Here is a 117791-nt window from a genome sequence, read left to right as displayed (position 1 = left end):
CTGGGACAGTTTACCCTCCTGTATTTGTAAGGGGTGGGACAATAGATCCTCTAAGGTTTCTTCTATGCAGAATTGAGATGGGGAATAATTAATTTAGGTTAAGGTAGGAGATTTGAGATATTAAGGGGTGTGCAGATTGAAAAGTGAGTGAGGCATCTTCTACTCGTGCCATCTGGAGGGAAAGAACTCAGGGAGGAGATAAGGTCCGTAAGCCTTTGTAAGTTAAGAGATGGAACAGACTGTGGTGGGAGAAGACAGTTGTGGGTGACCCAAAGGTTTTTTGACTCATGAATAAGAAGCTTGGTGGAAGTTAAAGCGCGTATGCAGGGTGCCCGGCCCTGAGTGGTGAGGTCCAACTTCTTTGGCAGGTATGCTACAGGTGCAAAAAAAGGTCCCCACTTGTCTTAGGAACCCAAGGGCATAAACTTTCTTCTCTGTTACATAGAGGGAAAAGGGACAAGTTAATCTGACAATGAAGAGCTTGAACCTGGATAGGGGCTTTCTGGAGTCTCTGGAAGGTTTAGTAATGGAATGGAGAAGGGGCTCTTGTAGAGAGCTGAAAGCTGCCTCGTATAAGGGGTGGGCAAGGAGAGAAAAAGAGGGGATTCAGGAACACAGGAAGCCAGCTATTCCTAAGAATGATAAAACTTCTTCTTTTGGAGAAAGAACTGCAAGGGACTGAATTAGCTTTTTTTCTGTCTAGGGTAATAGCTTTTTGGGTTGGGGTAATAGTTAATCCCAAGTAAATGACCTGAGAGATAGACAGTTGGACCTTAGAAGGTAAGACTCTATAGCCCTTTCTGGACAGGAAATTTAGAAGAGCAGAAGTATCGGTTTTGCTGATATCCAGGGATGGACTGTAAAGTAAAATATCATCAACATACTGTACTAGTTTAGAACATCAGGGAGAGATGGCTGCTTCTCTTGTAAATATGTCCCAGGTCAGTGTCATGTCTACCTACGTTCAAGAATTATTGTGTGTTGGAACCCTGAAAGCATTTGATTCTCTGCTTCTGATAATGTCACCTAAAGTTTTAGTTCCCAATAACTTCTTTTTCTTCTTCTGACAGTTAAGATTAACTCTACATGGATGGAGAGATGGCTCAGTGGTTAAAATCACTGACTGCTCTTACAGAAGTCCTGAGTTCAATTCCCAGCAACCACATGGTGGCTCACAACCATCTGTAATAAGACCTGGAGCCCTCCTCTGGTGTGCTGGCATACATGGAGGCAGAATGTTGTATACATAATAAATAAATAAGTCCTAAAAAAAATGGGAGGGGGGAAGTAGGAGGGAAGTGGGAGGAGGTGGAAATTTTTAATAAATAACTAAAAATAAAAAATTAACTCTATATCCATTTTTCCTATGTAGTTTTCCTTCTGACATTCTTAGATTATTTCTGTGAAGGCAAATATTCACCATGAGTTAAAATCTATTTTTGAGAAAACGTTTCCATTGTGAGTAACAATACAGAAAATGTATTGATGTCAATTACTACAGTAGATTGTCTTGTGTCCTTATACCTTAATAAGTGAGGCCTCACAGGATAAGTAGGTTCCATTTGAAGGACATATCAGGCGCCCTTGAACTAGGACTATGAAAGTCTCACTCAAACACCTTAAATTCCTTGCTGGAATCTCTGAGAAATTATGCAAAAGTATAATTCAAAGAGATGTACTATTTTTTATCCTAATGGTTGATATTGAAGCACTGTAAGGAGCACAGGAGATGGCAGGCATGTGTGACTTGATCATGCTATAAAACTGTTATGACTAGATTCAAACTGCAGCTTCTTTGTTTCTCTGACCTCTAGTATCACACAGCGATGATGTGACATTGTGTCTGTTAACTTCTCATGTCTATTTGTCTCAGAAGAGTTGCTGTTCATATTGTTCACTTAGAATGCTCAAGGGTAGTAACTCATACTTGAGTGGTCAGATTTTTTTTTTGTTATATCTTTTATTTCTCACACATCATTCCATTGTGTGAGCCCTGCTGTTTAGGACTTTATGTTGCATCATGTGGATATATCATAAAAATTATCTTGAGAGTGTTGAGTGGGTGATATGCATAAGCCTCCATATTACATTCAGAAATGAGGGGTCCTCTTAATTACTTTGCTCTGGTCTCTTCCTTTTGAAAGAAGAATCCCCCCTTTTATTTCTGAAACTACTGTAATTCATAGGAAAAGATTCTGAAAATGGGCTCCGATGGATAAGTTCATGTTTTTTTCTTTTAAAAATGTTTCTTTATTTTTATACAGTGTATGCAAATGTTTGCCTAGTGTATGGGATGAGTGTGGATGTGTACTGTGTGCATATACCTGATATAGCTGAAATCCAGAAGAGGGCTCTAAATCCCTTGGAAATGGAGTTATACAGTGTAGTGAGCTGGAATGTTGGTGCTAGGAGATGAGCCTGTTCTTCTGCAATATCAGTAAGATATCACTGAGCCATATCTCAGTCTCCAATCTGACACTTCTTTCGCACATTTATGACAGAGCCAGTACATAACATTTCATCTTGTGTTTTTTGAAAAATAAAGGTAAAGGCTGAAATGTGTTGGCACATTCCTTTAATCTTATTCCACAGGAGGCCCAGGCTGGTGTGTCTCTCTGAGTTCAAGGCCAACCCTGACCTACATAGCAAGTGAGACCCAGTCTCAAAAAAGAAAAATATGAAAGAAAGAAAATTATAAATGGTATGTGTCTTCATAACAAATTCTGTTGGACAATATAGCTCAAATATTAAGTAAAACAAAAAAAATTTAAATTCTTAAGGTTTAGATTTTCTTTTTTCTTTTCTTTTTTTGTTTTTTTTTTCCAAGACAGGGTTTCTCTGTGGCTTTGGAGCCTGTCCTGGAACTAGCTCTTGTAGACCAGGTTGGCCTCAAACTCACAGAGATCTGCCTTCCTCTGCCTCCCAAGTGCTAGGATTAAAGGCGTGCGCCACCACCACCCAGTGGTTTAGATTTTCTTTTGAGCTACTCTTATGAGCAAGAATATATTTGAAAACTGATAAAGAATTACTACAATTCTCATACAATTTAATATTTATTTCATTCATAAAACAGCTTTCTACTTCATCTGAAAGTATCATCTCTTGTGACATGTATTCATACATATTTAAAGGCAATTTAAGCATTACTGAACTTGTTCTGAACCACCCTCAATTTGTAATAACTATGGAACCTCTTTGAGCTTTTTAGGCAGTAACCTTTTTTGTGTTGGTTTGTGGAGCTTCAGAGACAATATGGACAATATCGACTGTGGCACTAAAGGTGATTTTTCTATGTCCTTCCTAGGTGAAAAGATATTCTTATAAAGTAATCCCACATACTCTTTGATTTTGTATGTTAGTATTCGGAACAACTGCAGTGTTGCCTGTTGTTACTGTCCTTACTGTGATAAAACCAAATCCCTTTGTCTCCAACTTTATCCAAGGATTCTGCCTTCTACTTTCTACCTCTGTTCTAGAGAATGCAACACTGAGCCTGGGCCTTAACATCCTGCCTGGGAACATTAGTCTACAGGCAGCTGAGGCCCTGTTGCAGACAAGATTGACACAGTACTAATACATGAGCAATAGCTAAAGTTATAGCATTTAAAGCATAATTTCATTCTTCACAAGTTTTCCATTTGAGATATGTACTCTATGGTCTTTTATGACATTAAAAATGCCCTTCAGATTGGGTGGTGATGGCACATGTCTTTAATCCCAGCACTCAGGAGGCAGAGGCAGGTGGATCTCTGTGAGTACAAGGCCAACCTGGTCTACAGATAAAGTTCCAGGACAGGCTCTTCAAACAAACACAGAGAAACCTTGTCTTGAAAAAAAATGACCTTCAGAACAGGTACATCCTTTTTTCCAAACTTGAATTTATATCTTATATTCCTTAAAATCTATTTTGTAAGACCATTATGTCATTAGGTCATTTTATTCTCATGGTATTAGAAAGCACATTGTATGGATTGAATTATTCTAGCATTTTTAATTAAATTTTATTTATATGTGTGTGGGTGTGTAGGTAAAGTTTTCCTGTCCTGGGAGCTGCTTCCAAATTACCACACAGAGGCTTATATTAATTTTAAATGCTCAGGCTTGTTTTTAGCTAGCTCTGATTATTGTAATTATAATTCCAGTGGCCTGCCCTGTCACCTGGGTACCCTGTCCCTTTAAGAGACAAGTCCCACCCACTCCCAATCTGTCCCTTCTCACAGAGGCAAGTTGATCTCATGCCTCCTCTTTCTTTCTCTTCTTCTATCCTTCTTCTGAAGAAGAAGCCTTTGTCTCTCCCTTCCCCTCTTCTTCTTTCCTCTTTTCTTTCTTTCTCCTTCCCTCTATTTCTCTCTCTCTCCCCTCCATAACCACCTTACCCTTCACAATACCACTAAACAAACTTTATACCCTAGCTTTCTCTGCATGGTGTATCTGTCTGTCTCCCACACACCGCAGTTCCCCACACCAGGAGGGGAACCTGCCAGCATCTTCCCACCATAAATCATATTACTTATAACTTAAATTAACCGATTTCTATCAATTTATGTACTGTCATGTAGTTCATGACTTGTTACTTCATTTTGTACACATCCTCCTTCCTCAGCCATGCTGGTTTCTCCTCTGACTCTGCCCTTCCTCATCTCATCATTCTCAGTTTGGCTTTCCCACCTAACTTAATCCTGTTCAGCTACTGGCCAGTCAGCTTGTTTGTTGAACCAATCATAGTGACATATCCATATCCACAGTGTACAGAAGGATTACTCCACAGCATGCAGTTTTTTTGACTGGAAGTATGTGTACCAGAGGCATGGCTGTTGTCTGGTACGATCAGATTCTTAATTATAAAGCCATTGCTGTAGCCCCTCTAGACTGCATCTTACTTAGCAATTGTCACGCTTCATCTACATCACATATCTATACTTAATTCCCTTATGTTTTCCCTTCCTTCCTTCCTTCCTTCCTTCCTTCCTTCCTTTTTTATTTTTTTTTTTAATTTTTGGAGACAGGGTTTCCCTGTAGCTTTGGAGCCTATCCTGGAATTAACTCTTGTAGGCCAAGCTGGCCTCGAACTCAGAGAGATCCACCTGCCTCTGCCTCCTAAGTGCTGGGATTAAAGGCATGAGTCACCACTACCCGGTTTTCTTTATGTTCTCTTTATCCAGAAAAGTTCTCTGCCCCACAGAGCACTTTCCTGGGAAAAACTATAGTTTTTGGTTTTTTTTTTTTTTTTTCAGGATCTGTTTGACGTGGAGTTGTTGAAGGGTGGGAATGCCTGCACTCTGCTCAGAGGCCTTTGTACACTGATGTGATGTTGGAGAACTACAGTAACCTGATCTCTGTGGGTGAGAATACTTTGCTTGTAGGATCCCTGATTCATTCTTTATAATTACCTGCTTTGTAGGTCGTAAACTCTGTGAAACTGTCTTAGAGACTATAGGAGATTAGGGAAATTCTGGTAGTAGAAAATAACTTCTCATGGTATTTGCGTTTTCCTTATCTTTTTCCACTTTGAGATATCATGAATCTTTCATTTTGGTTCCATGATACATTCAGAAACTCAGTGGCATATATTCCCACTTGTATCTTAACGTTCCATTTCCATTGTTGCAGTTGATATGGTTTTAATTGGAAGTAGACGTACAAATTAAAAATGAACTCCAAATATTTTTCTAATTTAGTTACTTTTATTTTATATGTGCTAGCAAACTTGTATGTATTTTATACTTCATGCATGTGAGATGCTTGTGCACAGCCAGAAGATATTTAATCCTATAAAACTGTAGCTACAGGTGGTTGTGAGCGATCATGGGTTCTGGGAACCAAGGCAACCTACGGGTGTTGGCACTGCCAGGCATGGCTCCGGATGACTGCAAAGTCAACAGCACCTGGCTATCTTGCGATTTCGTGCCCCATGTTGAGCACTGGTTGAAGCATTTATCTATTTATTCTTTGTCAATAAAAAAAATTGCGAGTCAGGTATTAGGGTAAGAACATGAAAGAGTAGGACAGCAGCTACCTCTTTCATTTCTTCTTTCCTCTTTCATTTCTTCCTCCAAAAAGGGATGATATTCCCCCCTGCCCTATGTTACTACTTCATTTTTCATATCTGGCCACAGCCCTGCATACCTCTAAACTTAACTGTGGTCAGCTAGTGGTTAGCTCCGCCCTCTCACTCAAAACAAGCTTTATTTTCAGAATGAAATCAAAATATCATACAACAAAAAGGCAGAAAGAAAATATTCAAGTTAATAAAACCAGAAAAGAAAAGGGGGACATGACACCAGACACCAAGGGAATCTAGAGATAAATTAGATCATACTTCAAAATCTGTACTCAAGAAAATTTGAAAAACTAAAGGTAATGGACAATTTGCTTTATCGAAGCCGCTTACCAAAGTTAAAACAATAAGTTAAACATTATTATTATTATTATTATTATTTGATTTTTGAGACAGAGTTTCTCTGTAGTTTGGATCCTATCCTGGAACTACCTCTTGTAGATCAAGCTGGCCTCGAACTTACAGAGATCCACCTGCTTCTGACTCCTGAGTGGTGGGATTAAAGGTGTGCAGAAACACTACCCAGTCAGCTATACAATTTAAGTAGGCCTAGAACCCCTAAGGAAACAGAAGCAGCCATTATAAGTCTCCCAATTTAAAAAAAAAATCCCAGAATCATATGGTTTTAGCACAGGATTCTACTATACTTTTAAAGACAACTTAATACCAATATTCCTCAAATTATTCCACAAAATTGAAATAGCAAAAAGCATTATCCAAATTCTTTCTATGAGGCCACAGTAATCCTTATACCTAAAGCACTCAAAGGCTCAATGATGAAAGAGAATTATCATACCAATCTCAGTCATGAACATTGATGCAAAAATACCCAATAAAATACAAATTGAATTCAAGAACACATAAAAAATGTCATCCAGCACAATCAAAAGAGCTTTAACCCAGAGATGCTGGGAAGGTTCAACATATAAAAATCAGTCAATGTAATACACCATATAAACAAACTGAAAGAAAAAAATAAATGATCATATTATTAGATGCTGAAAAAATCTTTGACCAAATTCAACACTCCTTCATGATAAAGGTCTTGGAGAGATTAGAGATACCAAGGAAATACCTACACAATAAAAGCAAATTCAGCAAGCTAACAGCCAAAATCAAATTAAATGGAGGGAAACTCAAAGCAATTCCACTAAAATCAGGCAGTGTTTAGCCCAGCAACTTACAGAGACACCTACTTCTTTTCGAAATCCAGTGTTTCTGAAAAGTCTTCCCCACCTAAAGTTGATATGGCTAACCATGGAATTCCAGGCATCTGGCTGTTAATAGTGGGGAACTATGAGGGTGGGATAAAGGTGGTTCTTAGTGACACTTCATTTGTAGCGTGAATGAAATGATTATCCAGCTTCCCAGGAATGCTCTCTGTGATGACAGTTCTGCAACACAATGCAGAAGTTGCAGCTGGAATTTCACTTTCACATTTTACTAGTGCTACTTGCATGGAGCACCTATTTTTTAAATTTATCATTTCATTTGACAGAGTGATGCAGAGTCTCTTACCTTGTCTACAAGCCCTGATTTTCTGTCTCCTAGTTGATCTATTCCCGTGGCGAGGTTTTTTGTTGATTTACTGTTATGATTATTATGTATTGTTCAGTTCTTTTTTCATTTTCATTTGAATTTTCTTTGGTGTTTCTAACTCCTTGAGTTGAGTTTTCATAGCCTGAAGTGTCTTCGCTATTCCAGGACAAGCCATTTGCTTGTTCTTAATCACTTTCTTTGTTCCTGTCCCCTTTGACATCAGAGGCTTTCTTCGTCTATGTACTTTGACCTCATTGAATATACTTCTGGTGTGTGTGTTCTGTTTCTCATATTTCATCTACTTTGGTCTCCTTAGGGGACACAGCTATGGAAATGGTGCTTTTGGGCAGCAATATTTCATCTTTGTTTGTGTTTGGACTATGGAAGCTGAGCATAAGGATTTGGGGTGATTGTTCTCTTTTTCTATGAGTTTATAGGCCAGGAACTAAACTCCCAAAATGAGGTATTAGACGGAACAATTTTAATCCGGAATGGTCAAACTCAGGATAAAATGGTGAGGAAGGGGGGTGTAGCGTCCTCCTGGACACAGTTCTGGTCTAGGCTAGCAGCAAACATGTACGGAGGCTGCTGCAGAATGAGACCAGGGCATCCAGAGGGCTGGAGCTGTGTGAAAGGCAGCCTGAGGTGCAGGAAGAGAGACCAGTCACAGTGGGGCTGAGACGCTCAATCGGAAAGAGCGCTAGGAGGAAATCATTTGCCATTGGTCAGGTGTAGAAGAAGTGCACGCTGGGCGGGGTTAGAGGAGATACCTGATTGAAGATGGGAAGGAGGATAGCTGAGGTCGGGTAAGTTATACGGAGGAGCAAAAGACAAAAGTGACGAGTACGCATTCCCTGTTGTTGCTCGGGGACCTGCACAATGGGGAACCGCGTGGTGCAGACCTGGGTGCGGAGGGGTGCCGCGGGGACGCGAAAACTCCCCGGAGCAGCAGTCGCCGCAGGGCAGCCTGGGAAAAGTCAGTAGTCAGCTGTGGGGGAAACCGCAGCCCGGCGGCCCTGGAACCTCCCAGGTCAGAGGAGCCGCTGGTCTGCGACCCAGGAGGGAAGGACCAGAGCTGCGAGCTGTTTCTCTGACGCTCATATGGAAGCCGGCTCTGAAATTCTGCTGTGGATGTCTTACCCCTGGTGTATTTTAGATCATGTCAAATAAGCCTGTTTTTTAAAATTATCTTCTGATTGCCAAAATATTCTTATAAAAATAATATAGTAGAATATTTGAATTTATCTGTTGATTGTTGAAAATGCGGGGTTGTGTGTGTGTGTGTGTGTGTGTGTGTGTGTGTTTGCTATTGTGGATAAGACAAAGCTCTTGAAATGCACATTCATCATGCAAACTTCCGTGTTAAACCGCTTACCTAGTCAAGAGAGTGGTACATGTACGTGGGGAATTGACATCCCCGGAGAGGTTTTAGATATTATTCATGAAAGGGATAGTTGTCGATTTGGCTGGTTTCAAGATATATATAGTATCTATATCTATCTGTTTATAGATAATTGCGAGGCCCGCAGTTATGATTGTGAACATTAATATTTAAAAGTAAAAGTAAAATGTTTTACCTATTATTAATTTTTCATCAGAGACCTCTGCACTATGTGATGCAAATAGAACATTCTGAAAAGTGTCTTTGCCAGACCTTTTGGCACGGGCCTTGAATACCAGAGCTCTAGAGGACAGGCAGGTGGATCTCAGTAAGATTGAGGCCAGCCTTGTGTATATAGTTAGCTCCAGGACTTCCATAGCTATATGGTGACAACCTGTCTCAAAAAAGAAAACAACAAAAATGGAATGTGTCTTCTTGTCCTGAGTTCTGAATGTTGCTAGTAGAGTCCAGAAAGCAAAGTATGCTGTTTGAGGGTATCAGCTCACACTGTTTCCACAGTTAGAAAAGCCGTTGTAAGGCAGATGCTGGTGGCACATGCCTTTAATCCCAGCACTAGGGAGGGAGAGGCAGGTGGAGCTCTTGATTGCATTGCCAGCCTGGTATGCAGAGCAAGTTTAAGGACAGTAATAGCTATAAAAGAAACCCTGTCTTAACCCCCCCCCCCCAAAAAAAAAGGAAAGGAAGGAACAAGCATTATAGGACAATATGTTAAAAAATCATTTTGAATAATTAATATAGTCTTGGATCAAGAAAAGTACTTTTTCCATGGACACATGACTAAGTTTTTTGTTGTTGTTCTTATATTGCTCTGTCTGGCCAAGAACTCACCTTATAGACCAGGCTGAACTAGAAGTAACAGATTCAGAATTCCACCCACCTCTTTCTCCCACTAACAGGATAGCTCAAACTGTTGTTTTGTTTTTGTTTTCTTTTGTGGTCTGTTGACAGCCGGTGATGTGACTGTGGACTTCTCCCAGGAGGAGGGTCAATGCCTGGAGCCTGCTCAGAGGGCTTTGTACTGGGATTGGATGTTGCAGAACTGCAGCAGTATGGTTTCTGAGGGTGAGGATTATCTGCTTGCATCTCCCTTGCTCCTCCTCAGGTGTCTTGACAAACCAGTCCGCAAGTGTGTAAGCTGTGTGTGAATGAGTCTCACAGAGTAAAGTGAAATCCTCAGAGGAACAGAGACAAATTTGATGAAGTGTTCTCTCATCTTGTGAGTCCCTTTGGGAGGTATGAGGCTTCCATCGGTTTTGGTCCATGATTATTTCAGAACCTTATTAGTGTATATATTCACATTCCAGTTGTTTATGCCCATTTCTACCCCTCAGATTTGACTGCGATGTGACTAAAAGTGGAATTCAAGTGACACTAATTGAAGATGCTTTCTAAAAATTCTCAGTATTCTGACACTGCAGGACAATTCGAGAATCACTTGCATAATCATGTTTCATTTTCTCTTTATCTCCTGTGCACAGTACTGTGTCAGACATCGGCGTGCAGCCTGAACAATCTCTTTGTCACTCGCAGGGCGCACTGATCACCCAGACCTGCTCACCCGTGGAGAACACAGAACCCTGGAAGATGGAGCAGGAGGCGGCAGTGGTTAAGGATCCAGGTATGGTGGAGGGATTGGTGAAGGGATGGCAGGGTATTCAAGTGAATGTGGAAGTGGGACGTGAAATCAATTTTGTCACATTTTCTTTCACGAGAAATAATTCTGGAGGTTTCCACTGAGAAAAGTCTCCTTAGGATTATCCTGTTGTAGGTGTAGGAAGAGGCTCTGAGGAAGAATTGACACGCAGGCAAATAATGTGGTATTTGACGATCATGTGAGTGATGCTGTCCTTACTCCATTCTCATCACTGATCATGTCATCATACCAATACTAATTGGTTTTCATGTCTGTGATTGTAATGTATTACAAAATGATCAAAATTGCGACTTCTAGATTTATTCCCTTTTTTCAGAATCTTGAAACTTTTGGTATTCTATCACATTCTTTACCTTTTGGTGTTAATTTCTCTGTTCCTGAAAATGATGCCAACAGAGTTTTGATAAGAATCAGGAAGTATATTTACAGACTGTTGAACTCCGTCTTTGCTCTCTTCCCATGGATATCTGCCACTGTCGTCATGACAATTCCAAGTGGTTTCCATTGCTGTAAATGTAATATACTGTGAGATCACCTCTAAGTTTGATCTTTTAGGTATTTTTACAGCTTTTCTCTTCCTTGGCGCTTTCAGGATTACTTTCTGTAAAATGTGCAATAGGATTGTTAGAGGAATTGCTTGGAGACTGAGAGAAGGCAGACTTCCTTGTCTTTTTGTATTGGAAAAGAACGTGAGGCGATGTGCCAGTTTTCACCTGTTTATGTATTCTCCCGTTTTTTGTCTGCTGTGGATGTCTACATTCTGGGTTTTGTGACGTGCACCCATGTTGATCAAAGCACTTTCTATCTAATGCTTCATTTTAACACCATTTTGAGTTGTTTCAAACAGACATAATTCACTTTATTTTTCTTGTATTGAAAACTTTACGTGGTGGACTTGGTTTCTCTGAATCTCTGAGATTGTGGTGTGGATTTTCACATATTGGTCAGTGAATTTCTAACAAGGAGACTTGGGGAACACAGTCTTTTTCCAGAGGTCGGGGGTCAGGTAGATGCAGGTCTTCGAGATGGGATCAAAGATGGAGTTGGCAAAGTTGTTCGGGGTGGCAGTGTAACTCCTGGCCAGTGTATAGCAGTCATCAGTACCAGCCATCATCAGTAGCTTCTTGGGCCTAAGAGCAGAGATTTCCAGTGCCTCTGGGGGCAGTGATGAGAGGCACCATCACAGAGCCACAGAGCCCTGTCACTTTTTTACAGAATGGTGTGGGACTTGCCAGTCTTGTTCCCCTAGTACCTCTCCATATAGGGGCAATAGAAAGCTTGGCCAAGATGACGACCCCTGGAATGCCAGTGACTGTCTTTATGGAGTACTTAACACCAGGACCAGCATGACTATTATAGTCCCCAATAGTGACAAAAACTTTGATCCTGTTCCACTAGCCAGCCCATCTTCAGCACTGACATGATTTTTTGAACCTCATCCTTTATTGATGTGCCCAGGATAAAGTCAGTAATCTCAGATTCCTTACTGGGCAAGAACAGGTAGATCTCTTCATGGACTTGATCTTTGTGTCCTTAACTAGGCATGTGTCCTTAACTGGATTGGTGACTGGTATCCACTCCTTGTCTTCAGCTTTTGCCTTAATTTTTCTGTTACTATATTACTTATGATCATCAGTCTTCCTTACTGCTGCCCTTATTTATGACATTAAAAAAAATTCCTTTTTCCTCTGTATCTTAGATCTTTAGATATGAAATAAATCTTTGGTTAGACATGTAATAAATCTTTGGTAGAAAGTATGTTTTAATTTCAGCTGTCATATCTTTTGAATGCTATAGTCTTTTTACATCATTTGTTTGAATAGTATACGTTTACATTTCAAGAAATTAGTGAAAGAAATACATTATAGTTTAGGAACTCGAGAATATGGACACTAAATAGAGAATTAGAACTTCTTCATATTTAATTTACATTATTTATGACCTACAATATAGAACTTTTTAATATGTACTTTAAGTAAATTGGCCATTTCAACTACTGTTGAGCATGGTGTGTTCAATCCATTTGTTTATTTACCAGTCAGTTATATATTATCATTTGCTTTCTTTGTAATTTTTTTGATTCTGTGTTTTTATCCATTGTAGTATAAATAGGTAGCTAATAAACATATCTGCTGTGTAGGCTGTCTCTTCAAACTTTAGTTATTACCATTTCCCTGGATGTTTTTAATTTTACATAATACTATTTGTCAGTTCCTGCTCTTGTTTAAAGTTTGCCCCTTTGTGTTGCTCTGCAGAATTCACTGTTTCAAATCATACATGAAGGCTCTGTTTTCTTGAATGGTAGGAGAGATTTGAACTCAGGTCCTTGTTTCTATATGCAGATAGATAACTTTTCCCAATACCTCTGTTTAAAGAGGCCATGTAGTCTGCTACATGTGTTTGTGGTACTTTGGTGACATTGACAGGATCATTGGTTTTGGCCATTTTCTGGAACTACTGCTCTAATACATTGAAATGTGTGTCTTCTCCACTCCCATAATGCTGTTGGTTATGTGGCTCTCTGTAATGTCATCTGGAATCACAGGTAGCTAGCTCCAGCATTGTAAAATTATCTTGGGGCTGCTCTGTACCCGGGGAATTTGTGCATCAATACGAATTTTAGGTTTCTCTTACTACTTCTGTGTTTGACTAGGGTTGAGGACGTTTAAATGTCCTGAAGTTTGAGGTGATCATATAAGCCACTTCCAGAAATACTGAGAATTTCACTATTATGTCTAGTTAGCATCTTTAGTTTTTTCAGCAAAGTTTTCAAATTGGGACCTTTCATCTGTTTTGTAAGTTAATTCTAGGAGTTCTCTCTCTCTCACTAATTATTTAGTACTCATTTTTATTTCGGTTCATATATTTTATGTATACAAGTGTTTGCTTGCATGTGTGACTTATCATGTGCATCCTAGAGTTGTAGTTATGGAGAGATGGAAGCTATTATGTGGGGTCTGAGATTTGAACCTGGTTCTCTGCAAAATAAACAGGCGCTTGTAACCATTGAGCCTTCTTTCTAGCCCTCTATTAAGTCTAATTATGTGAGTAGTGATAATAGAGAATTTTTTAATCTAAATGATATAAAATCTTCCCTTTATTGTTGTTTTTTAAATTTTTTAAAAAACAATCATTTTATTTTACATACCAATTCCAGTTCCCTCTCCCTCTCCTTCTCCTTCTCCTCCCACTTTCCTCCCATCCCACGCCCATCTACTCCTCAGAGAGTTTGAGGCCTCCCATGCTGAGTCAACAAAGTCTGTCACATCATTTGAGGCAGGACCAAGACCCTTCCCCCTGTGTCTAGGTTGAGCCAGGTATCCCTCCATAGGGAATGGGCTCCAAAAAACTAGGTCATACACTAGGGATGAATCCTGGTTCCACTGCCAGTAGCCCCGTAAACTGCCCAAGCCTGTCACCCATATCCATAGGGCCGAGTTCAATCCTGTGCAGGTTCCCCAGCTGTCACTCTGGAGTCAGTAAACTCCCATTAGCTTGGGTCAGCTGTTCTGTGGGTTTCTCCTTCATGGTCTTGACCCCTTTGCTCATATTATCACTCCTCCCTCTCTACGACTGGACTCCAGGAGCTTGGCTCATTGCTTAGCTGTGGTTCTATGCATCTGCTTCCTTCAGTTACTGGATGAAGATTCGGTGATACACAGGCATTTATTATTCATTAGTAACTTTTCCTTTCATTGTTGCTGTATGTTTGTGTGTATTCCTAAACATAAAAATAGAACCTACTCAGTCTGTGTTTTCAGGGATGAAGATTTGGTATTGGATAACCATGTGGTGCACTCTTCTCTTGGGGAGACTATTTCTCCAGCTCTCAGAATTCCTTCGTGTTTGACTAGGGTTGAGGCCTAGTGAGCTTTCTCTTTCCATGTTAGCATGTCTCTTGGTGTTGGCCTTGTTCTGCTCATGTTTAGGCAGCCATGTTTGTACAAGTTCATGCATGTAGCTTCTCTGACTTTTCTAAGAGACACAATCTCATAGCAAACATCCTTTTTGTCTGGCTCTTAAAACATTCCCACCCCGTGTCAGTGGGGAGTGAACAGCACAAGTCTACATTTTGCCTGACTGTTTGTCCTTGTGTTGCACAACAAACTTTCACTGATGAAGAGTGAGGACTACATTTATCTGTGGGAATAAGGATAACCCGGCAGAGGTGGTGCACACCTTTAATCCCAGCAAAGGTAGAGGCAGGTGGATCCTGAGTTCAAGGCCAGCCTGGTCTACAGAATGAGTTCCAGGACTAACTCCATAGCTACTGAGAAACCCTGTCAATAATAATAATAATAATAATAAAGATAAATATTTAGAAAGAAATTAGTGGTTATGCTGATTTGGTAAAATTGTGGTTGTAGTTTTCCTCCAAGATCCTTGGCTCCCCTGGCACTAGTGAAACTAGCTAGGTTTCCAGCAGGCATGATTTCTCCCATGTTGAGAGGGTCTTAAGTGTAATTAGAAGCTGTTGTTTACCACCAAGGTATGTGTACTACTTGTGCATCCTTGGGGTTATCGTGCAGTGTGGTTCATAGGTGTCACAGCTGAGGACTGTTGGTTGGCTCTCTACTTTGAAAGCTTGCATGTTGCCATCTGATACCATGAAAGCTGATCCCCAGGAAGGAGGTTTTAAGGTGAGTTCCATCTCACATCATTTGGGTTCTATGTCTGAAGTGCCTGACTTCTTCAGTAATAAGGGAATCTCATCTTCTACCTCAGGGAGGTAACCATGATAACAGCAAGAGCTGTGAATAAAAATTTCAAAACAGACTTCTCATGCCTTGTGGGGGTGGTTTTGTTAGAAAATATCTTAGGGGAGCATTATCAGCCTAGATGGGAAATTTTTGTTTACACCATGAATGTATATGCCTGAACAGACATATTTATTATAGTCATTTTTGGTAGATGGACGATTTCCAAAATCTTACTGTTATTTTATCCTCCTTCTTCTTTGTTAATATCTGTCCCTTCACCATAATTAAATCCGTTTTTCCATTTCCCTCTTTAGATCGCTTGTTTCCTACTCTCCCAACCCCCACAGTGGTTTTTTTTTTTTTTTTTTTTCTGTATTCTACAGGTTATACTCACATCTGAAGATGTGGACTTAGGAACTGCCTAGGGGAAAGATCATGCAATTTCTGCCTTTTTTTGTCTGGGTTACTCCATTCAATCTGATATTATCTAGGCTCATCCATTTACCTGCAAAGCTCATGCTTGCAATTTTCTTTATCCCTGAACAATGTTCCAAAGGTTATGTGTATCACGTTTCCATTATCCATTTAGGTTGTCTCCCTTTTGTAGCTACTGTGAATAGAGCAGCAATGAAAATGGGTGAGCAAATATCTGTGGAGTAGCATGTCAAGTCCTTTGAGCATATGCCAAGGAATGGTACAGCCGGGTCATGTACTAGATTTCTTTAACTTTTTCAGAATTCTCCATATTGGTTTTCAGAGTGGCTAGATTTTTTTTGTTTGTTTTTAGGGTTCTTCTTCCCTATGGTTTTGTTTTTTATGTTGTTGCTGCTGGATTATATTGGGAGTGATTTTCTTTCTATTTTATGAGAATTAGTGATTTGCTAGCTTACCCATGGATGATTACTTTCCAGTTCTCCTGTATTTATTTATTCTTCACATGAAAGTTATTTCCCATGTTCTTATGGATAATTCATCTGATTCTCCTGTATATGTTTTGCCTCTAATTTCTTATCTACAGTGTTGCTTTGGTAAAATGAGCTGTGTTAATTCATGACTGTCTTAAAATGCACTCATGTCTCCATCAATTTTGAGGTAGAATTTTTCTTTGTGCAGCAGTCTTGTTGATGGTGATTTTCTGTTCAAGCTGCAAATGTTGTTCCATGTTTTTCTGGCTTTGGGATTTTTGACTAGACACCTGGTAGAATTCTGCTGCTTGGGTCTTTTCATGTGGTTTGACATTCTTCTCTTACAGCTTTTATTACTAATTTTTGCTTTTTCTTTTTGATCCCTTAATATGAAAGGTCAGCAAGCCATCTATTCATTGTACCTGAAAGAGAAACTCGCAGAAGATAAACTGAAAGAAATGGCTGATTCTCCAGTTAATCTGTTCCAGGTCAGTGGTCGTGTCCCCTGTTCTTGGCAGAAATGTTATAGCATGGGACATTGAAAGCTTTTAATTTTATGCTGCTGATTTTTTTTAACTTTATTATGAAAAACATTGTGAACAAACAAAATTACATGCTGAAATTTACCAGGCTCAAAGTCTTTACACCTCAATGTATTTTTATACAGTTGGAGTAATTATCAGGAACAGAAGGTCTGGAGCCTCACATGGGATTTTATAGTTTCAATATTCAGTATATTTTGATCTATTTATCTACCATCAAAACCAAAAAAAAACTTCTGACATTAGAGCTAGAAAAACACTTAGCTTTATATCTTGTTTCCTAACTGATTTTGATTATCTGCTTTCAGTCTTAGATCAACACTGGTATTTAACCTTTCTTGTTCTCTTTTCTCCATATTCTACTCTGCCCACGTGCATGTTGTTTCCCAAATACACATATTAGTGGCTAGATTCTACATATGAAAGAAAACATGGTTTCTTTTTTCTAATACAATATGATGTCACTCTAAACATTATGAATCCATGTTTTCCTGCAAATTTTTATTATACATTTCAGCTGACTAGTATTACCATTTTCACCATCCATTCATCTGTGGATAGACAATTAGGTTGATTACAATTCTTTGGTATTGTGCATACAGCATTGACCATGGGGTGTGAATATCTCTATAGTGGGATGTGAAGCTGGGACTTAAGTTAGTTCTGTCTTTAATTTGTTAATAGCCTTCAAACTGATTTTATTTGAGTGTGCTAATTTGCACCACCCTCCCACCCACACCAACAATGAATAAAACTTCCTATTGATGTGAACTAGGAGAAAAATGTCTTCTCTAAAAGAAAGGAAATCAACCCAAGGGTTGAATTGTTCTTTACCTATGTTCAGTGTGTTGTAAAGAAGGTGCTAGCATCCAAAGTCCTTCAAACTGGCTTACACAGGAAAGGGATTACATATAAAATTGCTCAATCTGTGTCACAGCTGGAGTCATGTCTGTTATTTTAAATTTTTAAAGAGTTTTGTGATACAGCTCAAGCTAACTTCTTTTCATCTGCCTCATTGCTCTTGCTTGCCCAGAAACAAAATTTACAGAAAAGACAGATGTTCTCTACAGATGGAGTGCATCTCTCTCCAGAGTCCATCAGATAAAAGACAGGTGTTCTCTGTAGATGGAGTGCGTCTCTCCAGAGTCCATCACATAATAAAGAGAGATGTTCGCTGCAGATGGAGTGCATCTTCCATCAGATAAAAGACAGATGTTCTCTGCAGATGGAGTGCATCTCTCCAGAGTCCATCACATAATAAAGAGAGATGTTCTCTGCAGATGGAGTGCATCTCGCCAGAGTCCATCACATAATAAAAACAGATGTTCTCTGCAGATGGAGTGTGTCTCTCCAGAGTCTATCACATAATAAAGACAGATGTTCTCTGCAGATGGAGTACGTCTCTCCAGAGTCCATCACATAATAAAAACAGATGTTCTCTGCAGATGGAGTGCATCTCGCCAGAGTCCATCACATAATAAAGACAGATGTTCTCTGCAGATGGAGTGCATCTCGCCAGAGTCCATCACATAATAAAGACAGATGTTCTCTGCAGATGGAGTGCATCTCTCCAGAGTCCATCACATAATAAAGACAGATGTTCTCTGCAGATGGAGTGCATCTCGCCAGAGTCCATCACATAATAAAGACAGATGTTCTCTGCAGATGGAGTGTGTCTCTCCAGAGTCCATCACATAATAAAGACAGATGTTCTCTGCAGATGGAGTGCATCTCACCAGAGTCCATCAGATAAAAGACAGATGTTCTCTGCAGATGGAGTGCATCTCGCCAGAGTCCATCACATAATAAAGACAGATGTTCTCTCGCCAGAGTCCATCAGATAAAAGACAGATGTTCTCTGCAGATGGAGTGCATCTCTCTCCAGAGTCCATCACATAATAAACTCTTGAGGTCGCACCATCTGTTGGCCATTCTCTCATTGGGTTTGGGCTTGGTACTCAATTAATTACACTCTGCTCATCCTCTCTAACATTTGTTGTGAGATTAGTTGATGACAGCCATTCTGCCTGGAGTGAAGCAGTATTTCAAAGTAGTTTTTGTTTACTTTTCTCTGGTGGCAGTTTAGCGACCCTAGGATCATTCCTGTTTCTGTCTTTGAAAAATGTCTATTCAATTTGTTTCCCCATTTGTTGACTGAAGTGGTATTCAATTTTTGTAATTCTTGGTAAATCTGTATAGGAGCCCCTATTCAGAGTGTTGCTGGTGTAGATTCTCTCCCATTCTGTGGGGTGTCTTTTGTGCTTTGCTGATTGTTTTCATTGATAACAGAAACTCTTTATTTTCATGCAGTTCCAGCTGTTGATACTTGGCTCAGTTCCTGTACTCTTGGTGTTCTTTCTAATTTATAAGTCCTTGTCCATCTGAATATCCTGGTTTGTATTCCCTGTTTCTTAGGATTCTTTGTGTCTGGTTTTAAATTAGATTTTTGGTCCATTTTGAATGAATTTTTGTACAATGTGAAAGACCAAGAATCTAATTATACTCTCCTGCTAGTTCTAGTTTTACAAGCATCATTTGTTGGAAAGACCATATTTTTCTAATGTATCTTTTCCTTCTTTGCCAAATATTAAATGGGCATGGATTAATGGTTTTCTGGATTCTCGAGTCCATTCTGTTACCCTCCTGTCTATGTTTACTCCCATACCAGACTCTCTTTATGACTATAACTATACAATATAATTCTATACTTCCACATCTCCTGTAGCACTTACCTCTATTCTGCTCTCTCCAGATTTGGGGAGGGGAGTGGCGGCAAATATCCCACATACACTTATGACATGTAATTTTGAAGACATTTCCACATAACACATGATCAAAAATAATATTGATGCCCAACTGCTATAGAGGATAGGCTGTATCCTTATAGATTGCTGATTCAGGGTTTATGTGTCATGTAGGCTCTATTTCTGAGATCCATCTGATTTCCTTGAATCATGGTTATAAAAATGCATATCGAAACGCATGCACAAGTTGGAACAACATTTTAGAAATATGTGGAATTAAGAGACTTATATCTTGGACCTTAATACTAAGTAATACTTAATTCCTAATACTAAACATTTAAACACACTATAGGGTGCTGAACATGACAGGTGTATGTATGGAATTGTTGTTCTTGTGTGTATTTTCAGATGCTAGCCTACTTGTATGTCTCTTTGGTGTTTAATATCGCAACAGTGATGATGTGTGCTAGCATAGTGGGGTATTGCTGTGACAGCCCCTCTTTTGGGAGGGATTGTAGAACTTTGGAACTGCAGACTAGAAGAACCATTGAGTGTTAGGAGCTCTATGGGATATTCTTTAGGAGCTTAGATGTTAAGAATGTTAAGAGCCAGTACAAGCAGTAGGGATAAATCCTGGTCTCACTGCCATTGGCCCCACAGTCTGCCCCAGCCACACAACTGTCATCTGCATTCAGAGGGCCAAGTTTGGTCCTATGCTGGTTCCCTTGCTGTCAGTCTGGAGTTGGTGGACTCCCAGTAGCGCAGGTAAGCTATTTCAGTGAGCCATCATGGTCTTGACTTCTTTGCTCTTGACCAAGATTTATCCCTACTGCTTGTACTGACTTTTTGGAACCCATTCTCTTTGGAGGGACACCTTGCTTAGCCTAGATATAGTGGGGAGTGCCTCAAAGCAGTGTGCTAGACTTTGTGACTTTCCATGGGAAGCCTTTACCCTCTCTGAGGCTTGGATGTGGGATGGGGAGGGAGTGGCAACTGGGATTGGTATGTAAAATGAGAAAAGAGTTTTTTTTTAAAAAATAATTAATTAAAAAAAGAATGTTAAGAGCAGTACAGAAGATGGAGGCCAAGCTTCTGAGATTTCAAAGGGAAGTTTAAAAGCTCTATCAGGGTCTTTTGTTATTTTGAATTAAGATCCTGTGGTTCTGGTTAGCTGGGACTGGGAAATCAACTGTGATTAACAGAAATACTAAAGCAAATTTTTGCTTTGCTGGGATACTTGGTGCTGGTCAGCTGGAGCTGAGAAATTACTAGTGGTTAAGAAAAGACCAGGATCACTGAGGTAAAATCTTCTAGGAATGTTTCCTGGGAGTACAGAGAAACTGTTCCAGACGCAGCCATGGTTGTACCTCCTTCTGGCAGCAAGACTTAGTAATGTCTAAGCATCACCCAGGGGGTGTTGAAGGCCTGAAGGGGTCATGGAGAGCAGCTGAGGCTTGGCACTATAAGCTGTGTGTGCTTCAGAGGGTAGAGTCAGAGAAGTGTACAATTCTTTTGGAGGACTCCAGAAGATCATGACTGGATCCCAGATATTAGACAGTTGAAAGTTTGTTTTGCTTTGATTGTGGCTGTGCTCTTATTTTTCCCTCTTGAAATAAGAAGGAAAACAGTATTACCTGAGTAAACAGAAAGTGCAAACAAGCAAATTCCAAAAATTGTGAGAAATGACAGAAATAACTAGCTGCCTGGATAGTTGCCCAAGGTTTATCCGTAACATTGGGGCATCTAACTTTGGCTTATAGACCTACAATATATGACATCATTTTCAGAAGCAGGAAAATTTGAAGGGCTGTCCTACCCTGACTTGACAAAGTTTCGTAGTCACTTGTCCTTGTGTCCTGCTTATCTGGATTGGGCAGTATACTTAATGTCAGCAGTCAAGGCAAGGGCAGTTTTTTTTTTTTTTTTTTTTTTGCCCAATAGACCAGATTTGCCAAGAAGAACAAACTTCATATGGAGTATCTTCTCTGCCTATCATCCTCATAGAAGTAGGTCAGTGCTTCCAGGAGTAGTCTTGTCTCATGTCAAAAGAATTCTAAGTTATTAAAACATTAAATGTCATATTCTGTAGGTCTTTGAAGTGTTTGAAGATTACCTATTTGGATACTATATCTATTTGGAATGTATCTCTGCACCTAGAAGACCTACCTAACGTGACTATAAATTTGACAAACATGGGTGACTATTAACCTGTAATTCTTTTTAACCTGTTTATAATCTAAGGACTAGAGCTTCATAATACAAAAATAAACAAGCTGTAGAAGTAATACCTCATCAAAAATAGAAATATATGTACAATATAAGGACAATAATCTTAAAATTTGTGACAATATAAAAAAAGTCTTAACCAGAGTAGAAATGTAATGCAATATGACAAAAATAACCTTAAATTGCAATAATATGTAAAAATATCCTAAACAGAAGCAGAAACATATATACAGTATAATAAAAGTAGTCTTACATTTATATCAATATACAAAGGTATCTTAAACATAAGTAGGGACATAGTAACAAAAGTAATTTTGAATTTGTATCAATATATACAAAATATAAACAGGAATAAAAACTGTACATTTTAACAAAAATAACTGAATTTGTATCAGTATATAAGAATCCATACCAATGGAGGAATCCCATCAGGACGGAACCTTCATCTGGTGATGGATGGAGATAGAGACAGAGACCCACACTGGAACACTGGACTGAGCTCCCAAAGTCCCAATGAGGAGCAGAAGGAGGGAGAACATGAACAAAGAAGTCGGGACCACGAGGGATGCACCCACCCACTGAGACAGTGGAGCTGATCTATTGAGAGCTCACCAAGACCAGCTGGACTGTGACTGAAAAAGCATGGGATAAAACTGGACTCTCTGAACATGGCGAACAATGAGGGCTGATGAGACACAAAGGACAATGGCACGGGGGTTTGATCCTACATAATGTGATGGCTTTGTGGGAGCCCAGCCAGTTTGGATGTTCACCTTCCTAGATATGGACGGAGGTGGGAGGTCCTAGGTCTTACCACAGGGCAGAAAACCCTGACTGCTCTTTGGACTGGAGAGGAAGGGGGAAAGGAGTGGGGGGAGGGGGAGAAGGGTGGGAGGAGGGGGCGTAGGGTGGGAGGAGGGGGAGGGAAATGGGAGGCTGGGAGGAGGTGGAAACTTGTTTTTTTTTTCTCCTTTTCTCAATAAAAAAAAATCACAAATTCAAAAAAAAAAAAAGAAAAAAAAAGAATCCATACCAATATAAATTATTTTAAACTAATGGTTGCTTTTTTAGTTTAAAGTAGATTTTATAATCTACCTTATCCTATCATATTTATCCTTTTTTTATTCCAAATAAGATCACCAAGATAATCTCTGTTGTTACACCCCAGCCCTATAGCAACTTATTACCAACCCCCTACAGATGGCAATTATCTGTAACCCAGAGAAAAAACAAAACCACCCACTCCACCTATTGGGAAAAGGGGTCATCATGTTCTTCAAATTACTTCCTGTTGTCTGGGGGAGATGATGGTATTGCGTGGGAACCTATAGTCAGTCTCTGAGTAGTAGGTAAAGCTTATCTGAAGTTGTAGCTTGAGTGGTGTAAGAGGGTGGACACCTTTGAATTGTCCTGAGTAGTTAGTAGCGCAGAGTTGATCTCCTAGTGGTGTTTATTGGTTCAATGGCATTGTTGGAATCCTTTTATTAGTATCAAATCCATGTGCAATGATTGCAAGACAGAAGGAGGAGGAATCCAGGTTGCATCATCAGCTGCTCCTCTGATCCAGCTGGGAAAACAGCTCTCTGTTGTTGTGCCATAACCCCGTTATCAAAGGTTAAAGGGGAAGCTCCAAACTGGAACTTTGCCAGCTCCCACACCATCCAAGAGGGTATGTAACCCTCAACTTCAGTTCTTATCCTGTCACATACACCTTAACCGCCCCAATACAGTTGGCTGTTGGATTCCCACAATAGTGTCCAGACTTTAATTGTGTTGTATATTGCTTGTGAGACTATTTTGTCATCCTGTTTTCACAATGTTAGAAAACCCATTATAAAATGTGACTATATTAGAAATCATTTTTTAATAATTGTCTTACTCATCTATTTCCCAAATTTCCTTAAGTCTCCTTATGTCCAGGAAAGCACTCTCTGTCCAGCAGAAACACAAACTGTACTTTGTGTTTTAGGGTCTGTTAACACTCTGGGATGTAGCTCTGGACTTCTCCCAGGAGGAGTGGGAATGCCTGGACTCTGCTCAGAGGACTTTGTACATTGATGTGATGTTGGAGAATTACAGGAATCTGGTCTTTGTAGGTGAGAACATTTTGCTTATAGAATTCCTAACTCAGGCTTTGTATGTACTTACTTTATAGGTTGTGAACTCTCTGTTAGGCTGTCTTGAAAACAACAGTAGACTAGGGAATGCTTGGTAATAGAAAAGATCTTTATCTTGGTATTTGTTTTTTTTTCTATTTCTTCTCCATTTTATAGGTGTCATACACCCTTCATTTCAGTTCCATGAGACATTCAGAAACTCAGTAGCATATAATATTTCCACTCACATCTTAAAGCTCGATGTCTGCATTACATTTGACATTGTTTTAGTTGCAAGAAAAATTCAAGATATACAAATTGAAAATTTTCCCTACATATGCTGAAGAGTCTGACAGTAAATACCAATTGGGAAATGGTTCCTATATTTTGCTACTATGTTCTCTTCATGTACTGGCCACAGTACTGTGTTAAACATCTGTTTTCTTTCTAAAAGTTCTAGCATGTTTCATGGGTTGCCTCACAGAACACGTGGTTTATTGTATGCAAGGTAGGCCTGGTCAGCCTTCTGGAAAAAATCAGATTACTCTGACATGTGGAGCGAAGAGAATAGCAGTGACTAGGGTAAAGCTACTGAGTGAGCAGAACAACAGCAAAGACTTCTAAGTGAGAGAGTAAGAAAGAACTGAGAATGCTTTTGCAATATTCAATTCCACTGGAAAAGTATTCCTGATAATTGAACTTAGTATATATAGTGTCCTGGATGCATCCTACCTATTGTAATTGTTAGAAGATGTGTCTTATTACACCTGAATAATGGTGACTTAATACTAGTCCAAAATAAAATTTTTTTTGATGATAGTAGATTGGAATAATTTTATAAAATTCTACATCTAATGTGAGTCCATGAATTAGGATTATTCTGTAATTGCCTTCCTTGCATGTATGTCAATCATGGATAGAAATAAGCCCTGGCTTCCCAAGTGATCTTGAACAGTGAGTGGCTCTCAACCTTGGTACCGTAACAACCCATTAATATAGTTCCTTGTGTTTTGTTGACTCCCTACCATAAAATTACTTTTGTTACTAATGCTTGACTGTAACTTTGCTACTAAGCAATGTCTTAGTTTCTAAGACCATCGGAAATAATGTATTTTCAGACAGTCATGACCCACAGGTTGAGCACTGCTGATCTAGAAACTATATTATCTGGCAGAATACTTGCTTTGCATATATTACTTTTGAAGAATCTAATGTGCTTTTTAGGAAAAAAAAAACCCTTTGATGCTTTTCAATAAGCCGTTAAAAGGAATTGGGTATTCTGAACTATAATCTTTAGCTATACATTGATAGGTAAACACTGTGAATTTAGGATTGGAATAAACTCCACTTAATCAATTTCTGAGAAAAAATACTTAAAAATAGAGACATATATTCTAAATATAATCAGTCAGTAAGCTCTAGCCTAAAGCAAATTACTGATTCCTCAATTACCTGTTTCAGCTTTCTTGAAGGCTATCACTCTGTATTTGTGAGAATCCATAAATTACAGTGATGAAGCAAGTTGACTACTGGGAACTATTCTAAATAGTTGCTGGTTCGCTTATCTTAAGATAACATAGGAAGACAATCATTTATCAAGTGTTTAATCTTGGAATAAGCCCTATTAATCTGAACTGTACTTATTTTCAGAGAACTATTGCGTATGTGATCCTGGCCATCACCATGTGAAGAATGAAAAGCAGTGTTGTCAGTGTAATGAGCTTGGCAAAGTGCTTCATGACCCCTCCACATGTGCACTTTATAGAACAAGTGAAACTACAGAAAACTCTAATAACTACAGATGCAGTCATCACAGGGATGACTCTATTGACTCTTCAAACCCAGATAGACATGACAGCATGCACACTGGAGAAGAACCTTGCAAATCAAGAGACTGTGAGAGATCTTTATATATGTGTCCCAACATTACTCAAGATCGGAGAGTCCACAATGCAAAGAAAGAGCACAGACTGGGAAAATATGATGACTCTTTTGCAACTGCACATAGTCTTTTGCAACAACCAGTCTGTATTGGAGAAAAACCACACCAATGTGACAAATGTGGGAAATACTTTAGTAGTGCCTCAAGTCTCACTGAACATCAGAGAATTCATACTGGAGAGAAGCCTTACAAATGTCAGGAATGTGACAAATCCTTCACTGTGAAGTCAACTCTTACAAAGCATCAAAGAATTCATACTGGAGAGAAACCCTACAAGTGCAACGTTTGTGAAAAATCCTTTACTCAGTACTCAAGTCTTAAAACTCATCAAAGACTCCACACTGGAGAGAAGCCGTACAGATGCAATGACTGTGACAGATCCTTTACCCACTATTCATCATTTAGAAGACATCAGAAAACTCATTCTCTAGAGGAATTGTACAAATGTAAAGAGTGTGGTAAGTCCTTTCTTGAATCCTCACATCTTAAAAGGCATTACAGAATCCATACTGGTGAGAAACCTTACAAATGTGAGGTATGTGACAAATCTTTTAATATGTCCTCAAATCTTAGAAATCATCAGAAAATTCATACTGGAGAGAAACTTTACAAATGTAGGCAATGTAGCAAATCCTTTAGCCTGGATTCATATCTTAGAATACATCAGAGAATTCATACTGGAGAGAGACCTTACAAATGCAGAGAATGTGGAAAATCATTTCTTCAGTTGTCAGCACTTAAACGCCATCAGAAAATGCATACTGGAGAGAAACCTTACAAGTGTACAGAATGCGGCAAATCCTTTACCCAGGACTCACATCTTAGAACACATCAGAGAGTCCATACTGAAGAGAGACCTTACAGATGTAAGGAATGTGGCAAATCTTTTACTGAGTGCTCAACTCTTAGACAACATCAGAAAATTCATACTGGAGAGAAACCTTACAAATGTATGGAATGTGACAAATCTTTTACCCGTAACTCACATCTTAAAAAACATCAGAAACTTCATACTGGAGAAATATCATACAAATGCAAAGAATGTGACATGTCCTTTATTCAGATTTTGAATCTCAGAAGACACCAAAAAATTCACTCTGTTGAGAAAAATACCATTGCAAATAATGTGACATAACATTATCTGGAATTCACAACAATAGAAACAAGGATAAGAAACTTGTGAATGCCTTAAATCTTAACAAATTTCACAGGATTTATATGAAAATAAAATTCTGCAAAGTAACTGGAAAAGGCTTTGGTTTTTTTTTTCCTTTTGGGGTGTGTGTGTGTGTGCGTGTGTGCATGTGTGTGTGTGTGTGTGTGTGTGTGTGTGTGTGTGTGTGAGTGTGAGTGATTGCACTGTATGTGAATATTTCTGTGCACTACATATACTTGGTGCCTGGAGAGGTCAGAAATAGTCATCAGATTTCCCTAAAGGTGGATTTAAAAAAATAAATGCATGTTTGGAATTGAACAAGGGTCCTCTGAAAGAGTAGCCAGTGTTCTTAATCACTAATCCATATCTCCAGCCCCTTCCAAAAGCTGCACTAGAAACAACGTGTTCAACATCTAATGATTCATAGTAATGGTGGGTGTGGGGGCACAGACCTTTAATCTCAATCCTCAGGAGGCAAAGCCAGGAAGATCTCCATGAGTTGAGGCTATCCTGGTCTACATAGTGAGTTCACAGAAAGCCATAACTACATAAACACTGTCTGAACAACAAAAAATCATGGGGACAAAAATGTTGTAACATAGGTATGTGACAAACACATCACAAAATTTATAGTTCTGGGAAACCATATATAATCCCCATGTGTGGCTGTTCATTGGAAATTCCACCCCTGAAATGCATTCAGTTTGCTAAATTTTTTCCCCAGTGCTGAAATTGGCCACATAAACGCAAATTCACCATGAAAGAATACAAGAAAATGCTCTCCTAAAGTAAAAAAGAGAAGTTAAGTATTCACTCTATTCGAAAACAATATAACTGCCTTTAACAGCTACTGGACCTTCATGGAGTGAAAGGAGACTCTATGAGACCACCCCTCCTCACCACTCAGCCATGATGAAATGATAATAATTGTCCCAATCTTACACAGTTAACTGTTCTTGGTACTTTTGGGGCAGTTTAAGTCTGTGCGTTACCCACTACCAACTGCAAAGGAGGCTTTTTGCACCAAGGTTGAAAGTAGTGAAAATCGATAATTATAGACATGAATATTTAGATGGCAGATAACTGCATGATCATTAACAAAACATCAATTTATTCTCCAAGCGATGTTGTTTGTTTTTACCATGTTTTTATACTACAGCTCATGAATTCCCTTTTATGAAGCAAACCTCAAATTCAATCAAGGGAGAAGTTGGTTATGCCTGTAGGCAGTGGTGCCAGTATTACACCAGTGTACACACATCCTTGCTTGTAGGTTGATAATATTGGATGCAGGGTCCAGGATAAGGTGAGACCATTGATGTGTTTTCTCTGATAGCAGCCATCACAGGACCTTGCAGTGTTACAAAAGCTTGCTAGCAAGGAGAGTTCCCTCATAAGTTCAAGATTGCATTCTCTCTATCTTGGAACCAAAATGTTTAGTGTTTCAACAACAAAATGGTCAGGCAATAGCACGAGCAATGATATGCTTTGTTTGGGGTGTCTCTGGGGCCTCCTAGGCAGATAACTATTAACTGGTAAAGAGAATTCCATTTAATAGCCCTGGTGTCTCTGAGTAGCATTATTTGTCCATGTAGGATACCTCTGTTCAAAATTTTTTGCATTGCATTTCCGATTAACTTGTAAGACAATGAATGGTATTTCATAAGGCTTCTTCATACACTCTTTTGATTGACCCTCCTACTCTTCTTTCTTCCTGTCCCATGCCATGTTAAACATTTAGTATATGTTAGCCAATGCCCATTCCTTAATAACACGCGTGTTCTACAAAGTCATATAATGTTGCTTGAATGAATGTTTTCAAGGCTGACTATTTGATATTGGATAACCAGTTAGCATGCTCTTCCCTTGAGACTATTTCTCCTGCTCCCAGTATTCCTCAGTTATCTGTAGTTCTCTGTGCAGGGTTGAGGTTTGTGGGCTTTTCCCTATGCATTTTTGTATGTCCATTGTTTCTGTCTTGCTCAGCTTCATTTTAGTGGTCATGTAGGTGAGATATTTATGGAAGTAGCATCTTGCATTATTAGGAGACACAATCTCACATCAAATTTCTGAACCTGTAGTTCTTAAAATCTTTCTACCTCCTATTCAAAATTTTCCTTGAGCCCTTAGGTACAGGAATGTTCTGTAGAAGTATCCACTGCACCTGGCCTCCATAAGTTTGCATTTTCATTCATTAGGGTTTTTTTATAGTGGTCTATGTTGCGAAGAAAAGCTTCTTGAATAAGAAGTGATAACCTGACTGTAGTCTATTGTGAGGTCAGTGCAGGTAAGCACAGTTGCTGTTGGTTACTGATTTCAACTCCTGTATGGAGTCTAGAGAAATGCCATGTCTTAACCCTTCCTCCCCTTTCCCTTCTCATTTCCTTTCTGCCTCCTCTTTTTCAGTGTTCCCAGAACCTTAGATGAGGTGGTGTAACTGACATTGTTAGGCCTGTGACCACAACCTTACTTATTTTCTGCTACTGAACATTGCTTTAACTGTTTTACCATCGTTTGAGTTTCCTCTTTTGAGATTTTTGTTTAGATCTGTACTCCATTTTAAGGGATTTTGCTTTTGTTTGTTTGTTTTTACTTTTTTGGTATCTATTTTTTTAGTTCTTTATATTTTGTGAATATTAGCCTTCTATTGGGTGTAGAGTTGTGAAGCACAATTAATAAAAACTCAGGATCAGAAATTGGGGTTCAACCTGAAAATCTGAAAAGCAAAACAGCCAGCCCACTTGCTGTTACTTTGACCTCAGTCCAAAAATGGTGATCCTGCCTCCAGGAATCTGAGGAGACTGTCTGTGAGAGCTGTCTTCCCTTGTCTTATATTCCTCTTTAGGGCTGGGATTAAAGGCATGCACCATCTGGTTTCTATGGCAACTAGTGTGGCAACTGGGATTAAAGGTGTGTGTTACCATAATCTGGTCTGTAGGGTTGACAAGTGGGACTGTTTCACTCTCAGATCTTCAGGCAGTCTATTAAAATACAATTTAAATGCCACTACAGAGTTGGTGAAAATTGTAGCTTATTTTATAGGCTGTCATTTTGTCAGAATGATGGAGTCCTTTGCTGTGCAGAAGCTTCTCATTTTATGAGGTCACAATTATTGTTGATCTTAGTGCATGTGCTAACAGTGTTCTGTTCAGAACATTTTCCTGTTCCAGTGAGCTCAAGGTTATGCCCCATATTCTCTTCTATCAGGTTTTATGTTGATCCATTTGGAGTTGACTTTTGTGTAGTATGATAAGTATGGATGTATGTGTATTAATAATTGACTGACCTTGTTAATTAAAGAACTTGCATAAAGCATTAGGAGAAAGACAACCCAGTAGGAAAATGGGATTTTTTTTTGATGAAGCTCTTTAGTCAGTAGAATGTTGTACTAGCCTGTGAAAGAGGCCCTGCTGTTGAATGTCAGTCAGGGAAGGACAGAGCTAAGGGGCTGGACACATATCAAAGTGACATGAAGGAGACCTGTTACTGTTGGGGCAGAGCTTCTGTCATTGTGGGGTCCGTTCCTTGACTGAATGTGGGTTGTCACCCTGATGCTGTTTACTCTAGGTCTCCCTATGAAATTTCCCCCTGTATCATTGCTGCCTAAGAGATACCTAGTACAGACCCAGATGAAGAGCACTGTGGGAATTTGATGAGCAAATAGGTAGGGAGAGAAAGATGAACAACAGGGTAAAGGTAAAGGAGGGTGGAAGAAACAATGTGATGAAGGGATGAGTGAGGATGAGGGGAAGAAGGGAGGAGGGGAGATAGATTTATAAGTAGTGGGAATGTGGGGAGGAGAATGAAGCCATGAGAAGCAAGCCTGCTGTAGTAGGTGTCAATGGGGCAGCTTGGGATTCCTCAGCTAAGCCATAGTGCCCACCTCTGATGCCCTTTTTGCACAGTGACTCTTACCACCCTCCTCTAACCAGCTGTATCTCCCAAGAACACATTCCATAATGCCTCATGAGTAAAGATCCAGTGGAGGTAGGGCCTGTGTGTAAGCATTCTTCCGAAAGGGAGAATTTCTACAATAGATTTCATCTTCCGGTAAATGCCGTGTACATGTTCTCTCAGACTCAGTTTCCACCTGGGTGCCTACTTCCTTTGCAGAGAGATGAGCACACTGTTTCCTTTCCTCTTCATGTTCCTCCTGGGTCTCACACCAAGCAGTCTCCCCCCAAATGCCTGCTCCTTCAGTCAATCGTAGTACCAGTACTTATCCACTTGCTGCCATAGACCTCCAGCCTTTCTATTGGTGTGACATGCAAAAATGTTGGCAACATACTTAGAACCTCAAATTGTGTGTTTCTTGCTTGTTACGAACTTCCAAGGGTTAAAGCCGTATCATGTTTAGTCTTAAACTTCGAGTTTCCTCTTTCTTTCTTTCTTTCTTTCTTTCTGTCTGTCTTCCTTCCTTCCTTCCTTTCTTTTTTTTGCAAATGGATCTAATCTTTAGTCACACTTCTGTTGTTTATCATGGTTTTTTTTTTCTTCAGGATATGCTATGTATTTAGGAATACACACACACACACACACACACACACATATACACGTAATAACCATTCATCCATTCATGCAAAAAACTGGCCGTGAATTTAACAGAAACAAAGAATGATTTTGTGGAAGGTCAGGAAAGAGGAAATACGGGAAGAGGGAAATTGTGTTATAATCTGAAAAAATACATAATAATTTTAAAAACTTAAATTATTTATTAAGGACTTAAAGTATAATCGACATTTTGAAATTGTATACTTCTAAAAAAATCTTTTTTATTGGGACTCATGAGACCTCAAAATCAGATTGTTTTGGTATTTTGACCATTTTTATTTAACATAATCCCTTACTGGTTGAGAATTTCACATCATTCCTGAAGGTCACTGTGGTCCTCATGTCTCATGTCCTCCAAGCCTAGGATGGCAGATACCTGCCACTAAGCCTAGCTTTTTTAAGGGTGTAGAGATTATCTGAACTCAGGGACTCGAGCTTGTACATCCTGATCATCTCTCTAGACTGCATCTTTTTTTGGTGTAGATTCCTCTAGCCTATGGTGTGAATTGGTTTGTACCACCATGTTGATTGGTATTAACTAGATAGACCATCAGTGGCTCACCTGGTGGGTCTTTGAGTGATTTCCTAGTTGGGGTGTTTTAAGAAGCATTGCTTAGCAGAGACTTGAATTTGTCTCTGATGCATCAATGAACATTTTGCTTTTCATGTTCTACTTCATAAAGACTCATGGATACAATAGTCAAGAGACATTCAGTGCATGTGTGTGTGCCTGTGTGTCTTTGGTAGTAGAACTAGCAACCATTACACACTGGTTAAGAGATGTGATTCTTACCTGAAATTGACCTAACCCATTTTTTATCCATTTATTATGTATTGGAATGTTACAATGAAATTCTTATGGGCAATATACAGTAACAAATGTTCTAACATACAAAAATTGAAACTAAATTTTAAAAAGGAATAAACAAGTTTTCAAATAAGAAATTGGGCAATAATGAAGAAATAGATAAGACATTTACAAATAAAGCCTTGGTTGTAAACCAATAATATAAATGTAACTATGAACAGCAAACCTTAACCCATGGAAACAAAACCAACAAACTGGAAACAAACTTACTCTAGGAAGGTACAGCAGATTGGAGATTCCTAATCTATCCGTGTCAGTCCAGCTGCTGTGTAGGCTTCTCCAAGATACAAGAACCCCATTCAGACAGTGCCTAACATGGACTAGTTGCTAACATTCATCATAATGCCTCCTTTTGATATCACCACAAGCAACCAACCAATCATGGCTTGTCAGAACTTACAGTGTTTTCTATCAGGTTCTGTACCACAACCAGTACCCCGACTGTTTTTCTCATATCTGTAACTAAATCTCAGACCAGAATTAACTGTAAGGAGGAGGGGTTATTTGTGCACAGGCTTTCAAGAGACTCTGAAGCCATGGTTTTGGGAGCATCTTGTTTCCTATAGAGCTGGTAGTTAGGTGGGTGGTGACACTGCATTAGAGATTCTCTATCCTCTAGTGGTACAGTTCCTCTCTAACTCCATGTTCATATGTTCCACAAATTCCCAAACTGGAAAACAAATTCTCAACAATATTTAACAAATATTTGTTAAATATTTAACAAAGCCACTGTGTTACTGTGAATTAAAAATATTTCGTACAAATTGGGCATTTGCACACATGGATTTTCAAGGACAGTTGATGGTACATTTTAGGGAACTTGATATGGTAGAGCCTTAATGGCAGGAGTACATCACTGGAACTGTCCTTGAGATGAACAATCCTAGTCTTCATCTGCTCAGCCCCTCTGTTTCCTGCTTGAGTTTGAGGATGTGACACCCTGAGACTTCTACTTTTGCCTTCAAGAGTCCAGCTAGCTGTCATGCCTCTGCCCCATTACCATGAGCTCTTATCCCTTCTTAAGATTCCATGGTTTTTATTTTTTATCACAACAGAATAATAACCAATACACATAGGTTTAGCAAAGAGGGTTCCTACCCATTCCTACCTCACCCATTTAGTCCAGATATCAAGGCAGATTCTTTGTTGTCACACAATCACACGCTGATTGTATCTCTCCCCTTCAAAAAACAAACTCTTTTCAAAAAGTCCTTACTCCAACCAAGTAAAGACACCCTGAAAAATGACAACTATCTGGCTGTGTCCTTCACTGAGAACATGATAATGCCCTTAAAAAGAGTACTAGATACTTTATTTCATACCATTCTTCATGATCAAGATGCCTTCTCTAGGAACACAAGAATCAATTCACATACAAAAATTGACAGAGCATAGCATACACAACATCAAGTGAAAATAGTCACCCATTAAAAGGAATGAAATGCCACTACCAGAGACAAACATAGAACTAGAAAAAGTTTTACTGCGAGCAATCTAATTCTACAAATAAAATATATTCATTTTGTAGGACAAGGGGATGAATTTTTATATAATGGGAGGCATTGGTCACATGACATGGACAGGAAAGTGATACAGAGTTGGTGAATATTATCACAGGAGGACTATGTAATCCTGATCAAATTTCTCATTGTGTACATAAAATAAACCAGAACACAGCTAATAATGACAAAGAAATGAGGTGAATAAAATGGAAAATCTCAGTCAATGAAGGATTAGAAATATAGTCAAATTTTAAAACATAAATGAATATTTTCAAAGTATTAATTAATAAATGCCAAACACCAAAAGCCAAAACCAGGAAAACTCACTGTTTCAAGATCAATCTAGTTAGGAAAGTCAAGTCTATGAGAAATGAGTCCAACTGCTCATCCACCAACCAACTCCTTCTCTGTAGTACAAGGACAAAACTCTGCCCCAAGTAGCACCTTATATGGGCTGGTATCTAGTGTACCTCACAATGACTCCTTGTGATGTCACATGCAATGGGCCAATCACAGCTCAGCAAACCCCACTGTGGGTTTTTCCCCACTCTCACTTTCTATCCTGAACAACTATATTAATTCTTCTCATTGCTGTGATCAAATGGCTTTTAATGATTTTCTTCTGAGAGGAAAACTTCTCTAACCTCAGATTTACAAGGGCATAAAGCAACATAATGGGGAAATTCACGGAATGGACATTAGGAATGTAATGCAGTTGGTTACATGGCATTTTCATCCCGTTTCTCCAATCACCTAAACTTTTATTCTAGGTCCTATCTATAAGGATTGCAGTGTCCCCAACAGCACAACCTGATGGGTACCAAGTATACAAACCTATGATGGCATTCCACATCAAATCCCTTTTATTGATCCTTGCCACTTCAATAATATTAATAAGCATAACAGGAAAACCTAGGTACAATGATAGACTGGAGACATTTTGAGCTTTATGGGGTAATGGGCACAGATATATTAACTGCTTCTAGCTGAATGGATATCAATTTTTCGTGGAATTTCACTTCAGCTTTCAATTTTGGTAGCAGTTTTACCTTTTGCAGACTGAGCTCACCATAACTACTTTCAGGGCCAAGGCTTTTATGTTGATGTGTAGAGTGGCGAGTTTACAGAAGAGCAGAGACAATGGCATTGTGATGCTCTAAATCTCACAACACATCAGCATGTCCCATCTCTGATGGTTATGAGACTTCGGTCATTGCCTGGGAGTTTGTCAGTTCATGTGTCTCTGACATTCTCCTGTCTTCTCTAAGTAGCATCACTGCAAACTTTAGTATGTTTTTATAGTCAGCCAGTCCCACACAACTTCTGAATGTCCTGTTTCTTAAACAGTATTATTCTATTTTTCTATTTCTGACACCCATCCTTTCACTGTAAAAGATGGGGCTGCTTAAGTGACCCTGATCGTGTTCCGGAGTATCTATGAGGGGGTTCCTTTTCTTTGTCGTCATTGATTGCAAGAACTTTCCAAAGCATGAACTCAGCACTGTTCATTTGTGGAAAAGGGTGGATAGAGAGCAGGCATGGAAGGAATCAGGGTCCAGTTCCTGCTGGTGTTGAAGAGGATGGCATTCAGACAGGATGGCAGGCAGAGTCGGGGAAGATGGAGGAGGCCTGTTTCAAGGAAAGTTCAAGGACTATCCCAGCACTTGTATGGCTTGTCTATGGCAGATCAGGGCCAGGAAGGGTTACTTTGTTTTCAGATCTTGGCACATGGGATATATACTAGGGCAATGAGGACTCACAGGTCTAAGCCCCTGCTTTGTCTTTCACTGTTGTAAGGTCTAAACCCCAATGTCAGGCTCACCACACTGCCTAAAATCTTCTGAGCATTTAAGATCTGGAGAGTGTTGACCCTGGGGTAATGAAGACTGTAGAATATTTTCAAGCTTGTGTTCAGTGAACCCTGACATTCTGCAGTTCAGTCACAATGTCAGTTTGAAGGGGAGTGGTTAGATGAAAGGTGGGGGCCCAACAGCCTCATGGAGAACTGAAAATGAGCAGTGTTCTCCTTTTGTCTTCCACACAGAACCATGTGATCCATAGAAGTTATCAATTCAGTTTGAGTCAGAATCCTTAGTTGTGTCTTAAATGTGAATCAGGGTACAGGAAAGGTGTCCAAGGCTGGCTCAGTGATGGCTGGAGGAAGGAAAAGATATCTAAATGTGAAGACAAATTCTCTAGTCCCTCCATTGTGGTTGAGGAACCCTTGCCTTGCATAAAGCATAAACTCCCAAGGTCTGAGCTGATGGATTCCTAACCAGATGAATGGAAAAATCAATATGTCTTCTCTTGGCCATATTTCATGACCTGTTAGAAATTGAGAGCAACAGCCCACAGGTCACACAGCATCACAGCAGCCTTCACTGATATCTCAGGACCACTGGAGCAAGATGAATGAATAAAGCTCCTCAGATCCTGGACCTTGCGCAACTTACAGAGGTGTTCTGTGAGACTTCTAGATCTTTCCTGTTGCAACTAAGTCAAAGGTGTGTTAGTGCAGCAAATGAAGTCACAAGGCCTCTCACCCACCTATACTTTGGTATAAGTTACTGTGAAAACATTTTACCTTTCTTCAATCTCCATGCTCTGCTTATCTTTCACACCCATAGAGCCCTCATGTACGGATTCCATCTGTTTCTGGTGGAGTAGGTTTAGTAGATCCCATAGTCATTTGTGCCATGCCACTTGTCCTTTGGTCATGGAATGAGTGTGTGTGTGTGTGTGTGTGTGTGTGTGTGTGTGTGTGTGTGAGAGAGAGAGAGAGAGAGAGAGAGACAGAGAGACAGAGACAGAGAGAGACAGAGACACAGAGAGAGACAGAGACAGAGACACAGAGAGAGACAGAGACAGAGAAACAGAGAGAGACAGAGACAGAGCTTTGATTGTAAGGCAGCAGACAGTCAGCATGACCCAACACCATTCTTGTGTGAATGTGTTGTATTGGCTGTAGGGGATGGGGTTCCTAGTATGATGTGACACCTAGCCATGAATGTGTATTTTAAGTTTTCCTCTAGGGAAGGTGATACAGAGGAAGACATGATACTCTGGATATATATGGGGTCCTCTGACTATAGGGGGGGATATACCTAGAAGATTCGATGCATATAGCTTTTGTTGTAAGGGAGGGTCGTTCCAGAAAGACCTGGTAGTAAGCCATATATGTTTGTAGGGTGGGTTTCAAGAACTACTAGGCATCACTTCAACATAACTAAAACATCACCTTTCACACACACAGGTGTCAGGTTCTGATAAAATTCTTATTCTTTTACAGCCCTAGCTCTCCACACAGGGCTAAGGTGTCAGGGGTAGCAATATAGTCCTACCCTTACAGTCAAGCCATATACATAAACATGGCTATTTGTCAGATCCTGCCAGGAATCCCCTCTTCTAAAGCAAAGACACACCCAGAAGTAGGTGCTAGTTTCTACTAGGTACACTGCCCCTAAGTCCAAAGATCCATCCATAGAGCTAGGGAAAAACTACTGGGAACTCACTCCTACAGGCCTTCTTCCATGATTGCTTGCATATGTGTATTTGTGTGTTTGTATGTTTGATTGTGTGAACCTGACATTTTACTGTGGGAGATGAGGTACATAGCGGATCATAAACCTAAATGTATTTGTGTATATGGAACTTTGATTGAGAGGGTAGAGATAAATGCCAGAACCTATCACTTGCCTTATATGAATATGGGGAGCTGTGTCTGGGGTATTTGCCTGTAGGCAAGGGGTTTCCTAGTAGGATATGATACCCATCAGGCCACCTTCTATGGCGTCTGCGTGATCTCATGTAGGCTGTGGCACAAACTTCAAGGAAGAGTGCCCACAGAGATGGTGTGTGTGTGCTGTGCTTCCTGCATTGGAGCCCTTGCACTTTTGGCATTACCTGCTTATGTTCTAAGGAATACAGTCTGGTTTCTTCCGGAAGGGAAGATAGTATGCTTGAGTTTCCAGAGTCTACTGATGAGCCATTGCCATATATAGGAGTATATGATGCTAATAGAGGAAGATGGGTTAACATTCAAGGCAAAAAGGATTCCAGGTTTAATCTGGTGGTTAATAAATAAAGAACAAAAGGCAAACTTAATTAAGCAATTAAGACAGATTCAGCAAAGATAGGGTAAGGATAGAAGAGAGAGAAAAAATGCCTGTAATGTCTTGAGATTGGTTTGGGCGAAGGTTTGAAAAAGAGTTAAAAATATGGAGAAGGAAAGAAGTTCTTCTGCATAAATTGCAGAAATATAAAAAGACTGCAGACTGTGTGACTATTAACCACAGCTGCTTGCCCTTAGCTCAGAATGCCATGAACTCAATGCCATGAACTCATAGCCTAGATAAATATATCGAAACTAATGCCAAGCCATGTCTAGCATGACCAACCGCGCAAACTTACACTGGGGACATCTGTCTGATGAAATTCTATTCTCATGTATCTGATATAATGATTCTAAGAATAATCTGTATCACATGAAAAAATAATACATGCTGTTAAGCACTTTTTTCTGTATAAAGGATGAGTCTCATGCCTGGCAAAGACGCATTCAGATGCAATTCCTTTGAGTTTTGTGTCTGTTATTCTCCGACTCTTTACCCACCTATTCCAGAGACCCTGTCCCATTGGTCCCAGTAGCCCCAGATGAGCTGGTCCATTGCAGACACCTGTCTCTGGGCACAGGACTTTATCTGCATGGCAGTGGATCTCTAGGAGGACATGTTACCTAGCTGTATTGGAGGATATTAGCTGTAGAGGAGGGTGGCCCTAACAGAAGGTGACACCTAGTCCTGTTTAGAAGACTTTGGCTCTAAGGCTGTTGGAATTCTAACAGGACCTGCCACTTAGGTGCACTAGTGTGTATGTGTGTGTGTGTACTTGTGGATGAGGGATTATATAACAGTACTGAATAGCTACATGTAGTGGAGAGCTTTGTCTGTAATGAAGGCAATACCTTAAAAGACCAGTTACATTGTATGTATTTGGGAGTCTCTGGCTCTAGGCAAGGGTATACTATCAGGACATGGGCTTAGATGTTCATATGTACATAGGTGTGTGTGTGTGTGTGTGAGAGAGAGAGAGAGAGAGAGAGAGAGAGAGAGAGAGAGAAGAAGAAGAAGAAGAAGAAGAAGAAGAAGAAGAAGAAGAAGAAGGATAAACTAACCAGTTATGTGCAAGGTGAACTTTGCCTGTAGTAGAGGAAATTTCTTGAGGCCCACACAGTCACCCAACATTTATCTGAGAGTCCTTGGTTCTAGGGGAGGGTATACCTAGCAGGATATTGGCTTAGATCTATGCTCATATGTGTTTGTGCAGGAGGGAGGGAGGGAGGAAGGAGAGAGGGAGAGGGGGAGGGAGAGGGGAAGAGAGAGATAAAGGAAAGAATTCCTAGCAGGAGAGGTACTTAGTTGTCTGTATGTAAATAGGCTTTGGCTATATGTGGGATACCTCACAGGACCTAATACTTACAGGTGTATGTGGCATTTTTGTTGTATTGGGGATATCTCCACCTTAGAAAACTAGACACCCAGAAGTGGGTGTGAGGCTTTCATTGTATGGGGGCTACCTTCCAGGACGTGGTAACTAGCTGAGAGTACATTGAGTATGTGTATGGGTTTATGGGAGCATGCATACCTGAGTGTGTTTCTGAGTGTGTGACTGTGTACCTGGCATTCAATTATAGGGAAGGGGGTGAATACTGGTAAACTAGATGTATAAGTGTATTGGACTTTTGAATCTAGGGGAAGAGGTACCTAACAGGACCTGACACCTAGCCCTGAGTAGTCTTGGCTATAATGGACTGAAAACAGCAAAACCTGACATAGAACTATCTCTGTCTGTCTGTCTGTCTGTCTGTCTGTCTCTCTCTCTCTCTCTCTCTCTCTCTCTCTCTCTCTCTCTCTCTCTCTGTGTGTGTGTGTGTATGTGTGTGTGTGTGTGTGTGTGTGTGTGTGTGTGTGTGTGTGTTTGACTTAGGGGATGGACGTCTACAGGGGCAGCAAATAGATGGTTGTGTGAAATAGAGCTTGAGGACCTGACAGCCAGCTGAGAGTTCATGAGTATGTGTGCATGGGTTCATATAAGCATGTGTGCCTGAGTGTCTTTGTAAATGTATGACTGTATACCTGGCATTTGCCTATAGGGAGGGGTACATACCAGTACTAGTAAACTAGTTTGTGTATGGGTATTGGACCTTTGGATGTAGGGGAAGAAGTACCTACAAGGACCTGATACCTACCTCTGGGTGTCTGTGGCATTGCTGTAGCTAAGGGGATGCCTATCAGAACTTGTCACCTAACCATGCATGTATAAGTATTTGTAGGGGAAGAGATAAATCAGAACCTGACATGTGTTATATGCATAATAGGTGAACTGTGTATTGCCTTTGTGACTGTAGGTAAAGGGATATTTAGAAATAGCTAATACCTAGCTTTGTGTATGGGGCTTTAGTAGTAGGGCCGTTGATCTCTTGGAGGACAGGCTACCTCACTATGTGAGAGGAGTATTTTCTTTATGGGAGGCTTGACCTAACAGCACCTGACACCTAGCCCTGTGTGTTTGACATTAGATGTAAAAGGCAGGATTCATAGCAAGACCTACTGCCTAGCAATGTGGGGGTGGATTTCAATTTGAGTGTGGGGACACTTTGTAGAATATGATACCTAGCCTTGTTGGCAAAGAGAAAACTTTGCTTCTGAATACATTAAAAATAAAGTCAAGGGCTAAAGAGACGGCTCAGAGGTTAAGAACACAAACTGCTTTTCCATAGGTCCTGAGTTCAATTCCCAGCAACCATGCGATGGGACACACTCATCTGTAATGAGATCTGGTGCCCTCTTCTGGTCTGCAGGCAATACATGCAGGCAGAACACTGTATACATAATAAATACATAAATCTTCACAAAAATAGTCAAATTTCTCCCCCAGGCCTGTATTCTTCAAGTGCCACGTTTCTTGTTTTCTACCCGTATTCTCCAAAATCATACAAGTCCATCTTTTTGAAGATACTTTCTCAGAACTACATCACTAATAATATCCTGACCCTGGAATTCTATATGCATAAACATTGACTTATTTTTTACATTACATTTACCTCATCTTAAAATTTCTATTTATCGATTTAGTGTCATAGGACACACTTTTATGTGTGGGGACACGAAGGAGGTGGAGGCAAGAAGAGTGTAAGATTGAGAACAGTCTTGGGATATTGTCCTGGCATGTTTTCTGCTGCTGATAGACATCATGAAGAAAATCGATGTGAGGAAAAGTTTATTTGGTTTAAATGTCCCAATCAAAGTCTGTCATTTTGAGAAGCTGGGGAAGGAACTCAAGCAGGAGCTGAGATAGAAAACATGGAGCAGGCGCAGAGGCGGAGCGGCGCGGCGGCCAGACGCGCAGAGGCAGAGCGGCGCGGCGGCCAGACGCGCAGAGGCGGAGCGGCGCGGCGGCCAGACGCGCAGAGGCGGAGCGGCGCGGCGGCCAGACGCGCAGAGGCGGAGCGGCGCGGCGGCCAGACGCGCAGAGGCGGAGCGGCGCGGCGGCCAGACGCGCAGAGGCGGAGCGGCGCGGCGGCCAGACGCGCAGAGGCGGAGCGGCGCGGCGGCCAGACGCGCAGAGGCGGAGCGGCGCGGCGGCCAGACGCGGCGGAGCGGCAAGGCGGCCAGACGCGGCGGAGCGGCGCGGCGGCCAGACGCGGCGGAGCGGCAAGGCGGCCAGACGCGGCGGAGCGGCAAGGCGGCCAGACGCGGCGGCCAGACGCGGCAGAGCAACACCACATACAGGAAGAGGCTTTCGGGGACCAGCGCAGTGGCAGACCCAAGCGGCGGGGACAGGAGTGCAATAAGGAGAGCAGTTCGCCCTACTACAATTGAATCAAAGAGGTAGGCTTTTGGTTGGCCAGGTCACTGGCACAAGGGGAGCCTGGTCCTGTCCTGAAGATCCTTCGGAGGGGTGAGAGGGTTCTTGGCCTGCAGCAGGAACCACGAAAGAGAGTGAGGGCATTTTGTAAGCGGAGCCCTTGGCCAGCAGGGAAACCTGATCCGGTTTTTAAAGGACCCATTGGATAGGATCAATAGGAGGAAATGGGCAGGCGCCAAGGCAAGAATTCACCCAATAATCCGAAAAACAACATGAAAACATCAGAACCCAATGATCTTACAACAGAAGTATTTGAACAACCTAACACAGAAGAAGTGGAAAAAATCGACTTTATGAAGATAATAGAGTCCCTTAAACAACATGTAAAAAATGCCCTTATAGAAATGGATGAGAAGTATAACAAAAAGTTTGAAGAAATGAGTAAATATGTACATGATACCCTGGGAAACCAAGAAAAAACCATCAAGCAGGTAATGGAAACAGTTCAAGAATTGAAAACTGAAATGAAGGCAAAGAAGAAAATACAAACTGAGGACCAGCTGGATATGGAAAATCTAGGCCAACGAGCAGAGTCTACAGAAACAAGCATAATCAATAGAATACAAGAGCTAGAAGAAAGACTCTCAGATGCTGAGGACACCATAGAGAAAATAAACGAACAGATCAAAGAAAACAGCAAAGCCAACAAATTCTCAACACAAAACATTCAGGAACTATGGGACACAATAAAAAAACCAAACCTAAGAATAATAGGAATAGAAGAAGGAGAAGAGTCACAGCTCAAAGGCCCAGAAAATATTTTCAACAAAATTATGGAAGAAAACTTTCCCAACTTAAAGAAAGATATTCATTTAAATATTCAAGAAGCATACAGAACACCAAACAGACTGGATCAAAGAAAAACATCTCCTCGCCATATAATAATCAAAACACAAAATATACAGGTTAAAGAAAGAATATTAAGAGCTGCAAAAGAAAAGGGGCAAGTAACTTATAAAGGTAAACCGATCAGACTTACACCTGACTTCTCGATGGAAACTATGAAAGCCAGAAGGTCCTGGATAGAGGTTCTGCAGAAGCTAAGAGACCATGGATGCAAACCCAAACTACTATACCCAGCCAAGCTATCGTTCATTATCAATGGAGAAAACAAGACATTCCAGGATAAGAACAAATTTAAACAATACGTAGCCACAAATCCAGCCCTACAGAAAGTAATAGAAGGAAAATCGCAACCCAAGGAATCCAACACTGCCAACACTGCCTATAATAACCCAGGCATCTAATGACCCTTCACGAGCACATCTCAAAGAAGGGAGACACACAATCTCTACTACCAAAAGCAATAAGAATAACCGGAGTAAACAACCACTGGTCATTAATATCACTTAATATTAATGGGCTCAATTCACCTATAAAAAGGCACAGGCTAAAAGATTGGATACAAAAACAGGATCCAACATTCTGCTGTTTGCAAGAAACACATCTCAACCACAAAGACAGGCACCTACTCAGAGTAAAGGGTTGGGAAAAGGTGTTTCAAGCAAATGGTCCTAAGAAAAAAGCAGGTGTGGCCATACTAATTTCTAACAAAACTGACTTCAAACTAAAATCAATCAGAAGAGACCGAGACGGTCACTTTATACTCATAACAGGAACAATTCATCAGGAGGACGTCTCAATCCTGAATATATACGCCCCCAATATAAAAGCACCTACTTATGTAAAAGAAATATTACTAGAACTGAAGGCAGACATCAAACCACACACACTAGTAGTAGGAGACTTCAACACACCTCTCTCTCCAAGGGACAGGTCAATCAGACAGAAACCTAATAGAGAATTAAGAGAATTATTGGAGGTAATGAAGCAAATGGACTTAACAGACATCTATAGAACATTCCACCCAAATAGGAAAGAATATACCTTCTTCTCTGCAGCTCATGGAACCTTCTCAAAAATTGACCACATACTTGGTAACAAAGGAAACCTCCACAGATACAAAAAAATATCAGTGTCCACCTGTGTCTTATCAGATCATCACGGATTAAAGTTAGAAGGCAACAACCACGCTGCCCCCAAAAAACCGACAAACTCATGGAAACTGAACAGTCAACTACTGAACCACACCTGGGTCAAGGAAGAAATCAAGAAAGAAATTAAAGTCTTCCTTGAATTTAATGAAAATAAAGGGACAACATACTCAAACCTATGGGACACAATGAAAGCAGTGCTAAGAGGAAAGTTCATAGCACTAAGTGCCCACTTAAAGAAAACGGAGAATGCATACATTGGGGACTTAAAAACACACCTGAAAGCTCTAGAAAAAAAAGAAGCAGACGCGCCCAGGAGAAGTAGAAGACTGGAAATAATAAAACTGAGGGCTGAAATCAACAAAATAGAAACACAGAAAACAGTCCAAAGAATCAATGAAACAAAAAGCTGGTTCTTGGAGAAAATCAACAAGATCGACAAACCCCTATCCAAACTAATTAAACGACAGAGAGAGAACACGCAAATAAATAAGATCAGAAATGAAAAGGGGGACATAACCACAGACACAGAGGAAATTCAGAGAATCATTAGATCTTACTACAAAAGCCTGTATGCCACAAAAATGGAAAATACAAAAGAAATGGACATTTTTTTAAATAAGTATCATATACCAAAGCTAAACCAAGACCAGGTGAATGATCTAAATAGACCGGTTTCTCGCGAAGAATTAGAAATGGTTATCAAAAATCTCCCTTCGAAAAAAAGCCCAGGACCAGATGGTTTCAATGCAGAATTCTACCAGAACTTCCAAGAAGAATTAATACCTATACTCCTTAAGGTATTTCACAATATAGAATCAGAAGAGTCATTGCCAATTTCCTTTTATGAAGCTACAGTTACCCTGATACCAAAACCACAAAAAGACCCAACCAAGAAAGAGAATTACAGACCGATCTCACTCATGAACATCGACGCAAAAATTTTCAATAAAATACTGGCAAACCGAATCCAAGAACACATAAGAAAAATTATCCATTATGATCAAGTAGGCTTCATCCCAGAGATGCAGGGCTGGTTCAACATACGCAAATCTATCAATGTAATCCACCATATAAATAAACTGAAAGAAAAAAACCATATGATCATTTCACTAGATGCTGAAAAAGCATTCGACAAAATTCAACACCCCTTTATGATAAAGGTCTTGGAGAGAATAGGGATACAAGGGTCCTACCTAAATATAATAAAAGCTATTTACAGCAAGCCAACAGCTAACATTAAATTAAACGGAGAAAAACTCAAAGCCATCCCACCAAAATCAGGAACACGACAAGGATGTCCACTCTCTCCATACCTCTTCAATATAGTGCTTGAAATTCTAGCAATAGCAATAAGACAGCATAAGGAGATCAAGGGGATTCGTATTGGAAAGGAAGAAGTTAAGCTTTCATTATTTGCAGATGATATGATAGTGTACATAAGCGACCCCAAAAATTCTACCAAAGAACTCCTACAGCTGATAAACAGCTTTAGTAATGTGGCAGGATACAAGATCAACTCCAAAAAATCAGTTGCGTTCCTATACACTAAGGATAAGGAAGCAGAGAGGAAAATCAGAGAAGCATCACCTTTCACGATAGCCACAAATAGCATAAAATACCTTGGGGTAACCCTGACCAAGGAAGTGAAAGATCTACTTGACAAGAACTATAAGGCTTTGAAGAAAGAAATTGAAGAAGACACCAGAAAATGGAAAGACCTCCCTTGCTCTTGGATTGGGAGGATCAACATAGTAAAAATGGCAATTCTACCAAAAGCAATCTATAGATTCAATGCAATCCCCATCAAAATCCCATCAAAATTCTTCACAGATCTGGAGAAGACAATAATTAACTTTATATGGAAAAACAAAAAACCCAGGATAGCCAAAACAATCTTATACAATAAAGGATTGTCTGGAGGCATTACCATCCCTGACTTCAAACTCTATTACAGAGCTACAGTATTGAAAACAGCTTGGTATTGGCATAAAAACAGAGAAGTCGACCAATGGAATCGAATAGAAGACCCTGACATTAACCCACAAACCTATGAACACCTGATCTTCGATAAAGGAGCCAAAAGTATACAATGGAAAAAAGAGAGCATCTTCAACAAATGGTGCTGGCAAAACTGGATGTCAATCTGTAGAAGAATGAAAATAGATCCATATCTATCACCATGAACAAAACTCAAATCCAAATGGATTAAAGACCTCAATATCAGTCCGAACACACTGAACCTGATAGAAGAGAAAGTGGGAAGTACTCTACAGCAAATGGGCACAGGAGACCACTTTCTATGTATAACCCCAGCAGCACAGACACTAAGGGCATCATTGAATAAATGGGACTTCCTGAGGCTGAGAAGCTTCTGTAAAGCAAAGGACACTGTCACTAAGACAAAAAGACAACCCACTGACTGGGAGAAGATCTTCACCAACCCTGCAACTGACAAAGGTTTGATCTCCAAAATATATAAAGAACTCAAGAAACTAGACCGTAAAAGGCTAATCAACCCAATCATAAAATGGGGCACTGAGCTGAACAGAGAATTCTCAACAGAAGAAGTTCAAATGGCCAAAAGATACTTAAGGTCATGCTCAACTTCCTTAGCGATCAGGGAAATGCAAATCAAGACAACTTTAAGATACCACCTTACACCTGTCAGAATGGCTAAAATAAAAAACACCAATGATAGCCTTTGCTGGAGAGGTTGTGGAGAAAGGGGTACAATCACCCATTGCTGGTGGGAATGCAAACTTGTGCAACCACTCTGGAAAGCAGTGTTTCGGTTTCTCAGGAAATTCGGGATCAACATACCCCTGGATCCAGCAATACCACTCTTGGGAATATACCCAAGAGAGGCCCTATCATACAACAAAAGTATATGCTCAACTATGTTCATGGCAGCATTGTTTGTAATAGCCAGAACCTGGAAACAACCTAGATGCCCTTCAACGGAAGAATGGATGAAGAAAGTATGGAATATATACATATTAGAGTATTACTCAGCAGTAAAAAACAAGGACTTCTTGAATTTTGCATACAAATGGATGGAAATAGAAAACACTATCCTGAGTGAGGTAAGCCAGACCCAAAAAGAGGAACATGGGATGTACTCACTCATATTTGGTTTCTAGCCATAAATAAAGGACAGTGAGCCTATAATTCATGTTCCTAGAGAAGCTAAATAAGGTGAATCCAAAGACAAACACATAGGCATCCTCAGGAATATTAACCTTCATCAGGAGATGAAAGGAGACAGAGACAGAGACCCACACGGGAGCACCGGACAGAAATCTCAAGGTCCAAATCAGGAGCAGAAGGAGACGGAGCACGAGCAAGGAACTCAGGACCACGAGGGGTGCACCCACACACTAAGACAATGGGAATGTTCTATTGGGATCTCACCAAGGCCAGCTGGCCTAGGTCTGAAAAAGCATGGGATAAATCCGGACTAGCTGAACATAGCGGACAATGAGGAATACTGAGAATTCAAGAACAATTGCAGTGGGTTTTTGATCCTACTGCACGTACTGGCTTTGTGGGAGCCTAGGCAGTTTGAATGCTCACCGTACGAGACCTGGATAGAGGTGGGCAGTCCTTGGGCTCCCCACAGGTCAGGGAACCCTGATTGCTCTTCGAGCAGATGAGGGAGGGGGACTTGATCGGGGGGAGGGGGAGGGAAATGGGAAGCGGTTGTGGGGACGAGGCAGAAATCCTTAATAAATAAATAAATTAAAAAAAAAAAGATCAAAAACACCAATGACAGCTTATGCTAGAGCGGATGTGAAGTAAGGGGAATACTCATCCATTGCTTGATGTGGGAAGGTCATTTGTCAATCTGTTGTTTCATTGGTTAATCAATAAAGAAAACTGCTTGGTCTGATAGGTCAGAAAATTAGGTAGGTGGAGTAGACAGAACTGAATGCTGGGAAGAAGGGAAGTGAGCCAGATGCCATGCCACTCCTCTCCAAGGCAGACACAATGAAGCTCTGGCCCAAGATGGACGTATGCTAGAATCTTCTCGGTAAGACCCCACCTCGTGGTGCTACACAGATTACTAAATATGGGTTAAGCAAGATATGAGAGTTAGCCAAGAAGAGGCTAGAAACTAATGGGCCATGCAGTGTTTAAATGAAAAAAAAAAAAAGAAGTGGAGGCAGTGCCTAGAGATATCCTCAGAGAGGCGGACATGGAGGGGGGGGCAAGAAAGATCAAAGGCTTGCTTACCAACAGGTACCCAGAGTTCACCTTCCTTTCTGTGACCATCATCAGGCTTCTGCAAGCTCCTGAGGGCAGGACCCACTGTGCTGGGGACTGTGGACCCAGACCCTGAATTTCCTGTGACCCACAACTTGTTTTCCTATGCTTGCAGCTGTTCTCAGCAAACAACTTATTTTGCAGCTGCTCTGAGCACGAGACCCTCAGGAGTTCCTGATGGCAGGGGAGTGATTTCTGGTGGGCTTGCAGCTGAGGTTAGGACGTGACCATTAGTCAAGGAGAGCCTATATAAGCTACCCTGGAATACAATAAAGAGGGCATTTTTGGAGTAAAAAAAAAAAAAAAAAAAGAAAAGAAAACATGGAGCAAATCTGGCTATTAGCTTGCTCTTTTTGATTTGCTCAGCTTACTATAGGATTCAAGAACAACTAGAAGAGGTGGAGTTACCCACATGGGCTGGGATCTCCCACATCATTAATCAAGAAAATGGGTCCTGAGACTGGTCACGAACTGCCAAGTCACAAGCCTAGGTTCAGATGTTCAGCATATTAACCATCTTTGTTAGTGAGCCATCTTCCTAAATGGATGGCAAATGGATGGATTAGGAAAAGATGATATTGGGTAAGTGAGCCCAGATCCATAAAGGCAAATGCTGCAAGTTCTTTACATCTTCTCTTCTTAACTCCCAATCTTTGGATATGAGTATAAAACATGGAGGAACAGATAAGGAAGGAGCTACCTAGCATGACTGAATACCTTGATCTGAATGTGTAAGTGGGGCTCTCACTGTAGGGATGGGGCACCTAACAGGACCTGAAGCCTCACTCTGTATGAGTTTGTATGGCATTGGATGAGTGGGAGGAAATATGTGGTAGATCCAGACACAGCCATGCTTGTGCATTAGGCTTTGGCTACAGGAGAGGGGCACCTAGAAAGATCTGTATCTAGATTCCTGTGTGGGGCTTTGCTTATAGAGAAAGACACCTAGTAGAAATTGACATCTAACTGATGGGGGGCAGGGTAGGAGTTAGGGGTGAGTTCCTACCCAGCAATTCACACAACTAGCCCCATTTCAGGAGTTTTGCCTGCAGGGAGGAATTAACATGAAAAGCCAGACATAGTCACGCATGTACTTGTGATGGTTAAGCTGTAGGGCCTAGGTGTGTGTGTGTGTGTGTGTGTGTGTGTGTGTGTGTGTGTGTGTACAGAACTGATGTTTTATATATATCACTGGGGGATGTGCCTAACAGTACTGATGAACTACCCATGATTGTGTATTGCATCTTTGGATTAGGGGAGAAGGTACCTATCAGGACCTGATACCTAGTCCTATGCATTTGGTCTGTTTTTAAGGGAAAGGATGCCTAAGCCTGACTCTGAGTTTTCAGATATAAGGGAGTGCACACCTAATATGACCTGACACCTATGATTCTATGAATGTGTTTGTGTTTGTGTGTGTATAGGTGTGTTTACCTAGTGTACTGCTATAGGGGAGGGGTATCTTGCATAACCTGATACCTTACTATGTGTACATGTGTATGTGTACATGTCTGAGGGGGGGGCATTGTACTATAGGGATATTTGTACCTAGCAGAACCTGAAACAAACCTTGCCATCTGTGTGTGTGTGTGTGTGTGTGTGTGTGTGTGTGTGTGTGTGTGTGAGAGAGAGAGAGAGAGAGAGAGAGAGAGAGAGAGAGAGAATATGACTGTATATGAGGACTGTGCTGTAGGGGCGTTTGTACCTAGAAGGATTTGAAGCATACATGTGTGTGATAAGCTCTATTTGTAGACAAGGGGATGCACAGTAGGGCCTGACACCATGCCTACCATGTGATAGTAGGTTTTGGCAGTAAGGGAGGGGGTACCCTGCAGGATCTGAAACCTAACCATGTATGTGCATGGCAGTAAGAGAAGAGATAAATAGCAGAACCCGACACTTGCTTGTATGAATATGGGGGTTATGATTTTAGGTGATAGTAACACCTAGTTGTGTGCTCTATGAGGGTCTTAGTTGTAGGGGAAGGTTATGTCCTAGGAACTGATATGTAGACTTGTATGTATATGTTGGGCTTTCACTGTATTCAGAAAAGGGTAGGTACCAAGCAGAGAATTAAAGTGTGTATGTCACTTTCTATGTAAGGCAGGCAGGGAATACCCAGCTGGTCTTGACACCTAGTGTCAAGATATGTGTGGGATTTGTCTGTAGGAGAGGGTGTGCCTAGCAGGGGATGATACCTAGCTGTGTGTCTTCTGGGTTTTTTTTTTTTTTTTTAATTTCATCGACGTTGGTCTACGGAAATGATGATTTGGGGCAGCAATATTTCATCTTAGTTTGTGTTTGGGCTATGGAAGGTAGCGTCAGGATTTGGGTGGTGGTTGTATTTTTCTGTATGAGTTTATAGGCCAGGACACTAGAATCGCAAAATGAGGCGATAGACTGAACAATTTTAATCCGAAGTGATCAAAACTCAGGATAAGATGGTCAGAAACGGGGGTGCAGCGTCCTCCTAGATCCAGTTCTGCTCTAGGCTGGCAGCAAGCATGAGGGGAGGCTGTGCAGAGCGGGTCCAAGGCGGCCTGACAGCTGGAGCTGTGTGGAAGACAGCCTGAGACGGAGGGAAGGTTCAAAAGGGTCTGGACACTCAACCGGAAACAGCTGTTGGAGGAGGTTGTTGGCAATTGGTGACATGTAGAGGAAGTGAGTGACTGGGCGGGATTAGGGAGTGACAAAACGGAAGCTGGGAGATTGCGAAACTGAGGCCCGGTTGTTTGTGCAGAGGAGTCAAAAACTGAAGTTCTAAGTATTAATTCCCTGTCGGGGTCCTGCACCTGCACCGTGGGAATCGCATGGTGCAGAGGACGCGGTGGGTTGTCGCAGGCCCGGAAAAACTCTCCTGAGCTGCAGTCGCCAAGCCGGGCGGCCGGGAAAGTCAGCAGTGCAGCTGCGGAAACCGCTGCCTGGCGGCCCTGGAGCCTCCCAGGTCAGAGGAGCTGCGGGGCTGGGACCCAGGAGGGAAGGGACCAGGGGTCAGAGAAGGTTATCTGCTGTTCATAAGGAAGTCGGGATTTGTTCAGCGGTGATGTCTTCCCTTGTCGATAAATTTTAGATCATATGAACTGTACTAATCCTGATTTTTTTTCCAAAGATCTTCTGGCTGCCGAAATATTCTTATAAACATGGTGTAGTAGAATATTTGAATTTATCTGTTGATATTTGCAAACACTGTTCCATTCCCTATGGTGTAAAGGACAAAGCTCTCGATATTTATATTCATGCATGTTAACTGCCCTGTTATATCTTGGAGACTTGGCATTCCAAGAGATCTTTTAGATATTAGTCATGAAAGGAATGTTTGCAGATTTTTTTGATTGATTCATATTAATCCGCAAACATTAACATTTAAAAAGTAAACATTTTATCCACCATTAATTTTCCATCAGAGTCATATGCACTATGTAATGCAAATACAGCATTCTGAAAAGTGTCTTTGCCAGACCTGGTGGCACAGGCCTTGAATTCCAGAACTCTGGAGGCAGAGGCAGGCAAAGCTGAGTAAGTTTGAGGCCAGCCTCATGTACATAGTGAGTTCCAGGTCTTCCATAGCTGTATTGTAAGACCTTGTCTCACTATATATATATAAAGTGTCGTCTTGGCTGAGTTCTGAATGTTGCACCTAGAGTCTGGAAAGCACAGTATGCTGTTTGAGGGTATCAGGTCACACTATTTTCAGTTAGAAAAGACATTATAGGCCAGGTGGTGGTGGCACATACCTTTAATCTCAGCACTAGGGAGGCAGAGGCAAGTAGGTCTCTGAGTTCAATGCTAGCCTGGTCTACAGAGCAAGTTTCAGGACAGCAAGGGCTACACAAAGAAACTATGTCTTGAAAAAAAAAAACAAAAGGGAAGGAAGGAAGGAGGGAAGAAGGAAGAAACATAGTATAGGATAATATTAGAATACATCCTTTGAATTATAGTCATTCATATATATCAGAAAATTTTTCGTAATAGTGTTTTGTCTCCTTGATTTAAGAAAAGTACTCTGTGCATGGAGTATGACCAAATTGTTATTTTTTGGTTATTGTGTTTGTTTGAGACCCAGACTCATAGTGTTGCTCTCTGGCCAAAACTCACCTGGTAGACCAGACTGGACTGGAACTAACAGAGCTCCTCCCACCTCTGTCTCTAGAGGTGTGCGTCAACACAACCATTCAAACCATTGTCTTTTTAGTTGTGGTCTGTTGACAGCCAGTGGTGAGACTGTGGGCTTCTCCCAGGAGGAGGGGCCAGGCCTGGACCCTACCCTAAGGGCTTTGTGCTGTCACTGATTGCTGCAGAATTGCAAGTGTGCTTTCTGTGGGTGAGAACAGTTTGCCTGTAGTCTCCTTTGTTCCTTTTCAGCATTTCTTGGCAAATTACTGTGCAAGTGTATGAGCTTTGTGTGAGTGAGTCTCACAGAGTAAAGTGAACTCCTCAGAGGAACAATGAAAATCTTCATGAAATGTTCTCTTTTTCCTGTGTGTCCCTGGGGAAGTGTGAGGCTTCCATCATTGGGTCTATGAAGAATTCAGAGCCTTCCTAGTGTATAATATTCTCATTCCAATAATTCAGCTTTGTTTCTACCCCTGAGATTTGGTTTGAATTGAGCTGTGGTTGGAATTGAGATTCAAGTGATGCTAACTGAAAGTGCTTTCTAAATATTCTTAGTATTCTGACACTTCAGGACAATTCGGGAATCACTCTTAAAATCCTGTGTTTATCTGCTGAGCACAGTACTGTGTTAGAAATCTAGGTGCTTCCTGAACAATCTCTTTGTCACTTGCAGGGCGCACTGATCACTCAGACCTGCTCACCTGTGGAGAAGAACAAAGAACCCTGGAAGATGGAGCAGGAGGAGGCAGTAGTTAAGGATACAGGTATGGTGGAGGGATTGGTGAAGGGATGGCAGGGTTAAGTGAATGTGGAAGTGGGATGTGAAATCAATTTTGCCACATTCTCTTTCACTAGAAATAATTCTGGAGGCTTCTACTGAGAAAAATCTCCTTATAGGATTATCCTGTTGTAGGTATGAGAAGAGGTTCTGAGGAAGAATTGACACGCAGGCAAATAAAATTGTATTTGACGATCATGTGAGTGATGCTGTCCTTACCCCATTCACACCACTGATCATGTCATCATACCAATACTAATTGGTTTTCATGTCTGTGATTGTAATGTATTACAAAATGATCAAAATTATGACTTCTAGATTTATTCCTTTTTTTCAGAGTCTTGAAACTTTTGGTATTCTAGCACATTCTTTACCTTTTAGTGTTAGTGTTTGTCCCTGAAAATGATGCCAACAGAATTTTGATAAGAATCAGGAAGTATATTTACAGACTGTTAAACTCCATCTGTGCTCTCTTCCCATGGATAGCTGCCACTGTCTGTTGTCATGACCACTCCATGTGGTTTCCATTGCTGTAATTGTAATATACTGAGAGATCACCTCTACGTTTGTTCCTCATAGTATTTTCCAGGTCTGTATTTTCAGAATTACTATCTGTAAAATATGCAAATAGGATTATAATGGGAATGGCTTGGAGTCTTAGAGAAGACAGACCTTCTAGGTTGTCTCCTTGTGTCTGAAAAGAATGTGAGGCACTGTGCCAGTTTTCAAATGTTGTATGTATTCTCCTGGTTTTTGTCTGCTGTTGATGTCTGCATATTTTTGTGATATGCACTCATGTTGATCAAAGAACTTTCTATCCAGTAAACCATATTATCATTTGCTAATACTGCTTATTTTATATTTGCATACGTGTGTGTATTATAGACTTAATTCACTATTTTTCTCGTATAAAAAATCTTTATGTGGTGGTCACAGCTAGAGCAGGCTTCTGAACAGACTCTGCTGTGGGTTATCACAAGATGGTCAGTGAATTCTTGATAAGGAAACTTGATAAACAGTCTCTTTCCAGAGGTCAGGGGTCAGGTTGCTGTAGGTATTAGAGATGGCATCAAAGGTGACCTTTGCAAAGTTGCCCAGGTTGGCAGTGCAACTCCTGGTTGGTGTGTGGCATTCATCAATACTGACCATCGTCTGTACCTTCTTGGTCCTAGGAGCAGAGACTGCCAGTGCCTCTGGGACAGGGATGAGAAGCAATAACACAGAGCGACAGCACCCTGTCACTTTTTTACAGAATAGTGTAGGGCTTGCCATCTCTGTTCTTCCCGTAGCCTCTTCATACAGGGACTTCCAGAAATACTGCAGATTTCATAATTTTATGTCGGCCTCCATCTGTGTCATCTTTTCATGCTCTAGTTTCCATCTTCTTCAGTTCTTTCAGTGAATCAAAGTTTTCATTGTGGAGGCCTTTTATCTGCTTGGTTAGTTCATTTAAGGAGTTTTTATTTTTATTAATCATGACTTAGTATTCATTTTTTAAAATTTAGATTCATATATTTTATGTTTGCAAGTGTTTTGCTTGCATTTATGACTGTACATTGTGTTCATCCTAGAATTGTAGTTATGGATAGATGTGTAGGGTTTGGGAATGGAACCTCGGACTCTGGAAGAACAGCAGGTACTCATAACCATTGAGTCATCTCTCTAACCCCCTACTAAGTGTAATTATGTGAGTAACAATATTAAAAATATAAATTTTTACTATCTAGATAATCCAAAATTTTGACTTTACACAGGCTTTAAAAATTTTTAATAACTTTTTCTTTCATTGTTATAATGTTTGTATGTATTTTTAAACATAAAAATACAGCCTACTATGTATGTTTTCAGGGATAAACATTTGGTGTTGGATAACCACTCTTCTCTGCAGAAGACTATTTCTCCATCTCTCAGAATTCCTTCGTGTTTGACTAGGGTTGAGGCCTAGTGAGCTTTCTCTTTCCCTGTTAGCATGTCTCTTGGTGTTGTCCTTGATCTGCTTATGTTTAGGCAGCCATGTTTGTAAGATTTCATGCATGTAGATTCTCTGACATTTCTAGGAGACACAGTCTCACAGCAAACATCCCATTCCTCTGGCTCTTACAATTTTCCTGCCCCTCCTTCTCAGTGATCCCTGAACCTGAGGAGCAGGTGTGGTGTTGCTTATGTGTTTGTAGGGACTGAGCAGGTTTTCCGAAATAATCCCCATGTGTTCCAAAAAGATCTTTCTATGGTGAGAGTTGAGGACAACATTTATCTGTGGTGATAAGGAAGATTTTTAGAATGCAGTTATGGATTATGCTGATTTAGTAAAGTAGTGATTGTATGTTGTAGGAGGACATTTGTTTGTTCCTGGCTGCCTAGACTCAAAATAGCCACACAGAAACTGTATTAATTAAATCACTGCTGGACCTATTAGCTCTAGCATCTTATTGGCTAGCTCTTATATCTTAATTTAACCCATTCTTATTAATCTATGTACATGGCTGTAGCTTACGGGCAAGGTACCAGGTTGTCTGTTCCCGGCAGTTGCTACATGGGTTCTCCCTGACTCTGCCTTCTTTCTCCCACCATTCAGGTTAGTTTTCCCCGCCTACCTCTATTCTGCTAAGGCACTTGTCAAAACAGCTTCTTTATTCATTAACCAATAAAAGCAACAGGTATCAGTAAAATCTTGTCTTCTTATCCGAACCCTTAACAATATTGTTTAATATTTATTTTATTATCTTTACTTCTTTAATCTATGACTGTTTGTACTCTTTTATATTACATTTACTGTCTCTTTACTCTTTTTCTTTTCTCTCCAAATCCTACATACATTTATCCAACACTGTGACCCATTTAAAGTCCTTTTTATCTGAATCTGTCTTTATTGTTTATCTGTAATTATTTTCTGACAAAAGGCGCCTTTTTATTTTTAATACCAAGTGGATGTGGCTAGGGCCAACACAGCCCTGCCTGCTTGCTGTGCTGAGTCCAACATGGCAGAGAAATGTTCGCTGCCTCTGAGAGCCATGAACATTGCCCAATTTTGAGGCACACAGCAGGTGTATGTTGCCATTAAGCAAGTTGTAGCACTCTGCTCACAAACCCCATTTAAATGCTCCATAAATGCTCCATAGCTGGACCTCCCAAAAGAGCTGTTTGTGCTGGCAAACCAGGAAACTTCCCTTTTTTAAAAGAAGTCACACAGTTTTTCCTGCACCTCCCTTAAAGCAGCCTCGGCACCCCTGCTCACTGTGAGCCCATCTAGAAGAAAAAAAAAATTGTGGCTACCAAGAAACTGTGCTAAATTCTGTTCTTTTTTTGCTTAGAATTCCTTTTCAAGCTCTCTCAGGTTTTAAGTGGATTTATTTGGCCTCATTGGGTGCCAGTTTGATGTAGGAGGCCGATTGTTCATTCTCACCTGCCCAGACTTGAAATAACCACATAGAAACTGTGTTAATTAAATAACTGATTGGCCTATTAGCTCTAGCTTCTTATTGGCTAGCTCTTATATCTTAATTTAACCTATACTTATTAATCTGTATTGCTATGTGGCTGTGTCTTACTGGCAAGGATTCAGCTCATCTGTTTCCAGTGGCGGCTACATGGCTTCTCCCTGACTCCGCCTTCTTTCTCCCAGAATTCATTTTAGCTTTCCCTGCCTACCTCTACTCTGCTAAGCCACTAGCCGAAATAGCTTCTTCATTCATTAACCAATGAAAGCAACACATATGCAGAAGAACTTCCCACACCAGTTGTAGGTTCTGCTGTAAGATCTTTGTCTTCACTCTCCCTAGGTAAACTGGGCTAGGTTTCTAATACCAGGCATGATTTCCCTCCTGTTGAGAGGGTCTTAAATCCAATTAGAAGGTGTTGGTTACCACCAAGGTACGTGTGCCACTCTTGCACCCTTAGTACTATCATGCAGTACAGATCATTGTGGTTCCTAGGTGTCATAGGTGGAGAGGACTGTTGATTGGCTCCTTACTTTGGAAGCTTGCATGTTGCTTTCTGGTATCATGAAAGCTAATCCCCAGGAAGGTTTTAAGGTCATAACCATCTCTAGTCCTCTGGGATCTGTATCTGAAGTGCATGGCTTCTTCAACAATAGAACTTATCTTCTGCCTCTAGGAAGCCAATATGGGCAACAGCAATAGCCTACGTTTTGGGAGTGTCTTGGACAGCTGTGAAAAACAATTTCCGAGCAGGCTTCTTATGGTTTGGGTGTGGATGGTTTTGGTAGAAAGTCTATGGCTCTTGTGATGAGTACCATAAGCCCAGATGGATTTTTTTATTTAACTATAAATGTATCTGTATGCACATATTTTTTTGGATGGATAATAGTATCTTTTTGTAAATTTTGTAAATTAGACATTTTTACTGTCATTTTACCCTCCTTCTGTGTTTATGTCTCTTCTCCATAATTAAATCCCTCACCCCTGTTTCTCCATTCCCCCCTTTAGACTATTTTTTCCATGTTATTCCCTTTTTTATTACTCCCACACAGCCCACACTGGACTGTTTTTATTTTTCTTGTTTCTGCAGTTATTCCAGGTTGTGTACTCACATTTGAAGATTTGGAGCTAGGAACTGCCTAAGAGAGAGATCATACAATGTCTATCTTCATCTGGGTTACTCCTTTCAATATGATCTTTTCTATGTTCAGCAAGTCCGGTTTTATCCCATGCTTTTTCAGACCCAGGCCAGCTGGCCTTGGTGAGTTCCCGATAGAACATCCCCATTGTCTCAGTGTGTGGGTGCACCCCTTGCTGTCATGAGTTCCTTGCTCTGATGGGGGAGGGGGACTTGGTCAGGGGAGGGGGAGGGAAATGGGAGGCGGTGGCAGGGAGGAGGCAGAAATCTTTAATAAATAAATAAATTAAAAAAAAGAAAAAAATATGATCTTTTCTAGGTCTATCCATTTACCTGCAAAGCTCATGCTTGCAATTTTCTTTATCCCTGAACAATGTTCCAAAGGTTATGTGTATCACGTTTCCATTATTCATTTAGGTTGTCTCCCTTTTGTAGCTACTGTGAATAGAGCAGCAATGAAAATGGGTGAGCAAATATCTGTGGAGTAGCATGTCAAGTCCTTTGAGCATATGCCAAGGAGTGGTACAGCCGGGTCATGTGCTAGATTTCTTTAACTTTTTCAGGATTCTCCTTATTGATTTTCAGAGTTGCTAGATTTATTTTGTCTGTTTGTTTTAAGGGAATTTCTTAATGTTGTTGTTGGTTGGATTATATTGGGAATAGTTTTCTTTCTTTTGTCTGAGAATTAGTGATGTGCTGTCTTACCCATGGATGATTACTTTCAAGTTCTCCTGTATTTATCTATTCTTCACATGAAAGTTATTTCCAATGTTCTCATTGATAATTCATTGGAATCCCCTGTGTATATTTTGCCTCTAATTTATTATCTGCAGTGCTGCTTTAGTGAAATGTGCTATGTTAATTCATGATTGTCTTCAAATACACACATGCTCCATTAATTTTAAGATAGATTTTTTTTTTGTTTGAGTAACAATATGATTAACAGTGATTTTCTCTTCAAGCTTTAAATGTCATTCCATGCACTCGTGGATTTGGGATCATTGTCTGAACACTTGGTCTCATTCTTTTGCTTGTGTCTTTTCAAGTGATTTGACATGTTTCTTTAACAGCTTTCAGTATTAATTTTTGCACTTTCTTTTTGACCCCTTAATATGAAAGGTCAACAAGCCATCTACTCATTGTTCCTGAAAGAGAAACTCACAGAAGATAAACTGAAAGAAATGGCTGATTCTGCAATTAATCTCTCCCAGGTCAGTGCTCATGCCCTGCCCAACCCCCCTTTTTTTGTAGATATGTTATAGTTTTACACATTGGAAGCCTTTAATTTTCTGCTTCTAATTATTTTTTAACATTATAAAAATGTTGCATACAAACAAAAATCACATGCTGAAAATAATCTGACTGTGTACCTCAATGTCTTTTTACATAGTTAAAGTAGTTATTGGGAACAGAAGCTCTGGAGCCTCACATGGGATATTATAGTTTCAATATTCAATACATTTTGATATACTTATCTGCCATCAAAAAACAGACCAAAAAAAGTGAGACAGAACTAGAAAAGCACTTAGCTTTACATCCTTCACCATAACTGGTGTTTATTACCTGCATTCAGTTCTACCTCCAACCCAATATTTATAACCTTTCTTGTTCTCTTTTCTTCATATTCTGCTGTGCCCATATGTATGTTGTTTCCATAAACATATAGTAATGGTAGATTCTCCCTATGAGGGAAAATACAGTATTCTTTTTCTGGTACTGTATGATCTCTCTTCCAATTATACATTTTTATTTCATCCATTTTCCTGCAAATTTCTTACATTTTTCTCTTCAGCTGAATAGTATTCCATTTTATATGTATATCATTTTCATTGTGCATTCATTGGGAGTAGACAGTTAGGTCTGATTATAATTCTTTGCTAATGTAAACACAGCAGCATTAACCACAGAGTATAAATATCTCTATAGTGGGGTGGGGTATTTTCTAGATATGTGCCCAGGAGTGAAAGAAGTGGGTCTTAACTTTAGTTCTGTCTTTAGTTTTCTAGTAATCTTCAGGCTGATTTTCATTTGAGTGTATTAATTTGCCTAAAAGGGTCATGCTCTGTGAAGTGAAATGATCTAGTTTTAGTATAAATTGATCTCCACATGGATCCTTTGATTTGAGTCTGGATTATAAACTCAGTGCCTATTGCTTAAAGAGTCATCCTGATCAGATTTATTTTCTAACCTAGGTGGATCTATTAGAAACTCCCCTTTTATGGCGGAGAATGTGCCAAACCTCATATTCTATTCTCCCTATAGATCCAGGGCCCTGACCACCCTTTCTCAAGAGAACCCTGAACTTTTGTTGTCTGGTGCTCCTCCATCTCACCTTTCCTCTAAGTTTCTGTTGCTAACCTTGGGGTTCCCTTACTCTTTCCCTTGTAAGAGGCACCACCAACTGTATAGCCATGGGGTACTGAAGTGGAAGCACCTCAAAGCCCACAACCTTTTATGGTTAATGTTCCCTTTTCTACCACCTACCTTTGTAATTGAAAACAACAGAACCCTTCTTTCTCTGAGGACCCCAAGGGCCTCACCTCTCTTATAAGTACAATCTTTACTACCTACAAACCCACCTGGGAATATTGTCAGCAGCCCTTGTAGGTCCTTTTTATTTCAGAGGAGGTAGGTTGGATCCAGGTTGATGCTCACAAATATGTTCTGGGACAGGATGAATTATGTAATGCCAACATACTGAGGTCGAACTTAAGTCTGTTGGAAACTTATCAACCTCAAAGATCAGGAGAGGTATAGAGGATTAATGAAAGCTTAAAAGATATTCTTCCCAAATTGATTGTGGAGAGAGGTGATATCTGGGTAAGTCTTCTCCCATTTTGCCCTCTTTTTTTTTTAAAATATATTTATTTATTTATTTGTTATGTATACAATAGTCTATCTGTGTGTATGCCTGCAGGCCAGAAGAGGGCACCAGACCTTATGACAGATGGTTGTGGGCCACCATATGGGTGCTGGGAATTGAACTCAGGACCTTTGGAAGAGCAGGCAATGCTCTTAACCACTGAGCCATCTCTCCAGCCCCCCATTTTGCCCTCTTAAGTGCTCGATGTACCCCTCATGTACTCCCCTTGAGATTATGTTTGGAAGGCCTCCCTGAATTATTACAAAGCTAGATATTGGAATACCTAGAAAGAGTCACTGATCCAGAACTTCTTAAATTCTTGCAGGCAGTCCTGCCCAACATCTTTGAGACTGTCAAAGAGGACCAGCTACTGTATCAGGAGAGACACCCACCAGATGAGCCAGAGATACAACCTGTTGATTGGGTTTGGGGCGAGAAATATATGGCCCAGCAGCTAGGAGGAAAGTGTACTGGACTGTTCGAGGTGATCTTGGCCACACCGACTGCTGTTAAAGTAGCTGACAAGCCTCACTGGATTCAGCAGAATCATCTAGAGCTGTCAAAATCTAAACATGTGCCTAAGGAATGGGTGCTAAGGCCACTGGGACCTACCAAGGTACAATTAACAAGGCAGGGAAAAGACCCATAATAATGCTTGTCTTTTTCCTCCTGATGTCTGCCACTTAGGGGCTTATATGCCCACCTACTATGAGTGGAGACTCATCCAAATATCTGATGCAAAGATTTTAGCCATTGCCACCACACCTGACTCTTTCTCTAACTATAAATCTCTGTGACCTAGTATAAGATTCTGCACACACCACAGGGTTGCAACGCTTGGCCTATTGTGAAAAAATTAAAAAGAGGTATGGTAGTTTACCTTGCCCCTCAGATAGAACACCCCTTTGTGAGGTGGAGGGCGGATAGCACTGTGGGGGAAGGGAATGTGAGATATTAGCCAGTGTGACAATTAATGCTTGTGAGACATTTTACCCTTGGTTAAACCCAAAGATTAAGACTATTGGCTACAATTACACATCGTTAGTTTCAGGAAAAAAGTATCTTTACTGTTATCGTTGACCAAAGACGGGAGGGAAAACATGGGGCCTTTGGGTGTATGTTTTAGGACTGGACTCTGACACCGAAAGTTTACTGTTCAGTGGTTTCAGCCCAAGCAACCAAAATTGTAAGTGGGCACCAATAAGGTTATCAGCCCAATAATCCATCTTGGGTGCCCTCACCCAAGAGAGGACTGGTCATCTCCCACAATGCCAATCTACCTGTTAAGACACATCCTAAAGAAAACTATAGTTTGAAATTCTTGACAGTACCTTCAAGTTCCTGAGTGGAACTAACTCTAATGCTACTGCTGACTGCTGGCTTTGCATTAAGCCTGGTCCTCATGCTATGTAAGCATAGCCCCCCTTTCTTCCCAGGGAAACCAGCCTTCTGATATCAGAAAACTCATTGTGGATGAGCTGAAATCCCAACACTGCCCATGGACCAAATGGTCTCCCTCTTTAGTGCAAGAACTCAAAGGCCTGTTTTCACTCAGAATATTATAGCCTCAACAACTCACCATATGAGAGATTTTGTAATTCGAGCAGTCCAGTTTCTAGTTCAGATGCAGGACATAGGCTTAACTTTGTGGTTCCTTCTCATGGGTGCTGGTTTGCATGTATGACAGGGTTGAAACCATGCATCAACCTGGCTTCTACCACAGACCTGTGAATCCTTGTGAACTTACTGCCCCAAGTCTACTACTTCTCAGGAGGAAGAGGAGGTTGAGAACATTATCTTTCCCAGAGGGACATACCCAAGAGCCTCTGAGCAGTTCTCATCCCAGCCTTCTCAGGGAGGGGCTAGCTAGGTTGACAGACTTTAGAACTGCAGCTCTTATAAAGGAAAACCAAAATTATAAGGAACTAGGGAGACTGATAGACGGAGACATATTCAAACTGGAAAAGGCTATCTGTCATCTGACTGACTCCCTAGTACAGGTGTTTCTACAAAATAGGATAGGCCTGAATTTACTATGCCTCCAGCAGGGAGGCTTATATATAACTTTAGGGAAACGATGTTATTTATGTGCTAATCATTCAGGAGTAATCAGATACAAAGAAAAGACAGGGAAGAAACACAACAGGTTTTCTAACTGGTTTGAATCACATGTCTCATGATCCCCGTGGCTAACATCCTATGTTTCCATGCTGATGTGTAACTTAAACATTATTTGATGTGTTTTTGGACTTTCATCTTTTTTTTGTAACTATTTGCATGTGAAATCTTCAAAACATCTGAAATTGTTATTTGTCTAAGTCAACTTCTATTATTTCTATAATATTTTTGATTATATCAAATGTGGTTGATGCTGATTTTTCTATCTGCTTAGTAGTGGCCCAATATTTTCATAAAATTAATTCTATATACTACTTGATTTTATATGTTCAAGTTAAAATTTACAGTATACAGTGTTGTTGTATTCATTTTTACTGTGGAAAAAAACCAAACTCTTTCACTATTGAGTTAACCATGAATTTTGCCTTCCATATGTGCCAGTTTGCTCTTTAATGGTATGGCATTGGACCTAGAGTCTAAACATATGAACTGAGCATGTTACAATGGAATCATGGTAGGCCCAAGAACAGACAGGATGATTCAGTGTCAATATTTTAGCATAAAATGTAGGCACAACATTTCAAAGCACATTTCCTCATCCTAAATTTTCCTCCTTAGACATGTCCGCTATGATCCTGTGCAACATAGAAGATAGATAACCGTGTCCAGACCTTGAATGTGTGTTGTTTAGTGTATATTGCCTGTGAGACTACTGTATCATCCTGTGGAGTATGACTATATTAGAAATCATCTTTGAGTAACTATCTTTACCATCTAGTCCCCTAATTTCCTCACATCTCCTTATATCTAGGAGAGCACTCTGTCTGGTAGAAACACAAACTGTACTTTGTATTTCAGGGTCTGTTGACATTCAAGGATGTGACTGTGGACTTCTCCCAAGAGGAGTGGGAATGTCTGAACTCTGCTCAGAGAACTTTGTACATTGATGTGATGTTGGAGAATTACAGCAACCTGCTCTCTGTGGGTGAGAACATTTTGCTTGTAGACTTGCTAACTCAAGCTTTGTATGTACTGACTGTATAGGTTATGAACTCTCTGTTAGGCTATCGTGAAAACAATAGGAGATTAGGGAATGCTTGGGAGTAGAAAAGAACTTTTTCTTTGTGTTTTTTTTTTCTCTCTTCTCCATTTTATAGGTGTGATGCACCCTTCATTTCATTTCCATAATACATTCAGAAACTCAGTAGCATATAATATTTCCAGTTATATCTTAAAGCTCGATGTCTGTCATTGTTCTTAATATTGTTTTATTTGTGAGAAAAATTCACGATATTCAAACTGAAAATTCTCCCTAAATATGCTGAAGATTCTGACAGGAAATAGCAATTGGAAAATTATTCCTATATTCCTCTACTATGTATTCTTTCTTTACTGAGCATAGTACTGTATTAAACATGTTCATTCTTTCTAAAAAATTATAGCATGGATCATGGATGGCCTCACAGAACACATAGATTATTATATGCTAGGTTGGCGTGGTCACCTGTCCACAGCAAATAAGATTGTCTTGAGAGGTGGAGAGCAAAGAGTAGCCACAGCTAGGGTGCGCTAGTGAATGAGCACGACAACAATGATAGCTTCCAATAAAAGAGTACGAAAGAGGTGAGAATGCTTTTGCAATATTCAGTTCCTTTTGAAAGGATTCCTGATAATTGAACCTCGAATATATAGTTTCCTTGCCCAGGGATGCATTCTAAATACTGTAATTGTTAGAAGATGTGTCTTATTACACCTGGATTATGGTTTTTACTTAATGCTAGTACAAAATGCAGTTTTATTTGCTGATATCAGATTGGAATAATCTTACAACGTTCTAAGTCTAATGTGAGTCCATGAATTAGGATTATTCTGTGATTGCTTTCCTCGCATGTATATTAATGGTGGCTAAAAATAAGCCCTGACTTCCCATGATAGCCCTGCTTCAAATGATCTCGAGCAGCGAGTGGTTCTGAACCTTGGTAACGGTACAGCCTTTTAGTAAAGTTCCTCATGTTTTGTTGACTCCCAACCATAAAAGGGTTTTTGTTGCTAATGTTTGACTGTAACTTTGCTACTAAGTGATGCCTTGGTTCCTAAGATCATTGGAAAAAACATGTATTTTCAGACAATTATGACCCACAGGTTTAGAACCACAGATTTAGAGCCTCTGATGTAATACTTGCTTTGCATCTATTACTTTTTAAAGAATCTAAATTCAGCATGAAAATATAGAATCTGTGACGCTTTTCAATAGGCCTTTAATTTTCTAAGGAATTGGGTATTTTGACTTAAATTTTCATTGCTGTACATTAGTAAGTAAACACTGTGAATCTGGAATTGGATTAAACTCTGCTTCATCAATTTCTGAGAAAAAATATTTTAAAATAGTGGCATATATTTTAAATATACTTGGGCAGTTACCTCCGTCCCCAAGCTAATTACTGATTTCTCAGTTCTCTGCTTCAACTTCCTTGAAGACTATTACTCTGTGTTTGTGAGCATCCATAAATAACAGTGGTGAAGAAAGTTGACTACTGGAAACTATTCTAAATAGTTGTTGGTTGGCTTATCTTAAGAGAGAACTTCGGGAGATAGTTATTTATCAAATGTTTAATCTTGGAACAAGCACTATTAATGTGAATTGTATTCATTTTCAGAGAACTGTTGCATATGTAATCCTGCCCATCTACATGTGAATAATGAAAAGGAGTCTTCTCAGTGTAATGACCTTGGCAAAGTGCTTCATGACCCCTCCACATGTGCATATTATAGAATAAGTGAAACTACAGAAAACTCTAATAACTATAGATGCAGTAATCATAGGGATGACTCTGTTGACTCATCAAACCCAGATAGACATGAATGTGTGCACACTGGAGAAGAACCTTGCAAACCTAAGGACTGTGAGAAATCTTTAAATTTGTGTTCCAACATTAATAAAGATCAGAGACTCTATACTGCAAAGAACGAGAACAGGCAGGAAGAATATGATGACCATTTTAGCTCTACATACAATGGTTTACAACAAAAATTCTGCATTGGAGAGAAACCACACCAGTGTGGGAAATGTGGGAAATCCTTCAGTACTGCCTTAAGCCTCACTGTACATCAGAGAATTCATACTGGAGAGAAGCCTTACAAATGTCAGGAATGTAACAAATCCTTCACTGTGAAGTCAACTCTTACAAAGCATCAGAGAATTCATACTGGAAAGAAACCCTACACGTGCAACGTTTGTGACAAATCCTTTACCCAGTGCTCAAGTCTGAAAACTCATCAAAGACTCCATACTGGAGAGAAACCTTACAAATGCAGAGAATGTGGAAAGTCATTTCATCAGTCCTCAGCACTTAAAAGCCATCAGAACATGCATACAGGAGAGAAGCCTTACAAATGTAAGGAATGTGACAGATCCTTTGCCCACTATTCTAACTTTAGGAGACATCAGAAAATCCATACCACTGAGAAACATTATAGGTGTCAAGAATGTGGCAGGGTCTTTCATTGGCTTTCACACTTAAGGAGACATTACAGACTCCATACTGGAGAGAAGCCTTACAAATGCAATGATTGCGACAGTTCCTTTACCCACTATTCATCATTTAGAAGACATCAGAAAACTCATTCTTTAGAGGAATTGTACGAATGCAAAGAATGTGGTAAGTCCTTTCTTGATTTATCACATCTTAAAAGGCATCACCGAATCCATACTGGTGAGAGGCCTTACAAATGTGAGGTCTGTGACAAATCCTTTACCTTGAACTCAACTCTTAGAAGACATCATAAAATTCATACTGGGGAGAAACCTTACAAATGTGAGGTATGTGACAAATCCTTTAGTGTAATATCAAATCTCAGAAATCATCAGAAAATTCATACCGGAGAGAAACTTTACAAATGTAGGCAATGTAGCAAATCCTTTAGCCAGGACTCATATCTTAGAATACATCAGAGAATTCATACAGGAGAGAGACCTTACAGATGCAGAGAATGTGGAAAATCATTTCATCAGTTGTCAGCACTTAAACGCCATCAGAAAATGCATACTGGAGAGAAACCTTACAAGTGTACAGAATGCGGCAAATCCTTTACCCAGGACTCACATCTTAGAACACATCAGAGAGTCCATACTGGAGAGAGACCTTACAGATGTACAGAATGTGACAAATCTTTTACTGAGTGCTCAACTCTTAGGCAACATCAGAAAATTCATACTGGAGAGAAACCTTACAAATGTATGGAATGTGACAAATCCTTTTCCCGTAACTCACATCTTAGAATACACCAGAAAATTCATACTTGGTAGAGACCTTACAAATGCAAAGAATGTGACATGTCCTTTATTCAAATTTTGAGATTTAGAAAACAGTAGAAAATTCAAACTGGAGAGAAAAATACCATTGCAAATAATGTGACATAGCCTTATCTGAATTCTCTGCTTAGAAATCACACTAATAGAAGCATAAAGATATGAAACTTGTGAATGTCTTTCATCAAGGTCTAAATGTTAACAAATTTCACAGGGCTTATATGAAAATAAAATTCTACAGGGAAAGTTTTGTTGTTTTTTGTTTTTATATGGTTGCATTGTATATAAGTATTTCTGTGGACTACATGTATGCCTGGTGCTTGGAGAGTCCACAGGAGGTAATCAGATGCCTTAAGCCTGGATTACCAGAAAATTGTGACCTGTTATATGTGTCTAGAATTGAACCCCAGTCTTCTGGAAGTGTAGTCAGTCCTCGTAACCACTAAGTCGTATCTCTAGCCCCTCAGAAAAGCTGTGATAAAAATACTGGGTTCAACATCTAAAAATTCATAATAATAGTGATGTGATGATGCAAACCTTTCATCCCAGCACTCACAAGGCAAAGACAGGAAGATCTCTGAGTCAGAAGCCGTCCTAGTCTACATAGTGAGTTCATAGACAGCCAGGACTACATAAACACTGTCTAAACAACAACAAAATATCATAATGAGGACAAAATATGGTAACATTAAAAAATGTGACAAAGCACTCTAATTTTGTTGAGCACTGCAAAATTCATAATCCTGAGAAACTAAATAAAGGTATACCATATATAATCCCAACATGTGAAATTCTCTGCATTTGATTAATTGAGGTTTTTTGTAGTGGGTTCTGCCTGTTGCAGCAGAAGTTTCCTTAACGAGAAGTGATGACTACACTTATCTGTGGGTACAAGGTAAAATGTTTAGATTTTTGTGTGGGCTTATGCAGGTTTATTAAGTGGGTGTCATAGGTTCTCCCAAGATTCATACCTGAGGAGGTAACAAGATTTCTAGTACCAGTCAGTCATGGTTTCCCGTCTGTGAAGAGGGGCTTAAGTCTGATGACAGAGCTGTTGGTTACTACTAACATGTGCTTGCAACTGATTCAACCTTAGGGGACTTTTGCCATGGTGATCTTTATATGGTTTATAGGCATCACAGATGGACAGGACTGTTGCTTCCCTCCTCTGGGAGCATACACGGTGCTTCTGGTAGCATAAACGATGTTGGTCAAGGAGAAGTTCATTTATCTTGAGACATGGACTCTCGGTGTGTTCCCAGCTGTCCTATACTCATTGTGTAGAAAAGGGTAGCATAGAACTCAGAGATCCCCCTTGCTTCTGAGTGCTTGGTTTAAGGCTTAAGGTTTAAGGCATGACCTCGCCTAACTAGACATAACTTTTTCTTTTCATGTCTTGTAAATTACCCAAGGTAACTGCACCACCTAAATGACATTCATGAATAATCAAGTGTATCTCATTTCTACTGATATTAAAGACTTATATTCCACTTAATTGGAAACTCCAATTGAAATATATGTTTCCAAGTGCTTACAACATACCAAATTACAACATAAAGTAAATAATGTAAACAGAACTACAAGTAGAAATGAGATGGAACAAGTGATAAAATGCCCTCTTCACTCCAGGATTAGGTCAACAGGGTTCTATCAAAACTTCAAATAAACACAGCAAAGCTACTTAAAATACTTCTTGGAATAATAAAGGAAGTTTTCCTGAACCTTGATACAACCAAAAAGAAATTATGAACTGATGAGGTCAATAAAAAATATTACCAACTATCCCCGCCCCCCTTCTTCATACACACACTGTCCTCTCTCACCTCCTACCTCTATTATCCTGGTCCACAATTGTAAAAAAAAAAAAAATCTCTCTATTGTGTTAATCTCTATTCATTTTGCTTGGGACCCACTGAGATTAACCAGGGCCATCTGTGAGACTGAGTTTGGAGCTCTGTGTTGGAACCTGGAGGGCTCTGCAGAGTATTACAATGAAAGGCAGTGATTCTCCTCCTACAATCCATTCATGGACAATGTTGGAGACATAAAGAGCCTTTCCCTTTCCTAGACTGTGGTCTAATATGAGGTCAATACAGGTAAGTACTGCTACTATTAATTACTGATTACAACAGCTATATGGAGTCTAGAACATGACATGTCTTAGCCCTTCCTCCTCTTTCCCTTCTATTCCCTTTCCTCCTCTTCCTCAGTGTTTCCAGAGCCATAGCTAGTAAGGTGTGACTCACATTTTTACACTTGGGAACACAACCTTATTTTCTGCATCCACCTGGGAGTGAGTGGGGTAGTGTGCGGGGCAGAGGGAGTCTTAAGTTTTATCTCAAAGCACCTTTAGCCTGATTCCCAGAAGACTAACTTGTTCCCGAGTGGGTAAAATGACAAGACCACCATCTAGTCGTGAAAGCTGTACAACGCGGGATGAACTCAGCCCTGAGTTGTTAGTAATGGGCTGACAATTGACTTCTTGACACACCTATTTTCAAAATTCAACTTCGTGAAACGTCTATCCCCACGACCCAATTACAGTATTTTGTTTTGGTTTCTCATGTCTGTGTTGGGGATGGGACTCTGGCACCTGAATTTAGGCAGTTATCATTTGTGTATGTAGCCCGGGGGGCTGGTCGTCATGTCGAGGCTAGTCTGCCTGTCTTTTCATCTGAAAGGTTCAGAACTCACTGTGGGGTAATACCGGGATGCAGCGTCCTCCTAGATCACTTCTGCTCTAGGCTGGCAGCAAGCATGAGGGGAGCTGTGCAGAGCGGGTCCAGGGCAGCCTGACAGCAGGAGCTGTGTGGAAGGCAGCCTGAGACGGAGTGGGAGGGACGAGTCCTCTCTGGGACCGGGGACACACAACCGGAAACAGCAGATGGAGGATGTTGTTGGCCATTGGTGAGGTGTAGAGGAAGTGCGTAAGTCGGAGGGGTTAGAATAGTAACGTAAAGGAAGCTGGGAAGTGTGGTTGCTAAAGCTCGGTAAGTTGAGCTGAGGAGCCAAAGCCAGAAGTTGTAAGTGTGGATTCCCTGTGATTCCTCCGAGACCTGCACCGTGGGCAATCGCGTGTGGCTGACCTAGGTGTAGACGACGCGGCGGGGTGTCGAGGGGACGCGAAAACTCCCCGGAGCGGCAGTCGCCGAGGGGGGCGGCCTGGGAAAGTCAGCTTCGCAGTGGGGGGAACCGCAGCCCGGCGGCCCTGGAACCTCCCAGGTTGGAAGAGCTGCGGGGCTGGGACCCAGGAGGAAAGGGACCAGGGTGCGAGCAGTTTCTCTGCTGCTCACAAGGAAGCCAGCTGTGAAATATTGTTGTGAATATCTTACCCTCGTCGTTAAATTTTAGATCATCTGCACTGGACTAATCCTGATTTTTCTTGTTTAACCTTCTGGTTTCCAAAATATTCTTTTGGATATTTTGTAATATTGTGAATATTTTGTACAGAGACGATATTGCAGAATTGCAGCATTCTGGTTTCTGTGGGTGAGAACAGTTTGCTTGGAGTCTCCCTTGCTCTTCCTCGGGGCTTTTTGGCAAATTACTCAGCATGTTTGTGCCCATTGAGAGATCTAAGACTTCCATCATGTTTGGTCCTTGATAAATTCACTAATTCATTTGTGTATAATATTATCACTCAAATCATTTATTTACTTTAATTCCTGCCCCTGAGTTTGAACTGAGCTGTGCTTGAGTTTGGGATTCAAGTTATACTCTCTGAAAATGCTTTCTAAATATTTGCATTGTTCTAACCCTGCATCTCAATCAGGGAATCACTTGTAGAACCCTCTCTTTTTCTACTGAGCACGGTACTCTTAGAAATTCAGATGATTTCTGAACAATCTTTTTCTCATGTGCAGGTCTCACTGATCACCCAGACCTGCTCCCCTGTGCAGCAGAACAAAGAGATCAGGAAGGTAGAGAGAGAGAGAGAGGAGACCAGGATCCAGGTATGGTGGAGGGATTGGCGGCAAGGGGTTCAAGTCAATGTGGAAGTGGGACATGAGATCAGATTTGCCACATTCACTTTCACTAGAAATAATTTTGAAGACATCCATGGAGACAGAAATCCTCATGATTAGCCTATTGTAGGCACAAGAAGACTTTCCACAGAAGAATTGATAATGGAGTCAAAATTGTATTTGACCATACATGTGAGTGATGCTGTCCTTACTGCATTCACATCATTGATCATGCCATCATAATTGGTTTTCATTTCTATGATTTTAGTATATTATAAAATAATGAAAATGCCTCTAGGATTATTTTCAGAATTTTGAAGCTTTGGTATTCTAGCACATTCTCTACATCTTAGTGTTAATGTCTGTTCCTGAAAATAATGCCAACAGAGTTTTTGAAAAGAATCCGGAAATATATTTACAGACTGTTTAACTTTGTGGTGATATTTTGTTTGTGCTTTAACAAATAAAGCTTACATGAATATAGAGCGGGGAGCAAGTCACTAGTTAACCATTGAGGCCAGGCTGTGGTGGAACACACCTTCAACCCCAGCACTCAGGAGGCAAAGGCAGACAGATCTCTGTGAGTTCAAGGCTACCCTGGGCTACATGAGATTGATCCAGTACAAAACAGAAACAGAGCCAGGCTGTGGTGGCTCACATCTTTAATCCCAGTATTTGAGACTCATACACCTTTAATTCCAACACTATGGAGGCGGAGACAGGAAGGGATATGGCTGGGCCGAGAGAGGAATATAAAGCAGGATGAGACAGGAGCTCAGGGCATTCAGTCTGTGGATTTGTAGAGACAGAATACCCCATTCAACCTGGGGATTTCGTAGAGGTAAGAACTAGTGGCTGGCTGCTCTGTTTTCTGATCTTTCAGCTTTCACCCCCTAATATCTAACTCCAGGTTTTTATTATTAAGACCAGTTAGAAAACGTGCTATATAACTCCATCTACACTGCCTTTCTATGGATCTCCTGTTGTCTTGGGGTCATAACCATTCCAAGTGGTTTCCATTGCTATAATTGTAATATACTGTGAGATCACCTCTAAATTTGGCCCTCTTGGTATTTTCTGGTTCTTTTCTTTTCCTTGGTACTTTTCGGAATTACTTTCTGTAAGACATGCAAATAGCATTGGTAGAGGAATTGCTTGGAGTCTTAGAGAAGTCAGACCTCCTTCTAGGTTGTCTTGTGTTTGAAAAGAAAATGAGGCAGTGTGCCAGTTTTTACATGTTGTATATATTCTCCTGTTTTTGTCACTGTGTATGTCTGTATACTACGTTTTGTGACATGCACCTGTGTTGATCAAGGACTTTCTATCTAATGGATCATTTTATCATTTGTTAATACTGTTTAATTTGTATTTGGATACTTTTTTCTTTATTTTTCTGTCACCATTGTAATGATAATCATCAGTTGTCTTTAACAGCTGTTCATAATCATGGCATTATTTTTGAAAACCTTCCTTCTTTCTCAGTTTTTTGCATCTTTAAAAGTGAAATGAAATTTGGTAGAAAATACATGCTTTCTCAGCTGTCCTTTTTTTGAATGCTTAAATCTGTTTATATCATTTGCTTAGGGAATAATATCCATTTATATTTCAAGAAATTACTGAAAGAAATGCATTTGTTATTATTTAGGAACTTGAGTGTGATCATTGACTGGAGAGAATTTCTGTATATTGAATTTACATTATCTTATGATCTACACTGTTGCACTTTTTAATATATACATGTTGGCCATTCGACTGCTGTTGACCACAGTCTATTAATTCATTTGCTTGTTTATTGATTGTATTGTCATTTGCTTCCTTTGTAATTTTTGGTAGATTGTGGGATTTTATCCATGGTAGTATAAGTAGATATCTAATAAATGTATCTGCTGTGTAGCCCGTCTCTTCATACTTTTAATTATTACCCTTTCCCTGGATGTTTTTTATTGTGCACAGTATTGTTTGTCAGTTCCTGCTGGTGTATCAAGTGTTGTCCCTTTGTGTTACTCTGCAAGGTTCATGGTTTCAGGACATGAAGTCTGTGGTTCTTTGTGTGGAGGAGAAAATTGAAGCCAGGTTCATGTTTTTTTATGCAAATAGATACTTTTCCGAATACCACTATTTGAAGAGGCTGTCCAGTCTACAACACAAGTTCATGGTATTTTGGTAACATTCACATGGTCATTGCTATTGGGCAGGTTCTGAATCTGATGCTCTAGTGCATTGGGCTGTTTGTCTTCGTCAACTCTCATGGTACTGTTAGTTGTGTGGATCTGCGGTGTCATCTGGAATCACACAAGGATGACTGGAGCTTTGACTGTATTTCATGGGCATGCTAGAATTGTGGTTATGGACAGTTGGGAGGCACAGTGTACATTCAAGGAATGGAACCTGAGTTTATGCAAGAATAATAGGTGCTTTTAACCATCAAGCTATCTCTCTAGCACTTAATTGTTAATAGAAAATGGTATAAAACCATACTAGTCTTTTTTTTTTTTTTTTCCGTCCAAAGTACATGGCTTCTTCAACAATGGGTACTGATCTTTTACCTTTGGGAAGCAAACATGGGCAACAACAATAGCTTGTAATGTTTTGGGGATGTCTTGGACAGCTGTTATCAACAATTTCAAAGTAGGCTTCTTTTACCTGGTGTTAGTGGTTTTTTAGAAAATCTATGCCCCTGTGAGGAGCATTATCAATCCAGATGAGAACTCTTTATTTACACACTAAATGGATATGTATACAGACCTATATGTATTATAGGCATTTTTAGGTAGATGATAATAGTCTGATTTTTCTTGACTTTTTAGACATCCTTACTGTTATTTTACCCCGCTCCTTTTGTGTTTATATTTGTCCCTGTTCATAATTAAGTCTTCCCTGTTTTTCTTTTTCCTCCTTCAGATCATTCGTTCCTTGTTATTCCCCTGCCTGTTATCTTCCCCACACCTAACAGTGGTCCCTTTTTATTTTCCTGGTTACTGCAGTCACTCCAGCTTATGGATTCACATCTGAAGATTAGGAGCTAGGAACTTCCTATGAGAGAGAACACGCGATGTCTTTCTGGGTCTGAGTTACCTCACTCAGTAAGATCCAGCCATTCAACTTCAAAGCTCAAGATTTCAATTTTTACAGGTGAATTATGTTTCATATTGTATATGTACCATATTTTCACTATCCATTTGTCAGCTGAAGGACATTTAGGTTGCTTCTCCTTTGTGGCTATTGTGAGTAGAGTGGCAATGAACAGGGCTGAGCAAATATCTGTGGAGTAGGAGGGGGTTGAGTCCTTTGAACATATGCCAAGGAATTGAACAGCTACGTCATGTGCTTGACTTCTTTAACATGAGGATTTATTTGTTTAATTGAGGATTCTCTATATTGATTTCCAGAGTGGCTAAATATATTGTTCAAAGAGTGTGTGTTCTCTGTGCTTTTTGTTTTTTATGTTGCTGCTGTTTGGATTATTGGTAGTATTCTTCCTTCCCTGAGATATTGCTGTTTGCTTTTTTTTTCCTTTTTTTTATTGCTTTATAAATAATACCATTCAAAATTTACACCTCCTCCCCTCCTCCCATTTCCCTGCCAACTCACCCTCTCCCCAGCCCCTTTAGTGCTAAGAGAAGGCAGGATACCCTGCCCTGTGGGAAATCCAAGGCCATTCCCCCCCCCTCACCCCCCCATCCAGGCCTAGGAAAGTGTGTATCCAAACAGACTAGGATCCCAAAAGCCAGTACATGTAGTAGAATCAAATCCCAATGCCATTATTATTGGCTTCTCAGTCAACCCCCATTGTCAGCCACATTCAGAGGGTCCAGTTTTATCACATGCTCGTTCAATCCCAGTCCAGCTGGCCTTGGCGAGCTCCCATTCGATCAATCAATCACACAGTCTCAGTGGGTGGACGAACCCCTCACAGCCTTGAGTTCCTTGCTTATCTTCTCCCTCCTTCAGCTCTTCATCTGGAACTTGGGAGCTCAGTCCAGTGCTCCAATGTGAGTCTCTTGTCTCTATCTCCATCCATCGCTGGATGAAGGTTCTATGGTGGTATTCAAGATATTCATCAGTGTGGCTATGGGAGAAGGCCAATGCAGGCACCCTCTCCTCTGCTGCCCAAGGACCTAGCTGGGGACATCCGTTTGGACACCTGCCAACCCTAAAATGGCTACATTAATTAAGATATCTTCTTCCCTGCTCCCATATCCACTCTTCCTCCATCTCAACCATCCCACTCCCCCAAGGTTTCCCCAATCCTCCCATTCTCCCATCTTTCTCCCCTTACCTCCACTCTACTCCTACCCCCATGCTCCCATCTTTTGCCTGGTGATCTTGTCTGCTTCCTATTTTCAGGAGGATCTATATATGTTTTTCTTTGGGTTCACCTTATTATTTAGCTTCTCTAGGATCATGAACTATAAGCTCAATGTCATTTGTTTATGGCTAGAGTCCACTAATGATTAAGTACATACCATATTCATCTTTTTGGGTCTGGGTTATCTCACTCAGTATAGGGGTTTCTATTTCCATCCATTTGCATGCTAAATTCAAGATGTTATTTATTTTTTTTTTTTACCACTGAGTAAAACTCTAATGTGTAGATGTGCCACACATTCTTTATCCATTCTTCCATTGAGGGGCACCAAGGTCGTCTCCAGGTCCTGGCTATTACAAATAGTGCTGCTATGAACATAGTTGAACAAACGCTTTTGTAGTATGATTGGGCATCTCTTGGGTATATTCCCAAGAGTGAAATTGCTGGATCCTGAGGTAGCTTGACTCCCAGTTTCCTGAGAAACCACCACAGATTTCCAAAGTGGTTGCACAAGTTTACATTCCCACCAGCAATGAATGAGTGTTCCCCTTATTCCACATCCTCTCCAGCATAGGTTATCGTTGGTGTTTTTGATTTTGGCCATTTTGACAGGGGTAAGATGGTATTTCTCAAAGTTATTTTGATTTGCATTTCCCTGTTTGCTAAGGATGTTGAGCATAACCTTAAGTATCTTTTAGCCATTTGAACTTCCTCTATTAGAATTCTCTGTTCAGTTCAGTACCCCATTTTTTTTAAATTGGGTTATTCAGAATTTTAATGTCTAGTTTCTTGAGTTCTTTATATATTTTGGAGATCAGGCCTTTGTCTGATGCAGGGTTGTTGAAGATCTTCTCCCATTCAGTAAGTTGCCTTTTTGTCTTAATGACAATGTCCTTTGTTTTACAGAAGCTTCTCAGTTTCAAGAGGTCCCATTTATTCATTGTTGCTCTTATTGTCAGTGCTACTGGGGTAATAATTAGAAAGTGGTCCCCTGTGCCCATGTGTTGCAGACTACTTCCCACTTTCTCTTCTGTCAGGTTCAATGTGGTCAGATTTATATTGAGGTCTTTGATCCATTTGGACTTGAGTTTTTTGTGCATGGTAATAGATATGGATGGATCTATTTTCATTCTTCTACAGGTTGACATCCAGTTATGCCAGCACCATTTGTTAAAGATGCTTTCTTTCTTCCATTGTATATGCGAAAATAACTCCTTTGTCAATAATCAGGTGTTCATAGGTTTGTGTATTAATATCTGGGTCTTTGATTCGATTCCATTGGTCAATGTCTCTGTTTTTATGCCAATACCAAGCTGTTTTCATTACTATAGCTCTGTAATAGAGTTTGAAGTCAGGGATGGTAATGCCTCTGGAAGTACTTTTTATTGTATAAGATTGTTTTGGCTATCCTGGGTTTTTTGTTTTTCCATATAAAGTCAATTATTGTTCTCTCAAGGTCTGTGAAGAATTTTGTTGGGATTTTGATGGGGGATTGCATTGAATCTATAGATTGCCTTTGGGAGAATTGCCAGTTTTACTATGTTGATCCTATCATCCAAGAGCATGGGAGATCTTTCCATTTTCTGGTATCATCATCAATTTCCTTCTTCAAAGACTTAAAGTTCTTGTCAAATTGATCTTTCACTTCACTTTATGCTATTTGTGGCTATTGTGAAAGGTGAAGTTTCTCTGATTTCCCTCTCTGCTTCTTTATTCTTTTTGTATCAGAGAGCTACTGATATTTTTGAGTTGATCTTGTATCCTGCCACATTACTGAAGGTGTTTATCAGCTGTAGGAGTTCTTTGATAGAATTTGGGGGGGTCACTTATATAGACTATCATATCATCTGCAAATAACAAAAGTTTGACTTTTTCCTTTCCAATTCGAATCCCCTTGATCTCCTTATGTTGCCTTATTGCTATTGCTATAACTTCAAGCACTATATTGAAGAGGTATGGAAAGAGTGGACAGCCTTGTCTTGTTCCTGATTTTAATGGAATGGCTTTAAGTTTCTCTTTATTTAATTTAATGTTAGCTGTCGGCTTCCTGTATATTGCTTTTATTATATTTAGGTATGGCCTTGTATCCCTAATCTCTCCAAGACCTTTATCATAAAGGGGTGTTGAATTTTGTCAAATGCTTTTACATCATCTAATGAAATGATCATATGTTTTTTTCTTTCACTTTATTTATATAATGGACTACATTGACAGATTTTTATATGTTGAACCAGCCCTGCATCTCTGGTGTGAGCCCATATTTCGATATGGCACAAAAGCCATTTCCCCTGTCCAAGCTGATCACATAACTCTGCAGACAAGCTGTCTCTGCCCTTAACAAAAGCCAGGATGTCTGCTCCTAGCTTCTTTTGTTAGAATGTGGATTACCTGAGAAGAGGTGTTTGACTGAAGCTGATGATTTAGGAGTTCAGAGGTTTGGTGCTTCCTTCCTTTTGTAATTTGGAAGGTGTCTTATAGAGATGCTAAATCAGGGCCTACCTTACTGCGAGAGGCGGATGTGACTTGAGCCCAGGCACCTGGTTGCCTAGGTGATGGTGTAACGTGTCGTGTCGTTTCCCCCCCTCCCCCATATGGTGTGGGTATATAAAATGTTTGGAGAATAAAAGGAGATTCTGGCCTTTTCCAAGATGACGGTGTAAGCTCTTAGTGTCAGTTCTTTTCCTCGCGACTCCGTTCCAGCCGGGTTAGGGAATCAGAGAATTTATGTTGGACCCTCACGGGCCATGACATAATTGGTGCCAGATAACGTGGGGCTGACCACTGAACCCCAAGATTAAAGACATCGTGGAGCTGACTACTGAACCCCGAGACGAAGGCCGGAGGAAGAAGTACGAAAAGGAACGCGGTGCTGACGGCCATACTCCATGACCCCGGAGAAGGGACAACACGAGAGAGACTGTAAATGCTGAGCGCTGGATCCCAGAGGGAAACCGAACAAAGCACGGAGGAGAACACCAGGCTGATCTGCGTTTCCCAAAAAGCAAGGAAGAAGTGACCAGACGTGAGGAACCCGCGAGAAAAAAAAATCGGTGGATGCGTGAGTAGTGAGCGCTCAGAACTAGAGATGTAAAATAGAGAAAGAAATGTAGAAAAGCGGGACAAAATTTAAATCGGGAGTAAAAATCTGTATATAAGTCAGATGTAGGATAAGGAAAAATTATCCAGTTATATATGTTGGTAATTTAGAATGGAGCAGAACAATGGCAGAGATATTGAGAATCTGTAAGCGTGATAGATACAGAATTGCAACGTTTATTGCTTGCTAAATGAGTAAGAAAGGTAAGAAAAAATGACTTTTGGCCCAAGAATCACCAAATTACCGCTGAGATTGAGGTGCCACGTGCTCACAGTAGCCAGTTAATCTAACCCACCTGTAAGTAAAAGGCAAGGAGGAGCAAAATTAAGTTTAGAGAGCAAATTTAACCTCACACAGTCTATAGAACAGAGGAGAGGATTCAGAAATTCTCCTAATTTTATGATTTACAAGTTAAAATAAAAAATAGTTTTAAAAAATCCGCCCACCAGAGCTCAGGAAGGCAGTCTAACAAAGTGAGCCTATGTCCTACCCCCTGCCGTGCAGAGCGGCTTCAACTGAAAGAAAAAAGCCAGGTTTAAATTAAAGTAGCCTCTGAGATAAGCAGGTTAAAATGCTTTTCCATTTCACAATTTTGCCTTTTTGTCAAAATTATGCTGTTTGTAGGCAAGTGAATTCGTATCGAAGGTGGATTGATTTCAGTACTGTGCCTCTGTAGTAAAGTTTAAAGTCAGAGATTGTGATGCATTCGGAAGTTCCTTGATTGTACAGGATTTTAAGATTGTTCAGGCTAGCCTGAGTTTTTGTCTTTTCTCACAAGGTTGAGGATTGTTTTTTCAAAGTCTAAAAAATTTTGTTACAAGTTTAATGGACATTTACATTAGATCTGTTGATTGCTTTCAGTAACATTGTCAATTTTGCTATGATTGGTGCTATCTTTACAAGAGAATAGGAGGTCTTTCAATTTTCTGATGGCTTAAATTTCTTCCTTCAGAGATTTAAAGTTCTTGTTATACAGGTTTTTCAATTTGTGTGATTACAGTTACTCAAAAATATTTATGGTATTTGTGGCTATCTCGTTTATGTTATGTGTAGAGGAGATACATTTGAGTTGTTTTAAGAGTTGCCTAGGTGATGGCGTAATGTGTCGTCCCCCGTCCGTGTCGTCTCCCCCCCCCAACCCCCCCTCCCCCGCTCAATTTGGTGTGGGTATATAAAATGTTTGGAGAATAAGCGGAGATTCTGGCCGTTTCCATGATGACAGTGTAAGCTGTGTCGGTTCTTTTCCTCGCGACTCCGTTTCAGCCGGGTTAGGGAATCAGAGAATTTATCTTGGACCCTCATGGGCCACGACACTCTGGGATGAAGCCTGCTTGATAATAATGTATAATTTTTTTGGATGTGTTCTTGGATTTGGTTTGCCAGTATTTTATTGAGAATTTTTGCGTCAATGTTCATGAATGAGATTGGTCTGTAATTCTCTTTCTTGGTTGAGTCTGTGTGTGGTTTTGATATCAGGTTTTATGTAGCTTTATAAAAAGAGTTTGGCAATGAGTCTTCTGTTTCTATTATGTGAGACACATTAAGGAGTAAAAGTATTAGCTCTTCTCGGAAGTTCTGGTAGAATTATGCATCAAAACCATCTGGTCCTCGGCTCTTTTTGGTTGAGAGGTTTTTGATGTCAGCTTCTATTTCCTCGCGACTTATACGTCTATTTAAATTGTTCACCTGGTCTTGATTTAATTTGGTGGATGGTACTTATCTTAAAAAAATGTTAATTTCTTTTACATTTTCCAATTTTGTGGCATACAGGCTTTTGTAGTAAGACTTAATAATTTTCTGAATTTTCTCAGTGTTTGTGGTTATGCCTGCCTTTTCATTTCTGATCTTGTTAATTTGTGGGTTCTCTCTCTGCCTTTTAATTAGTTTGGATAGGGGTTTGTCAATCTTGTTGATTTTTTTTTTTTTTCCAAAGAACCAGCTTTTTGTTTCATTGAATCTTTGGATTGTTTTCTGTTTCTGTTTTGTTGATTTCAGCCCTCAGTTTGATTATTTCCTGTCTTCTACTCCTCCTGGGTGAGTCTGCTTCTTTTTTTTTTTTCCTAGAGCTTTCAGGTATGCTGTTAAGTCTTTAATGTGAGCTTTCTCTGTTTTCTTTATGTGGGTACTTAGTGCTATGAACTTCTTCTTAGCACTGCTTTCATAGTGTCCCATAAGTTTGAGTATGTTGTTTCTTTATTTTCATTGAATTCAAGGGAGACTTTAATTTCTTTATTTCTTCCTTGACCCAGGTGTGGTTCAGTAGGTGACTGATCAGTTTCCCTGAGTTTGTAGGGTTTCTGTGGGTAGAATTGTTGTTGAATTCTAACTTTATTCCATGGTAATCCGATAAGACACAGGTGGTTACTAAAAATTTTTTTTGGTATCTGTGGAAGTTTGCTTTGTTACCGATTATGTGATCAATTTTTGAGAAAGTTCCATGAGATGCTGAGAAGAAGGTATATTTTCTGTTTGGGCGGAATGTGCTATAGATGTCTGATTTGTCCATTCGATTCATTACATCTGTTAGTTCTCTTATTTCTCTGTTAAGTTTCTGTCTGGTTGACCTGTACATTGGTGAGAGAGGAGTATTGAAATCTTCTACTATTAGAGTGTGGAGTTTGATGTGTGATTTGAGTTCTAGTAATGTTTCTTTTACATATGTGGGTTCTTTTTTATTAGGGGCGTAGATATTCAGGATTGAGACTTCATCCTAATGAATTGTTCCTCTTATGAGTAGTGTCCTTCTTGATCTCTTCTGACTGATTTTAGTTTGAAATCAATTTTGTTAGATATTAGGATAGCCATACCTGCTTGTTTCTTAGGTCCATATGATTATAAAACCTTTTCACAACCCTTTACTCTGAGGTAGTTTCTGTCTTTGAGGTTGAGGTATGTTTCTTGTAAACAGCAGAGTATTGGGTCCTGTTTTCGTATCCATTCTCTTAAGCTGTGGCTTTTTATAGGTGAATTGAGTCCAGTGATATTAATGACCTGTGGTTGTTAACTCTGGTTATTTGTTTATTTAATTTTTTTGATTGTAGTGTTTGTGTGTTTCCCTTATTTGAGTTGTGCTGGTAGAGGGTTGTCAGATGTCTGTGTTATTATGGGTATTGTTGGCTTTGTTGGGTTGTGGTTTTCCTTCTAGTACTTTCTGTAAGGCTGAGTTTGTAGCTATGAATTGTTTAAATCTGTTTTTGTCCAGGAATCTCTTGCTTTCTCCATTGATGGTGAATGCAAGCTTTGCTGGGTATAGTAGTCTGGCCTTGCATTCCATGGTCTCTTAGTTTCTGCAGCACATCTATCCAAGACTTTCTGGCTTTCATGGTTTCCATTGAGAAGTCAGGTGTAATTCTGATAGGTTTCCCTTTATATGTTACTTGACCTTTTTTCTTTACAGCTCTTAATATTCTTTCTTTATTCTGTATGTTTTGTGTTTTGATTTATATGGTAAGGGGATTTCTTTTTTTTTTTGATCCAGTCTATTTGATGTTCTGTATGCTCCTTGTACCTTCATAGGAATATCCTTTTTTAGGTTAGGACAGTTTTCTTCTATAAATTTGCTGAATATATTTTCTGGGCCTTTGAGCTGTATCTCTTCTCCTTATTCTACCCATATTATTCCTTGGTTTGGTCTTTTCATGGTGTCCCAGATTTCCTGGATGTTTTGTGTTAAGAATTTGTTGGATTTGCTGTTTTCTTTAATCAATGAGTTTATTTCCTCTATAGTATCTTTAGCCTCTGAGATTTCTTCTATCTCTTGTATTCTGTTGGTTATACTTTTCTCTGTAGTTCCTGTTCGTTTACCCAGATTTTCCATATCCTCAGTTTGTGTTTTCTACATTTACCTCCATTTCAGTTTTCAAGTCTTGAACTGTATCCATTACCTGTTTGATTGCTTTTTCTTGGGTATTTGTGAGAGATTTATTCATTTCTTACTTTTTGTTTGTCTTCTCATCCATTTCTTTAAAGGAGTTTTTACATCCTGTTTAAGGATCTCTTCTTTCCATCATGTTACGTTTAAAGTCGATTTCTTCTACTTCTTCTGGAATAGGGTGTTTAAGTCTTCTTGTTGCATGATCACTGGATTCTGGTGTTGTCATGTCGCTTTTCAGGTTCTTGGAGGAATTCTTGCATTGGCGTCTTGGTCCAATCTTTGCTGTGACTGACTGTGTACTTGGGGATTTTTCTTGGTCTGCCCTCTCTTAGGACCAGTTGGTAGTGGAGCTGGCTGTGGTGGTGGATCTAAGGACCCCACAGATGGAAAGAAGTGCCTTCTGGATGGATCTCCTCAGTGCAGGAGTAGGAACTCTTCCTGGGCCAAGGACCTCGCAGACGTTAGGGCAGGCTTGGGGGAGGCAGGGTCCTGTGGAACAAACAAAGAAACCCCTGCAGCAGGAGCTGGAGGGGCCCTGTACTCTGTTCCCTGACGGTCAGGCTGGGCTGACACACACACTTACCCCCCTGGATGGATCTCTTCAGTACAGGAGCAGGAACTCTTCCTGGGCCAAGGACCTCTCAGACATTAGGGCAGGCTTGGGGGAGGCAGGCTCCTGTGGAACAAAGAAGCCCCTGCAGCAGTAGCTGAAAGGACCCTGTACTCTGTTCCCTGACCGACAGGACAGCTGGGCGGGCACACACTTACCCCTCTGGATGGATCTCTCCAGTACAGGAGCAGGGACTCTCGGTGGGCCAAGGATCTCGCAGACAAAAGGGTGGACTTCTGCCGTTTGCTTCTTTCCCAGTTCTCTTGTGTTTATCTCTTCTTCACATGAAATTTATTATGTCCCATGTTCTCATGGATAATTCTTCTGACTCTCCAGTGTATGTTTTGCCTCTAATTTATTATCTTCAGTGCTGCATTAGTGAAATCAATTGTGCTAATTCCAGACTATCTTGAAATACACTTAGGTCTACACCAATTTTAAGAGAGTATTTTTCTAGTTGCAACAATCTTGTTGATGGTGATTTTTTTTCTAAACTTTAAGGGTTGTTCCATGTTCTCCTGGATTTGGGATCATTGTCTAGACACCTGCTCATATTCTGTTGCTTGGATCTTTTCATGTGGTTTGGCATGTCTAACAGCTTTCAGTATTAATTTTTGTTCTTTCTTTTTGACCTCTCAATGTGAAAGTCTACCAAGCTATCTGTTCATTGCTCCTGAAAGAGAAACTGGAAGAAGAGAAGCAGTAAGAAATGACTGATTCTCCAGTTAATCTGTCCCAGGTCAGTGGTTGTGTCCTCTCTTTTTCTACAAATTAAAAAAAAAAAGTTTGAGATAATGTACATCCTAATTTTCTGATAATTTTTTTAACTTTGATATAAAAAGTGTTGCAAGCAAACAAACAACAAAAGTCACTTGCTAAATCTGACCAGACCCAAAGACTATACAACTCAATATACTGTTTTGCAGTTAGAGTAGTCATTGGGAGCGGAAGCTCTTCAGCCTCACATGGGAATTTTTTCACTCTCTAATATATTTTTATGAACTTATCCAACACACTCAAAACAGATAAAAACCAGTGACAGAATTAGAACTAGAAATGTAATTACATTTATATCCTTTTTCCTAACTGGTGTTCCTTAACTACATTCAGTCCTGCCTCAACCCCTAATATGTAACCTTTCTTACTGTCTATTTTCCATATTCTACTTTGCCCACATGTACATGGTTTCCATAAATATCTATTATTGGCTAGATTCTGCATATGAGGGAAAACATGGCTTCTTTCATTATGACACTCTATGACTTCATTATTACACTTTCTAAGTCCAACCATTTTTTTGTAGATTTTCATTCTATTTTTCTCTTCGCCTGAATAGTATTCCATTTTATATGTATACCACTTTGATTATCCATTCATCTGTTGATAGACAATTAGAATGATTCCAGTACTTTCCTAAGGTGAATAAAGCAGCAGCAAACATGGGGTGTAAATAGATTTTTAGTGGGGTATGGACTTCTGGGTATATGCCAAGAACTGAAATAGCTGAGCTATACATTAATTTCATCTCTAATTTTTTAAATACTCTCCAAACTGATTTCCACAATGACTGTATTAATGTATATCACAACCCTCACACACATCCACACACCAACAGTCAATGAAGCTTCCTTTCTCTCCATATCCTCTAACGTTTGTTGTCAGATTGGTTGGTGACAACTATCCTGCCTCACGGCAGTATTTCAATGTAGTTTTAGTTTGCATTTCCATAATGACATTTTAGTGATTCCACACATTTTTTTTTTAATATTTATTGGCCAATTGTCCAGTCTTTGAAAAGTTTCCATTCAGTTAGTTTTCCTATTTGTTGATTGGTATTTCTTTTTCCTTGGATTTCTATAATTCTTGATAAATTCTAGGTATGAGCTACTATCCAAAGTACCACTGATACAGATTTTTCCCCCTTCCTGTGGGGTGTCTGTGCTCTGCTGTTTTCATACAGAAACTCCTTATATTCATGTAGCCCATCTGTTAATACTTGGGTCAGTTCCTGTGCTAATGATGTTCTTTCTAAGCAGTAAGTCCTTGCCCATCCCAGGATCTTCATGAGTATTCCCTGTTCCTATGTTTCTATTTTTCTGGTTTAATTAAGGTTTTTGGTCCATTTTGAGTGAATTTTTATGCATGATGAAAGGTAAGAATCTAATTTCATTCTCCCATTGGATCCAGTTTTGCCAGCCCCATTTGTTGTAAAGGCCATATTTTTATAATCTCTTTTTGCTTCCTTTATTAAATATTAAGTAAGCATAGCTTTCTGGGACCTCTATCTTATTCTGTTAGTCTTCTATTGTTATGACCATACTAGGCCATCTTTATGATTGCAGCTATACAATACAATTCCATAATTCCACATATATTCTACCACTTTTTGTAATTCTACCCTACCACCATTTATTTATTTATTTATTGAGGGAAAATTTTCCACATTGACTTATAACCTGTAACTTTGAAAATATTTCAGCTGTGACACATGAACTAAAAATACATGTTGGTGCCCCATTGCTATAGTGAATATACTGTGTAGGAGGAGGCCTAGCTAAGCAGGGAAAACTAAACCGAAGGCTGGGAAAAAGAAGGGCAGAGTAAAGGAGAAGCCATGTAACCCTGCTGGAGACAGACATTGGAACTTTAGCCAGTAAGCCACAGCTGTGTGGCGATACACAGTTTACTAGAAATGGGTTAAATTAAGATATAAGTGTTAGCCAATAAGAAGCTAGAACTAATGGACCAAGCATTGATTCAAATAATATGGGTTCTGTGTGATTATTTCGAGCCTGAGCAGCTGGAAACTAACAAGCAGCTCTTCCTTACAACAATACTGCATTTGCATTTATTAGTCTGTTTTGGTTTATGTGCCATGTAGGCTCTACATATGGGATCTGTCCCATTTCCTTGAATCATGATTATAAAAACACATATTAAACATGGGCTAGTTTCCACAACATCTTAAAATAATGGAATTAAAGAGATTTATATCTTGATTCTTTTTTGTATTTTCGAAACAGGATTTCTCGATAGCTCTGGATACTGTCCTGGAACTAGCTCTTGTAGACCTGCCTTGCCTCGGACTCACAGACATCTGCCTGCCTCTGCCTCTGCCTCCCAAGTACTGGGATTAAAGGTGTGCACCACCACTGCCCAGCTCATATCTTGATTCTTAATACAAAATAATGCTTTGTTCATAATACTAATGATTTAAGTACACTAGGGAGTGCAGAACATGGCAGGAACATGTGGTTTGAGTTTGTTATGAAATTGATGTTCTTGAGTGTAAACTCAGATTGATTATAGTCTACTTGTATTTCTCTTTGGTATTTAATATCACAACAGTGATGATATGTCCATGTGTTTGTTGAAACCTGCTATCTGTTTTTCTCAGGACATTGGCTGCTCACATCACTCACTTGGTTAGGCTGTTCAAGGGTCTTTTTTATTTCTCTTTTTCTTTTTGCACCAAACAGGATTCCTCTGTGCAGTCCTTATATATAACATCATTATATAACATCATGTGGAATGCATCAATAAAGGTGTCTTGGAGTATTGACTGATTGATGTGCATAAGGCATCACATTTGGTGCAGAAAGAACATTCCTCATGATTGCTTTGTTCTAGTCAGTTCCTGCAAGAATCATGGCTCTGCTTCCCTAGCCTGAAGCTACAGTGTTTTAAAGTGGAGACTGGGGAAATGGGCTCTGACCCTCAGGTTTGCATTGCTATCCTGACTCGTGGCTCAGACAAAATATGTCACTAGTTTCCATTTCCAGAAAAATAAAGGAAGAATTATGAACACTACTAACCTAAACTCTGTTAGACAATGTAGCCTAAATGCTAACAAGAACATATTGAGGATTACAAAATTCAGACACAATAGCTGAGATTTTTCTCCTGAGACATTTTTTGTGCTCTATTATATTTGCAAAGCATAAAAAATGAGTATAATTCTCATATAATTTATTATATTCATTTATTCATTAGAAATCTGTCATTCCTGAATACATTCAAGTTACTTCATATGTGTACATGCTTAGGTGTAACTTAAATTTATTATTTAATGTGCTTTTGGACTTCCCTCAATTTTTATAGCTCTTCAATGGTAAAATTTTCTTCTAAACCTCTGAAAGTGTTATTTGTCAAAGTTTCCTTATGCATACTGTTGGACAATTTTAGATTATGTCAAACATGGCTGATACAGATTTAAAATCTGTCTGGTAGTGGGTTAAATATTCTTATAAATTAGTTCATAAACTAAATTTTTTATGATTTTACATGTTAATATAATAGCAAGTATGCAGTTTTGTTACACTCCTTACCGTGAAAAAAAAAACAAAAACAAAACTCTTTGACTATAAAGTCAGTCATGAATTCTACCTTCTATATCTACCCTTTCTCTCTGTAATGGTGTGGCACTGGAACTAGAGTTTAGACATCCCAACTGAGTCTGTAAGTTATGTGAGTTATGGAAGGCCCACGTACAGACAGGATTGATTCAGAGTCAGAATTTACCGTGCTCTGCAGACACAGCATTTAAAACCACATTTCTTCATCATAAATTTTCCTTCTGAGATATGTACCACTGTTATCCTGTAGGATATAAACACAGCATCCATAACAGATAGATAACCTTGTCCAGACCTTAAATGTGTATTGTTTCATGTATATTGGTTGTGAGAATGTTGTGGCATTCCGTTGTCAGTTAGAAAGCCCTTGTAGAATACAACTATATTAGAAATTAACTTTTTGAGGAGTTGTCTTTGCTCATCCACATTCCTGATTTGTATAAGTCTCCTTATATCTAGGAAAGTGCTCTACCTGGTATCACGTGATCACACTGTAAGTTTTTATTTCAGGGTCTGTTGACTTTCGGGGATGTGACTGTGGACTTCTCCCAGGAGGAGTGGGAATGCCTGGACTCTGCTCAGAGGACTTTGTACATTGATGTGATGTTGGAGAATTACAGCAACCTAGTCTCTGTGGGTGAGAACATTTTGCTGTAGAATTCCTAATTCAGGCTTTGTTTGTACTGATTTTCTAAGTTGTAAACTCTCTGTTAGGCTGTCTTGGAAACAACAGGAGATTAGGAAAAGTTTGGTAGTAGAAAAGAACCTTTTCTTAGTATTTTGCTGTTTTCTTTCCATTTTCCATGTTAGAGGTGTCCAGCACCTTTCACTTTGGTTTCAAGATGCATTCAGAAACTCTGTAGCATATAATATTTCCAGCCACATGTTCCTTTTCAGTTTTTTCACTTTCATTGAAATAGATTTTTTTTTCTCATACAATATATCCTAGTTATACTTTTCCCTCCCTGTATTCCTCCAAGTTCCTCCCCATTTAGCCTTCCCTCAATATCTACTCCCTTTCTGTCTCTCATTACAAAGATCAGGCTTGGAGCCAGACATAGTGAGGCACACCTTTAATCTCAGCTCTCTAGTGGATTTCTGTGAGTTTCAGGCCAGCCTGGTCTACAAAGTTTGTTCTAGGGGATCCAGGTCTATTACTCAGAGAAACCCTGTCTCAAAACCTGCCTCCCCCCCCCAAAAAAAATGTGCAGGCTTCTAATAAATAACAACCAAGCATCACAAAATAAAATACAATAAAACAAAAACCATCATTGAAGTTGGACAAGAAGGAAAAGAGTCCTAAGAACAGGTACAAGTATCAGAGATACATTTGTTCTCACACTCAGAAATCCTTTGATAATACTAAGCTTATAGCTATAATACATATGCAGAAAGCCTGGTGCATATCCATGTAGGCCCTGTGTTTGCTGCTTCTGTCTTTGTGAGTTCACTTGCACTTGGCTAGTTGGTTCAAAGGACCTCGATCTTTTGTTGTCCTCTATCCCCTTTGGCTCTTAGACTCCTTTCACCTCCTCTTCTGCATGGATCCCTGAGCTCTCAGGGGAAGGAGTCGATGAAGACATCTCATGTAGACTTTCTCTATATGTACTGTCTGGCTGTGGTTCTCTACATCTGTTCTCTCTGCTGCCGGGGGGAAGCTTCTCTGTTGATGACTGAATAAGCTATGAGTATAGAAGAATATCATCAGGAGGCAATTTTTTGATACTATTTTTTTTTTTCTTTTCACATAAGTAGTTTTTGATTTACACTAGGTCTCAGGATTACCTATTCTCTGTTTCTTGGTTACCCAGGCAGTATTGGCTATGGGTTCCATCTTGTGGATTGAACCTTAAGTTAAAGCAGACATTTGTTTGTTACTCCCACAATTTCTGTTCCAACATTACCCTAGCATATTGTGCAGGCAGGACAGACTACTCTAGGTCACAGGTTTTTAAAATATTTTTTGTTTTGATTTGTTTCTTCAAGACAAGATTTTACTCTGTAGCCTTGACTCTCCTGGAACTTCCTCTATAAACCAAACCTCTCAAACTCACAGAGGATCCACTTGTCCAAATGTGCTACCACTACTTAGTTTTCCTTTGATTCTTTTAAGTAAGCCTTTAGTCTTCAAAGGAATTGGTCTTCTGAACAGTACTTTTCATTGCTTTACATTAGTAAGTACAAACACTGTGAACCTAGAATTGTAGTAAACTCTTCTTTAACAATTTCACAGAAAAAAACGTTTTAAAATAGACACATGTATTCTAAATATAATCAATCAGTAAGCTCCATCCTAAAGCTAATTGCTGATTCCTCAGTTATTTGTTTCTTCTTCTTGAAGGCTGTCACTCTGGGGGATAATTCATATGTATGTATATATATATATATATATATATATATATATATATAGTTGCTGGTTGACATATCGTAATAGAGAACATAGTGAGACACAATCACTCATCAGATGTTTATTATTGGAACAAGCCCTATTAATCTGAACTGTACTCATTTTCCAGAGAACGATTACATATATGATCCTGTCCATCAGCGTGTGAATAATGAAAAGGAGTCTTCTCAGTGTAATGAGCTTGGCAAAATGCTTCATGACCCATCCACATGTGCACTTTCTAGAACATGTGAAGCTACAGAAAACTCTAATAACTACAGATGCGGTAATCACAGGGAGGACTCAATTGACTCTTCAAACCCAGACAGACATGAAAGCATGCACACTGGAGAAGAACCTTGCAAATCTAAAGACTGCAAGAAATCCAGCATTACTCAAGATCAGAGAATCTACACTGCAAAGAAAGAACACAGGCAGGGAGAATATGCTGATTCCTTTCCTAATGCATTCAGTGTTGTGCAGCAAACAATCTGTAATAGAGAGAAATCACACCAGTGTGAGGAATGTGGGAAATACTTCAGTAATTCCACAAACCTCTCTGTGCACCAGAGAATACATACTGGAAAGAAACCCTATAAGTGCAATGTTTGTGACAAATCTTTCACCCAGTGTACAAATCTCAAAGCACATCAAAGAACTCATACTGGAGAGAGACCTTATGTATGCAGAGAATGTGGAAAGTCATTTCGTTACTTGTCAGCACTTAAAAGCCATCAGAACGTGCATACAGGAGAGAAGCCTTACAAATGTCAGGAATGTAACAAATCTTTTTCTCAGGGCTCAAGTCTTAAAACGCATCAAAGACTTCATACTGGGGAGAAACCTTACAAATGCAGAGAATGTGGAAGGTCCTTTCCTCAGTCCTCAGCACTCAAAAGCCATCAGAAATTGCATACTGGAGATAAGCCTTACAAATGTGAGGAATGTAACAGCTCCTTTGCCCACTATTCTAGTTTCAGGAGACATCAGAAAATCCATACTGCTGAGGAACCTTCTGATTATGAAGTATTGTGGCGAAGTCTTACATCAGTTTTCACACTGTAGAAGCCATTACAGACTGTATACTGGAGAGGACCCTTACAAATGCAATGACCATGACACAGATTCTTTACCCACTATTAATCATTTAAAGGCATCATAAAAATCATTCTCTAGAGATATTGTATGAATGCAAAGATTGTGTTAAGTCATTTCTTGAAATATGACATCTTAAAAGGCATTACAGAATCCATACTGGAGAGAAACGTTATAATTGAGAGGTATGATGGCAAATCCTTAACCTAGGACTCTCATCTTAGAACACATCAGAGAGTTCATACTGGAGAGAGACCTTACAGATGTAAGGAATGTGACAAGGCTTTTTTTTTTTTTTTATTAAGGTGCGTATATCTTAGAGCAGATCAGAAAATCCTTACAAATGCAAAGACTGGGCCGGGTGGAGATAGCACACATCTTTAAAAATAACATTCAGAGGCAGACAGGATCATTGTGAGTGCAAGGCCAGCCTGATCTACAGAGCGAGTTCCAAGACAGGCTCCAAAGCTACACAGAAATCCCTGTCTGCAAAAACAGAACAACAAAACACTAACCAAAAAAAGAAGACATCAGAAAATTCATACTGTAAGAGAAAAATACCATTGTAAATAATGTGACATAGTATTTATCTGCTATTCTCTGCTTATAAATCCCAATAGTATATAATAAAAACATAAAGAAACTTGTGAATACCTTGAATGGAGGTCTAAATCTTAGAAAAATATTATAGGCTTATCTTTAAATAAAATTCTATAAAAGTAATGGGAAAGTTTTTATTTTCTTTTGAAAAGTTTTTTCTTAATGTTTATGATTGCTTTGCCTGCAAGTATTTCTGTATTCTGCATGTTTGCCTGGTGCTAGGTGAGGCCAGAAGAGGTCATTATATCCACTGAAGCTGGGTTAACAGAAAATTGTGAGCCCTGTGTGTGTTGGGAATTGAACCCTGGTTCTCTAGAATAGCATTTAGTGCTTTCAACCACTAAGCCATATATGCAATCCCTAGAAAATGCTGTAATAAGAGCACCTCTAATTTTGATGTTCATCACAAAATTCATAGTTTTGAGAAACCATCTGCAGGTGTACCATATATAATCCCCATGTGTTGTTCTTTATAAATTCGACCCTTGAAATGCATTCAATTTGACAAATCCTTTACCTAGTTCTCAAATTGTAGACATAAGAATTCATTATGAAAGAAAATGTTTTAATAATATCTCATTTTTTTTGTTCACCTTCAAAGTTTTTATAGGAGTCAAACCTTAAAAAGAGCAAGAAGGTGAGAAATTATAAAGGAATAGCAAGTGACTGAAAACATGAGCATGCTCCCACACAGCTTACAAATCTCCAAGGACTAAGGGTGTGGTCCTCCATGTCTTTAATACCAGCTCTCTGGAGGCAAAGGTAGACTGAATTCTGTGAGTTCAAGTCCAGCCTTGAAAAACCCTGCCTCAAACAAAACAACAAAAGAAATCCCCAAGAGCATATATACACCAATTTTGAAGTCTTGAGGACAAATGAGGTAGTATTTACTCAATATTCTAAAATAATATAGCTGCCAGTAGAGCTTCATGGAGTGAAAGGAGTCTCGTTGGACTTTTCCCTCAGCAATTATGAGATGGTATTTATCCCAGACTAACACAAAATGAATCTGCAACGCCCACCACCAGTTGCAACAGGCTTCTTTCACTAAGGTTGAGTACTGCGAATTGATAATTATAAACTTTGATATTTTGATGGAAATTAACATGATCATTAATGCAATATCAGGTCCTGCCCTTGGCCTATACTCCCCAAGTCATGATTTTAGATCATGTTTGTAGTAGAAGGTGCAAATTCCCCTCAATGGAGCAAGCCACAGATCAAATTGACAGGTGATTATGTCCCTAAGCAGTTGGGCCAGTTTTGTGCTGTGCACACATCCTGGTTTGTAGGTTGGTATTGTAGGATGCAGGGACCATTGACTTCAGTCATGTGAAAGCTAGCCAAGAGGGAGAATTTTCTGGTAAGTTCAAGATTGCATCCTTTTTCTCTTTGGTGTCTTTAATAACATCATGTATTTATGTTGGCCAAGCAATCTGTTTTATTTGGGGTGCCTCTGGGACCTCCTTGACCAGTAAGTCCTAGGCAGATAACCAGTACCTAGTAGAGAGAATTGGATTTAGTAGCCCTGTGAGTGGAAGCAGCATTATTCACCTGTGCTCAAAGTTTTGAAAATTATATTTCCTACTAACTTATAAGACAGTGGGATTTCATAAAGCTCCATTCATCCTTACTTTTGGTTAATCCACCCACTTTTCCTCCTTCCTGCCTCATCTAAGTTAAACATCTAGCTTATATTATCCAGCACCTTTACTGTACATTATAGCACATATAGAGTACATTATAGCACATGTATTCTACTATCTGTTCTTTTTGTATTTTTTACTTGGGTTGTAAAACAATAGGTTCCCATGTAGCTTTTTCATGGGCGTGTTATTTGAGTTGACCTTCCAGCAGCCTCAACCAGCAAAGTACATATTTGAACCATTCTCCCCTCAGTATCCTGCCTTCCTATTTCATGGCACCCATATTCTACTATCCACCCTCTCTTCCTCCATCTCCCTCTTGTCTATTTCTAGCTTCCTGACTTGTATCCTCTGAGCACAGAAAACTTGTTTGAAGCTAAGACTGACATGGGAGAAAATGTGATGTTTAACATTTGAGGCCTAGTTGGCATCACTTACCATATTTTCCATTGCCTACATTTACATCCAAATTTCACACTTTCATTTTTATTTGCAACTAAGATATACTTTTGTAGCTATATATTACATTTCAGTTACCCATGTGTCAGTTGGTGGATAGCTGAGCTGATTCCACTAGTGTGACAAAAAGCAATGAGCTACTGCTCGGTGATAACATGCCAAGATCTGAGTTCATAGCCAGGAGTGGTTACTGTGTATCAGTCTCTGAGGTGAAACCTCTTTAAAATGCAGAGGTTAAAAGAGAGATAAACTAATGGGATGCTGTAATGGGAGATAATACATTCAGTCCTACAGAGAAGCTTCTGAAGCACAGAAATAAAGGACTGCTGACACTTTAGACAAGCTGAGCCACATAGAAGATACTGAGACCAACCATGAAGCAGACACCAGTCAAGCTGCCTGAACTCCAAGACAAGCTGCATGAAGGAAATAGTGTCTCAAAAGGCACTTCAACCTCCCTTGAGCTGCCTTCAAGCTGTGCAGTGATCCCCAGGTTTCCAACTTCATTAGTTATTACCCCCACAGCTGTCATTGAGTCCTTTGTGCTTCTGTCTGTAACCCCTTACCCCCACTCTTGTAAGTCACTGTGGAAATTATTGTATCAAAGGCAGCATTCACACAATTCTGCCTGTCCTCTGACTTTTACAATCTTTCCAGTCTCTTGGCTTTGTTCCCTGAGTCTTGCAGAGGAACATTGGTACAAAGGTCCCACCTACAATTGAGCATTCACAGTTTCTTATTCTAGGAGTTTCTATAGCAATGCTTCTCTGTATTCATCACTACCTACTACAATCAGAAATGTCTCAGAGCTGAGCAGTGGTGGTGCATGCGTGTAATCCCAGCAAGATCTGTGAATTTGAGGACAGTCTGGTCTACAGAGTGAGTTTCAGGAGAGTCAGCTGTTATACAGAGAAGCCCTGTCTCAAATCCTCCCCACAAAGAAAACTTCTTTTCTCAGGTACATACATGCATACATGCACACACGTACACATGTGAAATGAATATAAATAAATTTTGTGATTTTTCTGACACAAGAGAGAAGTTTAACAACATGAACACATAGAAAACAATTGCCAATAGGTTTCTACTGGGGCACTAAACAATTTATTTAAAATCCCAAGCATAAAGAAAGAAAAAAAATAGAGAAAAATCCCAGACATGAAATTTATTCTTTAGGGGAGTAATACAAACCAACTAAAGGACCAGATAGTTAACACTTAAACAATGTTTCCAGTATTTCTCCAGTGAGAATGTTTGAATCAAGGTCAATAGTGTAGGCTGCAGAGACCAGTACTCTATAAGACAATTGGTATCTTTTCTTGCAAAGAACTTTAGACAGTACCTTCTGCCACTGTGAAAGCTAGCCAATGGGGAGGGTGAATATTTTTTGTCATTTCAAGATTGATTTCTCTGTGCCCTACACTCAAAATATGAGCCGTCTACATCAATAAAGGCATTGCCATCTAGTTATGAAAGAAAGCAAGATCAATGGCAAAGATTTGTATTGGTTTATTCTACTGGGACTTATCTGGACAGTAGTATAGAGGGAAACTCACTAGTTGAGGTGCTTCTGGAAAAAAATGTAAAGAATATGATTGCCTTTGAAGAGTATCAAAATGAATGAGACAGGTGTGTAAAAAGGTGAATGACACAAAGCGGTGGGAAACCCCTACCCACTCAAGCTATTTTGTGTCTTTAATTTTTTAGGAGCTACTCACAGGGGTGCCCTACAGAAAAAAACTAGATTCTGATAAGTTCCCATTGAGGATAACTAGGAACTCAATGGGATACATAACTCCTTGTCAGTCCTTTATCAGACCCAAATATATTTAGTTCCCTCCAGTCTGTCTTCAGAGATCAAGGATCAATAAGAAAGTGTCTCCATTCTCTCACTTAAATCACACAGGGAAGAGAATTGTAATTGCATTAGCTAACTATCACCTTGGGGGAAGTCTTGATAAAAGTTCGTGCATGATCATGGCACATGGCTACTATGGGTGAAATGATAATTTTAGGGCTGAAGAGGCATGAGGTCACAAAATCACAGACAATATCTCAGGCACAAGCTGCCTGAGTCCTGCTTTTCCTGATCTCTGGGGCCATGGCACCAACATCAGCACCCTAGTAAAAAGAAGAGTGCAGAGAGCGTAATTGATTGCCAGTGTCAGAATCCTGTGACTCACAAATGGGGAAACCTGTGAGACTTGATGTGAATGTTCATAGCAGCAAACAGATGTAAGTTATAACATAGATGTATCTGAAAGAAATATTCTGTTGATGTCATATATGATTTGTAATGTGTTACTCTTCTTTTCTGCCAAATTGAATACATGATATTTTAATGGAATGGTTTTTGAATAATTTCAATAATTTATTAAACTTCAAACTAGTGTTATATTAAAATGTCTGAAATTTTCCAACATTTACCGAGATAACTCAATAAAATTCATATTTTAATTAGTTAACAAAAAAGAATTCACAAGTATGAAATTTCATTGCAGCAAAAAGATCAAAAGATCCACTCACTGATTAGCAATAAGATTATATAAAACTAGGTGATGTGTTGAGCTGCATTGCTGAAACAAGTCTATAAACTGGCAGGTGTGAAGAGTGGTTGCTCAATGCACTATCTCCTTCTCACTGTCTCTGTCACCACTCAGCCGATTTTAGAAGCCTAATTTAGCCTTAATCAGAAAATGAATTTATAAATACTGGACTGCTTTGACACCGGTTCAAGTATATTCGTTTTTATGACTAACATTAGGGGCTGCCACGCATGCTGTTAAAATTGAAAAGCTGTATTGTGTTCCTCATCTGTAACAGGACTATGGATATGATGTGTGATTTCAAAGTACATGGAAACAGCCTACCACTTTTCCAAGCAAAAGAGAAGCAGCTGAAAATTTCTAGTAGGACTCACTGCAAATGACACAGTACATGTCAGTCTGACATCTTCTCATAAACTGTCAGGGTGACTGCTGGACCTGACACCATGGTAACCAGTGAGGTGATAATAAGAATCATCTTCTTGTCACAGACTGTGGTTGGGTTTCTGGGCAATTCCTATCTCCTTCACCATTATCTACTGTTTAACTTCAGTGGATACACACTGAGGTCCACAGACTGGATTCTGATGCATTTGACTGTAGCCAACATCTTACCTTTGTTGTGAAAAAGAGTGCCCCAAACAATGGCATCTTTTGGGTTGAAAGACTTCCTCAATGATTTTAGATGCCAAGGACTATTTTATCTCCACAAAGTGGGCAGGGGTGTGTCCATAGGCAGCGCTAGCTTCCTGAGCATCTTCCAGGCCATCACTGTCAATCCCATGGATTTTAGATGGGCAGAACTTAAAGGAAGAAGACAAAAACATAATGGTTCTTCTGTTTACCTGAACTGGATCCTACACATGCTTGTTAGTCTTAATCTTGTGTTTGTGAGAGCAAAACACAACAAGAGCAACACAGTAGATCTAAAAGTTCTGGTACTGTGCTGCTGCTTCTTTTGAGAAAATTAACGACATATTGTATGCAACATTTCTGTCAGTTCCTGATTTTCCTTTTTGTGGCCCTGATTTTTCTTTTTTGGGCCAGCACCTGCATGCTTCTCATACTGCACAGGCACAGGCCTTCTTTTACACACTCTCCTTCATCTTTATCATCTGTTTAACTCATTACCGATTGTTCCTGCTGAATATGTCTACATTCCTTGCTGAATGTTTTCCCACTATCAGCCCTTTCCTGCTCTTGAGCCCCAACTCCAGCATTTTCCAGGACTTTATCTCCACAAGGAATGGAAAAACACCTAATCTTAGGATGAACATATAATTGAAAGCCTTTGCACAATTTTATTGTTTTTATAATTGCACCATAATATTGAAAGAGGAACATAGCAGTCATTTAATATACAAACAGATATTTTATTAAAACAAGCTTTGTATTGTGAATATGTGTATATATGTATAAGCACACATAACATACATATATAAAAATATATTTATTCATATAGCATTAATTATCCACCACTAAACATTTTCAAACACTGTGGGTACCTTAGGTAAGTGTGGCATCTTAAGAAAAAGAATGAATACAAAATCTAAATTACATGTTTTACAGAATTACAAGAGTGATAAATATGATTTAACATAAAAGTAATATATTTTATATTGTTTTGCTATATTTTATGAGAAACTTGATAAAAACTTATTTTCATTTAATTTTAGGCTTATTTTAAGGTATATTTGTTGAAACAACCAATGTATTCAATGAAGTAATATGTATGTTGAATTCCTATTATTGGCTTTTTGTCATAACATTATAAATAGGTTTAGCTTAAATATCCTTGGTCTCTCATTGTACTTTCTTTTATCTCTTCATTATCCCATAAAAATTCATTTTCACTTTTTTAAATATTTTTTTTATTGAGAAAATGATGCCAAACTGGTCTACAAGAGCAAGTTCCAGGACAGGCTCCAAAGCTACAGTGAAACCTTGCCTCAAAAAAAAAAAAAAAGTTTATTCTTTTTAAAACATCTAAAATCCCTCTTAAAGTTCATACTGTCCTATAATACCAAGTCTGTAAAATATCCCAAATCTTTCTACAATAGCAATAATTTCTCTATAACTTCAAAGTCTCTCTAAAGTTCAAGAGTTAAAGTTTCTATGGGAAGTGATTTTCATTTGTGGGTTCTGTAACATCAAACATAACTTGTATACTCCCTTACTCCAAGAAGGTAAAATGCATGGCACAATCATAGTCTGATTAGAGCAAAATCAAATTACAAACTGTATAAGTAACTCAGTTCTTTGTTCCTCCAAATGGCTTGAGGATCTCCTCTGGCACTGGCCTCTACAGCACACAAAGCTTGTCTACTGGACTCAGGCAACTCGACTCTACAGTTACAGCTGTTACTGGTGATAAACCCTTCACAGTGACAGCTCCAAAATGCTACAAATCCTCTTCATTTCAACGAGCACCCTGTCCTGGACTTCCTTGAGGAACTCTGACCCTGTGACTGGGTGCCTACACTCAAATGTTCCTCGTTGTCCTTTAAACCTTTCTCCTACTGCAACTGAGCTGCAGTTTAAACAATAGTCTCCCCAGTCCTCTCTTTCGGTATTCCAACCTTGCCAAACAGTATCAAGCCTCAGTTGCTCTCTACAAATCCCAGCATCAATTCCAGTCCAGTAACACCCAAGCGACTCTCAAATAATAGCAACTTTGGTTGCCAGCATGAGAAGGAACTTTTGTCCCATTTAGAACCTCAGCTTTTGTGAGCTTTGAGGAAATAATTCTAAATGATTTTCTCTTCAAAGATGCCACTGGTCTCTTCTTAGTCACACTTGTTTCTAGAACCCCAGTTGACCGGCATCCTTTGTCTTAACAAAACAAAGTTTTTACTTTAGTGTTTCCAGTTAACCAATATCTTTTGTCCCAGTAAAACAAAGATTTTACTGAAGCATTTCTGGACTCCTGTGATCAAAACCACCTTTTCTGTTTCTGGTGATTAGACTACTTATATTATTAATGCAGAGCATGACATAAATGTCCCTGGAAGAAGTTGTGGTTCTCTTTGAAACTTCAGAAGCCATTCTCTGTCATCTGTTCTGCTCTCTTCTCAGTTCCCCCAAAAGTTTAGTCACTTCTCTAGCAAAAACTAAGAGTTCTTCTGCAATCCCCCTCCCAAAACAGAAACAGAAAATTTATACAGACTGATACCAATTCCTGACTTAATCAGGTTTTTATAGCTTTGATAAAACTCTAGGAACAAAATCAGCTAGGTGAAGAAAAAGATTTAGTTATTGCCACAACTCTTATCTCACATTCCACCACTGAGGGAATTCAGAGCAGAACTCAAGTATGGAAGGATCTAGGAGTCAGGAATATATGCCCAGATCATGGAGGAGTGTTTGTTACTATCATTCTTCTCATGATTGGCTCAGTCTTCTTCTTACTACTAACCATGCCTAGAGGAAGCACTGTCTACTCTCGGCCAGAATATTCAAAACAAATCATTGAAAATGCCATATAGATTCATCTATCAGGAAACTGATGGAGCTGTTTTCTTAATTTAAATTTCCTCTTTATAATTCGTTTAATAGATCCGGTTTCATACTTTAAAAAAAGCTAAACATTAAAAGGACATGGAGTTCAAGTGGAAGGAGAGAGGGTAGAGAAATATATCACAAAGATTAGAGTGTAGAAACACATTTATAAAATTTCTGTTGTCAAGCCAAATGATGGAAGAGATAGGTAAGCAGCAATGCAAGAATTCCTCCAACATCCTGAAAAGCAACATGATGATGCCAGAATCCAGTGAACATGCAACAGGAAGACTTGAACATCCTAACCCAGAAGAAGTAGAAGAAATCAACTTTAAATGTAACCTTATGAAAATGACGAAGACCCTTAAACAGAAAGTGAAAAACTCCCTTAAAAATGGAAGAGAAGACAAACAAAAAGTTAAATAAATAAATCCCTCAGAAATACTAAAAAAAAAAAACCTTCAATCAAACAGGTAAAGGAAACAGTTCAAGACTTGAAGAATGAAATGGAGGTAACGAAGAAAACACAAACCGAGGGATGGCTGGATATGGAAAATCTGGGCAAATGAACAGGAACTACAGAGACAAGTATAACCAACAAAAAACAAGAGATAGAAGAAAGAATCTCAGGAGCTGAAGATTCTATTGAGGAAATGAACTCAGTGGTCAAAGAAAACAACAAATGCTTAAGACATAACATCTAGGAAATCTGGGACACCATGACAAAGACCAAATCTAAGAATAATAGGGGTAGAAGAAGAAGAATTACAGCTCAAAGGCCCAAAAAATATATTCAACAAAATTATAGAAGAAAACTTTCCCAACCTAAAGAAGGCTATTCCTATGAAGGTACAAGAAGCTTACAGAACACCAAATAGAATGGATCAGAAAAACATCCCCTTGCCATATAATAATCAAGACACAAAACATACAGAATAAAGAAAGGATATTAAGACCTGCAAAGGAAAAAGGTCAAGTAACATATAAAGGTAAACCTATCAGAATTATACCTGACTTCTCAAAGGAAACCATGAGAGACAGAAGATCTTGGATAGATGTGCTGCAGACACTAAGAGACCATGGATGCAAGCCCAGACTACAATATCCAGCAAAGCTTTCTTTCACCATGGATGAAGAAAACAAGATATTCCATGACAAACACAGATTTAAACAATATGTAGCCACAAACCCAGCATTACAGAAGTACTAGAAGGAAAACCTCAACCCAAGGAAGTCAACAATACCCACAATTGCACAGACATCTGACAACCCTCAACCAACACAACCCAAAAAGGAAAACACACAAACACTACCACCAAAAAAGTGACTGGAGTGAACAACCACTGGTCATTAATATTTCTTAATATTAATGGACTCAATTCACCTATAAAAAGGCACAGGTTAAGAGAATGGATATAAAAACAGGATCCAACATTCTGTTGTTTACAAGAAGCACACCTCAATCTCAAAAACAGACACTACCTCAGAGTAAAGGGTTAGGAAAAAGTTTTGCAGGCAAACAGACCTAAGAGAAGTGGGTGTGGCTATCCTAATATCTAACAAAATTGATTTCAAATGAAAATCAATCAAAAGAGATGAAGAAGGGCACTTTATACTCATGACAGGAACAATTCATCAAAATGAAGTCTCAATCCTGAATATGCCCCTAATATAAGAGCACCCACATATGTAAAAGAAACATTACTAGAACTCAGATCACACATCAAACCTCACATACTAATATTGGAGATTTCAACACTCCTCTCTCATCAATGGACAGGTCAATCAGACAGAAACTTAACAGAGAAATAAGAGAATGAACAGATGTAATTAATCAAATGAACTTAACAGACATCTATAGAATGTTCCACCCAAACAAAAAAGAATATACTTTCTTCTCAGCATCTTATGGAACCTTCTCCTAAATTGGTCACATACTCGGTAAGAAAGCAAGCATCCGCAGATTCAAAAAAATTGTTGTAACCATCTGTGTCTTATTGGATCACCATGGAGTAAAGTTAGAATTTAACAAAATTTCACCCCCAGAAAGCCTACAAACTCATGGAAACTGAATAGTCAACTACTGAACAACCCCTAGATCAAGGAAAAAATAAAGAAATTAAAGTCTTCTGTGAATTCAATGAAAATGAAGACACAACATACCCAAACTTATGGGACACTATGAAAACAGTGATAAGAGGAAAGTTCATAGCACTAATTACACACACAGCACACTTGAAGCCTCTAGAAAACCTCTAGAAAAAAAAGCAGACTGACCCGGGAGGGGAAGAAGACTAGAAAAAAATCAAACCGAGGGCTGAAATCAACAAAATAGACACACAGGAAACAATCCAACAAATATCTGGTTCTTTGAGAAAATCAACAAGAGTGACAAACCCCTATCCAAACTAATCAAAAGACAGAGAGAGGACACTCAAATTAACAAGCTCAGAAATGAAAAGAAGGATTTAACAAGAGACTCTGAGGAAATTCAGAGAATCATTAGCTCTTACTACAAAAGCCTGTATGCCACAAAGTTGGAAAATGTAAAAGAAAAGGACTTTTTAAAGGTAAATACAATATGCCAAAATTAAATCAAGACCAGATGAACAACCGAAATAGACCTATAAGTTGTTAGGAAACAGAAGCTGTCAAAAAAAAAAAAAAAAACCAGGGCAAGGTGATTTTAGTGCAGAATTCTACCAGAACTTCAAAGAAGATCTAATAGCTGTACTCCTTAAATGATCCACATGATAGAAACAGAAGACTCATTGCCAAACTCTTTTAATGAAGCTACAGTTACCCTGATACCCAAACCACACAAAGACATAACCAAGAAAGAGAATTACAGACCAATCTCACTCATGAACATCGATGCAAAAATTCTCAATAAATTACTGTCAAACTGAATCCAAGAACACGTAAAAAAATCCATTAAGATCAAGTAGGCTTTCCCCCAGAGATACAGGGTTAGTTCAACATGCAAAAATCCATCAATGTAATCCACTATATAAATAAACTGAAAGAAAAAAACCATATGATCATTTCATTAGATGCCAAGAAGGCATTTGACAAAATTCAACACCTCTTTATGATTAAGGTCTTGAAAAGATTAGGGATACAAGGATCATATCTATATATAATAAAAGCAATATACAGCAAGCTAACAGCTAACATCAAATTAAATGGAGAGAAACTAAAGCCATTCCACTAAAATCAGGAAAAGACAAGGCTGTCCACTCTCTCCATATCTCTTCAATATAGTTCTTGAAGTTATAGCAATAGCAATAAGACAAAATAAGGAGATCAAGGAGATTTGAATTGGAAAGGAAGAAGTCAAACTTTCATTATTTGCAGATGATATAACAGTGTACATGTGACCCCAAAAACTCTACCGGAGAACTCCTACAGCTGATAAATAACTTCAGTGATTTGACAGGATACAAGATCAACTCAAAAAAACAGTAGCCCTCCTATACACAAAGGATAAAGAAGCATAGAGGGAAATCAGAGAAACATCACCTTTCACAATATCCACAAATAGCATAAAGCATCTTGGGGTAACTCTAGCCAAAAAAGTGAAAGATCTACTTGACAAAAGCATTAAGTCTTTGAAGAAAGAAATTGAAGGGGATACCAGAAAAATGGAAGGATCTCTCATGCTTTTGGATTGCGAGGATCAACATGGTAAAAATGGCAATTCTACCAAAAGCAATCTATAGATTCAATGAAATTCCCATCAAAATCCCAACAAAATTCATCACAGACCTTGAGAGAACAATAATCAACTTTATATGAAAAAACAAAAAAACCCAGGATAGCCAAAACAATCTTATACAATAAAGGGACTTCTGGAAGCATTACCATCCCAGACTTCAAACTCTATTACAGAGCTACAGTATTGAAAACAGCTTAATACTGACATAAAATCAGAGACATTGACCAATGGAATCAAATTAAAGAGCTGGATATTCATAGGTCCACAAACCTTTGAACACCTGATTTTCGACAAAGAAGCTAATATTATACAATGAAAAAAAGAAAGCATCTTTTACAAATGGTTTTGGCATAACTGGATGTCAACCTGTAGAGGAATGAAAATAGATCCATATCTATTGCTTTGCATAAAACTCAAGTCCAAATGGATTAAGGACCTCAATATAAATCTGACCACAATGAACTTTATAAAAGAGAAAGTGGGAAGTAATCTGCAATACAAGGGCACAAAAGTCCACTTCCTACATATAACCCCAGTAGCACAGACAATAAGAGCAACAATAAATAAATGGGACCTCCTGAAACTGAGAAGCTTCTGTAAAGCAAAGGACACAGTCATTGAGACAAAAAGGCAGCCTACTGAATGGGAGAAGATCTTCAACAACCCCTCATCAGACAAAGGACTAGCCTCCAAAATATATAAAGAACTCAAGAAACTAGATATGCATATTCTAAATAACCCAATTAAAAAATGGGGTACTGAACTGAACAGAGAATTCTCAACAGAAGAATTTCAAATGGCTCAAAATATATGTAAAAACATGTTCAACTTCCTTAGTTATCAGGGAAATGCAAATCAAAACAACTTTGGGATACCATCTTACACCTGTCAGAATGGCTAAAATCAAAAACACCAATGATAATCTATGCTGGAGAGGATGTGGAAAAAGGGGAGCACTCAACCATTGTTGGTAAGAATGCAAACTTGTGCAACCACTTTGTAAATCAGTGAGTCAGATAGAGACAGAGACCCACATTGGAGCAATGAACTGAGCTCCCAAGGTCCAGTTAAAGAGAAGAAGGAAGGAGAATATGAACAAGGAAGTTAGGATCACGAGGGGTTGGTTCACCCACTGAGAGTGTGCTTGAGCTAATAATGGGAGCTCAGTTGAAGAGAAGAAGGAGGCAGAATATGAACAAGAAAGTTAGGATCACGAGGGGTTGGTCCACCCACTGAGAGTGTGCCTGAGCTAATAATGGGAGCTCACCAAATCTAGCTGGACTGGGAACGAAGGAGCATGGGATCAAACTGGACCCTCTGAATGTGGCTGACAATTGGGGCAGACTGAGAAGCCAATGATAATGGCACTGGGATTTGTCTCTACTGCATGTACTGGCTTTTTGGGATCCTATTCTATTTGGATGCACGCCTTTCTAAGCCTGGAATGGAGGGGGTGAGCCTGGCACTTCCCACAGAGCAGTGTACCCTGCCCTCTTTTAGGACTGGATGGGGAGGGGGGAGGGTGAGTAGGGGATCAGGATGGAATAGGGAGGAAGGGCGAAAGTGGAAATTTTGAATGGTATTATTTATAAGGCAAAAAAAATAAATAAAAATGCACAAAAATAGGTATCCTAAAAGATGAAACACAAATGACTGAGAACCCCTTAATTCAATGTCATTAGTCATCACTGAAATAAAAACTGCAACAACTTTGATATTTCATCATGTACTACTCAGTATGGAAAACAATTGATGTTGGCAGTGATATAGGGAAAAGGAACACATACCCTTTGCTGGTGAAAGATCAAACATGTATAACCATCGTGGACATCATTGTCTCAAATGCAACATTCACATAATCCTGACAGTCCTCTAAATTTTATAATCTTTCCACACTCTTTTGGCATTGTTCACTGAGCCTGGCAAAAGAAATATGATACAGTTGTTCCCTCTAGAGCTGAGCATTGAGAGTTTCATACTCTACCAGTTTCCATAACACACATAGCAAAAATATAGAGTTTATGTTATATATATACATATATATGTGTATATATATAGAGAGAGAAATTTAGAAAGCAAAGAATAAAAGCAACATATAATTCATAAATTCCAGAGAACCTAAACAAAAAAAGAGGACCCTAAGAGAGACATACATGGTTCTAATGTACATTGGAGGTTGAAAAAGATAAGATCTCCTGAGTAAATTGGGAGCATGGGGATCATGGGAGAGGGGAGAAGGGGATGGGAGAGAAAAGGAGCGAATGGAGAAAAAGTTATTTATTATTACTACTACTATTATTATTATTTTATTACTTAAAAATACCAATACTAATTCTCCCTCTCTCCCCTCCTCTCCCTCTCTCCCCTCCTCTCACTTCCTCCATACACCCTCACTTCCTTCCCACTCCAATTCTAAGAGAGGGCAAGTCACCCTTCCCTGTGGTAAGTCCAAGGCTTTCCCTACTACATCTAGGTTGAGCAAGGTATACATCCAAAGAGAATAGGATCCCTAAAAGCCAGTATATGCAGTAGAGACAGATCCCAGTGCCACTTTCAGTGGCCCCTCAGTCTGCCCCAACTGTCAACCACATTCAGAAGGACTAGTTTGATCCCGTAATCGTCCATTCCCAGTCCAATTGGAGTTGGTGAACTCACATTATCTCATGCAAACTGTCACAGTGGGTGAACCCCTCATGGTCTTGAACTCCTTGCTCATGCTCTCCCTCCTTCCACTCTTCAACTGGACCTTGGGAATTTAGTCCAGTGCTCCAATGTGGTTCTCTGCCTCTGTTTCCATCTGTTGTTGGATGAAGGTTCTATGCTAATATTTAAGATAATCATCAGTCTGACTTTAGCCCAAAGCCAGTTCAGGCACCCTCTTCTTGCTTGCTTAGGGTCTTAGCTGGGATCATCCTTTTGGATTCCTGGGAATTTTTCTAGAGCCAGTTTTCCTGTTAACCTCCAAATGGCTCCCTCAATCAAGATATCTCTCTCTCTTTTTTTTTTGCTCCCATGTCTGTCCTTCCTCCATCTCAGGAACAACACAGACTGTCCACTCTCTCCATATCTCTTCAATATAGTTCTTGAAGTTATAGCAATAGCAAATAAGACAACACAAGGACATCAAGCGGATTCAAATTGGAAAGAAAGTCAAACTTTCATTATTTGCAGATGATATGACAGTGTACATAAGTGACCCTCAAAACTCTACCAGAGAACTTCTACAGCTGATAAAATACCATCAGTGATGTGTCAGGATACAAGATCAACTCAAAAGAATCACTAGCCCTCCTATACACAAATAATAAAGAAGCTGAGAGAAAAATAAGAGAAGCATCACCTTTCACAGTAGCCACAAATAACATAAAATATCTTGGGGTAACACTAACAAAGGAAGTGAAAGATCTATTTGACAAGAATATTAAGTCTTTGAAAAAAGAAATTGAAGAAGACACCAGAAAATGGAAAGATCTCCCATGCTCTTGGAAAGGAAGGATCAATATAGTAAAAATGGCAATTCTACCAAAAGCAATCTATAGATTCAATGCAATCCCCATCAATATCCCAACAAAATTCTTCACAGACCTTGAAAGAACAATAATCAATTTCATATGGAAATACAAAAACCCAGGATAGCCAAAACAATCCTATACAATAAAGAAACTTCTGGAGGCATTACCATCCATGATATTAAGCTCTATCACAGAACTACAATAATCAAAAGAGCCTGTTATTGGCATAAAAATAGAGATGTGGACCAGTGGAATCAAATTGAAGATCCAGATATTAAGCCACACACATATGAACACCTGATTTTTGACAAAGAAGCTAAAATTTACAATGGAAAAAAGAAAGCATCTTCAATAGATTTTGCTGGCATAACTGGATGTCAACCTGTAGAAGAATGAAAATAGATCCTCATCTATCACCATGAGCAAAACTGAAGTCCAAATGGATTACAGACCTCAATATAAATATGACCACAGTGAACCTGATAGAAGAGAAATTGGAAAGTAGTCTGCAACACAGGAAACTACTTCCTAAATATAAGCACGGTAGCACAGACAATAAATAAATAAATAAATAAATAGGACCTCCTGAAACTGAGAAGCTTCTGTAAAGCAAAGGACGCAGTTAATAAGACAAAAAGGCAGCCTGCTGAATGGAAGAATATATTTACCAACCCCACATCAGACAAAGGAATGATCTCCAAAATATATAAAGCACTCAAGAAATTAGATATTAAAATTCTAAAAACCCAATTTAAAAAAAATGGTGTACTGAACTAAACAGAGAATTCTTTTTTTTTTTATTTCTTTTTTTTTAATAATTTTTTTTATTAAGAAAAGAAGAAAAAAAAACATAAACAAAAAACAAGTTTCCACCTCCTCCCAGCCTCCCATTTCCCTCCCCCTCCTCCCACCCTTCTCCCCCTCCTCCCACCCTTCTACCCCTCCCCCCACTCCTCTCCCCCTCCCTCTCCAGTCCACAGAGCAGTCCATGTTCCCTGCCCTGTGGTAAGTCCTAGGTCCTCCCCCCTCCGTCCATATCTAGGAAGGTGAACATCCAAACTGGCTAGGCTTCCACAAAGCCAGCACATTAAGTAGGATCAAAACCCCGTGCCATTGTCCTTGGCGTCTCATTAGCCCTCATTGTTCGCCATGTTCAGAGAGTCCGGTTTTATCCCATGCTTTTTCGGTCACAGTCCAGCTGGCCTTGGTGAGCTCCCAGTAGATCCGCTCCACTGTCTCAGTGGGTGGGTGCACGCCTCGTGGTCCCGACTTCTTTGCTCATGTTCTCCCTCCTTCTGCTCCTCATTGGGACCTTGGGAGCTCAGTCCAGTGCTCCAGTGTGGGTCTCTGTCTCTGTCTCCATCCATCACTAGATGAAGGTTCTATGATGATATGCAAGATATTCGTCAGTATTGCTCTAGGATAGGGTCATTTCAGGTTCCCAATCCTCAGCTACCCAAGGAACTAACTGGGAACCTCATGTTGGGCACTTGGGAGCCCCTCTAGGGTCAAATCTCTTGCTCACCCTAAAGTGGTTCCCTTAACTAAGAATTGTGGTTCCGTGCTCCCCTATCCACCTTTCCTTTATCCCAATTCTCCTGATTCCCCTAAACAGAGAATTCTTAACAGAAGAATTTCAAATGGCCAAACATACATGAGGACATGTTCAACTTCCTTAGCAATCAGGGAAATGCAAATCAAAACAACTTTGAGATACTATCTTACACCTGTCAGAATAGCTAAAATCAAAAACACCAATGACAGCTTATGCTGGAGAGGATGTGGAGAAAGGGGAACACTCATCCATTGCTGGTGGGGATGCAAACTTGTGCAACCATATGGAAATCATTTTGGTGCCTTCTCAGAAAATTGGGAGTCAACCTACCTTAGGATCCGGCAATACCACTCTTGGGAATATACCCCAAAGAGGCTCAATCATACTACAAAATCATTTGTTCAGCTATGTTCATAGCAGAATTATTGGTAATAGCCAGAACCTGGAAACAACCTAAATGCCCCTCAACAGAAGCATGAATAAAGCGTGGCACATTTACAAACAATGACATCTTGAATTTTGCATGCAAATAGATGGGATTAGAAATCACCATCCTGAGTGAGGTAACCCAGACCCAAAATAATGAATATGGTATGTACTCACTCATAAGTGGATTCTAGTCATAAACAAAGGACATTGAGGCTATAGTCCATGATCCTAGAGAAGCTAAGTAGTAAGGTGAACCCAAAGAAAAACATATATAGATACACCTGGGAATTGGGAACAAAGAGGATTATCTGACAAAATTGGGACCATGTGAGTGGAAGGGTAGAAGGAAGGTGAAAGGGAAGGGTTTGGGTTATGTTGAGGGAATGGGATAGTCAAGGTATTTCTTAATAAAAACAATTATAAAAAGAAACATGAACACTTAGAAAAGAATTACCAATAGCTTTTTATTGTGGCATAGATTTCACTAAACAAAGGATTTGTTTAAAATCCCAGGCATGAAATTTATTCTTTTGAGCAGTACTCCAATCCAACCTAGAGACCAGTTCATTAACACAATCAACATTTCTACTATTTCTCTAGTGAGAATATTTGACTCAAGATCAATTTTGTAGATGCAGGGACCAGCACGCAATAAGACAATTGATATCTTTTTTTCCCAAGCACTACTGACAGCACTTTGTGCCTCTGTGAAACCTAGCCAGTGAAGGGTGTGTGTGTATTCTCTTTGCCACTTCCAGTTTGATTTCTCTATGCCCTACAGTCAAAACATGTTCTTTCTACACCAATAAGGTGTTATCATCTAGTCATGAAAGGAGCCAGATCAATGGCAAATATTTGTATTGGTTTATTCTACTGGGACCTATCTTGACCATAACTAGTATGGAGGGAAATACACCAGTTCAGATGTTTCTGAAAAAAAAATGTATAAAGAAGATGATTGCCTTTAAAGAGCATCAAAATGAATGATTCAAGTGTGTTAAAGGTGAATTACATAAAGTTGTGCGAAATACTCATGCACTCAAGCTATTTTGTATCATTCCTTAATTTTTTAGTAACTAAAATTATGGCACATCTTATAGTGAAGCAGTACAGAGGAAACTGGATTCCGGGTAAACTCTCATTGAGGAAAACTAAGTTGATGAGATACACAACTACCTATCAGTCCTTCCCATGTCAGACCCCAGGGTTTTCAGATACCTCTGTGTAAGATACTGTCTGTCTTCAGAGGTAAAGGATAAATAAATAAGTGTCTCCAGTCTCTTCAACATTCACTTAAATCACAGTGGGAAGAGACTTGTAATTGCTTTAGCTAACTATCACCTTTGGGGAGAAGTGTTGAGAAAATGTATACATATCATGGTACATAGTTTTTATAGGTGAAATGATAATTGCAGATCTGAAGGGAGGTGAGGTCACAGAAACATAGATCCATATCTTAAGCACAGGTTGCCTGACTCCTGCTTTTCCAGATCTCTGGGGCCATGGCACTGAGATCACCACCCCAGTAAGAAGAAGAAGAGAGCAGAGAGTGTAACTGATTGCCAGTGGCAGAGTCCTGTAACTCACAAATGGGGAAGCCTGTAAGACTCACTGGAAATGTTCTTACCAGGGAAATAATGTAAGTTTCAATACATAGATATGATCTTAAATTAATAATATTCTGTTAATATGATACATAATTTTATTGCATTATTTTTCTCTTTTCTACAAAGTTGAATACCTGGTATACTATGACAGTTGTTCGGATTAGGGTCATTGCCTCTATTTCTAACCTCAGTTGTGTGAAGCTTTTGTGCCTTTTCTGTTATTGAAAGATTGTGGCCTTTTTGCAAATAACCCAGCAAGCTGCAGATTCATCTTGCATCATAATGTCTGAAATGTGCCTACATTTATCAAGATAGTAAAATAAAACATCATATTTTAATTAGCTAACAAAAAGAATTTAGAAGTACATGAAGTTTCTTTGCAGCAAAAGTTCAAAAGATGAACTCACTGAGTACCAAAAGGATTATACAAAACTAGGTGAAGTGCTAAATTGCATTTCTGGAAGAACTCTAAAAGCTTTCAGGAGTTCATTTCACTCTCTCACTTTAACTGTAACCACTCAGCCAGTTTTAGGATCCTAATTTAGCCTTAATCAGAGAGAATTTATAAAAAAAAAATAAGCTTCACTACTTAGACATTAGTTCATGTCTATTAATTTTTATAACAGTAAAACAATGAAATAAAATTAGTGGCTGCCACACATGGTGTTAAAATTGAAAAGTTGTTTCCCACCTAAAGCAGGCCTATGAATGTGAGGTATGATTTTAAAAGTCATGGAAACAGCTACCCCCTTTCCAAGGAAAGAAAAAGCAGCTAAATCTTTCTAGTAGGACTCACTGTGAATGACAAATTACTTCTCTGCCAGGTATCATCTTTGATACACTATCAAGCTGACAGCAGGACTGGACACCATGGTAGACAGTGAAGTAGCCATAGGAGTGATCTTTTTGTCACAGACTATGGTTGGAGCTCTGGGCAATTTTTATCTCCTCCACCATTATCTGTTGTCTCACTTCAGGGAACACACATTAAGATCCACAGACTGGATTCTGATGCACTTGGCGATAGCAAACACCGTAACTTTATTGTGTAGAGGAATGCCCCAGACAATGGCAGCTTTTGGGTTGAAAGACTTTCTCAATGATTTTGAATGCAAAGTGATTTTCTATCTCAACAGAGTGGGCAGGGGTGTGTCCATAGGCAGCACTAGTTTCCTGAGTATCTTCCAAGCCATCACCATCAGCTCCATGGAATCCATATGGGCAGAACTTAAAGGTAGAAGACAGAAACATATTGTTTCTTCTGTGCATCTGAGCTGGATCCTATATATGCTTGTCAGTAGTCTAAATCTTGTGTACTTAAGAGCAAAATACAACAAGAACAACACAGCAAGTCTAAAAGATCTAGGATACTGTGCTGCTACTCCTACTGAAAGAATCAAAGACATACTGTATGCAACATTGCTGTCAGTTCCTGATTTTCTTTTTGTGGGGCTCATGGTCTGGGCCAGCACCTCCATGGTTCTTATCCTACACAGACACAAGCAGAGGATGCAACACATGCCAAGGGCCAAGGTCTGGTCCAGATCTTCCCCTGAGTCCAGAGCTACTCAAACCATCATTTTCCTGGTAAGCACCTTTGCCTTCTTTTACACACTCTCCTGTGTCAGTATGATATGTATAATTCTTTCTAGTCATCACAGATGGCTCCTGCTGCAGGTGTCTGCATTACTTTCTGGGTGCTTCCCCACTGTCAGCCCCTTCCTTCTCATGGGCCATGAGTTCAGTGTGTCCAGGTGTTTCTGCTTTATCTCCATAAAGAATGGTTAGAAAAAATGGTTAGAAATAGAAAACACTATCCTGTGTGAGGTAAGCCAGACCCAAAAAGAGGAACATGGGATGTACTCACTCATATTAGGTTTCTAGCCATAAATAAAGGACATTGAGCTTATAATTCACGTTCCTAGAGAAGCTAAATAAGAAGGTGAATCCAAAGACAAACATATAGTCATCTTCCTGGATATTAACCTTAATCAGGTGATGAAAGGAGACAGAGACAGAGACCCACATTGGAGCACCAGACAGAAATCTCAAGGTCCAAACCAGGAGCAGAAGGAGAGAGAACACGAGCAAGGAACTCAGGACGGCGAGAGGTGTACCCATACACTGAGACAATGGGGATGGTCTATTGGGAACTCACCAAGGCCAGCTGGCCTGGGTCTGAAAAAGCATGGGATAAAACCGGACTAGCTGAACATAGCGGACAATGAGGAATACTGAGAACTCAAGAACAATGGCAGTGGGTTTTTGATCCTACTGCACATACTGGCTTTGGGGGAGCCTAGGCAGTTTGGATGCTCACCTTACTAGACCTGGATAGAGGTGGGCAGTCCTTGGGCTTCCCACAGGTCAGGGAACCCTGATTGCTCTTCGAGCTGATGAGGGAGGGGGAGTTGATCGGGGGAGGGGGAGGGAAATGGGAGGCAGTGGTGGGGAGGAGGCAGAAATCCTTAAATAAATTAATTAATTAAAAAAATATAAGAAAGAAAAATCTTTCTTCAATTGAACACACACATTCAAAATTTTGAACAATTTTATCTTTTTCATAATTACATTGCAAGAGGTAATGAAAGTATTCAGATTATGGCAATTAATAATTCAGATGTCAATGCACCATGCCCTGATGGAGATAATCCTATCTACCAAAGCCAACAGGACCACTGACTCTGAAAACCATTTCCCTGTATCCGTAATTTCTTTCATATGCCACTTTCTTCCCTAGAATAGCTTTGGGTGTTTGTTTACCCCCTGCTTGTGTGTTCATCCTATAAAAATATTCCATCTGTTGGGTATATATATCTGTGAATGTTCAAGAGAATGACTTTTTATTTAGCTATATAACTTCAATATATAGAATATATACTGGGATATGCTTCATAACTATATCTATTAGTCCAACAAGGACAATGGACACTTAACAGTCTGCCTTGTTCTTTTGCTCAACTAACTGCACATAATTAGCTCACTTTCACCTCAAAACAATTTCAAGGTAAATAAAAGGCTTTTTGTCAATAGATGGTAAGTCTGAAACCTTTACAACTATGTACAAGATCAGAGCTATAGATGTCCAACTAAGTTTACTAAGAAATGCATGCCAATTCTTTACTTGCTAGTATAATAACAATTAATCTGTGCCTCAAAGTTGTCCTTGGGCTCTGTACCTGCCCATCTGATCACACTTTTTCTCCTATGTCCATGGACCCTTGTGTTGTCATGGCAAATGGCTCAGGTCCTTATCACTTGCTCTGGGAATATGCTTCTGACAAATGAGAGAATTTTTTTTATCACTTTGAGATTCCTGAATGAGATGAGTTTTTATAATAGAGGAAGAAGAAACAAGGAGAAGAAGCTAAGAGGAATTAGAAATAGAAAAGGAGAATTAGGATAAAGGCAGATTGCCAATATGATATTCAATCTTTTGTTGAAATAAAGGACCAAAAAGCTGAGACCTGAATTTTCTACTCTGGGAAAAAAAGACTCATTACAAAGAGTGACTGATATCCCTTTTCAGAGATGAGAAGGGAGCCTATGTGTTGGAGGAGGCTGCTTGTTTGTCCAGGCTTCCCAGAACCAAAATAACCACATGGAAACTATATTAATTATAACACTGCTTGGCACATTAGCTCTAGCTTCTTATTGACTAACTCTTACATCTTAATTTAACCCATTTCTATTAATCTGTATATTGCTACGTAGTAGTGGCTTACCAGCAAAATTCAGGATTCCTGACTTTGGCAATGGCTCTCTTACCTCTCTCTCTCTCTCTCTCTCTCTCTCTCTCTCTCTCTCTCTCTCTCTCTCCCTTTCTTCTCCCAGCATTCAGTACAGTTTTCCCCATCTACCTAAGTTCTACTCTATCAGACCAAGGCAGTTTCTTTATTCATTAACCAATAAAAGCAACACATAGACAGAAGGACCTCCCACATTACCTAAGGGTTTTTACTGCTGCTCAGAAACTGGGACAAATACTTACGAACAGCATTGTAATTGGACTCTCGCCCATCACAGAAACCTTTTCTTGTCTTTTGATTAAAATGTATTTAAAAGAATTGTGATTTGACAAATTGTGTGTTTATTTTTAATATCTACACTATAATTATGGTATTGACCATTAATGCTTGTAACTTCTTTAGTTCACTACAATATGTTAAGGATTAGAAAAAGTTTGGACCTTGTTTATGAGGTTTGATACTATCAGTGAGGTTTTGTATTTGACATGCTTAATAAGACATATTTAGATTTTGATACAGTTGAAAACTGTTAAGAAACACCCAAGACCAATTCAAAAAGGGCATTGCTGCCTCTGGGGATCCTCCACTCTTTTAATTAGGAGCTACTGCAACCATAGGTGCATATTGCAGAGCATAAATCTACTTGCATATGATTAACTCGTTATTGGTAAACTCTCTTGGCAAAAATTGCCTCAAAGGACCAGGCCATCTAAAGATGCTTTCTCCATTAACCTTTTGCTTACCGAGGTTGGCAGTCAGAAATGGGTGTGATCCTCCCCATTTCACCCCCAGGTGCCTAAGACATGGGCATGCATGATTGGAATGCATTTTCCAAAAACGGTAGGTCTGGAAAACGGGAATATATTCCCCTATGGCAGATGCAATCATCTGTCCTGTAGCAGAAGCTCAAAATTTATTAGTAAATTTAACAAAGAAGGGTGGAATTGTGGAGGCTCAGAAATATGAGCCTATTTCCACCTTGTCTGAGGGTCAGAGAGTTTTAGTTTCTTCAAAGTTGTTGACAACAAGTGTGGCTACATGTCCTGACCTAAGGTGTGGTTACTTGGTCTTTTTGACATTAAGATGGCCTATTCAGGTAGATCCACTCTACTATGACCAATTGTCAGGTTATTCAGGCATACTTGACTTTGGGGGTGGCTGCCTTCAGGATAATTGGTCTAGAGTGGTTTCACTGCCTAAACAACAGAATGTTAATGGCATGATGTCTCAAAGTATTGAAGCAAATAACTGTTCAAGTTGTCCTTTGAATCATGTTAAAGTAGTCTTTTGTCTTATTTCAAATATTGTATTGAGATATAAAAGTATATGAAAAATTAAATGCATGGGATTTCAGTATTCACTGGAACTCCCTCTCAGTAATATCCTAAACTTTCTGTTTTATTATTTTCACATGTGTCTTCCTTCTCTTTAATATTTTCTGATCCCCATGCCCCTACCCTGGAAAGTGGTATTTTTGTCAAAGCTGGTCTCTTACACTGAAGGGGACAAGTTTTTATAATAAAGAAAGAAGCATGGAGAAGAAGCTAGGAGGAGTTAGAAATAGGAAAGGAGAATTAGGATAAAGGAAGAACAATAAAGAAGCTGGTATGAAAATATATAGATGGAGAGATTCACTTTCCACCCTAAGATCCCAAGGCCCTTGCATTCTGTAGTGCTATCTCTGAAACCTGAAAGGGAACTGAGGCTGATACTCAATTGCCATTGATTTTACTAAAACAAGTCTGTTGTAGGAGGTTCATCTGTTCATGTCTTGCTTTCATTGGTTAATGAATAAATAAACTGCTTTGGGCCTGACAGGGCAGCACTTAGGTAGGCGGAGAAGACAGAACTGAATGCTGGAAGAAGGGCAGAGAAAGAGACACCATGGATCTCCTGCCTGAGATGGATGCTGGTTAGAATTTTGCCAGTAAGCCACAGTCATGTGGTGATACACAGATTAATAGAAATGGGTTAAATTAGATGTAAGAATTATCCAATAATAAGTTAGAGCTAATGGCCAACCAGTGTTTTAATGAATACAGTTTCTGTGTGGTTATTTCAGGTGTAAGCTAGCCAAGTGGCAGGGACAAACAAAGGACCCTCTCCTTGATACACTTGGTGGCCCAATGTGGCCAACTAACTTCACGTAAAACCCGAGAGTGCTTGAAAAAGGAATTCTAGAAGGAAAAAAAATATATAGAGAGAGTTTGACACAGCTTTTTGCTGTTTGCTAGTGACATACTACAGAGAGTTCCTGGCTCAGCAACCAAAGCAGGAAAAAAGTGTCAGTTTTAAAATGCCAGCTTTCTGGGCTATGCATTTCTGGGCAGCACAACCTCTGGCTCTTTTAGGAGACCAAGCACTTGGATGGGGGTTGTGAGCACCATGCTGCATGCGGCTTGCTTGATGGCAACTTGGACCAGCTGTGTGCCTGGAAGTTGGTCAATGGTCAATGTGCATGGCTCAGAAACACAAGCAGCTCCGCCATGCTAGAATGTGTGGAACATGGGCAGGAACTACCACATTTACCATAATAACAGCGCAGCTTAAGTTTTAGACTGGGTAGGCAAACAGAAGTTATGGTGTTGCCCTTACTAATGGTGCAACTTAAGTTTTTAAGAAGCACTTAGCAATTTAAGAAGTGCTCCTGGACAGTAAAGAATTCCAGATTTACAATAGGACATATTCAGACATAAATGACCTCTAAATGGGTCACAGTGTTGGATAAATATACTTAGGTATGGGAGAGAGAAGAAAAAGAGTATAGAGAGTCATAAAATAAAGTTAATGCTTTAAAGAAAATGGATAAAGTCTTTAAAGAGACAGAGTACAGATAGTCATAGATTAAAAGGAGTAAAAAAATAAGGCACGTAAAAATGGAAAATTCACAGAGTCTGAATTATGTATTTTATTGTGTTTTCTTTGAATTTTTTGACTGTGAAGGTGCTGAGCACAGGGAGACATTTCATTTTTGAGCTGCTAAGCTAAAACAGCATGTCTATTATAAAGGTATCTTGACTTCAGAATTTGAGTCTAAGGATATGGTGCTTTGGAAAAGAGGTTCTTCTTTTGTTTTCACACAAGATGAGAACCTGTGGATGGCTGCCAGGAGACTATGGTTTCATGGACCAAGGCCTCCTGAAATGTTGCCATGGACAACCTCAAAAGCTTACTTCATGTTAGCTCTGTGCACAACCTGTGGGCAGCTAGACAGTTCAAGAATCTCTGCTTTGTGATTTGGCTGGTCAAAGGCTCCTTCCCCAGGAGTTGACTCTTTTTTATACAGTTGGGGAAGGACCACTGAGAATCTTAAAATTTCTGTTCTCTCATGCAGGTGAAATTTGGTTTACTTGCTGAGTTTCATGGATGTCTCCTCCTTCAGAGAGGATGTTTTAATTCAGAGCTGTCACATAACAATAAGTGACTGTTAATTCTTTATTGTTAACATTGCTGAATTTAGAATCACTATAGAAACACCTATATTTTGTCTATGGGAGTAGTTCCTCAAAAATTCAGCTGAAGGCCAGCAGTGGTAGTGGTGCACGCCTTTAATCAATTCCAGCCCTCGAGAAGAAGAGGCAGGGGGACATCTGTGAGTTCGAAGCCAGCCTGGTCTACAAGAGCTAGTTCCAGGATAGGTTCCAAAGCTACAGAGAAACCCTGTGTCAAAAAAAATTAGCTGAAGAAGGAATCTCTTGCCCTGCGTGTGTAGGGGGCACCTCCCATATACTGAGGTTCATAATTGAATAAAAATGAAAATGTAATTTCTGATGTTTCTACCTCTTCATTCCTTGACTGCACACTGAATATGGACAGCCACATCAGACTCCTACCACCATGTCTTTTCTGCCACAATGGGCCATCCCTTCGGGAACAAAACAAATTTTTTCCTCTTTCAGTTGTTTGTGTTGGGTGTTTTGTAATGTCAATAATTACAGTATCCATAAAGTTCTA

The 117791-nt window shown here is 39.6% G+C and overlaps 2 protein-coding genes and 2 pseudogenes across 2 annotated transcripts; all 4 read left to right on the top strand.

Moving 5' to 3' along the window:
- The first annotated feature begins 8376 nt into the window (after positions 1-8376).
- Positions 8377-67602, top strand: LOC121449779. Its single transcript, XM_041654458.1, is given in 13 exon segments — positions 8377-8403; positions 10478-10617; positions 16655-16746; positions 23740-23866; positions 25517-26914; positions 26917-27047; positions 27939-27999; positions 50837-51015; positions 52858-52948; positions 58657-58748; positions 60726-61016; positions 63377-63503; positions 65176-67602. Coding segments are annotated over 13 exon segments (4518 nt in total). The 5' UTR covers position 8377; the 3' UTR covers positions 66939-67602.
- Positions 67603-70018: 2416 nt separating this feature from the next.
- Positions 70019-92923, top strand: LOC121449199 (annotated as a pseudogene).
- Positions 92924-96134: 3211 nt separating this feature from the next.
- LOC121449778 lies at positions 96135-97050 on the top strand (annotated as a pseudogene).
- A 13908-nt stretch (positions 97051-110958) lies between these two features.
- LOC121449777 (vomeronasal type-1 receptor 4-like) lies at positions 110959-111876 on the top strand. The gene has a single exon (XM_041654456.1). It carries the CDS (start codon positions 110959-110961, stop codon positions 111874-111876), a length of 918 nt encoding a protein of 305 aa, XP_041510390.1.
- Positions 111877-117791: the final 5915 nt, after the last annotated feature.

The sequence above is a fragment of the Microtus oregoni genome, unplaced genomic scaffold (assembly GCF_018167655.1).
Source record: "Microtus oregoni isolate MIOR12 unplaced genomic scaffold, Mior012 000006F_ref0000085, whole genome shotgun sequence".
NCBI lineage: Eukaryota > Metazoa > Chordata > Mammalia > Rodentia > Cricetidae > Microtus > Microtus oregoni.
The sequence above is the reverse complement of the archived record's forward strand: the minus strand, read 5'-3'. Positions and strand labels throughout refer to the sequence as shown.

Bases quoted from the DNA above. Each gene is read 5' to 3' on its own strand.
- LOC121449777 (XM_041654456.1), top strand. From the start codon at position 110,959: ATGGTAGACAGTGAAGTAGCCATAGGAGTGATCTTTTTGTCACAGACT.